Consider the following 106,850-nt stretch of genomic DNA (forward strand, 5'->3'; position numbering starts at 1 on the left):
TCGACTGGTCATTTTTTATTTTACAATTTTAATTAAATTTTGTTAGTAATCATAGTATTATATTATTCTAATGTTAATGTACAGCATAATATAGAAAAAGAGCTCAAAAACCTATTAACAATTCTTCAATTTAACTTACATTCTATTATTTCTATAAAAAGGTGTGGCAATTTTTTTGCTAAGATTTTGATTTCAGAACACTCTTTCAATTAGGTATATTAGCCGTTATAATTGAAAGTGGCATTAAGTCCAATTTTCTTCATATCGAGAAATATCTCGCAAAACATTAAATATAATATTTTGCGTTTTACAATTGCGGTTTGTAATACGTTTATTCGACTTTTGCCCAGATTCTGGGCATATCGAATTAAAATAAATGATTACAATTTATGTATTAAGTCAAACAGCAATAATGTTTTTGGAACTGAAAATTGGACTTCCGCCATTTTCAAATATGACGGCTCTTATGTATACATAATACATATACATAACAAGACTTATTATTGGGTATATGAAAAATAAAATGCAAAAATAAAATACCCAATTTTATATGAAAGCAGTTGAATAAGTAAAAATATTTGCATCTTTTTAATAAATTTATTTAATAATAATAATATAAAATAATAATAATAATTTAGTTTTTAGTTGTTTTACATTTTGGAATTCAATATTTATCTTATCGATCTACCCATAAATATTAATCAAAACGTCCAGCTAGTTCTTTATATAGTTGTCAATGGTCCTTAAATGCCTATATCAGATAGTCGGCTCGAAGAATAATATTTAAATTAAATATTGGGGACAATTTCCTTATAAAATGTGGGTTTACGAGCATTTTTCATAAGATAACATTATAAGTACTATAAATAACAAAAATAATGTATAAAATACAATAGATAATGAGAACTGTATCAGAAACTTTCAGAAAATCTTAAGATGTATTGTGAACTGTGAAGATATAAAAAAAACCAGTGTATGTACTTATTTCAAAGAACACAATCACGCCTATTTATTGCCGAAATACACATATACATTATACTAAAAAACTCTTTCCAAGATAATCTAGTGCTTAATGGAAAACTAAAAAGAATTAAACTTATCGGCGAAATGAAAAACACTCGTGTTTTTTCCACATGACCTATTTTGAAAAGTACCAATGCACATAAATATGTATATGATTTTTTTGCGAATCGTATCTGTGTATATCTGAATACAAATTGAAATACATTATATTACATATATGTATGTATATTATCAATCGGTTTCTACTGAATTTCACATGTTTAAAGAAAATCAAATAGAACAAAACTCAATACGTATGTAGTATGTATATTTTCATTTACATTTTATATAGACTTTCAATTAGCATTAGTTGATAGTTGATCTATAAAATCATCATCGGGAAATTTCCAGCCTTATCGAGAATAATATCTTTATCTCTCTACTTATGCACACGTGTGAACAATTGTATCAAATCATCGCGGTAATATTTCCAATTACATAACCCCAGACCGGGTCGATACAATGTATTGAAATGTATGCAATGCATAAGACATAGGCGCATATCATGCAAAATTATTTGCAATGTACGTAAATGTGTTGTTTGTGCCATTATTAAATCCATAAGGTGTTTAACCCTTCAGTCTATCTCGTCGAGAGGACATTGACGAATGGTCATCGTTCGATTACTCAATTATTCTCTTGACATATTGTGTATTACATCCATCACGGAACAAACAACTGAGTCTATGCAAAGTTTACTGTATTTTTCGATGTGACAGTGACATTTCGGTCGACCGTGACATCGAAATTCGTAAATTATGTAACGCGCCGAAACTGTTTGGCAAACATATTCAAATGATGGCGAAAAAAACGCGGCTTAAGTGGGACATCATAACAAAACGTGTCCGAAAAAAATAGTTAAACACTCGTTCGCGTATACTTTTTACTTCGACCCAAATTGTGACGTAATTTTACCGCTAAATGGAAAATTTTCTGATTGCTCGTTGTGTTTTGTGTCCGTCAAAAATTATGGAGATTTGGATTAAGTTTGCTTTATAACCGATCGGCTTGTTGTTGGCTTTGCATTAGTGTTGTTGTTTTGCTTATTGAATTTTCAACTACATACATATCTGTAATATCGAGGAAAATCTTATACATATACCTACATACATATATGTAATGTTAATTAATTATAATATTTCATTAAAGCTGAATAGCTTTAAATTTGTCTCACTGAAATGCTTAAAAAACACATATTTTTCATTACTAAATCATACATGAATACAATAAGTATGTAAATTTCTTATGTAAAGTTTTCTTTGCCTGATTTAATTATTCAAATTTACACTCAGTTGATCTTACTATGTGTAGATTTTCGAATTTTGCTCTCTACATAATAAAAAAAACGTAGATAAAGTAAAAAACAATATCAATTTTATTTACCAAAATTAAAATATTTTTTCTGATCTCAATTGGACCCAATGATCCAGTGGGTCCAATTTTTACGCTTTCGTAAATACGTGTCATTGTTATTGCTTATTCGAGATTGATTTGGGATTCAAATTATCAAAGCTATAAGAGTTTATGATTTGCTGCATATTTTACAAAATATAAAGGGTTGCACAACTTTCAAAACACCTAAAAATTAGTCAAAAGAATCTTGATATATGTACATAAATGTGTACGATATGAATTATCTTTTTGTTTAAAATTTTTCAGTAGCTATTCATTATCATATTACTTCATATTCATTGTGTAATAAGAATACTACACATTTAAATATTTAATTAATTATAACATTAAAAATCAAATTTTGTTGCACATACATTTTACAGACAGACAAATAGACATTCAATATGTATTATTAATATATAATGACAAATAGACATTATATATTGACAGACAGACAAATAGACATTCAATTTTATATATACATATATATGTAGATTATCAATTTTCAATTTTTTAAGCTTTTTATTTTATTGGTGTTTTTTTATTATTTGTTTGTGTATTTTATATAATTTTTAATCACTTTATGTGAACGTTTAAAATATTTTTAATATACATATTTTCTGGCCTAAATATAATCTGTGAAGACACTGGTTTTAAAACAAATAAACAAATATATTATACTAGTTGCTTTACCCGGCTTCGCTCAATATTTGTAATATAAACAGCGTAAACATGGCGAATCTTATAGTAAATATTTACTTCTTTTTTTATTAAATTTATTTGAATCGAAAAAAATATAATATTCAACCAATTGAATTGTCGTCATAGAAACTTTGCTTTGTTTACGAAGTTCCCAACCAATGATACAAACATACAAAGTCTCTTTCGAAATTATATATTACATAGTTATTATACAGAAAATATACTTCAGGGGTGAGTTTTGGCTTGGCATAGATCAACGTGCTAGCGTTTTTTTACATCTAAAAATCTATTACGACATGTCCCGCGTACCACTGTGTGTCTGTGCCCTTAGTGTTTAAGGCATAATATGAAAAAAGCTCAAAAGCCTACATGTTTCAGGAAACGACCATTTTAGGACCATTAACAACTATATGTAAATAAAAAAATTCCCAGACTTTTTGATTAATCTTTATGGGTAGGTACATACAGATAGATAAGATAAATACTGTCTTTCAAAATGTAAAAAATCTAAATGAAATAATAAATTCAGAACGCGACGATTTTTACAAGCCTCTTATTGGCTTTTTACGGTGTCACAAGAAACCACTCACGGAATTTAAACACTCAATATAAAGCATTGTCAAAAAATTTCAATATAAAGCATTGTCAAAAAAACGAATATGGGTAATACACTCTGTTGTCGAATACAATAGGAATTACAATACCGAAAGTACCGATACCATTGGTATCGGTATTTGACCGAAAACAAGTTTTTGGTACTACCGGTACTATAAACTAAATAAAAGCTTTTGAAAATCCGAAGATTTATCAAAATAATTGATCTGACTTTTACCAACGATTGCAGTGATCATAATTTACACGTTATTTAATACATATTTTATTTATTTTAAAAAATCAATACCACAGAGACTTGACAGGTTGCCCCAAAGCGTCAATGTGATTTTAATACAAATAATAAAAATCATAAAAATTACAAAAAAAACATCATAAAAAAAATAATAAAAATCATAAATAAAAAAAAACATAAGAAAATAATAAAAATCATAAATAAAAAAAAAAACATAATAAAAAAATAATAAAAATCAAGTAAAAAATATGTACACAAAATAAAAACAAAGAAATAAGATTGAAAAATTTACATCGTGCTATTTAGGATGTGTTCCACCAACTCAACATAACTGGCATCGAATAGGTCCAAGTAATGTGCCAGTAAGTTAAGGAGTCGAACAGCTCTCGAGAGGGGGGAGTTCATGAGCACGTTTGATTTAGCCCTAATTGGTAAAAATATATCATGTTTTCTTAAAACTCTACGATTTTCCGGGGCCCAGAATTTTAGTTTCTCCAGGATAGTGGGATTGTGAATCTCTCCTCTAAGTAATTTTACGAAATGTTTCCCAAGAAATAAATCTCTTCTCTTTGCCAGGGAGTTGAAACCCAAAGATCCCAAGACAAAGGCACTAGGGAACAGATATGGATAAAATCCAAATGTCTTCAGATATAAAAATCTAAGGAATTTCCTTTGGACTCGTTCCAACATTAGAGAGTAACGAAGTTGATAGGGAGACCATATAATGGAGCCAAACTCGAGCACACTGCGAACTAATGTACAATATAAGAGACGAATGGCAGTGAGCCCTAGTTCGGACGAATTACGGATTACGAATCCAAGGATTTTCGTTGCCCTATCACAGATATTCTCAATGTGAATGTTGAAACTCCAACTATTTTCGAAGACTATTCCCAGATCAGATATAAATAATTCTCTCTGAAGAAGAGAATCATGAAATTTATACGGATATTTAATAAGAGAACGAGAACGAGAGTAAGAAATGACCCGACACTTTAGGATATTGAAGGGAAGTTTATTAACATTAGCCCATTCATAAATAGAATTCAAATCCTCTTGCAAATAAAGAGCGTCAGGTAAATCAATTATTCTCTTATAGATTTTTAAGTCATCCGCATATAATAAAAATTTAGAATGGTGAATAGAAGATTGAATATCGTTGATAAATATTAGGAATAATAAAGGGCCAAGATTTGATCCTTGGGGAATCCCAGAAGTGGCAACATACTCATAAGAAAAGCAACTCCCAAACTTAACGAATTGACGTCGATCCTGTAAATAAGAAATAAAAAGACCAACAAGATTATAAGTAAATCCAATAAAACTTAATTTACTAACCAAAATTTTATGATCAACTTTATCAAACGCCTTCTCAAAATCAGTATATATTACATCCATTTGATTATTACAATCCAAAGTGCTGGTTATGTCATTAGAGAAACATAACAAGTTGGTAATGGCTGATCTGGCCGGACGAAAGCCATGCTGCTGATCAATGAGCATACTTTGAAAGTGATTAAAAATGTATCTGTGTAATATTACCTCAAACATTTTGGCTGGCGCTGACAAGATAGTTATTGGTCTGTAGTTCCTTACACAAGATTTATCGTCCTTCTTATGAATAGGAGTTACTTTAGAGCATTTCCATAAATTGGGGAATGAAGAGTTCCTTAGAATTAAATTAAAAATGAATTTTAAAGGTTCTAAGAGACTAACCTCACATCCTTTTAGGATGTAATTAGGGATGGAGTCAGGACCGGAAGAATAAATATTTTTTAACTTTAGAAAGCCATATTTCAGATCGGAAGAGTCAAGATGATTAATCGCTAAAGTGGGGAAAGTAAATTCCGAGTCATTGGTAGGTTCCATGGAATCAGTAGGATTATTGAAAACTGATTTAAAAAAGTCGGCAAATCCATTAGCAATGTTTTGATCACCCTCCAACAATCCGGAATCATTGTACATAATGGTCGACTTTACACGATTTACACGTTTAGAATTAATGAAGTTCCAGAATTTCTTAGGGTTTTTAACTATGGAACTTTCACAATCAGCTACATAAACATTATATGCATTATTAATTAATTTCTTAATTTCCGTACGTAAAATACGGAAATTATTTAAGATAAGAGGATTGCTCGATTTCTTCCAGAGTTTATGTGTTTGATATTTACTTTTTAAGAGATTAATAATTTCTTTAGTAAACCAAGGCGGATAAATCCTTTTACTCGTCACTAATCCTTTCAACCGAAAACAATCATTAAAAATAGAATATATAATGTCATAGAAATTAGAGAGGGCCAAATTAACATCTTTGCACTCAAAAACTCGCTCCCATTGACAATTACAAAGAATATCATTTAAATATTTGAAATCAACATTTGTAAATAACCATCCATTTAGGACAGAGGTATTAAGACAGTTATTTATTAAACGAAGTGAGGAATAAGTTATAGTTAATTTTAAATGAATATCAAGAGCAGGATGATAGCTGTCTTCAGGAACCAAGGAATCAACTGAATTTGAAATAATAATATTCTGACAATCTAAATTTGTTAATAGAAAATCCAACATGGAATTATTAAAATAGTTTCGAATAGTATTAATTTGTTTTAAGTTGAATAAAGATATAAAAAAATTAAGGTCATCAGGAAAACAGTTAGAAGAATTCAGATTAAAATCTCCAGATATAAAAATGCGACCATTACTTAAATGTGAATAATTAGATATAATTAAATCAAAAAATCGCTTATAAATATTTGGTGGAGATCTTGGTGGAAAATAAATAGTACATATGTATATAAAAAAAGGAATGTTAACAAATCTTAGTTTTAGCCATACACATTCATGAATGTCCTCAAGATGACAAAGTCTTTCAACCGAAATAATATTTGTATTTTTAACTGCTAGAAGAACACCACCACCTCTGGCAGATCTATCATGGCGATATACATATATTGAAACTGCTGTCAAGTACTTCGGCATCATGTACAGATGAGTTTAGCCATGTTTCAGTAATAGCAAGGACGTCAATAGATCTAGAAGCGGCGTTGTTGTAGAATTCCTTGAGTTTTGTATTTAAACCCCGCACATTTTGATAATAAAGTTTAATGTTACGGGTCACGGGTTTGGGCAATCGGTTTCGAAGAGATTTTTTTGAGAAATAACCATTCTCTTATGCCAGTACCCATAGGCCAAAATTCAGGATTGATAATTATATTAAAAGTTTCAGTATCTACACTAATTTTAAATGACGAGCACATGTCAGTTTTAGCAACCTGAGAAACGTTGATTCTTTTATTTTTAATTTTATTTAATATGAACTGTTTCACAGTATCACAAGTGCAGTTATTTGCCAAATTAAAAACGTGTACATTCTTCAATTTCGGAATAGTGGCCACCTGTAAAGTTTTATCAGGTGCTCCAGATCCACGAGTGTATGGCAGTCTCCCGGAAGAAGTCCCAGCGACCTGACTGAACGAATTTGAAGGATCTACAGTAGAAGCAGAAGCAGGAGCACAAGAGACAGGAACATAATCAGATGTTGAAGCAGAAGCTGATGTAAGTGTAGCTGAAGATGAAGATGGCAGAGGTGAAGCAGTAGAAGATAGCGCTGCGACCTGACTGTAAGATTTCGCAGGTTTTATAGGAGAAGGAGGAGAAGCAGAAACAGAAACAGTAGAAGCAGAAACAGTAGCACACCCAGGAGTAGATGCTGAAGCTAAAGCAGACGCGAGTGAAGTTGAAGCTGAATAAGGCGGAGGTGAAACGGTAGAGGATGCCGCTATAACGTCATACGGGCATCTGACAGGTGTTTGTTTATGTACTGTAGTATTGTTACATTCAGTTGACAGTGTGGAGAGTTCTCGTAATGTTACCTCGCCCGATTGCAGAGTTGTAGGTTCAACAAAAACAGCTGGAGCCAGAGCTGCTGGAAAGGGACGACACATCATCCTCTTTATTTCACCGACATCAGTGTGGATAGTCTGGAGGGACTCCACAGCGATTTTTAGCGAGGCCAGGTTATTAAAAGCGACGCGTGCGATGGATACTATATTTTTAATTTCGTCGCTGATGTATCGCACCCTGTCCTTGGTAAGGACATTGGCACCAGATCCTTTTTTTGAAAGGTCCGCGAGTATTCTCTGGCTTATAGTAACAATATCCTCCATGGTAGAATGCGAACGATTTAACACGTCCAGACACAACGATAGCACAGATATGAATGCATCGTAATGTCATTGCATCGATCAAAAACTATAAACAAAATCCGTGAGTGATTTGTCGCGGAACCGCTTTTTACATACCTCCTTTACGTTTCACATGGCTTTCGTGTTAGTGGTCATTTTTATCTCTTATCCGATCGTTTTCATACTTTGCCATATTGCTCATTTTGGTCATCAATACACGTTAATGTGTCGTCTGCCATTACGTTGGAGATAAAATATCGTATACAACGCGTTTTAAAAACGGGGCCCGTAAACCTTCCTGACGTTTAATAAGCGTTCGTCCCGTGTCTTCCAACCTGTTCGCCTTGATATGGCCATATAAGATTTTAATTGTTTAAACGCCTATAATTCACTCTATATTTTATAAAATTTGCTCTATAGGTTCTCGTTATCTCTAATATTTAAATATTTATAGTTTTAACTCTCATATGTATATATAAATTTCAAATTTGGCGTCTAGCTTCACGTAATGTAATACACGATATATATTGATTTTTGGCCAAATATGTCAAATCTGACATTTCACTGTATATCTCCTCAGTCGGTTTTATCTGCGAGATAAGTATTCAATAAGAAGTTATGTTGTATCTAATTGTTAATATGATTTACAATAAGCTTACATACATTTAGTTTTTTACAATAAGCTTAATTACATATCCATTTTATACACATATCATTTTATATACATAGCTCAAAAATCTATTCACAAATTTAATAGCAGTTTGTCTATTGCCGTGGCTTCATAGAGATTACGAACTAATCTTACATACATACATGTATACTAAGGCCTCCAATCCCGGAATCCCGGTGCCCGGGATCCCGGGATCCCAGTGTTTCCTGGTACCGTGAATCCCGGTGCTGAAACTAGTCTGAATACCGGGATTACGGTGCTGGCAGAAATTTCTTTAAAAATATTATTTTTACAAAAATAGTATGGATAAAAATCATATGGATATATAATGAACGATGGTGGGATGAGCAATGACAGTCATAGTCCATTTGTTTGCCACTCGTTTCGACGCCAGCTTGCCATTTCCACGAAATGGCATGAACGGCCTGTATTGTGTCGCAGATATTGTGCTCAACCGCAATGATATTTGAAGCATATTTTAACTGATTCGAACTCAGAATCGACCACTGATCATGTTTTCATGATCTAGAAGTAATGTGTGTGTGTGTCTGTGTTTATGTGTGAGTGTATGTATGTTTATTGTGTATCAGTGTATTTTGGCGATTTTTTGAACACTGTTCGTCCTATCGAACTGGAACTTAGTATTATTGGTCACTGAAATTTTTATAGATACCCCGTAATTTATTTTCAAATTTTTAAGTTGACCGGAAATGGTACCTCCCCTTATAGGTATATGGAAGTATTTTTTGCGGGTAACATCGTGAGAGTTTGCAAAATGCAATTGAACGTTTTTGAAATATGAAAACATGCAATTGAACTTTTTTTTTTTATACAATTGAAATCCCGGTGCTAGCACCGGGATCGGAAATTCCCAGCACCGCAATCCCGGTGCTGAAGTAACCTTCCGGGATTGGAAACACTAATGTATACATACTTCCATACTTGCATACAGAGTCTTTTTCGAAATTATATATTAGATTAAAATTCATACAAAGCCAATGGTTGCGCAACTTTTCGAACGCCTGAAAATTTCACCTCGAAGAAAAGTTCACACATAAAGTTGAAAGCATCCAAAGCTCGCTTCGCACCACTTCATCTTCGGGCACATGGACCGAACCGCGAAAGGAGGCCCCCCGTAAAACATAAAACGGAAAAAAAAATGATGCGGGTCAAATCGGAAGATGAAAGTCATCGTCGGGGCGAGGCAAAACGTGAATAATTGCGGTGGTGGTGGGCGATGGCTGGGTACCGTTGCCAACAAGGAAAGTGACCTCCATGTCGGTCGCTTCACTGACTCACACCACACCTTACGTCACCTCCAGTTACACCACCGACTGCCGTATTATATTATTATATATGTATGTATACATACATACATACAGCCGTGTACAGGTACGCGAATACCACGTGCGTTAATTAAAAATCGCCTGAATGAATGCTGTGGTCCGATTTGTATTCGCGCCGCGTCGGGATTGAGCTTCCCGTATTGTTCATTGTGTGTATTATAATGTGATATAATAGATTGCTTGGAATTGAATAAATGAGGTCGTCGTGATGACTTGCGGGTAATGTGGCGGTGATAGAAAGTTTTGGTTCCACCTTTCGATGTTATAAAGATAATTTGTATTATACTCGTAGATACATATATCATTTCACGCCCGTTGGCAAGATTGAGAAACATATTTGCCAATTACGATGATTTGACCAATTTCAGGTGTAAGTATGTTAGAAGTTCATAAGATTTTGAACAAAAAAGTAAAATAAAATCTACACGAGTAATGTTTTGACAATTATGCTAAAATCATTTGAACAATTTATCCTATTGACAAAAAAATTGGTTGTAACGATTCGTTCAAGGATTCATATTACGGACTAGATTGAGTTTTATTATATATATTTTTTAAAATATACCAGGAAGGCTTAACAGGTAAACCCCAAATGCGCCTTCCTGGTCCACATAATTATTACATAGATACATGTAAATCTAAACAATATCTGACATCTATCGTCAGATATTACAAATATCGTATTAATTCGATAAATAACGATGAATAACTTTCATGTAACAATACGAATTTTATATTCGATAAACAACCACAGAGACATATGGTGAGCAATATGGCGAAACCTAAGATATAACAATAACTAAAGGTTCGCAACAGAAAATTGAGAAGGAAACGCCAATTTTACAGGAATCGTTTCAATGAAAATCAGAAACATTGGCAAATTCTGATAAGAAACGATCGACTTTGACAAATCAAGGTCTGGCCAATAGCGAGACTTAGCGGGAATCGAACTCGTAACATCAAGTACGAGATAATTCAACATTCACCACTAGACCACGCTACGCTATTTTATTTTATATCAATTAATCGTGCACATTCACCTAACAGATTGCTCCAAAGCGACAAGTGTGCTAAACAGATTACAAACAGAAGAAAAAATACATGACATTAAAAATTCTTAGAATAAATAAAAATAAAACTTCATACATATATTGTTACTTGTTACATACATATAGATAATGTAATAAGAGCCAAGTCAGCAGTTAACAACTAAAATTGTCAACTATTAACTGCTCTTGTTGGTCGTGACCCCCGTAACCGAGGAAGCGGTGCAGCGAATGAAATGAGATATGACAAATGTCATTGGCACCATCCATTGATATAATAGTTTATTTAAATATTTATAATAGTTTATTTAAATATGTATTAAATGCGATTCGCATTAAATACGATTTTCATCTGTGCAAAATAGTTGGTCACATAAAATATTTTTTGTCCCGGTGAAATACTCTTAGAAACGAAGTTTCTAATCGAAGTTGGGCAATTTTTCATAATAAATCGTTAGCTACGATATAAATATCGTAGGTAGCGATCTCTACGATAGACTAATCGTTTCATTTGTGGGTCACGTTGAAGGTCAGTCAATTTGATCGCAAAGGTGGATCAATAAATTATTTTTATGTACATATTTATCTCGGGTATAATTTTTCGAGATTTTTTGTAATTAAAGTTTTAATGTATATTACAGATACATAGAAGTTCTACTGATAATTTTTTTTATAAAAATAAGTACATTTTAAGTACCAAAAAATGTACCTGAAAATGACAGTAATCTTTTATAAATTATTCAAATAAATAGGCGTGTCACCTGAAATACTATTTCGTGTCACATTGTGGCACGCATTTAGACTACTAGTTCATACAATCCATATCTTTGTACGTTCCGAAAATGGAATGTCTGGCGAATCTTTGTTTGAATTTATGCACCGTGAATTGCATATTATTATACAGTAGGTATATAATAAATATGTACAAAAGAAATATAAGATAAAGCTCATGATACTTTCTAAAATATTAAATTTGTTATAAACCAATCAATAATAAATCGAGTTTCATTTAAAAAAGCATATATTATATTATGAAATTGATATAACGAATCGATTTTTCTTTTTCAGTCATAATATTTCCAAGTAATATATTATACCGACATACTCGTAAGAATGAAATTAATGTAATTATCAACACCTGAAGTTATTGACACCTGTGCACGCCTAATCGTCTCGATTATAGAATCGATTAAGGTTAAGCGTAAAACAAACACGTTTCTTTTTTCTAGTCGTCGCGGTTTTAAGGTCAAACATATTTGCCTATGAGAATGTGAGCACAGTGTTTGCCTACAAATCAACAGGTTCGCAGGTCGCCATTAAAAAATAAATACCAAATATTATTGAACCAGTTAAAAAAATAAGCATATAAAAATTCACACGAAACATCCCGTCGTAAATCAACGGAAAATCGCAGGAAAAATTACCAGTTTAAATATATATTTTTCACATCAATTCATACTAGTGTGAATTAGTCTTCTTTTGATTTTTTTGTTTTTTTTGAGAACGTATTTTTTTAGCGTAAGAAATCACCGAGTTGGGTAATGTAATGTAATTGCGAGTCTTATGTATTATATTATCATCAAAATGCCAAGCGAAGTTTCCAGTTCTGCTACTGCGCGTACGGCAAAGGTACCGTTATGTTTGCGGCGAAGAATTTCACAGAAAAGCAAATCGAGACAGGAAAATTCATCGATTCTCAAACTGTCACCGTCGATTTATATTTTTCGAATATTCGCGGGCGGTTTTACGACTGGAAAACTGGTATTGGTATCGGCGTGCAAAATAATAACAGATTGGTGATTTTATTGCATTCGATAAAGCGTAGACAGTCCTGATTTAATTTGAATATTAATTCAGACGTTTTAATGAGGATTGGATTAGATTAGGTTGATTTAAAAGTTTTCCTGGTAATTTTAAATACAATAAATTTGTTAAGAAAATGTTCACGTTTATCAATAAGAAAACTCAAGTGTCAAAAGCTATTAAAATCAATGCATGAATCAAATGCTAAAACCTTCTTTAACTATTTAATATTTTTGTAATAGTATCTTGAGATGCCATAAGTTTTAATTGAGATTCGAAAATCCGTGAAAGACACTTATGTAGATGTGACTTTTTTATTATAAAATACTTTCCACAATTTTTATTGAAAGAATCAAGCCGTCATAAGTATTATACCTATGTCGTGTTTAGACCAAGACAGTTGCTTAGTCGAGTAGAGTGTAAAATTTTCAGAATTTATTTTTATGATTCAACACTGTATCTAATTATGTACTACATACTTAATACAGGAATTGAACTGTATATTTGGTAGGTACTGCTAAAAAGTAAAAACAGAACATGCTCTGAAAATTTTATAATCTGCATTCTAATTTATAGTATAGTGAAATAAATTTGATACTAATTTTGTGGTTATGTATTAAAACTGTAGATTTGCAGTGAACAAACAAACATTCATCTTTATATGGTATAATTAAACAAACACATGAAAATTCGCTTTATGATAAATTGGCACGTTTAGTCAGACTGTAATTTAATTTATATTTTTTTAAATTTAATTAAATATAAGTAAAACAAGCAGTTTATATCCTTATGGTTCAAAATAGATCCATTAAATAATACTTGGAAAATAACAATAAACATTTTAATTTTTCATACGAGAGAGTTTAACGAGCGGACAAGTAAAAAACCTCTGTAAGCGTTGTGCCTATTTGAGGCTTCTTTCATTGTTCTGATGTTGCGCAATGGCCGCAAATGTCCCACAATAACCACTGGTTACGTCTTGGAATTCGATGGGACGTCATTGACTTCGTGACCCGAAAAACAGCCGCCGGTGTGATGCGATTATAATGATAAAGCCACACAACTCGCAAGAATGTGCGTGGCGCGGTAACCAAAAAAACACGATAAACGAATCCAAAATTAGGAATACGAAATGAACAGATAGAAAATCAGCATTCGGAACTTTGCACTTTGAATCGGCTGAAAGTCGTGCCAACAGGCTCAAGTTCCACAATTCCTTTTCGGGATTATCTACACAAAAGTATCAACTATTCAAAATTTTATCCGTACATTAGTCGCACATGGATTATAAGCATTAAAACGATTCAAAATGAAATTTGTATAGCTGGTATTAATTTATACGATTTTTATCTCTTATTTATTATGTATGTAAACCTGCTTTTGCTCTAAACGGCGTCCGTTCGAATTTAGAGGATGTTGACTTCCCTCCTTTTTTAATGTTTAACTTTTTTTCTCTCGCCAAATTGGATGTATAATAGGAGTGAACTCTATTCGAATGTCAAAAAACAGATGTATTTATTATATAGCGCCATAAAAAAAAGCAGATGAAAAGTCGGTGGTGCTATTAATCAAAACAATGTGTCGTGCGAAATTTTTTAAACGTAATCATCGGTTTTATTTGCACGATAGTGAATGAACATTATTTAAAAAGGTAATTTGTTTTAATAAAAAATAATTGCACTGAGAGGGTGCGTTTGGTTATATTTCAACACTTGAATTACCATACCTATAAATTATCATCTTGTCACATTTATTACTTTGAAATGAACATTTACGTATGAAACGTTTTTAAAATTACCTACTCGAACAAAAGAAAATACTCTTATAAAGCATACTGATTAGATAAAAAGACATCCGAGTGTCAACATAGCATCTCCATATGTATAGGTACATATTATTATATCAATTATGTGTCATCGTGGATAAAATTTAACGTTTTCATTTAATATAATCATATTTTTATCAAATTAAGAATGTTGGTCACTCATTTTTAAAGACAAATTTCTATCAGCGGAATAATCTCTACGTGAATGGCCAACTTCAATTAACCTTTGAACGTTTCTTAGTAATCATCTTGAAGACTTTTGTATCAACAACTCTTATAACAAATTATAAATTGCTTCAATTTTTATATATAATTTATACACACTACTCCAGACTCCGTTAAATGGGGCTCGAATAGAAAGCTCTTGAGCGTTCTCACACCGACAGAATTCCAATGGAATTGTTCCACCGTAGCCATCCTAGAATTGTTGCAACACCAACATCGTGAAATACTCTGATGGGAGATGGTGTGATAGCGTTGTTTAGTAGGCTTCCCGGTCCGCTGGGCGAAGACGGCACGTGTAGGGCACTTTCTTTGGGCCACTTTTCCCCAAGGTTCGGCTCACAACCTTTGATTTGTGTGACCGACGGCCCACTTCCTCGCATAATGGCGGCCACTTGTTGGAAATTTCTAAAAATTACGAAAGCGATACCCACGACGCGTAACACCGTAACGTCAACCTTGACAGAGCTCGCCAGCTTCCCATTTCTAGTAACGCAACGTGTCTTGATTGATGAGCGACACGTGCCAACGAAAGGTGAGCTTGTGACATGCAACTGTATCGCCGTATACTACTTCCGGATTGCTTACACTCGATTTATTCAAAATCTACTGACCTTCTCCGACTTAAATCTATCCTTGCCATACACTGCTTAGTTAAAAATCTTCCAACTTTTCAATTATATTAACCTTTGAAGTAACCTACATATTTGATCTTCTTGCGATTGATTATTACTCAATATCTGCATATATAGGTACATATGTATGTATTATCAAGTTGAAGTTTTGTGATCATGTGAAAATTTGACTTCTAAATTTAGATTTGTAGGTATATATCTAATGTCTTATATTTATGTTTATTTATTATATATGTTACACCGAATCCATGAAATTGTCTATTACAAGCATTCGGAAAGAGAATTGCCGAATGCGTGAAAAATGCAAGCACGTTGCCCAGTTCACGGATTCCGTAAATTCTTTGCCGAATGCGTGAACAGGACAGCGTGTTATATAATATATTATAACCAAGTGTCAAAGTGACAGCTGAATAAGGATGTTTAATTTACATATTATTATGTATAATATGACTACATACATACATATGTTTCACTGTTAAAATATTGATCAAAATGTATAAAAATGGCATTAATTTATGTATAAGTCATATGAGATGATCGAAACATATGTATGTAGTCATATAATACATAATAATATGTAAATTAAACTAAATTAAACATCCTCATTCAGCTGTCACTTTGACACTTGTCCACGCTGTCCAGTTCTAAAAAACAACACCGGAGCGCTGCTGTCTATTTGCCGACTCCATGCTTTGAGCAGACAAATTCTTGCCGAATACACGCATTCGCCAAAGAATTTGCCAAATCCGTGAACTGGGCAACGTGCTTGCATTTTTCACGCATTCGGCAATTCTCTTGCCGAATGCGTGTAATAGACAATTTCACGGATTCGGTGTAACATATACATATAATATATAGTAATGTCTGTAAAAAAAATATTATTTATTACATTAACCAGCCGAGCCCGGCATGCGTTGCAATGCCACAATAACGCATGCAATTCCCGTTGCCGTTCCCATTTGTCGGAAAAACGCAGGCAGCGAACACATTTGAAATTATTGCATTGCAATGACACTCATTCCCGTTTTTCCCGTTTCCGTTCCCGTTCCCGTTTTTTTTTCACAGTAATCTTCCCGGACATGCATACAACAAATCCTGAAAGTTCCATCGTAATCGGTTCAGTGGCTTAGGAGCCTATTCGAGACACACAGACATTCATTTTTATTACATACTCGTATATAGAGAAGCACGTAAATTAAAAAAAATATATTTCAGTGGCTTTAAATTATTGTTTTATATACCTGAATAATTTTGAAGGAATTGAAGAACGAGTGAGGCTATCAAAATGAAATTTGAAAGGCTGACAATAGTCATGATGCTATATTTACGTCAAAGCCAAATTAAAATCTTTCTTAAACCAAATAATGAATGAATAAATTTCATATTGATGTTTTTTCTTTTATATTTCATTTTGGCACTATATTGAAAATTTTCTTCTATTGCATATTATATTTTAGTGTATGATTTTGGTTTAATCTCAAATCACTTCGGATTATATTTTAATTACATTTAGGATGAAGTGCATTTGGACGAATGAATGTTGCTTTTAAATTAGTAATGCTACTCTGCCTGAATAAAAATATCTTCGATCAATTCGTTTTGCCAGTGGTAATGTATGAATGTGAAATTTGCTACACAAAGTCCAATGCACTAAAAGAAGTAAGGAACGCTGTATTCTCGGCAAAACGAGGAAAGACAGGAAGCGGAACACGTGGGTGAGAAGTGTGACAAGGGTAGTGGACATACATAGTGGATAGAGTAAAGATATTGAAATGGCAATGGGTGGGCCACGTGGCTAAAGAATGGACGAAATGTGGACGAAAGAATGGTACCCGAGAGAATGCAAAAGGGTAAATGGAAGACTGCAGGGAAGATGGGTAGACGAAATTAGGAAAACAGGTGGGGTGAGATGGATGAGATTGGCACAAAACAGAGACGAATGGGAGCGTGTTGGAGAGGCCTTCATCCAGCAGTAGATGGTGAACGGCTGTAGATGATGATGACGTTGATATATGAGATTTAATATCAACTACTATAACACTTTAGCCAGCAGCATAGCTCGGTGATGGCGTTAATACTAACCAACGAGTTCAAGCCCTGGATTTTCGTAATGATGCTGGTCAGACTTGGATATTTTTGACTCCAAGTTTATTGTTTCCTATCAGAGTTTGTCAATTTATCTGATTTCATTGTTGAAATGGCTCCCTATTAAATTGAGAAAACCATCCTACCTACATTTTTACTACATTTTATTTTATTGTTATAAATCAATACACACTCGCCTATAGATTTGCTCCAATGCGACGGGTGAACGTTAACGAAATACAGAATACATAAACAATCAGAAATCAGAAATACAGTAATACATACATATACAATCAGAATATATAGCATATAACAATTAATCAGAAATAATAATCATAGAGACATCTATGGATTATTTTTAGATTTTTTTTGTATACAATTTTTATACATATAATAAATACGAAATTATAGAGATGTCGATAGAGATATCTATAGATTTCAGATTACTGTGTATAATTATTACAAATTATGCACAGGCAGATTTTGTGACAACAGGATTAGATCTAATACCAATTTTCAGGAACCGTTTCAGCAATGATCAGATAAAATTGGCGAACTCTGATAGAGAAACGATCGATTTGGAGTCACAAAACCCCCAAATCTAACCAGCAGTGGCGAGGACTCGAACCTTTGACCTCAGTGATGCTAAATATATACGCTACCACTAAGCCAAACTGCTGGCTTGAATTTTGAATATGATTTCAAATTTATAGTCTATAAATTTATATAGCATATATAAATTTAATACCAAAGGTATCGCTCGGGAGCAACCCGTAAATGGCACCATAAAAAAAACTACCGCCCCTTATGTAGAGTCATTGTGAATCATTGTGAGTCCATTTTGAGTCGTTTTCAAGACACATATTCAAACAATCATCTACATAACTGTGTATGTAATAATTGACCACTTCAAGTCCTCCGCAATGTACTGAAATATGTACCTTGATCATTTTTACAGAACAATTGGTAATGCAAGAGGATTTCATACCGACAGGTTTTCATCCAATCATTCAACACTTCTCCGAAGTCAATTAAAAATCAAATTATAGAAACATTGAGATTTAATAAAACCAGTCTATATACTCGTACAGCTGACTCATCTTAAAGTCAGTTTGTGATAGACAACCTTACCAGTGCATAAATTACTACGATATGTACATATATTATATCGGGTTCAAACCACTTCATCTAGTTAGCGGTATCGCTCGCACGCAATTAAATATTATATTATACAAGTTATGACGCAATTCGGTTAAACATTTTTTTCATAATGATTTTCAGCCACGAGGTAAACCACCGTATCGTTGTATATTAATTTAAATTTCAGACGTTTATTATAACGTTACGGTTTTTCGCGCAGCGTAACAATTAAACGTGTGTGTGTAGTCGTCACGATTTGCTGTTTTCGAGATAAATATTATACATCATACATATATTCTATAGTGTAATATTATTATGTATACGGTGATGATGATGATTACGGTGCCGAACGCTAATGATAATTCGCATCTTCTGAATTAACGACCTCGTTAATTATTACGTCTAGTAATTTATTTGTTTGTTTGCCATGCCGAACGAAACGTTTGGATTCGATTGAAGATTTGGATATTTTTCATTATTAAAAAAATATACGCGTACATATGTATTTTTTTAATATTTAGTATATACTACGTTATTTCATAATTTATGTGAGGATTTGGTTGGATCATCAAAATATTTTAGTACCTTGTAAATGTTTAATTTTGAGGTAATCATTTCAAAGAAGTTACATGTTTTTTTTAGACAAAAATTAATAATAAAAACATCATAATTTAGTGGTACAAATTATGACAATAGTTGAAGTTGAATACATTTTATAATTTTACAACAAGAAATATACCAATTTATAATGTTTCCATAGCTTTTGTTATTTTGTAGTCTTGCATTGATATATCTTATATAACTTATATGTATATAAAAATTGTAAATAGGCTTTTGAGATCTTTTTCCTATTATGCTGTACATTAACATTAGAATAATATAATACTATGATTACTAACAAAATTAAATTAAAATTGTAAAATAGAAAATGATCAGTAGATCAGTAGCTCTTAAAATAGATATAATTTCGTAATAATAAAAAGCATTTAAAAATCAAAAAATATATAACTTATATATATGTACATATATTATATAATATAAGCATGTTGACGATAAATATATTTAGTCCATCAGAGGCGAATTTCGATGCATTTGACAGGGATGCAACAAAATAAATATGCCAAATAATATGTCTGGATAGTACAGATAAGATGTGCATCAAAATTAAATCTAATCAATGATAAATATTAACTTATATTCAATCGATCGAATATTTTATATACATTTCTTAATCTTTTGAAGTCGAGTTTACATTAAAATTGTAATATATAATATGTACATATGAATGTATGTATGTATGTAGGTATGTGTGTAAAAGCAAAATAAAGGATAATAACTGCTTTATCTTATGTATATTATAATAGATAACTGTATCAATATCATGTTCCTAAAATCTGATCAATGATAAATATTATTTAAACTTATATTCAATCGATCCAATATTTTATATAAATTTCTTAATCTTTTGACGTCGAGTTTACATTAAAATTGTGATATATAATATGTTCATATGAATGTATGTAGGTATGTGTTTAAAAGCAAAATAAAGAATGATAACTGCTTTATCTTATGTATATTATAATAACTGTATCAATGTCATGTTCCATAAAATTATACGTATACCAAAAACAGTCTTAAAATTAAAACGCAGTAAATTTTTCAACAATTTCGCCATGTAGTTAATAAGGTAGTATTAAAAATCATATTGATGTGTTTCTCAAAACATAAAAATAAAATCGGTAAGTATAGATAATATTCCGTTCCTTACTTTAAAAATCAATTTTGAAAGTAAATCGCTCTCGAGTCGTACAATCATCGATTTTTCTGCAACGGTTAGGTATATTACGACCGCTTATTATCGATTTTTTTCTTCGTTTAATTTCGGATAAACCATAACGAGTGCACTCGCACGCTCTTATTTCATTATCGGCATTACATTTTTGTATTTCCCGAAAAATTCGAAGATAAGAGACGAGCGATTCGATTCGTACATCACCGTTAAAATTAAACCTCTTTACGTGCGCAATCGCCGCAACATCTCTCGGCTAAAATGAAATTCATTTCGAACAAATTACAATCGGTCGAATGCGAAACGAACCGACAAATTGGCCTTTGCTACATTTACTCGTATGTATTTATATATAATTTTTTTAATGTTTCGAGTGCATTTCCGTAAACGATGCACCGTTTGTTTGGTCGACATAAAATCGATCGATTTCATGCGATATCTGAAAAATGTTTATCGCATGCTTATCTCGTTACCGTTTTACATAAATTATAAAGCTTTGAAAGCTTCTTTATATCGTTGAAATAAATCTTGATGATTTAGAATTTCATAATCCAAGATATATGTACGTAGATATGAGATGCGATCAATATATCTACATATATATTTAAGATGTAATGACATTTTTAATTAAATTTAAATAGATTCAAATAACATTGGAACTGTTTTGTAATTTAACATAATGTATTAAAACCTTTTTGGACTAAAACAGTTCACTATAGAAAACGCTGAAATACATTAATTTCATGACAAATCTACAGACCTAAACACAATCTGCTTTGGATCGTCGGCTTTTGAGAGTGTTTAATTAATATTATGTATTCGATGTATTATGAGCATTTATAAGAATTGTAAATAGGTTTTTGAGCTCTTTTTCTATTATGCTGTACATTAACATTAGAATAATATAATACTACGATAATTCTAAAGCCCGGACCCAGAGGGTGCCGCGTATTGTTCAAATGTTGTAAATGCATTGTTAAAAGTATATCGAACCTTTTTTACAAAGGATTTACAACAATGGAACAATGAGCGGCACATTGGCTATCCTACCTCTAATGATAACTAACAGTATTTAATTAAAATTGTAAAATAGAAAATGATCAGTACATCAGTAGCTATTAAAATAGATATAAGATGTATTGTGAACATAATTTAGTAATTATAAAAAGCATTTAAAAATCAAACCCCCTGGAGTGTTTTGGTGATATTTTACCCTTGTGTTGACATAGATTTAACAGCAATCGACAATGGTGATTCTTTTATTTGAAGAAATATAGGAGAAACTTGTCAAAATAATAATATCGTACGAATAACAATGAACTGAAGGAATGCCCTTCCTAGTGCACGGCGTACAGTTCAATGTGTTTTCGTCCTAAGATTCAACCTTTAAAGTTTAAAAATTGTATTATTTGGCCTAGGTATCTTATTCACATAACATCAATTATTAATACTATGTACATAAAGTAAAAATATTTATTATATATTATTCGTATTATCCTTTTCGTTTTGTTTTTTTGACAAATTCAATCACATAATTGCGAAATATTTATATATACCTACATATACACATGTTGTCATGCAGACAATTATTCTGTATTGATATTTGATAATTATTATATATATTTATTTATAAAGTTTTATTCAAGTTTCAACTCTATTATTAAACGTAATCGATAAGCAGTCAGTCGCCCTCACAAGAAGCGAATTGGGTTCAATTACCAAAGTCTTCCCTTCCATTTTTGGATCAAGTCGTATCTCAAAATTCCGTACGAGATTTGCAATTCCGATTTTTGTTTGGTTGTAAGCATAACGAAAGCCTATAAAATCAGCATATAGTACATATGATATTCACTGTTATTATTTCTTAAATTAAAACAATAACAAACACAATGCTTGAAACATACCAATAAAAATTCTAAGCCCTTCTCCGAAATATTTAAAAATCAAATGACAAAATTTAAACATATTACTTATTCGAAAAATCGATCATAATCAACCCAATGGTTATATCTCGTTGAAATTTGGCAAGACGGTTAAGAAGGGTTGTAAAAGTGATGTCCAATCTTTATATTGTATGACATCCGTATTTTTGATTTTATAGTACCGAAAAGAAGACGATGCATGGAAGATGCAGAAGGCGGTATCGTTATTGAAGAGATTTTTTAAAATAAAAAGTGTATGCTGTATGTATGTATGTGTGTGTGTGAACCAGTGAATCTTCTTAGTACTTTCTCCGTTGGCGACAGCTGCCTTTTCTATGGCAGTTGCACGTAACACATGCAAGGAAGAAAGTAGTCCACAGTCGTGTTGCGTCTACTTATATTATTACTTCACCATTACGTACAGTTGGCGGTCAACGCGCATTATCCACTCATTATTATTCGATGGGGTAATCAACCTTTTTTATCGGAGTATCCGGACTTTTCACGGCCAAATTGGCCTAAACGATTCACCGGTTACCTTTGGTTACGAAAGTTTCGAGCATTTCTACATATAAGTAGCTGCTGGAAAGCTTCGGCTAGTGTTTATGTATATGTGTATTGAATCCAGGCATGAATAAACATTATATTAGAATACAAGACAGCTCTGTACACAAATTTTGCACCATCAAAATCAAGTTTTCAACCAGTCGCTTTCAGAAGACACCGGTCATCAAAACAGACAGTAAAATTTATTCACCATAAGCACATATGTGTACTGAAGTTCGTGACTCCAAATCGAATCGATCTTTTTATATATATTTTTTTTATTTTTTTACATAAATTTATACCAGGAAGGTTTCAATGATCCAGAGGTCCACAGTGATCCACAGCTCATTCCAGAATAATGCCGTGTGTTCCTCCTTATAAAGGACACGTTGACCAGCACAGCTTCCCCGATCCATTAATGTGTCTGTTGTCTAGGCACGTAAAGATTTAACGAGGCGAGTCTATTTGTTACGCACGCGCTCGCCCAGGTCTGTGAGAATTCCAGCGTATCATTTGTTCGTGCACTTGCTGAGTCCCGTTAGCCTAATCCAGAGTATCCATTGTTTACCCTCGATTGCACTTAGACAGTGGATACTCTCTCTCATGTTCCCACGTTACACTTTCTTATTATTTTTATTTTTATTTTTACATAGATATATACCAGGAAAGCTTGACAGGAAGACCCCAATGCGCCTTCCTGGACAATTAATTACAAACATTGCAGCATTTTATTATTACATAAATCACTGTATTTCCAGAAGCTGAAGAACACGAATTAACAATTAATTACAAAATTAATCCATTGAGACATCTATGGATTTAGATTTTGTACATATTTTTTACAAATTATACACACAATAAATACAGAAGGTTTGAGAAAGCAGAAAAGATGATTTTTTGCCAATTTTGAGAAACCGTTTCAACAATGATCAGATAAAATTGGCCAACTCTGATAAGAAACGATCGATTTGGAGTCACAAATACCCCCAAATCTAACCAGCAGTATGGCGGATCGAACCCACTGATCACTTGGTGCTAAACATACACGCTACCATTAAACCATACTGCTGGCTAATCTTTTGAATATTTTATTTATTTTATTTTATTTTAAAAAATCAATACCACAGAGACTTGACAGGTTGCCCCAAAGCGTCAATGTGATTTTAATACAAATAATAAAAATCATAAAAATTACAAAAAAAACATCATAAAAAAAATAATAAAAATCATAAATAAAAAAAAACATAAGAAAATAATAAAAATCATAAATAAAAAAAAAAACATAATAAAAAAATAATAAAAATCAAGTAAAAAATATGTACACAAAATAAAAACAAAGAAATAAGATTGAAAAATTTATATCGTGCTATTTAGGATGTGTTCCACCAACTCAACATAACTGGCATCGAATAGGTCCAAGTATTGTGCCAGTAAGTTAAGGAGTCGAACAGCTCTCGAGAGGGGGGAGTTCATGAGCACGTTTGATTTAGCCCTAATTGGTAAAAATATATCATGTTTTCTTAAAACTCTACGATTTTCCGGGGCCCAGAATTTTAGTTTCTCCAGGATAGTGGGATTGTGAATCTCTCCTCTAAGTAATTTTACGAAATGTTTCCCAAGAAATAAATCTCTTCTCTTTGCCAGGGAGTTGAAACCCAAAGATCCCAAGACAAAGGCACTAGGGAACAGATATGGATAAAATCCAAATGTTTTCAGATATAAAAATCTAAGGAATTTCCTTTGGACTCGTTCCAACATTAGAGAGTAACGAAGTTGATAGGGAGACCATATAATGGAGCCAAACTCGAGCACACTGCGAACTAATGTACAATATAAGAGACGAATGGCAGTGAGCCCTAGTTCAGACGAATTACAGATTACGAATCCAAGGATTTTTGTTGCCCTATCACAGATATTCTCAATGTGAATGTTGAAACTCCAACTATTTTCGAAGACTATTCCCAGATCAGATATAAATAATTCTCTTTGAAGAAGAGAATCATGAAATTTATACGGATATTTAATAGGAGAACGAGAACGAGAGTAAGAAATGACCCGACACTTTAGGATATTGAAGGGAAGTTTATTAACATTAGCCCATTCATAAATAGAATTCAAATCCTCTTGCAAATAAAGAGCGTCAGGTAAATCAATTATTCTCTTATAGATTTTTAAGTCATCCGCATATAATAAAAATTTAGAATGGTGAATAGAAGATTGAATATCGTTGATAAATATTAGGAATAATAAAGGGCCAAGATTTGATCCTTGGGGAATCCCAGAAGTGGCAACATACTCATAAGAAAAGCAACTCCCAAACTTAACGAATTGACGTCGATCCTGTAAATAAGAAATAAAAAGACCAACAAGATTATATGAACCTTTTTTCCTATCTAGGCATAGTATAGAATGTTTTAGATGTATATATTGCTGACCACAGATTGAAAATCCCTGTCCCGTTCCACTGCGATGCGATCAGCCACCATCCGGTTATGCAACGCAACGAACGGGAGAAATCTAGTGAAATAGTCGCATCTCCTCGTCTTCACTGACTTTCCCAAGTTCGACTCATTGTTAGAATTAGATTTAGAATAGAGCAAACAATAGTTTTTAAATCACACACCATTTATGTATATGCCTAATATACATATGCATATCTGCATACATAAATAAGTACGTATGTAGCAAAAAAGTAATAACTGTGACATGTGTGACATTGAAAAAGTGTAGTCGGATAACGTTTTCGAAAGATAATATGCCTTTATGTTGCTATTTTTGCCATTTTACATTTGAATATGCAAAATCGGCACGGACCGTTGAAATTTTTGTCAATTGCACGTCGTAAATATTTGCAATATCCTTTTAGACATTAAGTGAAACCTTGAAGATGCATTTCGTTGACAAGTATTTATTTCATTGTTGCGAAACGGCCCAGCCCATACAATTGTTTAGATAAATTTGCATACCTGCTTTCCTTTTGCCTCATCCTTTCTGAGTGCTTTCAAGGCAAATCCTTTTACTAGGCAAATAGTGAACTTCTATTCACGCTGAACACAAAGCAAAGTAATCCTTTGATCTTTAAATAAATTCATTTGTCGGATGCTTAAAGTAGATACTCATTTTAGAGGTCAAATTAAAGTGATAACAATTTATGTAATAATTTAAAATCATATGATCAAATGAATGTTATTTTATTAATTTTAAAAAATCCTTATCAATTATTTTAAATGAGCTAATAGACAAATTGTTTGAATGGATGTATATTTTCATAGTCCACTAAGAAGAAAAAGTAAGTAATGCACTTTCTTTTGTAGGATGAAATAAGAAAAGTTGCCGCCTTAAAGCTTCAAAGAATCCCTGGATGCAATAAAAATGGCCGTTTCGAACCTACAATGAAGAAATGTTTTACAATAAACTTGCCGAAGAAGAGTTGTAAAGTACGAAAGTCATAAATCACTTTTAACATAAAGCATAACGTTGATGTCTATATTATTATATTTTTACTTTGACTTGCAAAACCCGGTCTTGTAAACGGTTAAAACCTTTTCTGCTCAAAAGCTATAATAAAACAATAAAGTATCAGTCCGAAAATAACGTCCGTTTCTGTTTATGTATACATAGATAACAGATCGGCATCTTTACAAAACTTAAAAGGGTTGTTTGAGATATTCTACTCAATTGTACCCAATTATTTTAAGTAAATATTTAAGCTCAGTAGATACCGCTATTGTTAATAAAAATACAGTACAACTCAAGAAACTAAGCTGAAATTAAAACGACGAAAACTTTTCTATACGCCACGTTGAATTCTATAAATTATAAGATTTTGTACGGTAGCGCTTTTTGCAACACGTGCGCATTAAATCGAAAGCTTTTTATAAGAAATTCAATAATAGAGAAATCTAAAAAAAAATCTACACTCCAGAAACACTCTTGAGATACATTATTTCGTTTTAGATCGACGAAAAAAAATCTAAATCGAAACAACAGGAGCCATTTCCGACGGATGCGCTTTCAATCGCGAATTTCACGAAGCGTTTCAAATTCGTCGTAATTTTTTAGCGCGAAATAATTCGACAAAGTGTGATTTTTTCAATGTGTAAAAAATAGGATACGATACAAAAAATCGTGTAGGTAATATCAAGCTTTTATGATTTTTTTCTATGAATAACAAAAAAAGAGGAAATCCGATCAATTCCATTTTTCGGGAGATGTCTTGCGTGAAAGCATCAATTTCAACTATCGAAAAATATACTTTGAAATGCTATGTCTTAAACTATTAAAACTTCATATATGTAGATACATACACACATTTTATACTCCATGATTCATACATTAATAATTCGATATAATAATAATTCAAATAAAGTAAAACTAAACAAAAAAGTAGTTAAATTATACAACACGATTATTTGTTCAACGTTTTCTTTTTATTTTCTGCCTCAAATTCATAACCATAAAAAGCTAAATATACACACATATATTTGACACATTTTTTTATATTGGATTTACAAAAAAGGAGGGTTTTTTTTCTTCTATGACATATATAAAATCTCAAAGCAATCGATATAAAAGTATCATATGACATTTTAGCCCCGTCGAAAGGGTATTCCATGAATACCCGTCATAAATGTTATCTAGGCGAGTTATAAATAGATAAATTATACTTGTATTAGGTATACATATACATATGTATGTATCGTGTATTTTCGCAATGTACAGCTTACAAATCATACGCGTTTGAAGTATTTTGAACCGATAATAATAATCAATATCTCATTCACGTTCATGTTCTTCATTAACCAGCATTGCACCGAGTCGAGTGCATGTCTATAAATCCACTTGTAAAGTTCAAGAGAACAGTTCGCTGTATGCATGCATGTGCAATAAATCGTTAATTTATTATTTGTTTAATATAAATGTGTATATTTTTCTTGTTTTTGGAGACTTGGAGACGGGAATTCCGATAAGCGATATAACCTTTCGACAGAAATGTGAGCTTCCTCTCGCGGCGTCTTTCACTTTAGGTGCCCTTGAATTTTTTTTTCACCTGAATTGTTCAGGTGAGTGACTACCTGTGCTAGTAGAAGGAAGTGGTCCATACAACAAAACGGTTCCCCCTCGATCCGTGTACAACAGATGTTCCCCCATGCTACGGTCAATTTTTTTAATCGTGGGAGAGATTTGTCCGTGCCCCCGAAACAAGAAAGGAAATCTTAGTTTTTTATCACATTTTAACCGAAATAAAAAATGCATATATTAAAAACATACGTAATAATATGTTAAAAAGATTAGAATGAGCTTTAAAGCATAATTTAAATACTATAATTACATACATAGGTGCATATATATGTATATGTACAATGCTTGACAGATATACGGAAGATTTTGAAATATCAACGCTATTTTTTTTAATTAATACAACAAACATTTATCAAATAAAATATATGGAGCTGTATTTTATTCTACTGTATAATATATTTTTTAATTTAGCCTTATTTATTTGAAAATATTTAATTTAGGTATATCAATTGGTAGACATTGCATTATGTAAGTTTATCTAATGTTGTACTTATATTTAGGTTAAATTTTATTTATACATTCGGTATTATTTTTTACACATATTTATTATTATTTTTTGAAATATTAATTATATATTAATTAATAATTATATATCAGTATAATGACATGAAAGTGATGAAGCAGATTTAAATGAAAACAGTTCAAAACTTTCCAGATGACAAAGAAATGTACCGACATGGAATATATAATTTAAATTGAACAGTATTTACATTAAAAAAGCATCTCATTGTACATAAGTATACACAAAATATTGTTTTATAAATAAAAATAAATAGAATAAGGTGAAAAACTTATGTACCTACGTACATTAAATTAAATCTGATTAAATTTCATCATAAATTTAAAGCACTTTTATTGCATCGAAGAATAAAATTCTCGTGAATCTTTTCACACACAAAGTACAAATAATAATAAAAAAGGGGTAGAATCCTTGAATGAGTCGAGATCAAATACACCTTGTGGGAACATGCGCAAGGTGCAATCGCGATGCACTCCTCCTACAATAATAATGCATCGGGAACCCACACCTGTGCAATACTCTACCGAGAAAGTGAATCTGAACTCTAATATATTATAATTCATAGACAATTAATTGGACAGAATAGACCCTAACTTTCAGCATCCGGTTAAAAAAACCGGTCACAGTTGAAAGGGTTCAATCTGACATTTACCCACCCATTATCCCGTCAAATTACAGACACATCCTTCAACATCTGTTCTACTAAATTAAATTTCTATTCTAGGCACAGCTCATCTATATTTTACTACGTTCACCCATCTTCTATCTTGTAATCTTTACTCTCGAGTTTCGCTCGAGCATTGTTCTTGCTCATTTTTTGTCTATTTTTCTATTGTTATTTCAATTTCTTCAATCGTTCTTCTACATATATAAGCTACTCTAGTCATACATCTCTTTCATGTGATTCGCTGTCTGTCTCTTCTCATCAAACCGATTATACACAATTCCCGTTCTTTTAGCGAAAATGGGAGAAGAAAGTATTTAAAAGGAAAGTTTTGTAAAAGAAAAAGGAAGATTTTTCAATTTAAAAACAACATTCATTAGCCCAAATTCACTTATGCAACTTTTCTCGTCCCTTAATTTCTTAAAGAGGAAATTAATTAATCTATAAATTTATTTTCAGTCAATTTCTCATAGTCTACAACAGACTCCATTGGAGACCAACCACTTGACTTCGTTTTTGAAAATTCGTAATCAAAAGCTTTATCTTTTGGCAGATAAGGTTTAAACAAGTAACTGGGCTTTGAGAAGCCAGTATGAAAAACTAAGCTCTAGAATTGACAATTTGTCTGCAGTCAAATCTCTACGTGAATAATTGGAAATCAAGGGCAAACTTTCGCATTCATACATAATCACTAGCAAAACGCATTGATAAAAAATATAAAACTTCAGGCAAAGAGGCATTTTTAATCTAATAAAAACAAAATCGCCAGCCGTCCTCATTTTCCTCTTCTTTTTCCAGATATTGATTTTTAAATGCTTTTTATTATTACGAAATTATATTCACAATACATCTTACTACTAATCTACTGATCATTTTCTATTTTACAATTTTAATTGAATTTTGTTAGTAATCATTAAAGAGCGGACCCAGAGCGCGCTGTCCATTGTTCACATGTTGTAAATACATTGTTAAAGGTTTGCCGAACCTTTTTTACAAAGCATTTACAATAATGGAACAATAGACGGCGTGCTTCCGGTCCTACCTCTAGTAATCATAGTATTATATTATTCTAATGTTAATGTACAGCATAATAGGAAAAAGAGCTCGAAAACCTATTTACAAACCAGATATTGATGACTTATCTATCCTAACTATATGTACAATATAACTCTTAATAACCCACTGACTTATTATCTATTGTAATACTGAGATTTATGAATTGAAATTATAATATGAAACGTGGTATCGAAACTCCTTATATGCAACTGAAGTCGTAACTGAAATTTCAATACTCGCTCCATAGACGCACTGACGACGGCTACAAATGGCGAGTGCATTTACGGATATAATATATATGTCACGATCGTAAAATATAAACTGTGCTAATGAATGGACAATTCATGTGTGCTGTGCATCGCCCATTATTTATCATCAGTTGATGATGACCTCACGGTGCCATCGGCATTGTGAAGTGCAATGTCCCCTTCAAGTCGCGAGCGCGTGCGAGGTCCACTTTTGAAACAATGTCAATACCTATTGCATAATGTGACAGTTGATAATGATGAACGATCATTGTGAGAATCTAGTCTAAATGATATTTTTGTGTGAGGTGGGAAAATATGATGTAATACGTTGATAAGTTTGTCGAAGTGTGGCGCTCTGGTTTGACGCCATTTGACGCAAAGAGGTGGAGAGACATCTCTTGGTGTCGTGGTGGATTTATTTACTATTAATTAATTTACGGTTTAATTAATGTGCCGTTTAGATTTTCGAGTTACTATTTTAAATTGGCAAATAAAAAATATTGGGTATAAAATACTTCCTTCACTAATAAATGCCTTAATATAAACAGTCCTTTGATTGTAAAAGAAAATATGGCATTAATGGTTTTTTAAGAGAAAATAATGTTTTAAAATAAAATAAATAAAACTATATAATAATTGTTGTTTTATTTGTGGTTGATTATTATTTTTTAATGAACAATTGAAAATATAAAATTAACAAATTTCATATTTAATTCCTTCTATGAGCATTTTTTTAATATTATTTTATTACACAGTAATTTAAATTAACACTTAATACCTACATACATATACATACATATGTGCATACATATAATGGCTAATTAAAGCTCCGTAAATATTATTTGTATTTTTAGTACATATGTATTTTGGAAAGCATTTGCATGAATTTCTCCGGGAAATTGAACCAAAAAATCAGTACTCATATTAAGTTTCAGTAAAGTTGATAAATAGTACCAATTTGTTATAAAATTTGTACTATTCTAATTATATAATTATGTAATACATTTTTTATAACAAGTTTTCTATTTATATAAAATTCTGCACCTTATAATGTTTCCATTAATTGAACAATAAAATAAATCTAATCAAACAATCCACTCATATATACTACATATGTATATAGGTCAAGTAAATAAAATAAAAAATTAATTATAATGAAACATGAATCTTTGACTACGATTTCATTAAACTTAACCCAACTTAGAACCTTTATCATCATTTAAATTACTGACATGTATGTATGTAAATGCATCCCAATTACCAACTTCGCTGATGAGTACATTTAGGCTCTAAAAAACCAATACTCCTAGCAAAAAAACAGTCATAACAGTACCCGACAACATTTCCACGAAAGCTTGGAAGCATTTGAGAGCCGCTGGTATCCCAGTATTATTATGTTAAAGTCGTCGTGACAGTGGCATTACATACGTAAGATTTTCAAGCACAAAACATCTGCCACACGAACGAATCCGCTGAAACGAGCGTGCAAGTGTTGGAAGCGTGAGATCGACGAACGTTGACTTTTGACAACACACTTCATTTCAAACACCATAGAAATAAATATATAATATTTACAATCAGACGTTGGATAAAAAAGTACTGTGAATTTATGCAAAACACCACACTTGATTAAACGGTCATACCACTTTCAGAAGCAGCTCCAAAATTAGCTTTATTTTTATATGCATAGTTATAGTACACAGGATCATATTAAAATAAATTAATTTGATTGCAATTTTAATTCCAAAGAAAGCACTAAGAAAGAATACAATTGCAAATTTTGAACGAAGATGATGGATACAACTTTTGTTTAGCTGAAGCTGAAAAAATATTATCTTGAGGGAATAATCTTGCTGTTGATCAACAAATGATTTGCTTTTTTACACAATTTTGAAATCAAACTTCATTTGTTTTCTCACACAACAAATTATACTTTTCAACTTTAAATGCACAAATATGAGCTCCTTACATACATATGTATGTACATATATTCAAATTAGTTGGTAAAATACATATGTATTACAAGTTTTGTATTGTTTTGATTGGAAGTTACTATTATTGTACATTTAAATTTTTTTATATTGTGAAGTCATACCGTATAGCTCGGTGGCTGCGTTAATGCTGACCACTGAGAAGTTCCCGGGTTCAAGCGCTGGGTTGACCTCGATTGAATATTTGTGTTGCTGGTCAGACTTGGATATTTCTGACTCCAAATCGATCGTTTCCTACCAGATTTTGACAATTTATCTGATTTATTTGTTGAAACGGTTCCTCATCATATTATAAAAACTATGTCACCACCATTTGAATATGATTTCAAATTTATAATCCATTGATTTATATATGTACAAGTTTAATACCAATCAGGTTGTGTTCACAATCATCTACATTGTTATCATACGTGATTAATAAAAATATGAGTCCAATGTGTTTCAACTGAGAGCGACATTGGAAGATGCTATTTAGATACGCTTTCGAAAGTGACAGGACTATCAAAACGAACATTCGACTAGCCAAGGGTATTGTTTTGTGAAGTCATCCAGTATATCTCGGTGGCTGCGTTAATGCTGACCACTGAGAAGTTCCCGGGTTCAAGCCCTGGGTTCACCTCGGTTGAAAATAATTTATTCGGAAGTCAGACTTGGATATTTCTGATTCCAAATCGATCGTTTCCTACCAGATTTCGCCAATTTATCTGATTTATTTGTTGAAACAGTTCCTCATCATATTATAAAAACTATGTCACTACTGTTTACATTTCAGGTTATGTTCACAATCATCTGCATTGTTATCATATGTGATTAATAAAAATATGATGTCCAATGTGTCTCGACTGAGAGCGCCATTGGAAGATGCTATTTAGATACGCTTTCGAAAATGACAGGACTATCAAAATGAGCATGTGACTAGCCAAGGGTATTGTTTAAAAGATTGCTACCTCGTTCACCGTATTTTTTGATCACATCCCAACTATACGAGTACATAAATCACAGTCATTGTGCGGAACGGTACATGCGCGGATTTAAAACGCGATGGTTCGATTAGAATCGGCGTCGAAGTGCGCTCTGGTGTGTTTTGATCGTCGAAATGCGAGACAAGTCCACGGTTGACGCAACTCTATACATTTTCACTGTCACGACTTCAAGTTCTATGCCAATCTGGCGGCAAAGTCTCGGGTGTTGGGTCGGTTGGTCTTGGCCAAAGTGCTACAGGCAATGGAAACGAGGCGAACCAGTCACGCCTCTGGGTCTGGGTCGATGCACGCTGTTGCAACCGACCCGTTCACCGAGCATTCGCAAATCATTATTATGTTGTAGATATAATAAATTTTGCCAATGTGACGTTGTTACCGATGCTCGGTGAACTGTTTGTTGAGTGCTTATAATTTCGACGTAGGACCACGCTATTCTTGACGGTGCATATCAACGGTAGCTGCAATGCGAAAATGCATCGCCATCAAGACGGCTATAAATCTGAGATCTCTTACATTGCAATAGTACTTATATTATTGAATATAGCAAGATTGATACTTTGTAGCGATAATAATGCGCTGGTCTGGTGATTTATTTATTTATAGTCGTTTCGTGGTATTGCGTCAAAGTTATGAAATCTTGTATAAAATCAGTAAAAGAACTAAGCTTGAGAGTACGTCGCTCTACAATTAAACACAGTGATCTAATCCACTTGTCTAAATATGATATAGTTTTGGTAAAATAAACCTAGACCATGAAATGTATAAGAAACTTGAAGTGATACTTTTAAAAGGCTTTTTTGGCTTATGTTTGACTTCGCAAACGATTCAGTATTAACCAAACTAACACACTTGTGATTACAGCAAAATGTCTATACCCTTCAAGTATAAGCACAGATTGCCTAAACACAATCTGCTTTAGGTCATCGACTTTAGAGAGTCTTTAATTAATATTATGTATTAGATGTATTATGAGCATTTATAAGAATTGTAAATAGGTTTTTGAGCTCTTTTTCCTATTACGCTGTACATATGTATTAACATTATAATAATATAATACTATGATTACTACAAAATTAATTTAAAATTGTAAAATAGAAAATGATCAGTAGATTATTAGCTATTAAAATAGATATAAGATGTATTGTGAACATAATTTAGTAATAATAAAAAGCATTTTAAAATCAAAATCAAACGATTCCGTATCTATTCCTACAGTCTTCCGATCGTTTTGAAAATTTGCCATTTTGCGCGGTTTGGCCAACGATGGAAATTTAAATCAGTTTTAGAAATGAATCGAAACAAACTTAATACCAAAATACTATTAATTAAAAAAAATCTTTGCGGGCATTTATTGAATTAATTATAGATTCTTTACGACTTCGACTCCACTTGAAATCCCCGACTCCACGACTCCACAGCCCTGCTTTAAAACACTCATTTTTAACTGGACGCTTGGAGTCCAGCACAGTTGATAGCGGATTTTCTTATAAAACTAAGGCAAGTATTAAATACGCACAACTTGTTCTAATAGTATATTTTATAAACACATTTAATAGGTCGCTAAGTTCGCAAAATTATTAGAATATAATAATTGAGTGAATGATAAGGCAATAAAGAAAGTGTTCCGAAAGAAATAATAAGATAAATCACACATATGTACATATGTATGCATATAATATGCATATATCAAAAAATCATAAAACAAGCAGAAGATTAAATTGAAACAAAAAACAAAATGGCGGCACACTTAATATCGCAGACACCTAGACATTTTCGATCACTCATCCTCGAGATATTCGTGTCATTTATTCCGACTATTTTTTTAAATCGCATTTTGAATTTAGCGCCAGCTGCGCAACGTACCAAAGCCACAATAAATTTGAAAAGATTTTTTTAAATACATAAGTATTATTTATTGCAATGCAAAATCACGCCATCCGGTGCTTGCAGAAGGCGAAGATAAAGCCGCCGTTGAAAAATTAGCCACGGACGCCACTGGTTGGCAATTTTCTTGGTCGACGACGACCTTTTCATCGGAGACGACGACTCTTTGATTGGTTTCCAGCATCCGCTACACCAAGCCGTCCAATTCATCGCTAAATTAGATAAATTAGACATACGTGTGCGAATGGACGGATCGACGCACGGCTGATAACTGTCAATCTTTGTCGTGTTATAACGTGGTTTTTACAATTGACTGTTGATTAGAGACATACAGGACTTGTGAGTATAGAAATTAACTGTAAATCTATATGTATACGTTTTAAAATATAATTGCGTACATACATCACTATATTACAGCTAACTAATAGCAAGCTTTGATTTGATTAGATACAAAATGCTAATACATAAATATGTACCTGACTTATACTGGACGAATTTAGCCCTCCCTCACCGAAGTGGGGTATGCAAGTGCCCCAATTTTTACGTTTTTCGTAATAACTATGTGGTTTTCAAAGCTATACACCCTATATTTCTTGTATTCCTAGAATGAACTACAAGAAATTTATTTTCATAGATTTTATATGATTTAGAAAGGGGGTACATCGTAAAAATATATATTTATACATTTCTACCTTCCAAAGTATGATTTAAAGGCGGTAGCGATAAGTCATGTTTTTGACTGTTCGCTTGCGTATTCTTGTTGATCGATGAATCAATGCGAGAGAAAGAGACAGCTATATTTTCGTAAGCTATTGCTTTCGTCGCTTTTGGCGCGTGGCTATTGAGTCATGCAGTCACCTGTTGGCCTTACCCATGTGCGTTTGCATGTCGATGATTGTCGTTATTTTTTAATACAAAATTAGTCAAAAACATGCTATAGGACTAAAACTTTTTTATGTTGATGTATAAAATGACTAATATGATTCATATTGAACCCATTTTTATTGAGAAAATCTGTATTTTGATTAAAAAATACTGGGGTCTCAATCGACCCCGGTTCGGGAAACTCGTTCGATCTCGACGCTCCGTCCTTCAAAGGTTAAGCTTACTTTCACAGTATGTATATATGTATGTATGTATGATCTAAAAATCAAAACTCGTAGCTGTTGTTCATATTTTCTAGCTTATTTTACATACCACATTACATGTTTTTATTTCTTATCAAATCAAAATGCACGTTTAATCGCAATAACATCAATTTTGCCGAACGATATTAGGGCTTACCTAATAGATACGATAACGAAAAAAAGATAAAATAATGTTCATTATCGATCTTATAGTAAATTTGATTAAAAGGACTGAATTCTGGCAGACGAAACATTCGAGAACAAGACATCGACCGAATACACAATTATATAAATTATAGCGATTTAGATATAGTGAAAATGTGGATTTGGATATTGATATTTGTAATTTTTATAATATCTGCGTATTCATTTATAACACGGAACAACAACTATTGGAAGCAGAAAAAAGTGCCTTTTGAGAAGCCGAAATTTTTCTTTGGAAACTTCAAAGATGTATTCTCCGGGTTGAAGCATTTTGGTTTGCTGTACGATCACTTTTACACGTATGTATTGTTTTTTTTTTATTTTACTTATTATTTATGTATTAAAGTCGTAATTTATTAGTTTATTATATTTTTAGAAATTTCAAGAACGCTTCATACGTAGGTTTATACAAATTGTGGACTCCTGCTATATTACTTAGAGATCCTGAACTTATTAGAAATATTCTTGTAAAAGATTTCCAGAGCTTCTCCCGAAATGATTTTGAAGTAAGTAAAATGTTTCAGCTAAAATTTTTAAATACGAAAACTTTATCGTATGTATCAGTGTTATTGTGGATTTTGAATTTAAATCTAAATCTTTGTAATGTTTGTCTTAATCTACAATGTCTACAATGTCGTAATCTACAATGTCTTCTTTACAATTTGGCTTTTTCTAATCTCATTTTGAGAACATCCATATTTCAGTTAAAAATTTGGCTCTGATCAGTAACAAAGGGTTAAATCTCATAATAAAGTTTCATATTTTAAAATACAATCAATCATTTATAAGTACATCGGTAGCGATTGAATTAAATGTATTTATACTACATACATACATATATCCATAGATTTAAGGTCTGGATAACATTTAGGTGTTTTATCAGTTGATTTATGATATAATTTGTATTTATTATCGAATCAGTAATCAGTTCATTATTTATAGTTATATATTAGGTACTTACTTCGTTGATATAATCAACTATTTATATCGAAAAACCACATCATTACGATTGCTCCTTTTTTAAATACGTATATACATAGTACATATGAACATTATAATTCTAGATGGATCCCAAAGTTGATCCCATTATTACAGCTAACATATTTAGTCAAAGTGGAGAATTGTGGAAAAATAATAGAGCAGCTTGGACAGCCAGTATGACTTCGAATAAGATCAAGAATGCATTCGAAAAAATCAATGAAAAATGCAATGTAATGATTGATCACATAAAAAAACACATAAAAGAAAAACCAAACGAGGCGATGGAGCCTACACGAGTATTAATTATTTTATTTAAACGATATAATGAATAAATAATTGATATCATTATTAAAATTTACCTTTTTATATTACAGCTATCATTGAACTTCTTCACTGATGCAGTGGTATCATCAGTTTTAGGATTAGAATTTAATTCTTTCACAGCAAAAGAAAATCCATATCAAAAGGTTTCCAATGCATTTTTAGCTCCTACTTTTTGGTTTGGACTATTGACTATGATTTTTATTGTTTCACCTTCCCTAGCAAGGTTCTTAAGATTAAGGTTTGTAAGCAAATACTTGTATAATATTTAATAGTAAGCAGTAAAATTTAACCATTGAAATGTTAATATTAAAGAATGGTGCCAAAACATATAGAAAACGAACTGGTTGAGATGGCACGAAAAGTGTACGAGAGCCGTAAAACTATAGGCTTTCACAAAAACAATTCGTTTGATTCAATACTTTTGCACAACCAAAGCAAAGACAATTGTAAGCCAAATAATAAATAATTAGATAAAAAGTTTTAGCAATACATTTTAATTAAAATTGATGCACTTTCAGCTCCGACAGATTTAGATATTGCCGGCTTAATATTTGCTTTCCTATTGGATGGTACTGAAACATCATCTGGAGTGGCTGGATTCATGCTTCATTTTGTTAGCTTTTTCAACGATATACAATGTATGCTACTTATAATAAAATTTCATTTTTAATTTCTTATATTATATTTCAGATAGCAGCAAATCCTCATGTCCAGAAAAAAATGCAGGAAGAAATAGATCAAGCCGCAGAAGCAAATGACGGAAAGTTGGATTATGATACCATTCACGGTTTATCGTATTTGGATATGGTACTTAGCGGTATGTCACCAAATTATAAAAAAAAATACTTTTTTTTATTAAATTATTAAACGTAGAAAATACACTAGTTTAAGATTTTTTGCTGCTTTACAAAGATTTATTTATTTCATCTTAGTATTGATTGTCTTGTACATTTTCACTGTAGACATAAATTTAATTGATTATAGTTTTGTTTATTACATCTATTTATTTACTGGACTTCTAACAAAATTGCATAGCTTTTGTACGGCCTACATCACACGGCCAACTTATTACTATCATTACAAAACGTTATTCTAATTCTCTTCAACGACATAAGTATTATTGTAATGTGAGACATAATCTCGAATTCATTGCCACGTTGAAGGCAACATACATACATATTTTCGTATTACAAATGCACGAATAGCATAATTTAACTTCATAAAATTATTATTTAATTTCAGAAACATTGCGAATGTATCCTCCAGCTCTATTAGTACAACGTCAATGTACTAACCCGTATGTTTTGCCTCCTGCTGATTCAAAAGGAAAACCGTTTGAAGTTCCGGTAGGAATGATTGCTATTGTTCCTGTTTATTCGCTGCACATGGATCCGGAAAACTTTCCAGAACCAGAAAAATTCGATCCAGAAAGATTCAACGATGAAAATAAAAGCAAAATTAAAAAGTTCACCTACTTACCGTTCGGAGAGGGGCCTAGAGTTTGTATCGGTATGTTTCAAGAATTGTGTTTGTTATTGTTTTAATTCAAGAAATAATAACAGTAAATCTAATATGTACTATATGTTGATTTTATAGGCTCTCGTTATGCTTACAACCAAACAAAAATCGGAATTGCAAATCTCGTACGGAATTTTGAGATACGACTTGATCCAAAAATGGAAGGGAAGACTTTGGTAATTGAACCCAATTCGCTTCTCGTGAGGGCGACTGGAGGCTTATCGATTACGTTTCATAATAGAGTTGAAACTTGAATAAAACTTTATAAATAAATATATATAGAAAAATTATCAAATATCAATACAGAATAATTTCCAAATTGACATGACAACATGTGTATATGTATATATATACATATATATATATATAAATATTTCGCAAATATGTGATTGAATTTGTCAAAAAAAACAAAACAAAAAGGATAATACGAATAATATATAATAAATATTTTTACTGTATGTACATAGTATTAATAATTGATGTTATGTGAATAAGATACCTAGGCCAAATATTACAATTTTTAAACTTTAAAGGTTGAATCTTAGGGCAAAAACGTTCACGTTCAGCTTCCAGCTGCGAAGGGCGTTCCTTCAGATCATTGTTATTCGTACGATCTTATTATTTCGACAAGTTTCTCTTATATTTCTTCAAATAAAAGATTCACCGTTGTCGATTACTGATAAATCTATGTCAACATTGGGGTAAAATATCACCAAAAACACTCCAGGTGGTTTGATTTTTAAATGCTTTTTATTATTACTAAATTATGTTCACAATACATCTTATATCTATTTTAATAGTTACTGATCTACTGATCATTTTCTATTTTACAATTTAAATTTAATTTTGTTAGTAATTATAGTATTATATTATTCTAATGTTAATGTACAGCATAATAAGAAAAATAGTTCAAAAACCTATTTACATTTATAAATGCTCATAATACATCAAATACATAATATTAATTAAAGACTCTCTAAAGTCGACGATCTAAAGCAGACTGTGTTTAGGTAATCTGTGTTTATCCTTGAAGGGTATAGACATTTTGTTGTAATCACCGAAGCTCTTCGGAAGTGTCTTAGTATGGTTATTAGTGATTCTGTCATATAATCTACTGGTTAGTTTGTTAGTAATGTCTGTAACAAACGGAATATTATATATGGCATGCAGTTTTTTCAAGTTAGTATATATAGGTGTATAATAAATTATTTTTAGGGATTTATTTTGTATTACTTGGAGCTTGGAAAGATTAGTATTCGAGGCGTTATTCCATACAGGTGAAGCATAGGTTAATAATGGTAGTATGAGCGCGCGATATAATTTTATTTTATTTTGAGTTGATAAAGAACTATGGCGATTAAATATTGGATATATTGAGGATATACCCCGCATCGCCTTGCATCGAATAGTGTCTGGTTTCTACTCCAGGGGGTAATTTCTGGACTGGGTTAAAGATTATGCATGTTCGCGAGCCTCTCTGTATGTTTGCGCCCTTATAGTTGAATATTCCTGAAATTAGTTTTTTCAAAGTCAAACCGAAAATTTTAGTTTCGTCCAATTTTATTCAATTGTTTAGTTCCGTTTTCAAAATATGATTGATTAATTTACAGCAATTGCTCATTACAATACAACCCGTTGAATGATCATTCCAAAAGTGGAGATTTTTATATAATAAATCGATTTATTAGTGTACGAATAGGATGGTTACATCTAATTTGAGAACGTTTTGAAGATGAATTTGACAAACGGACACGAATTTTTCATTGATTAATATAAAATTTGACACATTTAAAAACGCCATAGCACAGAATGTCTCATTTCAAACTAAGATACAATAAAACAGACATCTCCCGTTATTTCTGACGGGCATTCGGTCTTATTTATCACGTCCATATTTCGATTCGCATTAGCAATATTATGCGATTAGGCCCGCTGCACACGGACGCATTCAACCAGACATAATACAACACAGGGAAAAATATGTGGTAAAAACAGTGTGAATTTATTCAGAGGAGATCTTTCGTAACGATAGCCACGTCTCGAGGTCTCTGTGAACCCGAGAGTCCTCATATCATCGTTATTTCGGTACGAAAACCACGTACGAAACGTGCGTTAATGACCTTATAATTAATTCGAGCTCGACACACATAACTCGGCTAGTATTATTTTAATAATATTATTTTAGTTTTATAGTAGGTAGGCGTATAAGTGTAATGGCCTTTTGTTATAATTTTTGCGTGGTTATTTATGTATGTATGTAGCTTGCATGGACGAGCGTTTGTGATAATCTTCAATTTGCATACAAGAGAAGTCCACGGTTACCCTTTAATATTTCGTGTTGTAAATTATTTTGGCGGACACTTTTGATATAATTTATTCCTCGTACGTGATGAGCCTATTCATATAGCGAATTCGAGCAGTAAATATATTTTTTTATTCTATGTAATAATGCGACTTGAGATATCGTTTACGACAAGCAAAATATATGATTAAATTAATGACGATTTAAAAATATGTAATTATACAGGTGCAAATTAATATTTTATTATATTATATAATACATACATACATAGACTCATATAAGAAGAAACTCCTTTAAAGGGGTTTCAATACTTTCAAAAACCGTTTACGATCTACATACATATGTACATATGTAAGTGCATATGTAAGTCAACGGTCTCCGTGACGAGACAGAATGTTAAATGACAGAAAACGCAAATATCGGAAGGCAAAGATCGAAAATCGAAAGATCTTAAGTCGAAAGATCAAAAAAAAATGGTGCATGGTAAACGTTACATACTCACTTAATTTGCGCAACATACTCACGTACATACTCACTTAATTTTCGCGAGCAGGATACAACAGGAACAAGAGGAACAGGCTTTTCCTCCCGTATTAATGTGCGCGCGCAGAATACGGGAGGAAAAGCATGTTCCTCTTGTTGCTGTTGTATCCTGCTCACGAAAATTAAGTGAGTATGTACGTGAGTATGTACCGTTTACCATGCACCATTTTTTTTTGTTCTTTCAACTTAAGATCTTTCGATTTTCGATCTTTACCTTCCGATATTTGCGTTTTCTGTGATTTAACATTCTGTCTAGTCACATAGACCCGTAAGTCAAATGCTATGAAATATTATGCATACCAAATTTGGTGGTTTAAAATTAAAAACATTCTGTTTAAGAATTGTAACTGTAAAATACCCCAGTATTTTTTAATCCAAATAGAACTTTTCTCAATACAAATGGGTTCAATATATAGGGCGTATAGCTTTGAAAACCGAATAGTTATTACAAAAAACGTAAAAATTGGGGCACTTGCATACCCCACTTCGGTGAGGGAGGGTTAAACGTGTTTATTACGATTATATTTCGCCATTGACTTAGCGGAAATTCAATTGAAATCTCTATCGGCGGCCAAACCTCGCAAAATGGCAAAGTTTCAAAGCGATCGGAAGAGTATAGGAAGTTTGTCAGATTAATTGACGAAGTGAACTAATAAAAACCTTGTAAAAAAAGAGCTTCCAATACAAATTATTCATTACGCTTCTGTCTGTTAAGAATTTGCTAGCTTTAATATAATATATACATATGTCTAGTTCGTCCCCGTTGACATCACAAGAACGCCGATAAGATTCGTTCGAAGGTCGATTTATTGAAATTTGTTCGAATATGGCTAACCAAGATTTAACCGCAAGAAGAATATCAATTGGAAAAGCCCTCGATGCGAATACACTAACTAATTATTAATTCAAAACAAAAATTTATTCAAATAAATAAAATAAGATTCATGAAGCTTGCCAGCTGAAGTACCCAGTTTTGTTGCGATGTGATTTGTTTATTGTCTTTTAACATTTGAACAATTTGAGACAACTATTTGGTGAAACGAAAGCATGAGTCAGTAATTCCAATTGTTGAAAACCTTCAACAAATCCATCGAGCACTTCAAACACGTCCTATTCCCGAAAGTATGCGACGGCTTAAGTATCATGTTGGCAGCGCAGGATTTTATTTTTATTTTTCAAGTATCACAAGTCGATGCACTCTACGAAGGCTGCAACGAGGCGCGGCAAGGACCTTTGACCGTACTGAGAGAGCCTGAATTTTTCGGCAAACCTCCAAGTCGGATTTCGGCCATTGTTCTCGGTCGTTGTTAATTTTTACCGGTCAAATTTTTGCCCATCGAGTTCAATACTCGCAACTAAGTTAAACCTTTGCACTCCCAATGAATAATATTCCAATTAAAGACACGCTCGAATCACAGTCGTGCAATGGGTAACCATTTCAAGACACTTTCGAATTTCAGAACCGTATTTGATTTTGATTTTTAAATGCTTTTTATTATTACAAAATTATGTTCACAATACATCTTATATCTATTTTAATAGCTACTGATTTACTTATCATTTTCTATTTTACAATTTTAATTTAATTTTGTTAGTAATCATAGTATTATATTATTCTAATGTTAATGTACAGCATAATAAAAAAGAGCTCAAAAACCTATTTACAATTCTTATTTAAATGTTTATAATACATCTAATACATAATATTAATTAAAGACTCTCTAAAGTCGACGATCCAAATCAGATTGTGTTTAGGTAATCTGTGTTTATACTTGAAGGATATAGACATTTTGTTGTAATCACCGAGACTCTTCGCAAGTGTCTTAGTATGGTTATTAGTAATTCTGTCATATAATCTACTGGTTAGTTTGTTAGTAATGTCTGTAAAAAACGGAATATTATTTATGGCATGCAGTTTTTTCAAGTGAGTATATATGGGTGTATTATAAATTATTTTTAGGGATCAGAACCGTATTGAAATTAATGTCTACTATACAAATGCACAGTTTTCAATTTGGGATCTATCTAATGGTAGTTTAAAGTTGCCAACCGATGGAGAGATTTGTCTGCTTGTATATATACATACATATATATATATAAAACCTAATTAAGAAATCACCAATTCTCGACGTAAACTTTCATCATGAGTATTACAAAGTTGTCTAATACGATTATTTTTCACTATGGTAATGGCGGACGTCATTTTCACTTATATTGATGACCAAACCGAGCAAAATGGCAAAGTTTTAAAACGATAGGATAAGAACCCAAACTTCGTCATACGACCAAATCGTTTGCAAGCTAAGAAAAGGTAAGTAAAAATAATTAATCATTAATATTTAAATGGAATCGTCTGTCGGATCGACGTGATGACAGCTGTCTGTTCAGCGTGCTTTCTCACCACCCCTACGAAACTTCACAGGTTACATATTTACACTGAATTATAGGTACCGTTTCCTCATTGTCTCATTATTTATATAAGGCTGTTGAGTCGCAGTTGGTCTTGTTTTTTTATAACGACTTCACAATCCTGCAACGATGAAGTATAATTTAGCCGTAGCTTCGACTAATTTCGCGGCTAGAGACCTTACCGGAGACATTTTAGCCGACAGATCTCCCCGTCTCAGAAGTACAATGTATATTATATAATTTGGCATGGATCTACATAAAATAATAGTACAAAGGGTTGGAAACCGACCTATGCTAAGACAAAGCATCGATGAAGCGTGCTGCGAGTATTTGAATGTGGTCTCGTAAAGAAGCAAAGGAGTCTTCTGTGGGCAACCTCACAGGTTCAAGGTGCACCATGACCCCGCCACGAGAGACCCATGGATAGATTGCTGTTAAACGATAGACCCATTTAGGTCTATCGACCATCATTGTCCCACGACCGCCATCGAAGATCGACACCATTAGCATATTGGCTCGCTGTTGCTCTACAGACTTTGTTCGGCTAGGGTTAAATGAAAAAATAATTATATACATACATATGCATGTAGATATGTTCGAGGTAGGATGTGACGGATCAATGTCCGTCATATCTGACGGATAATGCGTGTTTCGATGACCCTGTAGGAGTGCGTTGTTCTTTTGCTGCGGTGTTTGCAGAATGACCTTTGCGATTCGTGACTTGTACATATGTACCTTATATTGTGAACTTGGCTTTGAACTCCTTATAACAATCAATAATTATTGGGAATAATTTCAGATTGTGTTGCAATTATTCCAATACAGTGCTGGAGATGCTTATTTATATTTAAAATAATATTCCACTTCAAATTTTAACCTATGTAATCATATCATGAACATTTGTTCCAAAAAATAGTGGAAGAAAAATCGAACAAGAGTAAACTGCCACTTCCGGTTGAATGTTGCTCACTGAATTTTATATATAACTTGGTTTTATAGTTAAACTTCTAGATATGAAATCTCAGTTCAATACGCCGAAAGGTTTCCGAGAAAAACAAAAAAACCTCGATATTCTAGAGTAAAAGTACTACTTCTGGTTGAGGTAAAAATATTTAAAAAATATTAGGATTTAAAATTTATAATTTCTATTATTTCTGTCTGATTAGGTTAGCGATTTGGGAGATAATTTAATTCAAAATCTTAAATAATTTTAAGATATATAAAAAAAACTCAAGTAAAAAAAAAAATGTATATAAAAAACTTTAGTAAAAAAACTCATGTAACAAAATAAATGTATATAAACAAATAATTTACTAAAATATAATAAATAATTAAATAAATATATAATAAATTAAATACAATTGATTTATCAAAATAAAAAGGCAATTTAAACAATATTTCAACAACAAATGTACAAATGTGTGGGATTAAAATTTCAATCAAAATGATTTCAATGATTGGGGTTTCAATCAAAAAGATTTCAATGATTGGGGTTTCAATCAAAATTATGATCCCGGCTTAAACTAATGTAATTAAATATATTACTAAGAGGTATGGGCCGCTTTTAGATCATCACATACATACCAAGGCGGCCCATACCTCTTAGTAATATAGATTTATATATACGAGAACCTATAGAGCAAATTTCATAAAATATAGAGTGAATTATAGGCGTTTAAACAATTAAAATCTGATAAGGCCGTGTCATGGCGAACAGTTTACGCCTTGTTAAACGTCAGGAAGATTTACTTTCCTTCGTTTTTAAAACACGTTGTATACGATATTTTATCTCCAACGTAATGGCAGACGATACATTAACGTGTATTGATGACCAAAATGAGCAATATGGCAAAGTATGAAAACGATCGGATAAGAGATAAAAATGACCACTAACACGAAAGCCATGTGAAACGTAAAGGAGATATGTAAAAAAAGGACCATTTCCATAAGGAGAGGTACCATTTCAGATCAACTTAAAAATTTCAAAAAAAAATTACTTCGCTTTGATAAGAATTTTAGTTCGATAGGACTAACGGTTTTCAAAAAATCCCCAAAATTCACAGACACACTAAAATACCCACACATATTTCTTTTAGATCATGAAAACGTGATCAATGATCGAATCTGAATTCGAATCAGTCAAAATCTCGAGTTCGAATTTTCGCATGATCACAAAACTGCATCTATTGTTACTACGTACATACATATGTACATAAATCAGTTATTAATATCGAATTAAGCTGCTGCTAATTCTTTGCTAATGATATTTAAAAAAAAATCAAGTCAAACGATTATTTGTACCTCTGGTCAAATATCTATTGTTCGGCCGATATGTTATAATACATAATTAAATACAAAATTCACAACGATTGTTCGTTAGCGAAAACTCCATGCGAATTCGACGACCGTCGTTACGTTACATTACCTATTATTATCATCGCAGAGCAATTTCATTGTGTTCCCACAATATTTTCGCACATCGAAAACTGCATTAAAAGCCGAGTGCGAAAACGACGATAGGAAACGCCAATCAAAAGCAGTCGAACCTCGAATTGACAAACCAGCAATATTCTTATCGGGGATCGTTAATCGATTCGCGATATCCGTTAGAGCTTCGGGCCGTTTATTAAATTCGAACCCCGAATTAATTTAATGGGCAATGAATATCCGTCGGCCGATTGAAACGTGAATCGAAACAATAAACGATAAGTCGACTCGTTAAATCGATTATTCAAATAGTCCATATAATTCGTACCTTTTATTATTCACTCGGCGATAATAAGCGGAAGTGAGGCTTTTCGGCTTTCGAAAACAATCTGAGTGATTTCGAATGTCGTAAAAGGTGCACTTTTACGTGTAGTTTCAGACTTGATGATGAACTATTCGGCTTATCCGTCTGTTAATTTCCAATCGCAATCTTAAAGAGTTGAGTTCGGCATCGATGGAAAGATTTATCTGCAAACTAATCGGGATAAATGTGTTTAGCGATTTAATATATAATATAATTACATTTTTTAATCAATTTTATATATCACAGCCTCATTTAACAAGTTAAAATTTTCAATGTCATCTATTTTGACACGAGATTCAATGGCTTGATCGATTCGATAGCGCAAAAATAAAGATTAGACGATTATAAGTGCTATGATCCGTTTATTTTACAATGGTCATTCACCTAGAGATTTGTCTGTTGATGTGTCTATGTCTACGACAATTGACTCAGTTAAATACACATACATACATACTACGAAAGACAAATTTTTTGATAAATTATTGCGTCAAATTATATTTCGAGATCATATTGGCGAAAAAACTTTATCGTTACATTTTTAATTCGTTGTTAAAAAAGTATTGTATTTATAATCGTAGATCCATTATATATTTGTTATGTAAATGATGGATGAATGGATGTCCATTGATCGAGTGCACCGTCTTATTACAAAAATTGAACAATCGTTAGAGGAAAATGAGTATTGTTCGGCTGTATTTCTTGATGTCTCGCATAGCACAAAGGACTTATCTACAAAATCAGCAAGTCGTTACCTGGAAATTATTGCAAATTACTTAAATTACACTTAATTAATAATTTGAAGTCATACTTATCTGACGCAAATTCAGAATCGTCCATGGAGAGGCATATGCTGACTTTTTCAGTCACTGCGGGAGTACCACAGGGAAGAGTGATTGGACCTATCCTGTACCTGATATACACTGATGACATCCCAACAAGCAAAGAGACATTCATTCGAACATTTGCCGATAACACAGTCATTATATCATCGAGCGAGTAGTAAACGCTTGCAGCATGTACTAGACAAAATCAACAAATGGACCAAGGATTGGAAGATAAAACTGAACGACATCAAATCAATTCAAGTCACATTTACACTGCGACGAAGTTATATCAACCTTCAGACTTTAACCGGGTACAAATTCCAAAAGCTAACTCAGTCAAATATTTAGGACGGCGTCTCGACTCAAGGCTTACATGGAGGCATCATATCAAGAAAAAAAATAAAGCATTTTCGAATCAAACAGAGAGAGAGAGGTACTGGCTAATAGGAAGACACTCCAAATTAGACTACAAAAATTAATTTACCAGGCGATTGTGAAGCCAATATGGCATTCAGCTGTGGGGGTGCAGTAGGCCATCCAATACCGAATATGTGCAAAGATGACAAAACCAGTTTCTGAGGATCATCACCGATGCATATCGCTTTGTCACAAACGAAGAGATCTACAAGAACCTCAAAATCCAAACCGTGGTGAGACTACACCATCACCTCAAACAGAAGTTTTGAAGTTGCTGGACACAACTCACCAGCAGAGGTGTTTAAAGAGAAAAAGCCTTAAGAATTGGTAGTCTGAATGTGAGAGATTCAGAAGACCAATTTTGGAGGACGGAGTAGTGATTCCGTAGTTCCCGTACATGATCGGAAGAACAGCGTTATCAATGGTGATGATCTATCGGGAATTGATAAGATGGCACCAAATAAAAGGGAAAAAATAATCTCTAAGGAACCACCGCGACAGATAAATCGCTAGAGAAAAGTCTGACGATTTATTTGCAGACAAATTTAAACGTGAATGGCCACCTTTATTGTCCAAAATATTCGAGAAAAGTAAATAAAAATATAGTCATTTAATCGAAATATTATCAATTTTGCCAACAGATTTAAAGGCTTAATTGATCTGATAATGAAAAAAGATAATTCTTCATTTGATTTGATAGTAGTCAAAAACTGATCGACAATACATTCGAGATCAAGACTTCTACCCTATATATACATAATAATATTATTCAATATAGTTACTTCTTCAATAGTTAGATATATAAGTAAATATGTGGATTTTGACATTATTAATTGTAATTTTGATAATATCTGCGTACGCATTTATAACACGGAATAACAACTATTGGAAGCAGAAAAAAGTGCCTTTTGAGAAACCAACATTTTTCTTTGGAAACTATAAACCTGTATTCTCAGGGTCTAAACATTTTGGTTTGTTGTACAGTCACTTTTACGAGTAAGTCTTATTTTTTTAAATTATTCTTGTATTCAAAATGTATTATATTGATTCAAATTGATACTTCATTTACATATAAGCAAGTTTAAGAATGCTGCATACGTAGGTCTATACAGATTGTGGACGCCTGATATATTAATTAGAGATCCTGAACTAATTAGAAACGTTCTTGTGAAAGATTTTCAAAGCTTCGCCAACAATGATTTCGATGTAAGTACAATCATATTTTCAGTTTCATTTCTTATAAATAAAAAAAATGTTTACATTTGTATATGTATGTATATTTAGTCTTATTGTGGATTTTTAATTTTAATCTTAATCTTTATAAAGTTTGTGAATATCCGTAATGTCTAGTTTACGATTTGCGTAGTTAAAGTTTTGTATATTTATTACGGTGTAAAATTACGCTTTTATCGATGCCAAAAAGATAAATTAAAACACACCGGAATTGGAATTGGATTTCTTAATAGTATTCTTATTTAAGAACAAAATCTAAAATAGTGTAATTGAAAAATAGTCTGAACATCACAAAGTCATCTAATCAGTTGTTTGTATGCTATAATGTCTTTGTTATCAAATCGATAATCTGTTAATTATTTTTAGTAATGTGCTTAATTGATTTATATCAAACATTATCATCAAGATCACTCATTTTTACCAAAATGTGTGTACACAAATAATATGTACGTATTTATGTTATAATTCTAGCTGGATCCGAAAGTTGATCCAATATTTGCATCCAATATATTTAGTCAAACTGGAGAAGTGTGGAAAAAAAATAGAGCAGCTTGGACAGCCAGTATGACTTCGAATAAAATAAGGAATGCATTCGAAAAGATTAACGAGAGATGCAATGTAATGATTGATCATATAAAAAAACAGATAAAAGAAAAACCAAACGAGGCTTTGGAAACTAAAGACGTATAAAAATAGAATTATCTTATCTTTCCTATACAATAAATTAACAATTATTTATTAATTAATAAAAAAAATACTGTTTTATATTAAAGCTATCGTTAAACTTCTTCACTGATGCAGTGGTGTCATCGGTATTAGGATTAGAAGTCAATTCTTTCGTCGAAAAAGATAATCCATACAAAAAGGTTGCCGGTTCATTTTTTGCTCCTAGTTTTTGGTTTGGATTATTAACCATGACTTTTATTATTTCACCAACTTTGGCAAAATTCTTAAAAATAAGGTATGTGAACAAACACTTAATTGTATCATAGTTAACAATAAGAAGTAAAATTTAACCTTTGCAATGATTTGTAAGCAAATACTTGTATAATATTTAATAGTATGCAGTAAAATTTAACTATTGAAATGTTAATATTAAAGATTTGTGCCAAAACATATAGAAAATGAACTGGTTAAAATGGCACGAAAAGTTTATGAGAGCCGTAAAACTACAGGTTTTCATAAAAACAACTCGTTTGATTCGATACTTTTACACAACCAAAGCAAAGATAATTATTGTAAGTCAAATAAAAGGTCGTAATTATATATACATGTAGTCTTGACGATATATTTTAATAAAAATCATTACACTTTCAGCTCCAACCGATTTAGATATTGCCGGTTTAATTTTTGGTTTCTTATTGGATGGTACTGAAACATCGTCTGGAGTGGCTGGATTTATGCTTCATTTTGTTGGTTTTTTCAACAATCTACAATGTATTATATGTTACGTATAATTTATTTTTATTTTTGATTATTCATACTGTTTTTTAGATAGCGGCAAATCCTGATGTGCAGAAAAAATTACGGGATGAAGTAGATCAAGCCGCAGAAGCAAATGGTGGAAAGTTGGATTATGACACCATTCATAGCTTATCTTATTTGGATATGATATTTAGCGGTATGCTACTAAATCTTTAATACAGATTTGATTACAGAAAGTAGATTTTCTAATACACTTTGCGTTTTTTTTTAGAAACTTTGAGATTGTATCCACCAGCCTTAACGGTACAACGATTGTGTACTAAACCTTACGTTTTGCCTCCTTCTGATCCAAAAGGACAACCATTTGAAGTTCCACTGGGTATGACAGTTATTATTCCGATTTATTCCCTGCACATGGATCCGGAACATTTTCCAGAACCGGAAAAATTCGATCCGGAAAGATTCAATGATGAAAATAAAAGCAAAATTAAAAAGTTCACCTACTTACCTTTCGGAGAAGGGCCCAGAATTTGTATCGGTATGTTTTAAGAAATGTTTCTTAATATTTTAATTGAAGAAATAATAACATATTGTGATAATTTTATAGGTGCACGTTTTGCTTTCAATCAAACAAAAATTTGCATTGCAAATCTAATAAAGAATTTCGAGATAAGACTTGATCCAAAAATGGAAGGGAAGACTTTGGTAATCGATCCAAATTTTCTTCTTGTGAAGGCAGTTGGAGGTTTATGGGTTACGTTTCACAATAGAGTTGAAGCTTGAATCAAGCTTTATAAATATATTTTTGTAGTTAATTTAAACGTAATTAAATCATTTACATATATTAATTAATAATACACGAATGTTCAAAATTGTTATTAAAATGAAAAAAAGAATAATAAATAATAAAGAATTTTTTATTTGACACCCAAAGTATAACGCTTGAAATAACAACCTTCTTAATTTTGTTTGCGAACTTGAAAATAATAGCATGACCGAGATCCTTTGTATATGGAAACGATGAGTCTTACTTAAAAAGCTGAAACAATACTTTTTTTTGTATAAGTACATTGTATTTTTTTGTCGGTAGGAATAATCAGTCCAATAAAAAAGGTTAAATGATTTTATGAAATTAACCGTCAAAATATTTTCCTAAGCACTTTCTATAGACATCTATATATTCTAAATAAAACTAATAAAAAAATTCCGCTCTATTTGTAAAAAACTATTTTTTTTTATAAATTACATAGATGTCTCAATATATTTCTACATATTGTCAATTGAATATGTTCTTGTTCTTGAAGAAAATTCTCTAAATCATTTTTCTTCAAACAATGCAAAAATGTAAAATTTATATTATATTACACTATTTTATTGATTCTATGTGCAAGTGCATATTATCTCGTTGTTTTCTAATAGTACTAAGATTCATGGATAGCTTTTCGAAAACGTACATATCTATTTTACAAATAAATCGGGGAAAAATTTATTTAAAAGAAATAAACAATAGAATGAAACAGTTTAATATATTTCCGAAATATTCAAATGTGAAATTTGCATTGAATGCATTTAATCAAAATAACCAAACCATTATTCTTGATTTTCAATTTGACACGCATACATAATTAAGGAACGTTTCAATTAAAATAATCAAACAAATTAAATTTTATTTTCCAATATCATTATTTATTTATATCATTTGTAAAAAAATCCTAACACGTTTACTATACAGAGAGATTATTAAACACAAACAATAAGTATGATCACATTTATTTATTGCGCGCTATATACATAAAATAACACGACGAGAACAAGAAGAAGAAAAATTACATAGATATAGCAAAATTATTCAAATGTATTCTACATATATGTTTATAAATTATTTATATATAAAATTGTCGAGCATTAAATTATTAAATATACATACATACATAGAGAAACAATATACAATCAATGATTATTATAGTATTAATTCGCTACTTTAGTTCTTTTGCGTTGCTCCAAACGCACCCTGAAGCCTTCCTCTCGTTTCAGAATGATATCAGCTTGCAATCTGAACTCGTTTTCGCTCAAATCAGAATACACACGGAAATTCCTCATAATAGTCGACAGGATGATCTTCAGCTTCAACATGGCGTATTTGCGACCTTTAAACATAATTTTCAATTAGAACAGTCAGACACAGGAGACACAGGATCTGAGACAAATGGAGGTGTAAACGTACCGACGCAACTCCTGGGTCCTGCTGAGAAGGGAACGAAAGCATAGTAGTGTCTGTTGGCGCATCTTTCCGGCAGGAAGTTGTCAGGATCAAAAATGTTGGGGTTTGGATAGATATCCTCACGTCTGTGGACTTTGTAAGTTCCGATTATGACAGTACAACCAGCTGGGATAGTAAGGTCGCTCGATTCTGAAACATATTTCCATATTATTATGCTGCTTATGAGAAAGTCCTAGAAGTACACCTGGACTAATTGTATCCTGATTAAATGTGATCATCAAAAAAAGCTACTTACTTAGACGTACATCTTCTTTCAGCTCCCTGGCGATGACTGGCACAGGTGGGTACATTCTCAAAGTCTCCATCAAGCACCTCTCCAAGTATTTCATCTCGAGTGTGTCCTGGAACGTAGCAGGTCGGTCAGAGTCTCCGAAAATTTGATCCAGCTCTTCGATGACTTTGTCCTGGATGCTTTGATGGACTCCCATCAAAGACAGGAAGAAGCTGCTGCCAGCTGCAGTCGTGTCGTGTCCCTAGAAAGTTATTTACTTATAAATGATTCCATTAAATGATAACACATGTGATGATCTTTAGAAACAGCATATGCATACGAAACATTACCTCAAACATGATAGTATCCACTTGTTCCTTGATTTCAGTGTCTGTGATCAGTACGCCATTCTGGGAGCTTTCCAACAGCAAATCCAAGAAAGCCAACCTCTTCTTCTCGCCAATGTCGTTGTCATCGACGTCTAGATCATCCTTAAGTCCTGAAGACTGTCCGTAAGACAGTCCTTCGATTACAGTCTTGTCCTTCATGGATTTTTCTTTAGCTTCGGCGGCTTCTTCCCTCTTCTGGTTTTCGGCTAAAATGGCACTGGAGTGAGGACGCTGACCTTTAGCGAACTCTTCCTTCTTCCTTTTGATGACCTAAACCATTCATTTGATATAATTATTAGTACTTTTATTAAAACACTAGATACAATTGAACTTGTAGTAGTTTTAAAGTCCTAAGATAAAAGCATGAGACAAGTCATGGGTTATAAGAATATTATATCAAACTTTCTTGGAAACTAAGTAAATTCTGTTATGAGACATAATACTTATAAACACGTTGTTTCAACTCTGATGTTATTTCTATTACTTCCATTAATTCATATGACTTGTTTACGATTATAAGGATCATGCTCTGAGCACGGTATGTAAATTGTAAATTTAATGTTTTTCAATCAATGCAAAATTGCAACGTAACATCATCGAGAATCATGCATAATTTGCCAGGGACGTTCAATTCAGAGGCAAATCAGTCAATTGTGGATTTTATACACATTGGACAACTGTTGGGTCGTTTTAACTTAGATAGGTATTCCGATTTCGCTTTTGTGAAATTTAAAATTCCGCACACGTTGCACATTTTCAATAAGCGATATTCCGTTTTGAAAACTTATTTTTCGAGTCACGAACTCCTTATGTGGTACTTTGGCTCACGCGAATCATCTAAGTATGTACACAGCTAATGCGACTCGTATTCGATCTTACAAATCTCGAATAGATGTGTTATGTATAAAGTACACATTGTTTAGGCACACATTGGGCCAAAACGGAACCTGTGCTTGGAATAAAATAGTGTGAAGCAAGAGTAGTGCTGTTAAAATTGAAATGTGATGATTTCTACCTTAAATACATATATCAAAAGTGTCTCATCGTCAATCGAACCTAACTATTGTGAGTAATTTGTTGACATCCAATAATTTTATTTTATGCATATAAAAATAGACTTATCAAGTATAATCAATGATTGATACTAAGTAAATATAAAATATCTCATAATGTCAATAGATAAAATTAAGCTAAAAAATGTCATTAAATTATAAATAGTGAAACAAAAAGTCCTTGCATAATGTTGATACATTTTTCTGTCATAGTTTTGGGAATGTAAATATGGCTATGTTTATCTTTTCAAGGGATTTTTTTCCCGTGTAAAAGTTTTTCAGTGTGTTTATTTTTCTAATGCCAATTATAATATTACGTGTTTGGCTAAATTCATGTATAATAGGATGGTAAAAAAATGTTAAAAATACATAAACTTAGCAAATAAAAAGAGCGGAGATTTATTAAAAGCTTGTTTTTTCACAAAGTTGTCGAGATATTGACCATTTATTTAATGAGAGTTCAGCTTTTTTTTTTCTTACTAATATTGACTATGGAAATAATAATTATGATGTTGGTTAAAATCATCATAATATTGTAATGACATACATATATATACATATATTCAGGGCTTTTCCATGTAACGCGGTGGAACGGCGTTCTTTATTCTCGGCATTTTTTATGCTTCAAACGAATGTTTTATATAATACAATTTGAAAATAATTTTTTTTAATAAAAAATTTGACAAGAATTGAGTTCCGGCACCTTTTTTTTTCAAAAAAAAAAAAAACCGTGCATATATTTAACTAAGCAACAAAAATAATTGCCCGAGTGGAGGCTAATCAATCTTTATTAAGTTAACCCACTATATTCGAATATGATAATGATTTTTGTTGGATTTCTCTATTTTAAGAGATATGAGTAGAGGTAGGATAGTCACAGTGCTATCCATTGTTGTAAATCTTTTGTAAAAAAGGTTCGGCAAACCTTTAACAATGCATTTACAACCTTTGAACAATACGCGGCACCTTCTGGGTCCGGTGACTAGATATGAGCGTTTAAAAAAATAGGAAATTTTTACGGTCTTTTATTCAAAATATGGTATTGCTGTGCCGAAAGTAAGTATTGGAACCAATAGTCAGGTGCTTTTTCTATTGATTGTGATTTTTATTGCTTTAAAATACGTATACGGTGCCAGTAATGTCGGCGCGGTTATGTCGGGACATTTATTGACCGAACGGTTTTGACTGGACACCAAATAAAGATACATACGTATTATTAACTCTCAAAATCTATATATATAAAATTGAATGTATGCTGTGTGTCTCGTTTAGGCTCCTAAACTACTGAACCGATTACGATGGAACTTTCAGAATTTGTTGTATGCATGTCCGGGAAGATTACTGTGAAAAAAATCGCCCAAAAACGAGAACGGAAACGGGAATGAGTGTCATTGCAACGCAACAATTTCAAATGTGTTTTCAGCCTGCATTTTTCCGACAAATGGGAACGGGAACGAGAATGAGAACGGGAACGAGAACGGGAATTGCATGCGTTATTGTGGCATTGCAACGCAAACTGGATTCAGCTAGTATATTAATAAAAATAAAGAAAGGATTTAACTCAGAAAGAAGTGGAATAATAATAATGGAAAGGTCAATAATAGATCAAGACTGATCGCCATGTAAAGAAATTACTTCTTTTGGATGTACATATGTATGTTTGAATATATGTACATAGCTTTGCAAAGATCATATATTCAGAAGAAGAAAAAAAATCATCGAAAACACAAGTTATAGATTTTAGATCACTTTTAGATCAAGTCCAGTTCTGAGACATGTTTTGAACTTTGTTCCGATTTAACCATAGCCATTCTCTTTTTTGATTGTTATTTAATACTAGTGTTGTGCCTTTTGATTTCAATGGGAGGTTTCGAAAAGGAATTGAAACACGAATAAAAATAAAGTTATATATAGTATAATGTATAATGTAAGGTAATTTATAGGCGCACGCAATATTAATCGTAATATAAGTGGCACATTATACACTTAGCAATCCAACCCGTTCGATATGATGAATGAATGTGTTTGTGTATGTGCCCTGAGGGCTTCGCCCCCCGCTCCCCCGACGCCTTCAGCGGCCTGGAGACTTCGCCCCCTGCGCCCCCCGACGCCTCTGGCACCCTGGGAGCTTTGCCCTCAGGGCCCCCGTCCGAGACGTCCCAGCGCAAATGTGAACGCGCTCGTCACCCCCCCCCCGCTCTTCCCGTTGTCTCGATTACTCGGCTGTGATTGGTTCCCCATACTGGTTGATCGTCCGAAACATACAGACATATGTACATACATACATATTTAGCGACAGTCGGTTTTTATATATATTATACTATAGAAAAGTGTACCTTTTTGGTGAGGCCGTGGATGATGTCGAGCAACTTGGTCTGGTTCTTGGCATACTTGGTCATATTGAAGAGGATATCCGGCCTGAGCCAAAACTTGGTGTGCCTCAGATGGAGAATGTCGCACATCTTCATGACCGCCATGGCGTATTCGAAGCCGCTCTTGTCCTGGGTCGATTTGCTAACACCCATCGCCGTTTCTAAAACCATAAAACGTCACTTTATTATTTTGTCTTTATGGGAAGGACGTTCCGGCACGTCCGCGTCATATCGACAGGTTTTCTTGTGGGGCACGTGACCCGCGTTGCGCAAATTTGCATTCCACTACTCGTATGTATGTATTGACACTGCTGGTACAATATGTACTGCCATTTTATTGGCAGTAAGAGTAAGTGAGCACTCGGTGAGTGAAAGTTGATGCAATCCCGTTCAATTTACCACAGTTTCGTATTCATATCTGGTATGGCCTGGCGAGGTGTGCGTCAAGTGCACAGGGCTGTGCAATTCGATGCATGCAATGAAAAGGGCGATGTCTGTTTTTGTATACAGTTGCATTTTAAAATGATCGCATTATTATACATTGTATTTAGAAAAGTATGATTCTATTGATAAATATCAAATTAATATTCATCGACTGATTATTACGTCTATTGATCCATTTAAAATGTAACTACGTATATTTTCAAATATAAATTTGATAGAAAAATTAATAAATGATTGAAGTACCAGCAGAATATATATATATATATATATATATATATATATATATATATATATATATATATGTATGTTCAATTTTATAAAATTTGGCATTGAATTTCGATTTTATTTTGTTTTTCTTTCTTTTCAAAATTCAATCATATGTATATGTATTCGATGGTTAAAAAGAGTACATATAAATTAATGAAAAAAATCAATAATATCTAATATATAATTTCGAAAGAGATTTTGTATGTATGTAAATATGTATGTATTTTTGCTTGGGAATTTCTTAAACAATACAAAGTTTCTATGGTGACAATTCAATTGGTTATATATATTATATTTTTTTCTATTCAAATAAATTTAATAAGAAAACAAATTAATATTTACTATTCGATTCGCAATGTTTGCGCTGTTTATATTACAAATACTGAGCGAAGCCGGGTAAAACAACTAGTATTTTATATTTAAAAAGGCAAAATCGACATCTTTACATACATCTAGTAAAAAATAGGTTAGGTTTATGAGTTATGTACATACAATAGTTCTCAATTAGGATGATAAATATAGATGATAACTTTATTTATTAAATTATTCATTATTTATTTAACCAGCATAATAGACTAGTGGTTAGCATATAATGCTTTGAACAGAGTGGTCACGGGTTCAAATCCCAATGGTTTCTGCTGGCCAGATCTTGGATTTGTGGTCTCTAGGTCGATCGTTTCCTATCAGAGTTTGCCAATTTATCTGATTTTTATTGAAACGGTTTCAACAAATTGGCAATCTTACCCATTTTCTCGCAAAATCTTGAGTTTTCAACAATCTTGAATTTCGCTGAATTGTATAAAATGCTGCAAATTTACAAATTTGACCAATAGATGTCTCTGTGCATGTTAATTGATATGTATTTACTGAATTTGCTTGAATGAATTTGAAGCTTGTTAAAAATTGCAATACAAATTCATTGATTTTCAATTGATAGTTGAATATTTTTTAAATTAAAATATAATATTAATCAACGAAAGTCAATCCTAATGAAACTTTTAGACTAAATTACAGGTTTAAATTTTAAATGCTAAAAATTATATTATATAGAATATTCATTAAAATCTCAATCGATTAATTCTTAAATGGTCTGTATTTATTTGGTCAGTAGCTTTGATTGATTTGGTCAGATAATATATGGTCTGTAAGTTGTATTATAGTTCACAGTAAGTTGTATAAGTTGTATTACAGACTGCTTGACTATTACATGTTTGTTAAAAATGCTTAAAATAGTAAGCAACTTACTGGCCATTCATTTTTATCTATATACAGTACACTATTGTCACTTAATCTTCGCAAAAGTTACTGACCATTCAATGAAAAAAACTGACCATTTAATTTTTTTTTAATTAATCAAAATATGTGATTTGGGCAGTACAGTTGCATTTTTGTTTTTATACAAATTAAAATTGTACTTTTTTATTTTATTTTTATTTTAATCCATATATATAGATAGATATACTGTTAATATAAAACTGAAAAAGATCCTAGTATAATATTATTTCTACATATAGTCTACGATCAATACATTTACTATTAAATTTAATTGGAATCAATAAGCTTTCATTTTTAAATGTAACGAACTTTTATTGCATTTTTGACATTTGAAATACTAATAACAATATGTATTCAATCATTTTATCCCATAATGTACATCCTTGATGGTGTTTTGTCAGTTTCTGATGAAGATTACGTCTCGGTTCCTAATACAGAACCGACACCAGGAAGACCGTCAATATGATCGTAAACAAACTCGATTGTATGCACTCGGAAATTGATTTATCACGTACGCGATTTTCCAGATGAATGATTGCGATTTAATAATACTGATCGGATAAAACAATATTGTCCCCGGCTGTGTAGAAATGGAAACGCACTTTACGCAATCGTAGAGAGTGAGCTTTTTCCGGACAAAAGTAGGAAATGAAAGGAGCAAACTCCACGATATGGTGCGACTGGTTAAACCAGTTAAGACGACTCTTTCAAGTGATAAACTTCATAAAGTGACGTAATTGAGTAAGTTTCATTTGCGTAGAAAACCAAGCGAATCAACACTTACGTGTGTTTATGTATTAATTGTACACTCGGCTAGGTAAAGCGAGAAATTTCTTTCGAAGTGTGGAGTTTTCAATTTTACTTAGAATTGCGACCTGTGGTTTGTCAGAGCAATTAAAAATAAATTATGTAAAGCGATTATCATACGACCTTTTGCAAATCGATATTGTGCCCTTGTTTGACCTTCAATGTTTACCATTTGATGGCAGACGACATTTCAGTACAATTGCCATTATTCAGGTTGATAAATAAGGTGAGTCCATTATCAAGTGCACGCAATTTTAATTAGCACTTTAATAAGCTTTGAATTTGCATTCGGCCTAGGAATTATTGAAATCGTAATGTAACATAATATAAAGCATTTCATTACAAATACTGAATAGCAGACTTTAAATGGAGTTGAACTTAAATACACTAACTTGTAAGCCTCCTAAATGCACTTTATGTCTAAAACAATGTTTTACATTTAAAGAACTTTTCTAAATACGAAATTTTCTATTATGTACAATCAGTAATCCTGCTTCTCTGATAGTATAAAGAAAATATTGCAGGCTTAAAAATAAGGTCGAAAATACGCTATTGTAATATTAAAAGTAATGCTTTTTAATATAAAAGCTGATTACACAGTTTTCATATTCGCGTAAAATATGCAATTTTTGGATTTACGAGGTTTACAAGTTATTGTAATGATGTATGATTTGATACGTAGAAGTTTTTTCTAGTATTTGTGTGAAAAAATATTTAACAATCAAAATTTCGTATGAAAGATTCGATTGAAATAAAATATAATAACATCAAAAACTGAATGGTGTTTATAATGTTTGCAAACACTTGATTTTAGTCCACAATAAAACATTGTCATTAAACTGAATTTCTAATTTTGAAATTAGCTGTAACTAATAAAAATATCAAACTTTCTATTTGTAATATTGAATTTACAATATTATATCACGTTATATTAAAATACAATACGATAATAATGCTACATTTATATCGACTAGCTTGACTTTGAAATTTCCCAGAAATGGTACATCAAGTATATAATTAAGTCAATACATTGTAGGTTTTTTACTGATGATTATAATCAAGCTCACATCTATCCCAATTACATATATGTATGTAAATAATTGAGCTAATTATATAATATATTCAGATTTTTAAAAAATTCAAAAAACTGCATACATACGTATATTCTTCATAGAGATATTTAGCAACACTTCTATTTCAATGGTTCAAAATTTAAATCAAACATTCACATTTATATTTAGCGATTTTTAACGTAAAACTGACGGTTCATTTACAAACATAGAAGTATTCTGTTTTCAATAAAATCGACAAATTCAAATCACGATCGTTCTAATCTGGGTCATGTGCAAGTTTCGACACGTCATTGCGGCATAATTTATTTGTCACATTAAAAATATTGTGTAAAAACTCATTCAAAAAGTATTTCCCCGGTTTTTGAAAGAAATAAAGCATATTTTATTACAATTTTATACTAGTACTAAATGTTGATTAATTAAATTGTTGATTGGTAAAAAATAAAACGCAACTTCTATTGAGTAGCGATTTGAAGACTTTATAAATAACTTGCAAGGTTCAACTCAATTTTTGTATAATATTATATCATTAGATATATGTATGTACCTACACAAGTGTGAAAAATCTCAATATAATTACGAGATTTGAACCACACAAACAGAAATATTAATATAAATAAAACTGTACAATAAAAATAGCCTTGATAGGAGTATACCAAATCATCTCGAAGGACAATTCGTACAAAGAAGGACTATAGTTTATTTTAATAACAGTGCCGAGAGGACCAACAGAGTACCCACTTGAATGATTAGAAGCCTCCCAGTCAGGGGTGTGTACAAAACTTAATTCATTTAAATATATAAATACATACCTAGCAATATCTCTACGGTGCATTCGCTCATGTAATCATGGCAGTCGAACGATTTTTGCCCTTCCTTTTTCAGCCTTTCGACCACTGCTTTAGAATTGGCGTTGAACAGGTCGATGAAACTCTTCAGCACATTCAGGTGGAAGGTGGGTGCGATCAATTTGCGATGAGATCTCCATTTGTGACCTGAAATCAAACCGTCAAGGAAAATCTTGTGCGTAGTGTGTGTACGTGAGTCGATTTAAATTGTAAATTGTCTCGATGTTGAGGTAAACTACAAGGAATCCTTGATCCGTTTAAAATATGTATGTGATATGTCTATATGTGTGCTAATCAGCCGAGGAAATGCGTCGGAAAACTGGTTTTCCAGCGTCATCTCATTAGGCGACTCTCCACTTCTCCAACGCGTCATTCGATCGACTTTAAGCTGATTTTAATCAAAAGATGTGTAAGATTTTTAATAATAAGATTACCTACATAGTTACTAATAGGATAAAAATTTCAATAAAAACAGTACACAAAATTGACTCCACATTAAAATGTACATCGAAATAAAGCTTAAAACGAACCTGTACTAATCAAAAGTCCATTTCCGAGCCAAGGTTCGAAAAATCTGTACTCCCTGGACTTGTCGATGTAAACTTGACTGCTCAATATAACTTCAACATCATCGGGATTAAACAGGAACACCGTGAGCCTAGGTCCGATCCATAGTTTGACAACATCTTTGAAGTCGAAGCTCTTTTTGTAGATTTTCGTGAAAATGCCTGCAAGTAAACGTCACATATAAATATGTACACAAAAAAGCGTAGAAGCAGTGTTTCGATTTAAATGTGTGAAAATTTATTGCATAAATGCATTTATAATTTATTGCGAAATTAACAAAACGGGTCGAAATTCTGAACAATGAGTCGGGTTAATCAGCGGGTTCAAATAAATTATATGCGTTTCATTTTTTTTTCAACAATTCACAATCAATATTCATGAAATTATGCAATTGTGTATATTACCCTGTGAATGTCACCGATTTAATGGTCATTATGCCAATTTCGTATTTAAAAATGATTAAATTTTACACGTGCATTACATCTTATATCATGTTTACTGCAAGCATTGAAGTGTGTGATTGTTTTTTTCCGTTTTTACTTATGTATGTTTATTTAAGTCAAAAAATCCGCAATGATTTTGATGAAACATTATCATAACATTATCTTGCTCACAAAAATCATTTATATCTTAGTAATTCGTTAGACTTTGAGACTTGCAGTCAGTCCGCAGTATTGCTTCAAAGTTTTAGACAGATTAGTATAACACATCTTAAGAAGAGTACTGATGAGGATAGATTTCACAAAGGATCATTCAATTATCATTCACAAGGATCATTCATATCAGTGAATAATCAAATTTCACAAGGATCATTCACTGATAAGGAACATCTCTTCTGTATTACCTTATTACTAATATGTTGTTAACAACGCTTTTACATATATAAGCTTGAACTTACTATGAGCCGAGCCGGTGAACTCCAGAGCGTTTCCAACTATGGGGAATCCCGGTGGTCCTGGAATTTTTTCGGCCAATTCTAACAGATGTCTTCTGGATATCTTCCAGTAAACATACCACAAAATCATCGTGGGCAACAGCAACATGTAGAAAACATTGGTCGCCGTGATGGAGCTGGTGGGAGCCAACATCTCGGGGGATGTACCCATTTTTGAACAGCCTAAAAATCAACATAGATCAATTTAACCCTATGACTGTTACACACATCGTCTAAGACGTGAGATGTGATATTTTTGTCATCGAATGTGAAGTTAATGATTTATTTTTTGGCTTATAAGGTAACAAGGACGAATCTCCATCGGAGACCTAGTCCCCGTCATTTTTTTGCTTTTAAATGCGAATAAAAATTATTTTGATTTCAATTTTTAATTAAATTGTTTTAAATACCAAATCTTTAATGTTTCGGTTTAATTTATAAATGAACTCTATTGCGATTAATATAACGTGGTTGGAGAAATCGGCATTTGAAGCGTCAAATTTGCAAAAAATTGATCTGAAAAAATTATTATATGAATTTATTTTTATCTACATATTTTAGTATTTTAGGATCATTTTAGTTGAAGGTTTATCATTTGATATCTTTTATCTCCGTCAAGAGAAGGAGACTCATAAAACAACGACTTTGGCCACAAGGTGACGGGGATACGGAAATTCCTACACTTTTTGATGAAAAATCAATATAAAATACTTTAAACTAAGCTAGAATAAAATAAATGATAGAATATGATAGTAGGGTGTTTTTTTTAAATGTTTCTGAAAACAGATTGCTAAAAAAAATTCCCAATTAAGAGTAGTGATTTTTAAGAAAGATGATTTCAGACTAAATTTGCCTAACAGAGATTGGAACCTTATGTATTATGTTTTTTCTTTCAAAATTAACAGTTTGTTTGATATTTATTTATTTATAAGCTTTTTTAATAACGATTAACGTATTGGGGGAAAAATTGAAACTAAAAACTCGATTATAGTAAATCAAAAATGTTTGCAGGGTGAATATTTGCATACAACTTATACATTTATATGTAAATAACCACTATAGCAAAATCTAAGCTTATTTAAAAATTAATGATTTTTTATCGATGATAATAGTATATGTATATGTACATAGTCAATTGGGTTATTATTTATGAAACAATACAAACAAATAATATTAAGGATAAAATAGTTCTATTCCAATTAAATTTATATGTATATATGTATGTGTGTGTATATATGCTAGCTTTTTATTTAAATTTATTTACTATGGCTGTGTTTTATAATTGCTATTTTCAGATGTAAAAGTTACACAGGGAGATATTAAAAAAATTAGAAGCGATACCCATCGCAGATCTGTCTTTCAGTCAAAGGACTAGGAACGAGACCGAAACCTGACGTCAATGAAATCTCATTTTCACTTCACGTACTAGTCGAGAATTCATTGTTTAGGTACCATATAGGGACGTCTGGTTTTGGCCACACCCGGTCTTTTAGGAAGTGTTATATTATACATTCTCAAGGACCGCATTCACCGTACAAACCGTATGCGATTAGACGGATAAGTATCGCTTTGGGTACGCACTATCTCCAGATTAGCCTGTGTCCATCTGCGATATGAATACAAAGATGAACTTATTGTCTTCTCGAAACGGATCGGCCGTTTGATGTTGTTTATGATAAATGTGAATATCTCGCTTTCGATGCGGATTGTGTGCGAGTCGCTTAATTTTCCACTTGACTTTCTACTGTTATCTAAAATGCACACGCTGCATACTGAATGTGCGGGCGAACTTTTACCGGGTCTATTTACAATGACGTGTGTAATCATTTAACATTTTACCGTCAAAAAGTATTATAAATACTGTTCGGATACAATAAAAGTTGTATTTTTTCGAAATTGATCACAATAAGCAGTGAGAGAATGGCTTTGATTGACGCTTGTATATATGTATATAAACGTTTACTATAGTGAAGAAAGAAAATTTTCAGAGCAGCCTAAGCTATTGAAATATTTTTATTAGAATATTTCACTGAATAGATTTTTTTCTCCCTTTATAGATAGCGCGATAGTATGGAAATTTTGCAACCATAAATCACTTTACGAAAAAAGTATTTTGATATTAAAAAAAAAAATGAAAATTTCATTAAGAAAATAAGCACTGAAAGTCCTCTACGTTTTCGTAAACGTATTCTGAAATTTTCACTTCATTCCGATTAAATCACATAAACTTATTCACTAAAATATAACACTCTTCACTATTATGTTTATTATAATATCACAATATTAATTTAATTATAATATAGGAAACTTGTAATGTACCTATGTATATACCAAGTTGCTTAGTATGTTTGGAATTACTGAGGCGACTGATTTTCTAATAATTTAGTAGCCTCTTATATAGCCTAGTGCTGAATTGAAGTCCACGACAACGCATAGGACGAGAAATCAACGGCTCTCAAACTTTTGCAACGATTTACGTAGCCAATCCGTATAAAGCTATGGGAGAATTTGGACAAAAAATGTACGTAAACGGAAAATTTCCCATTTGAAGAAATCGACGCCTTGAAAAATCAACCACTTTAATGAAATATACCAGATAGAAAGTCAAAGGTTAGAATATTCATCGGTTTCAAAATAAGGTACATTATTCCAAATCTCAAAGCTATGTTTCGGTTATGAAGATAATCCAGCACAGACATTTAAATTTTTTTTAAATACAATATATCACATTTTACCATTCAAACTTGTACGTATTATATGTATATTATATGCAAAAAAGATGACTACAAAAATATAAGCAATTACCAACCCACTAGTTAACTTTCTGTGCTAAAAAAACATTAAAAAATAATCGAACTGGAAAATCAAAAATTGACTCTGATTTAAAACAGGCAGCACTTAAAGAAAATTTCAATAACAGGAAGTTTGCAAATTGATAAAATTAACTAGCGAATATCAAATTTATGGACTACGATAAAGCACTCTGTGAAATAGAAGTTACATAGGGGCTTAACAGTCACAGATAGGTCCAGGAAAAAATTGAAAAATATATCAGGAAAGGTGATATTATCTCTTCTTAGATTTTTTGTGCAGTACTGGAGAGAATATTCAGAAATTTTAAGTAGGAAATCTTATATATTTTTATATATATAACCTTATATACAATCTTATTTAGTCGGTTTTATAGATCAGAATATCTCCCCCATTCTTATAAGAGATTAAAAAAATGAGGAGATAGACTTCCTATAGCGAAAAGTGTACTAATTCATAATTACATAATAAACCCGGGTAAATACATATTACTTATAATTTTCCATCAGCATTTTTATTATAGTCTTACGATCTTCAAAAAGTATTAACACAGCTGGTTAAAGTAGGAATAAACACGTCATGAATGAGATGGATACAGAAATCGAATTGCCCAGAGTCGATGTAAAGCAAATGAAACTAATTGGATAATACACAACTGAACCAAAGAAAATCAATTATATAGTAGTATGAAAATCAATGGATCGTATAGTGATGATATGGTTTGTACTTGTACAATATTGAACTTGTACTGAACTTGTTTGAACTTGTACAATATTGGTAACGACGGTTGTAAAAGTTGGCATTGACCCTTTTGAAACCAAAACCGCAGATGTACATTAAATTGTAGAAACAAATGGGTCATTTGCTTGGTAAAGTTTAGGGTCATCTAGTATCTATAATTGTGATATAAATTTTATAATTGAACATAACTATAGTAAAGTTACAAGCTTGAATACGATTTAAATTAATCTATGTAATGCGTAATCAAACCTCGTTCAATTGCACTACAGTATATGTAAACTAGCTTAAAGTGCTCGGCTCTGTCCGGACAACAATTCTTAGAATTTGACGACCATTAGAGAAGTCTCTCATAACCAGCCAAATGAATAGGTGGCTACGCAATAGCAATGAATAATTATGAAGCATGTTTTCTCGTATGAAATAATTTAGAAAAATGTGAAATTTTTTATTTTGGTTGTGATTATATTTTGTATTATAATTTCATTAAAATGAAAAGTCTGTAATATGGCAAAAGGTTTTCTTAAACTAAATTTAAATTCATTTTTGGAAACATTTGTGTTTTTTAATTAAAATTTTCATGCAATCATTATCATGAGCAAATTTCACCGGTCTATTTGTATCCAAAGTCGAATAAATTACTGTGTGTTTATAAGTGCAGTGCATGATTATTAAGCCATTTATTGTAAATGAACTTGAGTGAATATGAAAGTTATATACATTTTTTTCAGAAATTCATTTGCTTTGCTTATAAATGCCAGAATTTTATAAAGACACTAATGAAGAGATTTGTCTGATGATAAGTCTCTTGTAAGGTGGCTACAAAATTCGATATACTTATACAGTAGAACCTCGATTATCAGGACTAATTGGGGATGAAGATAGTCTGGATAATCGAAAAAATCACAATTGACAGGGAAAGTCGTGTATGTACATTCAGTATGAATCATTTTTATTTGTCTACATTTACATATATGTATGATAACATGAAGATCAATATTATGGATTTTTGCTTAAAGTTAGCTGTTCTTTTTGAAGCTGCCAAATTTCGAATACTTTTCGTACAATAATGGACCAGATATTGGCTGTCCAGACGATCGTCTTTGAATTAAACACATAAAAATACACTCTTCGATTTCATTTCTTGATTTTTTCATAACCTTACGTTCTGAGCTGCCACAGTAAAGAATAAGTGAACTTCATAATTGCTTCACATTGTTTTTTATATCCGAGATCGCTGACGTTCCAACACCATATTTATTTGACAAAAAACGTCTTAAGATGCCGCTTTTTAAGGCATTGATTATATCTAATTTGTCTTTTAATGATAATACAACTCGTTTTCTTTTCCATATTGGTAATATTAAAATTAAATATTAAATCGCGATAAAATTTTCAAGAAACAAACCTCATTTGAGTATTAAATTTTGAAGACAACCGACTCATTTCTCCATCTGATTTTCGAAAATTTATGTTATGCATTTCACAGCAGCAAAATCATAAAATTTTCGTTTGTTTTTACCAATCCGGATAGTCGAGGTTCTACTGTATGAAACTAGAGACTCCACGACAGACCCAATCTCTCGACTTGTTTCTAAAAATCTTGTCTCAAACACAACGTTCTTTTGTGTGTTTTCAAATGCAATTAACAGATCATATTAACAAAAATTTAAGCCTCGTCGTTACAGCTAATACAAAAAATGTTGTAAAACTCTATATTCAATAATATTTTGACTCCTTGAATACAAATAGAATGACTATATCGATTGAATTATCTTGTGAATAACAATCTTATCGAAGCATCTCGTCGCTTAAAACATCTTCAATACGTACATCTACTAGGTACATACATATATTGCTACAAACGTGTCTGCTGATCTGCTTGCGGATATGTTTGCCTTTGCCAATACCCAACTTTCGAACATTTAAATAAGTTTGCCTGTATCATAATAACAGTGTATATATAAATAGTTTTTTTTATATAAATTTATTTGAATACTCGTTTGTTTTTTTATTAAATTGACTGTCACGAACAAACAAACATATAGTAAGTCTCTTATAAAAAATTATATGTATACCAGAATCCGGCACCTGCGCCCTCCGTGGCTGTGCCTTTGTCGTCTACGCCCCCTAGAGCTTCGCCCTCGGCGCCTTTGCCCCCGGAGACTTCGAATCCTTTGAATCCAATAAAATTGAATTATTTGTTCGATGACATCACGGATGTACGACCCGACGAAGGAAGGTTACATATGTACATACGAAGTCTCTTTCCAAAGTATATATTAGATTTTGCATCCTTGCATATTTCTCTTAAATATAATTGTAGGAAACCATTGCTTTTAAATTGTATTTTAGATGTGACCCATTTTTTTTTTAATAATCTTAAAAGGTCTGCTTTGCAAAACAATCGTCGCAGAAAAATTTCCACGGTGCGATTCTCATAAAACGATTTATTTATTTATTTGAGATCAGGAATGGATAAGTAGGCAAGCATACTTGGAAATGATTTGCCGCTTGATTTACGCTTAAATCAATTATTTAATTATACAGCAATGAACCTGTTTCATACAATTGAATATTCATAAAACATCACAACACCTAGAAATTGAATATACATATGTATATGTGTGTGTGTCTGAATTCTTTTATTTTGACATTTGGGGTCAATTTCGCTTGTACTGCACATATGTAGATATAACCCATGGTTAAATTGGATACTAGATATTTTAAACAGGAGACAGTGTCGTTGGTGCAGTTTAACTTTCTCCCGTTGCGAAGTTAACGCCTTAGCTTTAGTATTGAAATCAGGCCTTTTAAAATAATCGCCGCGATTGAATTATTGTTTTAAACGATTCGTTTGACAATAAAAACGCCCTGTATGTATGTATATTCGCGTGGGGAATTAATTAACATTTCATTAGTGCGATCACGTAAGCACAACAGCGTGTGTGTGTGATTGGATAAAAAGTGTTTGAAGAACGTTTGGGAATAATTAAATTCAATTTTGAACTCCAAACTGAAATATGTTCATGCACACACTTGAAAAGTTGATCAGTCATCGCTCGAGTCTGTCCGATGCTTGAAATAATTAGTGGAATTATACGATAAACTTTGAACCACTCCATTGTTATTAGTGAATATGTCGTCTAATGTTTGCATTTCGATGTTGATTTTTTTTTCGCCATTCTTCAAAGGGCCAAAGTCAAAAATATATAACATTAAACTTGTGACAGATTAATAATAAGGCTCGTATTTATGCAATCAGTCAGAAAACGGTTAGTTTATTTTGTCAGTTGGATCTAAACTTGACATTTGAAGTCCTATTGTGCATAATGAAATGGATTGTTGGAGACAAAAATACGTGACTTTTTTTCTGATTGTATATAATGAACATATTGATGAATCTTACACAATGTGTCATGTATGTATGTATATTTTTACCGACCAAACTGGTGAATTCACTGATCAAATTCGTGTGTATAAGACACAGTTACTGATCGTTTAACTTAAATCTACCCGCCAGCCGCAACTTTAAAAGTATTTAATATATTCGAAAAAATATTAAATATTTATTTAAAGACTGTACAAATATAAAGAACATTCAGTCGAACCGAAATTTGACATTGGACCTTTCAAATGTGAGCCATATATTATTGTGTAAGTAATGTTCGGAAATTCCAAAATAAAACACCATTCGAAATTTATTTGTTTATTTTTTTTATAAAGAATTGCGCAATCGATTTATAATTAGTATGTATACATTATTACACACACTCACACATCTTAATTATTATATATGGAAATATTATTTATATTGTAAACATTCAATAACTTAATTACTAAAAATATTAACTATGACGAGTACAATCGATTGGACAACGTAATGTGACAACAATATAAAATATATTAAAATTAATTAAATTTGTTACGTTAACTTATTATAAAATTGATTATTATTTACACACACACACATCTACTAGTATTATATTATTAATTTTAATTTGTAATGAATAACAAAATCAACGTCCGATTTCTTCAGTTGTGACCTCTTTCAACGTCATCTCGACTAATTTTCCATCGCGAAGATATTGGACTGGAATTGGATTGCGAACTTTGCATACAATCTCTGGAAAAAATGTATAGAGTGTAGAATGAAGCAAAGATACCTGACGATTTTCAATTTGCAATAAAAGCTTGAAATCTCATTTATTATAATATTTAATAATAACATCAATGACTACTGAATAATATACAACTTTAAAGGTTTTCAATATGATTGCTGCAAAGAATTATATTAGTCTTTTCCTTGTTCACAAATTTGCTAAGAATTTTAACTGTTTTGGCATTTGATTGATATACATATGAAGCATAAGAAGAACTAGAAAGCATTTTTCATCTTTTTAAAATTTCATTTAAATGATTGTATACGTTCATATGTTTTCTTGTAGTTGAATATAAAACTATGGACAGCGACATGAGAGAGAGAGCGCGTTACAGCGTTAAAACATTTATGAAAACAATTCTAAAGCAAAAGTACAACACTTCACATAAAATTTGTCATTTTTTATAAATAAGCATTATATTTTCTATGTATTAATAAAATATTTTAATAAAATAAAATATGGTTTATGGTGAAACTTCTCATTGAAATATGTCAAGTTTCTTTGCCGCACTCTATGTATATAAAAATTTAAAATCACATGTTTTTCGTATTTTTTTTTTGGTAGGTGTTATGTACTTTCAGTGAAATCAAGACGAGCATTGCGACCACTGGAAGCTGAACTTCTAGGTGAGGTACTCGCAGTTGGTGTGCTTGTAGGGGTCGTTGTGCTACTCTTGGATTTGTGGATGTGTCCATGACTGCAGTACTTCTTGGCGACAGGCGTCATGATGATTGATATCATCTCTAGGTAGCACTCTCGAAACTGAAATTTAAAGTGAACCTTGATTTAAAATCGATATTGCTATCGTGTAGGCAGATTATGTAAAATGAAATTGAAAAACGAAAAGGAAAGTCTTAGAGACGAGGACGTTTCAACAATTCTGCATGAGATTATTTCCCTGTCGATTTTCCATTCGAAAATACATTTGAATTTACGAAAAAAGAAAAGGCATAAGGAGAGATTGAAAAGCGTAAATAAATAACTTACTATGCATCTTAGTATGATATATTTTGCTAATTGTATTATTTTATTTGATGATAAAAAGATTTTATTTTCACTTCATAGATGTCACTTAAAATCTGTGTCATTGTATTTTTTCTTTATTTAAATTGAAGTAAATTATACACAAAAATTCAAATTAAGCCGCTTTTGTCGCTGATTTTGTTAGTTGACAACCCCTGACCCCGTAATAATCCAATTCCATACAAATTCGTCCCAAATTCACCGCAAAACTTCTCTTTATTCATACTTCATACATTATATTAACCTATTTTATACAACATGAATATTTCGACGTATTGAAATACATATTAAAAAAGTAAGAAATAATTCTTTGTTTTCATTTATTTAAATAATATTAAATTGATAATATAATAAAAGAACACAAACAAAAACGCAGTTTTGATGAGAATTCTTTATCTCAAATTTGATCCAGTAAAAATTCAATTTTTGTCATAAAATTTCGGATTAATTTTAAAACAATACAAAAAACTAAGAAAACATCCAAGTTTCATACCCTAGAAATAATAAAAAAAATAAAAAAAATACACTACTATTTACCGCAAACCACTTATTGCAAATAAAAAACAAACTTGATAAAATTGTATATAAATTATAAGTAAATGTTTTTCTAAGGACAGATTTATTTACATAATCATTTTGAATGAAGGTCATCGGTCTTTTTATAACAAATAAAACTAAGACACGAAAATATATCAACTTAAAAAACCTGTAAAAATAAAATAAGAAATAAAAGTGAAACTCGGCGAAATTTTCATACGTCTAAAATACTATCTCGAGTTTTTCCGGGCGGGTATTTTTCGCGATCACTTTCACTCACGATAAACTTTGATGTGTATAAAAAACTTTCCCGTTTTTACTATCCTTAATTATTATTATTGTGTAAAACGGGGGAGACATCATCATAAAAAAAAAATATAATATTTTAGTGTGCGTGTGAAAAATTGGCGACATCTTAATCAAATTATATTTAAATGAGAAACTCTTTCATTCGCGTTGAATATTCAAAAATTTACTTATCAGCGTCCTTCGGAATGATTTATGTTTAAATTTTTTATGTGAGTTTTTGTTATCAATATACATAAATACCAATAAATCATAGATTGAACGTGTCAAAGATAATTATGTATTTAACGAAAAAATAATTTATCTGAAATATTGGTTAATATTCAAACTGAATTAATCTGCAAACATATATTCCATTATATTTTTTTATTCAAGATAAAGAGATAAGATAAATATAGTCTATATAATAGGCAAACAAACTTATGAAAATGTAAGAATTGTGATATGGATTGCAAAAGTGACATTTGCTCCGTAAATATTGGTTTAAATTTTCATTTGTGAACTTAATATATACAAATTTTTAACATGGAGACACCAGAAGTTGATAATATCGAGAAGAATGAACCAGCCGAAGAATCCAATGGAGTCACTTCTAACAGGTATGTTTTTTGAATGCTTTATTATGTATGTATTATATATTATGTACATATGTATTATTTTTGAAAAAAAAATTATGATATTCACTCAATTATGTATATACATATGTACGAGTATATCTGTATACTTATTAAAGCATTTATAACAAAAATTTGACAGAATATCTGTTAAAAATGTATGTTTTGATACAGACATAAAAAATAAGTAGTAAAATTTAAATAAACTGATTATGTACATAAAAAATAATCGAAAATATCATAGACTATTTACACATAAAATATTATTCTAATTCATAGCATATGCAAAATCTCAAAACTCCCACCGTTCTAAAAATAAAAATAAAATGAAATGAGATTCAAAATTTAGATTCCTTATTCAAGATTATATACACCGATATATTTTATCAATAAAATATTATCAAATCAATTTTAAGCATAAAATTTTACTCATTATGCTTATTTGTTTTTTTTCTTTCAGATATTTGACTGACGATAGTGAAGTTGATAAAAAAATAGAAAACATAGGTGAGTGATGAATAATTATAAAACATAAATTTTGAATACAATAACTGTACTTATACCATAATTTAATATTTCCCAGGAAAATCAGAAATGTCTCAATTTCAATACAGTCGTGATTATGAAGGTTATATAGCCATGTTGTTCATATTGAGAGGAGCTGTCAACAAATACAGATTTAAAATAGGCGTTGAGGTTGAGCAAGCTAAGAAATTTGACGATATTGTGTTCTTTTATGAAAAAGAAAGGAACGTATTCAGCAAATGTGTGCAAGCAAAGCATACAACAATGGAAAAAAATATCGATTTAAATCAACTGTTGACAGGTGAGCAGAGTGATTTTAGCTTAGTTAAGTACTTTTTCTCGTATAAGGATTTAGTGCGGGAAAACTGTTATAAAGATGTCTTACAGAATGATCTTATATTGTATACAAATTATTCGCTACAAATGGATAGCTTCATCGGTACAAATTTGAAAGTTAGTAAAATTTGGCAACCGTTTGAGTCGACGGAATTCAGTGCAGAAGTGGATAAAGTTGAACATTTGTTAGAACCCATCAGTAATAAGGATGATATTCTCGGTGTAGATTCGAAACGATACAGATTTAAAGGTGAGACAATTCAAATTCTCAAATCTAAAGCAAACGAATACAATGTTACCAGAATGATACAGAGCTTGAACTATTGCCTTTCGGGTAAAAAAACATTTGAAGATGTGGAGTACGTCGTCAGACCTTATTGGAAATTTTTGACGGAAGAAGTTATAGACATTGAAAATAAATCGTTACGAGAAAATTTACTGAATCTTGATAAAAAACATATGTCGAAAGAAGCTAGATTTTTTTTTAAAAAATTGATCGAAGAGATTGGTCGAAAAAACAGCCGACAAAGCAAGCAAAACCGCAATCATAACAATAATAATAGTCTGGAAAATGAAGTCGAAAAGTTTAGTAAAAATATGAATAAAAAAGTTCATCGAAAATTAAAAAAACAGAACAATAAATGCGATAAATTGGAAGAAGAGAAAATGATTATTAATTGTATAAACGAGAAGGCAAAACATACCAACTTTCCAACGTGGAAATCTGTCGAAGAGAATCAGTTCGATAACATCATAAAAGAAGATGAAATAGAAGATTTTTTAAAATTATTTGTCTTTGCTGTATCTCAACCTAATCACGAAGAATTGAAAAAAATTATAAAAGCTGATATTTTGGAGGATCAGCGCAGAAAATACGATGGAGATAACTTTTACACCGAAAAAGATATCGACAGATATGCAGAAGAAATCCTTCAATACTTTCACGCAAAAGTATTCGAATGGAAAGATGCCGATGGAAGCAGGAAGAAAATAAACAAAAAAACGTACATGACTAATAAAGATGGTGAAAAATTCTTAGAAAATCAATGGGAGGAAGTGAAATTTAACGTTAAACAGCCAGTTACGTCTTTCATGGGAAGAGACGACGAATTGGAAGCTTTGCATAAGAGCATTCAAAGGGGAACAACTGTAAAATCGCAGACGAGAGTGATCTGTGGACTTCCTGGAATGGGGAAAACGGAACTGATTCGAGGATACATTCAAAGATACGGACACCGATTCGAAAACAAGGTTTTATGGATCGATGCTAAATCGCACCAGTCTATAGAAGACTCCTTTCGCAGAGTGGCCGAGATGCTGAAAATACAGACACTAAAATCTGATGGGCAATCGGAAAATATAAGAAAAATCGTTGCGGAAGTTTACCGAGAATTTGAATCGAAAAAGTGTCTAATAGCGTTCGATGACGTTTCGAGTCCAGAACTAATTTATCCTTTTATGCCAAAACAGACCAGCAGTGATAATTTTCCATTTATTATTATAACTTCTCCTAACTCAAAATGGGACATTGAACAGAAAACGGATCTTAACGTTTTGACTGAACAAAACGCATTGATGCTGATGCAAAGTCAATTGAGCATTGGAGATTCAGTTGATCTGAAATATATTCAACAACTCACTAACATTTTAGAGTACTTTCCTTTAGCCATACAGCAAGTGGCGGCTTATGTCGTGAAAGAGTTTCGGAATGACTCTGAATTCAGAATCGAACATTATATCGAAAACTTTTCCGAATATGCTAAACAAAGTCTCGAATTTAATATTTCTTCTTACGAAAAAACGACGTATGTAAGTTTTCAAACCATCATCAACTCAATAGAGAAATTTAATCACATAGGAGCTAAAGCTTTTGACGTACTCAGTATATTATCTTTCATGTGTCCGAATAAGATCGATGCTAAATGGTTATCAACATATTCAAAGATGGATTTGGGAGAAATTTTTCAACTCTTAAAAGACTATTCGCTGATCAGAATCGAGGCTGGAATGATAAGCATTCACAAACTAGTGCAAATGGTTACTAGAATTACGTTGAAGCAAAGAAATGTGGAAAGCGTAGTTGTTGAGAGTGTTTTGAATATCTTCATGGACTATTTTCCAATAGGAAATAACTTTAATGATCTCGAGATTGTATGGAAACTGATGCCCCATTTAGAAGCATGTTTAACTCACATGAACTTGTGTAATTCCTTGCCTGACAAATTAAATGAAAAAGCTTCCATGTTATCGAGTATGTTATTTAATTACTTTTTTGGTGAATCTGCAGACCAGAAAAACATGGCTTTCTTTCAAGAAAAAATTATAATATTATTAAAAAATAAATGTGGTGCTGAATTTATTAAAAAATATGATGAACTTTTGAATAATATAACAAAATTACAATACAAGAATATCTTTTCCGATTTTGTGGAATATAATGCAGGGAATCATATAAAATATGGCGATATGTTGGTAAAAATCGGTGATGCAGAATTAAACAGTGGTAACGATAATAATGCAAAAGTAATGTTTGAAAAAGCACTAGTGGAGTATTTAAAACTTGGAGCAAAAGATTTAAGCATTGCTAATGTTTATAAGAAATTGGGTTTAATAGAATCTAATTCGGAAAATCATACAATAGCAAAGGTTCACTTTGAGAATGCTTTGTCGATATATTTATTACATTACAATGAAAGCCACATGGTCGTTAGTAAACTTCGTTTAAACATCGGATCGTTGGAAATACGTCTAGGAAACTTTAAAGAAGCTAAATTCCAGAACGAATGTGCACTTCAGGTGTTTTTATCATCCAAGGAAAAGAATTATGTGGACATTGCGAAAGCGTATCGAAATTTGGGTGTGGTAGAGATTCAATTTGGTAACAATTCTTTGGCGAAAACCAACCTTGAAATGGCCTTAGGAGGATTCTGGGCATATTATGGAATGAAGCATAAAATAGTTTTAGAAATTTATAGGAATCTGGGAATGATTGAAACACGTTTGGGCAATTACGCGGCGGCTCGAATCCTATATGAAAATATATTACCGATGTATTTAAAGCAATTCGGAGAGAGTGATATAAGAGTTGCTGAAGTTTATTTGGGTTTGGGTATTATAGAAGTGGCTGGGAAAAATTTGAAAGTAGCAAAATCACTGTACGAAAAAGCGCTCGGTATATATTTATCACATTATGGAGAAGCGCATTTAGATGTTGCAAAAACTTGCATGAAACTGGGTAAATTGGAACTGATTTTGGGCAACTGCAACGTTGCGAAATCCCATTTCGAAGCAGCTCTGTCTGGGTTTTTGAAATGTTACGAAGACGAACGTAATATACAACTTGGCGATTTGTATAATTTATTAGGCACTGTTGAATTACGTCTTGGTAACGTTGTCCCGACAAAAAATTATATAAAACAAGCCCTATCCACATATTTGACAAACTATGGAATGGAACACAAAGAAGTTGCAAGAGCGTATAACATTTTGTGTCGTTTACCTGAGACTTAGATTAAGAGTATCTTCAAATAATATATGTGTGTATATTTCAACATTTGTGGTTATAAATTAAAATTTGTATAAGTTAACATCTTAATTATTTAAATTTTCTATATATTTATACAAAAATACAATGTAGACAAATGTTTTTCTTTCGACACACGATTTTTATATACTCGTATATTAGACTTTTGCTTGTTACTGGACTTTTTTGTGCACGATGTCGGAAAATTTCCGAAAATGTAATTCATAACGTAATAACAAAACACTTATCTTTTATAGGAAAAGCTTAATGGAGCCCATAACGATTCTATATTACGGTTATTCAATGATATATAGTCAAAGAAGCATCACTTATTTCGCCTAGTATATATATTTTATACTTTTAATACATCAAAACATCACATAGGATAATTTATATAATAATAACACTATTTTCGGAATAATTAAAATAATTACGATAAGAATTTAATTAGGCGTACGACAAATGGGAATCATTTTGCAAAGTTTAAATTTATATCCTGCTAATTGCGAATTTTCTATGGAAGCTTTTAAGAAAGTTTACGTTCGGAAATTCCTATCAAATTTAGAAATATATAATAGTATCGGGTTTGAGTCGAATTGAAATTTAATTTGAAAATTTATTATAATACTATATGTTAAATCTTTCAAAATTATTGTATTACTTGTACTATTGTAGATAAAATTAAAAAAAATAATCAATGTGAAATTTTCCGTAATATTTTTATACTTTCAACTTAACTAGTGAATCTTATATGAATAAATAAATTATTTAAAAAAAATATGATTTTTATTTCATCAAATTATACATACATTAATCCTAAAAACTGAATTCAAATATTAATATATCGTCAAAATAAATCAATAAATCTCACCTTAATAACAGGCAACCACATCAATGACATCGTAGGCTCTGCAACATTCAACCACATATCCAAGATGTTGTCTAATATGATTATTCCATACTTTCCAAGGATTTTGTAGAAGATATTTTGACTATATAGCACCGGCTTTGATAAAGATGGATAACGAGCCTGGAATGAATCGATCGCACACATTAAAATTTTATTAAAACACACTCATTTTGAATTGAATAACGCGCTCTACATAATCGATGGTTTCGTTTTATACCGCTGAACTTCCCACGAGATAGATGCTGAATTTTTTAAATTTTCCCCTCTCCCAAGAAATTCCTCATTTCAAATTCAAGGAACGATCCCTCAACGTCTACGAAATTCTATACCACCATTTCGCAAGTACTACATGTTAAATTGAAAACAATACACATACATATGTATCTATAAAAACCACTTTAACGATGGATAATAATAGTCAATATTATATAAATACAGCAGAGTACTATATAATAGAATTTTTAGCTTTATTTACATATAGCACTATTTAAAAACATTTATAAGTATTTATTTCAGAACATTATTGTGACCTTTATGTACCATTTTTACATAAATTATTTTTGTAATGTATCTTAAATATATATTTTTAACATTTTATCATTGATTTTTTACTTTAATCAGTTTAATAAACATGTATAGCGTGTATATATACATTAATAGATATTTTTTGAATAATTTTTAATAGATAAAAAAATTAAAACTTAGAAATATTTGTCACATTATCTCATAGTACTTAAACTTCACTGAAACCAATTAATTTTTAACTTTATTCCAACTTTCAATTACAGTTAGCTAAAAGATAGTCAGCAGTATGGCTTAATGGTAGCGTGTATGTTTAGCACAAAGTGATCAGTGGGTTCGATCCGCCATACTGCTGGTTAGATTTGGGGGTATTTGTGACTCCAAATCGATCGTTTCTTATCAGAATTTGCCAATTTTATCTGAACATTGTTGAAACGATTCCTCAAAATTGGCAAAAAATCATCTTTCCTGTTGTCACAAATCTTCTGTATTTATTGTGTGTATAATTTGTAAAAAATATGTACAAAATCTAAATCCATAGATGTCTCAATGGATTAATTCGGTAATTAATTAATTAATTAATTGTTATTTCGTGTTCTTCAGCTTCTGGAAATACAGTGATTTATGAAATAATAAAATGCTGCATTTTTTGTAATTAATTGTCCAGGACGGCGCATTGGGGTCTTCCTGTCAAGCTTTCCTGGTATATATCTATGTAAAAATAAAAATAAAAATAATAAGAAAGTGTAACGTGGGAACATGAGAGAGAGTATCCACTGTCTAAGTGCAATCGTGGGTGAACAATTGATACTCTGGATTAGGCTAACGGGACTCAGCAAGTGCCCGAACAAATGATACGCTGGAATTCTCACAGTCCTGGGCGAGCGCGTGCGTAAAAAATCGCCTCGTTAAAACTTTACGTGCCTAGACAACAGACACATTAATGGATCGGGGAAGCTGTGCTGGTCAACGTGTCCTTTATAAGGAGGTACACACGGCAGATCAGATAATTCTGGAATGAGCTGTGGAACTCTGGATCATTGAATAAATGCTGTGAAATGACTTTGGTCTTTCATTTGGATCATGTTAAAAATATACATGTTAAAAATATATCCTACAAAAATACTTAGTTGTTACTAGGCTAAATATTAACCCTACAATTTCCATTAGAAATAGAAGTATATATACATACATACATACATATATTGAATTTCGAAATGAACAAAAATTTTCGTTAATATTATCATTAAAAAATAAAATACCTAAATATAGATTAAATGCCCTATTTGATAATACAAGACGATAGTGAAGTTTCCGTTATCTATTTGAGATTAAAGGCGTGCTATCGTAAAATTTTATTCGATATACGTACATGTATGTATGTATGTAGTATCGTTTTCTGTAAATTCGATTAAGATACAGTTAATAGATACAGATAATAACTACGATGTGGTATTCATATGAAGATTTTCCAATTAAAATACACCCAGCTGCTGTCTCCTATAATTATTAGTATCCTAAAAATATATTTCTCCTGTTAAAGGTAGTGTATTTGTATGAAATTTGTATCACGCACCATTTTTCGGTTAGAATTAATTGAAAACGACACAAAGAGTCCTTTTGAGGTGGCCATTCGATAGAATGGAGGCAATGATTTACACGAAGAATAAATTAACAATCAAATATGTGTCCCATTTCACGCAGAGTCGGAAATGAAACCCATTTTTCAAGTGAGTGGTTTTCCTCTAAAAATTTCAATGTTGAATTTGTACGATTGAACAAATGGTAAGGTTAAGTTTCATTCTACTGTTGTAGATTGTTCGTGTTTATTTTATAATTTATTTTTGTTTTCTTTTTAAGTTTGGTCAACCTCGATTCGTATGTACGTGACAAGGTCTGAAAATCGTTTTATATGAAAAACTAAATAAAATGTTTGACCTCAAAATAAAGGAGGAAATGTATTCGACTCACGAAAATGTCTACGTTTGCTTTATTATTGATAAAGATGCTCTCGAGTCCAAAGGAAGAAAATTGTGGTCACCTCATACTGAGAAATACAACCGGAATATTTGTAAATGTTGAATTAAAAGGTCTACAATTGTTTTCTTATTTTGGCATTTATCCAGTTTACAATACAAATACATAGTTATGTACTTATTAAATAATTTCGAATAGAAAGATATTTCACATATGAATAACTATTCCATGTAGTATAAGTATGTAAAAATAAGGTATAAATTTGAAAAAGAGTTGAATGCATAGTATTTCACATATTAAAATATAATTTATCAATAAATTAATACTAAACCTTCATACATGAATGTGCATTGAATATTAAGGAAAAAATATCTATAATTACATAGGTACATATCATCAGCTGCAGCCACTCACCATCCACTGCTGGATGAAGGCCTCTCCAACACGCTTCCAATCGTCATTATTTTGCGCAACTCTCATCCATCTCATCCCACACATTTTCCTAATTTCGTCTACCCATCTTCCCTGCGGTCTTCCTTTTACCCTTTTGCATTCTCTCGGGTACCATTCAATCACTGCTTTTGTCCCCCTTTCGTCCATTTTTCTAGCCACGTGGCTCGCCCCTTGCCATTTCAATCTCTTCACTCTATCCACTATATCTACTACCCTTGTCACACTTCTCACCCACGTGTTCCACTCCCTGTCATTCCTTGTTATGCCAAACATACAGCGTTTCATACTTCTTTGAGTCCATTGGACTTTGTGTAGCATCTTGGCGTTCAATGTCTAAGTTTCACATCCATACGCCATCACTGGCAAAACGAATTAATCGAAGATCTTTTTCTTCAGGCAGAGAGGCATTTTTGATTTAAAAACAACATTCATTCGTCCTAATGCACTCTACATTGTATGTAGATACATATAAAAATTATTAAATTTAATATATGTATATTTTTATAACACTTTCGGTTAAAAATCCTTTTAATTATTCTATATCCCTAATTGTCGATTGTGCTATTTATGGTTAACTAGTCGCTGCTTAAAGTAACTAAAAGTTGGAAAAAAAAACAAGATTTTTTTTATGAAAATTGTAGTTTAGATTACTATGGATAAGTATACCAAATTTGGTAGTTCTGAATTGAAATTTATTATTTTATTACATTTTATACCAGGAAGGTCTTATAGGTAAACCCAAATGCGCCTTCCTGGCCAATTACAAACAATACAGCATATTTATTATACAAGTCACTGAAAATTCGTTAATTAACGAGACATCTTTGAATTGCACATAAATTGTATTGTACATTAATCATACTCAAATAGTGGTGACATAGTAGGGAGGAAGGATTTTAGCTAATTTTAATCGGGAACTGTTTCAACATTGAAATCAGAAAAATTGGCAAACTCTGATAGGAAACGATCGACCTGGAGTCACAGATATCCAGGTCTGACCAGCAGCACTACATATATACTCTTTCAATCGAGGTCAGCTCATGGGATCGAACCCGGCGCCTCTCGGTGTTAGGCAGAAGCTTAACAACCAAGCTATGCTGCTGGCTAAATCTATAAAGGACAAATAAATATATATATATATATATATATATATATATATATATATATATATATATATATATACATATATATATATATATATATATATATATATATATATATATATATATATATATATATATATATATATACATATGTACAAAGACAAAGTATTGAGTAGAGGATGCTATACCAAAATTTCATTTAAGATGTTTGCAATGAACGTTGCATTTTAACAAAGCATAAGTCTGTACGCAAACCGATAAGGGACATTCTATGAAATACATAACACACGCCAATACAATAATTTCCGAAAAATTGCATACATACATATGTACATATATGTTCATATGCATGGAAAATGACGAAATCTACGACTAGGCGGTAGCATAGTTCACAAAAACAAAAATCCATTAGCATATGCCGTCATAGGTCATATTGTCGTTCGGTCTTTGTTCGATTTCAACGACGTCGCATTAATAAATCAACTTTACGACCGACAAACGCTAACTGTATAAATAAAAACATAAGGGTGCCAAAATTTAACGAGAACAACCCTCCCGGCAAGACGAGGACTTCTCGAAACGTCGAACGTGTCGTAAATATTCGATAAGTGCTACAGGAGAAACCTCGGGTGAAAAAAATCGACACCAAGCTCACTTTTGAACGTCCCGTATAATTCATAGAACATCTATGAAATGGATTGGATATAAAATATAATGATTTTGCAATATTTGGCGAATATAATGGGCGACGAATCAATCGACGTAGCATAAAGAACTTTATTACCTTTTGTCTTTATTACCATATACATCGATAGATGTATAACTTATAATACAATAAAAAGTTACTTTTTCCATTAAAATAGGAAAATTGAGAATTTTTGAACATTTTGTCGCTTGAAAATTATTTCCGTGGACATTTTGTCGCGTGAACATTTTGTCGCGGGTACATTTTGTCGCGTGAACATTTTGTCGCGGGTACATTTTGTCAGTGCACTAATTTTCGGGTACATTTTGTCGTTGAACCTTTTGGACTTGCACCAATTGTCGCGTCCCCCACCCAGCCACTTCCCGCTAGAGTTTTCAGAACTGACAGCGCTGAAACCGTGGGACTGCATATCTGGTACGTGACTATAACAATATGTGAACAAACATGTCGAAGAATATGCACTGAGCGACTTGCTCTTTATAAGCAGGTACTTAGGCAGGTACAGGCCATACCAAGGATTCTGGACGGAGCACTGGCAGTGCGTGGATCTCCTTAATCACCCAATAAATGCTGTGAAGCGACTTTGGCCTTTTATTTGGATCCTCCATCCATAATGTATGTACATATAAGACATCGACTGAATCTACCAAAGTTTAAAAATCATCTGATTAAGGTTTAAGTTATAATACCATGACTCAGTATATCAAATCTGGTGGTTTTAAATTTTACACTGTAGATTTTTTACAGTCGACAAATAAACGTTCATCTTTATTTACACACATACTTCATAAAAAGTTGGAAAAAACGAAATAATCTCATCTCACTTGAGTAAAATTGAACTTTTGCTGAACTCGGGTTCTAACCTCTTCCAAAAACCGTCCACGATCTTAGTGAGAGTATCATGAGAGAGTACATATGTTTTACAGTTGAACTGTATTTTCAGTTGTAATATATTCCAACTGGTGTTATAGGTCATTCCTATTCTAATGCAATTAAACTAGTACATTATATCTCAATAAAGGAAAGTACACTGCAATATGTGCCAGTTGTAATATAACAGTTGAGTTTTGACAGCTGTGATGTTTTTATTAAGAATGCTTTAGGATTCAATAATGCGTTAATATTTGCTAGTTATTACGAATTATGGTAATGAGTACGATTTTATGATAACTCTACGAATGTGTTCAAATCATCAAAATGTGACTTTCCAATTCAATTTACTAGTTGAGTGACGTTTTCACGAAAACCTAACCTCTCCGTCTAACCTGGTACTAGCTTATAGTTGAACTGTATTTTCAGTTGTAATATATTTTGACCACTTCGAATGTAATTTGCTATATGAATCAACTTAAGTGGGTTAGACGGAATATATTCCAACTAGTTAAAATTTATAACAACTGAAAATACACTTCAACTATAACGGTATTTGGAACCATAATATATTACCACTGGAAGATACGCTTCATAATATATTACAACTGGAAGTAACGACTGAATTTGGTGTATCTAAATTTGTAGATTTTCATGACAGATGAACAAACTTTAATTTTTATATAATAGATTTCCATTATTTATTAGTAAATATATTTTATTCTTATTGAACCTTTACAAACTTAAAAAGCTAACCAAATAATTGTCACTTCCGGACATTTCTGCTATAAATCTAACAATGTCCAAGTTGACGTTCAAACTATCGGAAACTAAACTGGAACAATCTTTCCACAATTGAAGTGAACAATTTACTTCACCGCAAAATTAAGCTTCTTTCTTATACAAAGCAGTTCAAAGCAAGTTTTAATTACAAAAATAAAAATACAAAGCAAGTTCATGAGCATAGCAGTGTGTATAATATATTGCATATATAGATTTAACAGATTTTCATATTGTTTTGGGTGCATATTGTCAAGTTGTTTTTTTATTAGATCATTCAATCGTTTGACTACTGAAAAAAAAGGTTTTGTAGTGTTGTTCAATTAAGTAACAAAGTCGAAGTGCTTAAAAACTAATTAGAACTAATGGCATCGTATGAGATCGATCTCTGTCATTTTTGACGGAAGGCTTTCGTATTGAATTAATATCAAAATTATTCACGTGCGAAATTAAAAATGAGTTAGTTTCGGTTGAAAAATTTTTCGACGATTTAAAAACGTTTTAAACGTTTTTCGACGATTTAAAAACGTTTATATAATATATTCGGCTATAAATTACATACACAACGTTTCAAAACGTACGAGAAACTTTGAAAAATTTCAGGGAAAGTTTTGAAAAATCGCTGTCATTCCTTTGAAAAATATCATTTTCACTGTGAACTCTATTGTTGTCGTAACATGTATGTACATGTACAGTTTGTCTTCAATTATGTTATATACATATGTATGTAATTTGTAATATTATTTTCAATTGTACTTTAGTTTTGTATGGATTCATTTGTTTGTAATAAGGACACATATTACATATATTCAAACCGAAACAAAGCATATAAAAACAAAATGGTCAACTAGTAGGTCTTTGTCAGACCAATCCCAAAGGAAAATTGTTTTTATTCGCGCTAGATTTCCCACGGTAACGAGACAAGGTGTCCTGCAATAAACTTTTATTGTTTTCGAGATTTTTACACCTTATACGCGAGACTAACAAGCTCTGCCCGATAAATTTCGCTAATAAGAATTTTCGTGAGACTTTTCACGACACAGAATAATTCCCCGATATATATATATATATATATATATATATATATATATATACTAATATACGAGCCCGCCCGGTCGCCTAAGGGTTAAACGATTTTTTATCCTATATTAATAATATAGTGCTTTCTGAACCCCACCCCGTTACGTTTCAGGTTATTAGGCTTATTTTCACACTAGCGATGTGGCTTTAAATATGGGCGAGTGTCGGAATAAGGCTTTTAGGGTTGTACCGGAGGAAGGAAAATTGCCGTTTTCCACCCCTCCTCCCCCGTCTCACCTTTCGACCGCGTATTTTCCTATGGCAGAGAATAAATCTCTAGGAAACACCGGTAACGCCTTCCTTATGAGGCAATAATGCAAAGAACGAGCAGTGAATTTTTATAATATGAGACAACCAGTAAAGGGTTAACATTGTGTTATTGAATTGAACCATCCCAAAGAAGTTTACACATTAAAAATAATTGTGCAATATGCATATGCTTGTTGCATGAGCACACTTCGCATACATATTGCGCAGTGCATATATAAAATGACATATCAGTGTTTTAATAGCCGTATAATCATTCACATGCAGGTTAAATAATAGCCTCTTAAATATATGTAAATAAAAGATGGATCGGTATATCTATGTATAAATGAAGATGACTGGAATCTTGTGAATTCTCCATTAAGTGGCTGCTGTTTGATCACGTCAGTTTTAATAACTCAATTTTGATGGGGAAATTTCCCAAGAGTATTTAATATACTCAGTTGATTTCCCAGGGGTTCGAGACGTGTTCCGATATACATATATATGTATATCCCATTTCGATTTGAACTAAGAATTGCAACTGCAATTTAGAGATTTGTAGAATTTAACGATCTGTTGACGTGATAAAGTTTTATATTTGTCTTTTCCAAGTAAGAAATATACAATGCACTTCTGAATACCTGGGAGTAATTTTATATTTCATAATAAAACAAGGAAGTAGCACGTTTTTATATGATTATATTACAGTTGTATGACGAAGTGACACAAGAAAAATTGACATATTACATATCTATACACATCTAAATAGAATACCTATTACTATTTATTAATAAACTAGTGTTGTGCCCGATGAAATATCATCGCATATTGGGTTATGGCATATTAACTTATTAAATAAAAAAGCAACCTGATATGAGGCATGTAAAAAAATTTAAAAGCAATGTGTCGGTTCTGTGTTCGATTCGCATCGCGGTCGTATTTTTTTACCTTTAAATATTATACCTAATTAAATATTTTATTATTATAAAATACCTTTAAAATATTATTAATTTAATATTTATATTTAATTCTATAATATGAAAAAAAAATGGTTCAAAGCCTCGCTAAATCAAATTACCGTTATGTATTTTTTATATGACGTGATGTAAGCAATTTCTAACCTGTACCAGACCTGTAATATATGTAGTGATAGACCCGATGAAAATTTAATCGGGTGTATTATACGTAAAAACTACCTACCTACCTACATATAAATAATATAAAACACCAATAGAAAAATTAATTAATTAAATAAATTTTCAATAGATGGCGCTAAATACTCTGAGACTATTGCCCTAGAAGAAATATTGGTAGAAAACAGTATATACATATAGTAGTTTTTACTTGATCTGTTATTATGTTCGTACATTTTGTTAGCAGTGTTTTAACTGTAACGTACATACATAAGTCGAATCGAAACGAGCGTTATCGCACACAGCGAGCGTTATCGCACACATACACACGTAATAGCGCTATTATATATGTGTATGATAGTATGAAATAAAAAATTGTAATTATATTTTAACTTTGCTTAAAGTTTAGTATTTGATAAAATAAATAACATCAAACAAGTATACTTATATTATGATAATATTCTTCATGCTAAAAAACCTTCCAGTATTACCTCTACTACTACTATGTAAGTTTGAGTATACATAAATTAGAAATAAATAAGCTACGCGTGAATACATAAGTCAAAATGAAAAATAGTTTATGAACTAGCTCGAGAAATATATGATAATAATGTGTATTTCAAAGGTTGAAAAAATTTAAAATGTCGAAAAAGTGTATAAATTCTCATAAAAACTTTGTTTTATAAATCTCTCGAAACTTGCGAAACTTTATCTTCAATATCATACAGTTTCAAAGTTTTTCTTGTTAAAAAGATTGAAAAGAGCTGATCTTCGCACTTAAATCCTAATCGAATCTAAACCTGTCAAATATTCCTGTCAAAAATATATCGTATGAATTTTTTCTTTATATACGTGAAAAATTCCCATAAGAATATCTGTCCATAAATATTGGAAAAGCATATTATTTCTATACGATAAACACAATGGAAAAATAGTGTAATATTTCTCCAAATAAATATGCTATCATACAGAAGGTTATAAAATCACTTAAAATATGTTTTACTGTCTAAATAAATAAAATAAAGAGGGAAAATATCACAATACTTTTTAGGCGCGAAAAATATTATACACATTAAATATACGGATTATTTCCTTTAAATATTACGAAAAACGCAAGCCGTTAGAAATTAAAATAAACGTCAACGTTGAACATGCGAAATGCACATTTTAAAAGCCCACAATTTTAAATTATACCAACATATGTACATATATGTAGTTAAAAGCACGCACGCACACAACTCAAACTCTAAATAGACTTTTAACATTCGTTATCGTCTTCATTTATTGGCGAGAACTTTTAACGGAAGACTTTGAAATAGTGCAAAAGTTATTAAAAAGTTAAAGCGTGTCGCGATGGGACACCTAAGGGCAACGAAACTCGTAAATTTAAACAACACAAAAATACGACCTCGTAGTAAATTTTCACGCCCTGAAAGCCAGCCATTAACGTGTGCGTTATTTAATTCAATTATGCTCGTTAATAAATTGGAACGATTTTTCAGGAAAAAAAAAAACAGAAAAATAAGGGATGACTCGCGATGTGACCCGTAATGTGAAAAAAATGCAAATCACCGCGAGAATGTGAAGTGTTTTCGTTTGCATATTTACATATTGCGATTAAACGGCATTACAATGTTTAATTAATATGTAAGCTTACGTCCAAAGTTTGTTAAAAATCTCTGTGTCAAGTACTTGAAATAAAAATTAATTTTTAAATACTTACATATATACGGCCAAGTTCATTGCTTTGACCATTGGTTAGCATATGATGCTTTCGAGCAGGGTTCTCTAGAGGACTCTAGCGGGACGGGTTCGTGTCCCGCTAGAGTCCCGCTGCTGGCCAAACCTTGGTTTGTGACTCCAGGTCGATCGTTTATTATCAAAGTTTGCCAATTTTTCTATTTTTCATTGAAACGGTTCCTGTAAAATTGGCATCTCCTTCCTTCCTATCTCTCTTTTGTGAATGAAGTCAAACATAAATAGTGTGTTTGGAACTGAAAATTGGACTTCGGCCACTTTCAAATACATATAACAGCTCATGTGTTGGGTGTTATTTTTTAAAATAATTGATATACCAGGTACGATTTCACATGGACACAAAGAATGCGTGGATCGAAAAATAATGAATATTTAGTATTAAATAAATACATGTATGTATTTGTATGTAGAATAATATAAAATATCAATATTGGTCAGTCTATCCCGGCTGGAACTCTATCCCCCCCCCTATCGTCATAAAATATCTGACTATTAAATTAAATGCTTATTTCTAACATTGTGACATAATGATTCATTTGGTATATTTTTCTGGAAAGCTTTTTTATTTATTTATTTTTAAATTTCCCCACCGCAGCAACGCTGGGTAACCCAACTAGGGTTATAAGAAATCGCATATTTCATCATTTATCATATACATATTTAATATTAACTAGCAGCATAGATCAATGGTTAGCATGTAATGCTTTCAATTGTGTGGTCACGGGTTCTATCCCTGGTGTGTGCTGCTGGCCAGATCTTGGATATGTCTTGACTCCAAGGTCGATCGTTTCCTATCAGAGTTTGCCAATGTATCTAATTTCTTTGAAACGTTCCAAAAAATTGGCAAATTTAATTTAAATATATATGTAGTTAATAATTATGTATTTTATATTTAATTTTAATTATTATTAATCTGTGTAGCACCCTCGTCGCATTGGATAAACCTGAGGAGTGTGCATAATTGATTGAATATAAAGAAATTATTTATAAAAAAATTATTATAAATACTGTCTAATTATTATTACTGTAAATTATTTATAAATACTGTCTAATTCTGAAAAAAAAAACAAATTTGGAAACTGTTAAAAACGATCGAATTTAAGAACTAAATTTTTGTAAACCATTTAATGTGAAACTAATATTTTTATAAAATAAAAAAAACAATTATTTTATCAATAAAATATTGAAATAGAAAAAAAATCATAGATTTTATAAATTTATTCCATTTTTTTATTAGTTAAATAAAGCCCAATTATTAATGTCATTATTTTTTATTTGAATCTCATATGAATAGAACATTTTTCTAGTATTATATATTTTTTTAAATATATGTATTTAAATGGAGTAAGGAATACATCCACCGAAAATTCACCCCATAAGTCCTTATACTGCTAAGCTCATCGATTTTATAACGCACGAAACTTTATATGCATTATTATCGCTATCGCACTTTTCAATCAATCATTCCTTCAGAAGGGAGGGCTTTTCACCCCTTCATTACTTTCCATTTGAGCGGGAAAATCGATGTCGGGACCTACATACGAATTAAGGGGAGACTTCCCCAAGTCAAATAGCGGAAAATTCGTCTACGAGCTTGCGAAAAAATCAACACCCCTGCGTACTAAACGGGATCGTGCCATCTCGATACCGCATTGCGTTTTCACATGTGGGGTATTTTCACGTAATTTTCTTTTTTTTTTGTATATTTTGCGTGCCAGTGCGTGTGACGATCCGGCACGCGATTTGCACACCCCTGATGGCACAATTCACGTAAAACAACGATTTATCCCGGTGTCAAGTCGGCCAGCAGGTCACCCTACAATCCAAATGGATATTGGTGTCAGTTGTGGGAAAACTGGTCGTTTTTCCGAATTATTATACCCTATTCATCCCAATTAGTGACTTGAAATGCGCTCAAATATAGAAAAGGAATCATTGACTGCACAAATACTATGAACTACGACGTAAATCTATGTCTATTCATAAACCTACATATGAATAAGCGAAAATGAATCGACTTTAACCTTTGAAGGACGGAGCGTCACGAATGTCCCGAACCGGGGTCGGGTAAGACCCCAGTATTTTTTAATCAAAATACAGCTTTTATCAATATAAATGGGTTCAATATTCATCTTATTAATCATTTTATACATCAACATAAAAAAGTTTTAGTCCTACAGCATATTTTTGACTATTTTTGTATTAAAAAATAACGACAAGCATCAACATGCAAACGCACATGAGTAAGGCCAACAGGCGACTGCATGCCTCAATAAACACACGCCAAAAGCGACGAAAACAATAGCTTACGAAAATATAGCTGTCTCTTTCTATCTCATTGATTCATCGATCAACAAAAATATGCAAGCGAACAGTCAAAAACATGACTTATCGCTACCACATCACGTAGAAATGTATAAATGTATTTTTTTACGATGTACTCCTTTTCTAAATCATACTAAATCTATTAAAATAAATTTCTTGTAGTTCATTCTAGGAATACAAGAAATATAGGGTGTATAGCTTTGAAAACCACTTAGTTATTACGAAAAACGTAAAAATTGGAGCACTTGCATACCCCACTTCGGTGAGGGAGGGTTCAACGTGTTTATTACGATTATATTTCACCATTGACTTCGATTAAATCTAAGTCCATCGGCGGCGAAACCTCGCAAAATGGCAAAGTTTCAATACGATCGGTAGAGTTCAGGAAGTTTGTCAGACTAATTGACGAAGTGAACTAATAAAAACCTTGTAAAAAAAAGAGATTCCAATACAAATTATTCATTACGCTTCGGTCTGCTTAGAATAAGACTTTGCTAGTTTTAATATAATATACATATATGTATATGTAGGTACATAAGTCTAGTTTGTCCCCGTCGACATCACAAGAACGCCGAAAAGATTCGTTCGAAGGTCGATTTATTGATATTTGTTCGAATATGGCTAACCAAGATTTAACCGCAAGAAGAATATCAATTGGAAAAGCCCTCGATGCGAATACACAAACTAATTATTAATTCAACACAAAATTTATTCAAATAAATAAAAGAAGATTCATGAAGTTTGCTAGCTGAAGTACCCGGCTTTGCTGCGATGTGATTTGTTTATTGTCTTTTAACATTTGAACAATTTGAGACGACTATTTCGTGAAACAAAAGCATGACTCAGTAATTCCAATTGTTAAAGACCTTCAACAAATCCATCGAGTATGTACTTCAAACACGTCCTATGCCCGAAAGTATGCGAAGGCTTAAGAGGGCTGGACAGCAGCGCCTTGACCATACAAACGTACTATACTTCTCCCTTCCTCAATTATGGCACTAGAGAAATTATTTTTTAATATGCTATGGATATCCACCATTGGGCTGCATCTATCGTTTTTGATTAATTATTTTTTATAGGAGCTAGGAGCCGCCAAACATCCATAAAATCGCCTCTTTTTTACACCCACGAAACGAGTCCAGCGTGCTTAGTTAACGGTCGATTTAAAAAAAAAAATACGCCAATAGATGCACAGAAAGTATTTTTCTCATATCGATAATGAAATTTTTTTAAAAATTGGTCCAGTTTTGGAGGAGAAAATATGAGAATACGAAACCTCGATTTTGTCAATTTAAAATACGTTTTATCTGGTCGAAGCGCAACTGTCGCATTCACTCAATATATATATATTGATATATATTGTCGCATTCACTCAATATATACATACACTCAATATATATCGTTGAAAGGAACGGTAACAAAATTAAGGTTTCGGGTGTACAGCCCTCTTAAGTATCGTGTTGGCAGCACAGGATTTTATTTTTTTATTTTTCAAGTATCACAAGTCGATGCACTCTACGAAGGCTGCAACGAGCCTTCTAATAGCTTTGAAAACCACATAGTTATTATGAAAAACGTAAAAATTGGGGCACTTGCATACCCAACTTCGGTGAGGGAGGGTTAAAATTTGAGATATATGTACATATGTAGAACAGATATATAAATAAAAATTCATCTTTATATATTATTTTGAATGCATATAGTTTTGAATACAAAATGGAAACTCTACTGTGAATCATGTCCTCTTTTAAAGTGTCGAGATGACGATTTAAATTTTCCTACATTTAAGATATTACAGTACGTGTTTCGAATTATGGTATCTTTGTACAAAACTTTGTTGTTATCTAGGTAGATAATATGAAAATATTTATGATATATGTTTTATCTAAATCCCTACCCAATCCTTTCATAAAAATCATAATCACGGGAATTACACCTTCGTTCGTAAGGAAGAAATATCGTCGTAATATTTGTATTATGATTCAGGGACCCGCAGGAGAGGTGATTCCCGAATACAAAACAGGACGCGAATTCGAAAAATTTTACACAGAGTCAACGATAAGAAGTGAACGATGTTATTATAATTTAGAAATATATGAATAATGTATTGCGTGCAGTTGTAAAGTCGTTCGAAACTTGTAAAGTACACCTGATATATTTTATCGTTTGGATTTTTGACACAATATTATAATATAATCGTTTGACATCAATTCTGTCAATTTAAAAAACAGTAGATGAATGTAAAATATTTATGGATACATAAGGTAATATTTAACTGATGAATTGAAGCAATTTGAAAAACAAATTGGTGACCTGTTTGTATAGGCAGTATGCCGAATGTCAAACATTGATTAAAAAATTTAGAATAGCACACTATTTTTACGCATATTCATATATAAACTATTCAAAGGCATTTTTTTTTAAATATTTTTTAAATTTTGTACTTTGAATAATAGCATACAGAAGACAGACATGTATTTATATACATACATATATTTGTTGGTAACCTTACATGCTTTTGATCAATTATTATAATAAATAGTTATGTACATATAAACAACACATATTTACATACATCGATTGGTCAGTATTTTATTTTTGATAGTTAATATTCGTATTTAATGGTTAGTTCATAATTTGATATAAGAACTTCTTTTGATAATACATAATTTAAGTGACTTTTAAAATTGTATGCAACAAAAGTATTATATTTACTGAGCAGATTGATAAATTAACTAACCGAATTTATATGAAATTACTAATCATTTATAATATGATAATTAATAACTTACCAAACATATGGATATTCCATTCAAATTTAATATATTATTTCATAATGATAATGCGATCTATCGAATGTATTTTTTTTATGTAATTGAATAATAATGCAATCAAGCTGTATTGATTTAATATTTACCTGTCAATTTACCTTGATTTTGTACATCTATAGTTAATTGGTTTAATATTTGAACGACTCAATTATATATCAAATAGATACGAATAATTTCTAATTAATTAAACATATGTAAGTAGAATATATATGTATATATGTTTGTATGAATGTATGTATGTAGTAGTGGAATTATATGATATTTAAATTATTACCGATCAAAGACATACATATATCGAATGTTATATTGTAAAATTGCTAATTTATTATACAGAATAAATGATATTTAATCTAAAATGAAAAATGTATGTTTCATTCTAATCGTTTATGATTCTTTTTCATTGTAATATAACGGTGGGCACAATATCATAATGAAATATAAATCATTAATCAGAAAATTTCCGTGGTACGACCTCGAATCGATTAAGGCGAAAACCTCAAATTTCCTCCGAAAAATTACTTCATAGAAAAGGCACTCACAAAAATTAAGAAAAACCTATTTGAAACGATGCGTAAATTCATCACAACGAACGCTGTTCATTATAAAAACCGCGATTCAAACGAACAAGTAAATATTTCAACATCATTCTTACCACTAGGGATATGTAGATGCCTCTGGTCAAAAAGTACAAATTCTTCACAATCGGATATTTGAGCAGACGATCTATAGATGTCAAACGAGGAAGGGGCTCCTTTTCTTCTTCATCTTTGGTAGGTTTGGCTTGCTCGAGACTTTCTATTACAGATATGAAAGGAGATGACTTCGTGGCTGAATCTACTACAGCTGAAGTTGTGGATACAGTAATCGGAGTCAACGGTAACTTTGTTGGAGACACGTCACTTTTGCCCTTCTTTTTCGCACCGTTGATTTCATTTACTTTCGGAGTCGCTTGATTGTTGATTTCGATGGCGACTTTCATCTGATTGTTCTTCGTCTTCTTCGACTCTGTTTTATTGCCCATTTCTAAAACGGATCTGTGCTTTATAATGTGACAATAATCGAATTTGATTGAACCGATTCTAATAATATTGTACATACTAACCGTTGAATAGACGTCCGAGCAGTGGAAAGTTTTGTGCGTTTTTTTTAGTATAATTGACCAATTCCAACATTAATGTTTTCGATATTATATATTATGATGATGACACTTATGATGCGATCGGTGAAAATAATAATTCAAGAGTCAACAATTACGGTGTTAAATTATTCGCGGTTTCAAAATAGAGTTGATTCTTCGACTTATTGTATGTAAATGAGGACGATATTAATTAATCGCGACAGTATTTGCGTTTTCGGAATTGTAACATTAATTATAAAGTGACCCACATGCATATTGATTATACATGTATTCATTTATTTAAAATATTTACTACTCATGATATGTATATATAATATTTTCGGTGGCTAATAACACTGAGCAATTTACCAGAGCGGAGACATCAATCTTTGCTAAATTTAACCCATTAAATTCAAATATGACAATGACTTTTTTTTAGCTTTTTTCCCGTTTGTGAGATATGAGCGTTTAAAAAATGCACAATTTTGGCTTTTGCAGTCTTTAACTCAAAATCTAGTATTGCTGTAGCAAAAGTGAGTATTGAAATCAATAGTCAGATTTTTTTTCTATTGATTGTAATTTTTCATTGTTTTAAAATACGTATAATTAATTATCTTGAGCTATTATATCATACATATATCGATTAGACCAGTATTATACACCTAATATATAATTTCGAAAGAGACTTTGTACGTTTGTATGTATGTAAGTATATATCTTTGGTTGGGAACTTCGTAAACAATACAACGTTTCTATGACGACAATTCAATTGGTTGAATATTATATTTTTTTCGATTTGAATAAATTTAATAAAAAAACAAATGAATATTTACTATTAGATTCGCAATGTTTACGCTGTTTATATTACAAATACTGAGCGAAGCCGGGTAAAACAACTAGTATATAATATTAAACTACGTTGACAAGGATTGATTTTCAATCTCAATATATTTTTTTGTATCTGAACGTACTAATTCGAGCGGTAAAAGATTTAAGTAACTGTTGAGGTGGTTTATGTATGTATTTTGATTAGCCCTAAATTTTTGCATTTTATTGTGTACCTTTATATAATATTTTACATACATGCACATAATAACATTTCTGCAAATTTGTGGTTGATTTGGTGAGCAATCGTCAAATTGTCGAAAAATTCTCCTGTCCTCCTCCTCCTCTGACACGTACCAATTTAATTGATTCGGCACCTTTCGCAGGGATCATCAAGCTACATAATCAGATTGCTGCTAGCTTGGATTTATTTTATCTAAAATATACTGATCTGGTTAAGTTGAGATCGTAGGCATGTTCTCACACTATTTTTGATTTCATATTTTATTTTAGTATGTGCTATGTACATATGTATAATATAATAAAATTAAGCCAGCAGTATAGCTTAATGGTAGCGTGTATATTATGATCAAGTGATCAGTGATCAGTGGGTTCGATCCACCATACTGCTGGTTAGATTTGGGGGTATTTGTGACTCTTTACTATGTTACAATGTATTATTAAATAATTATGATTCTATTCAACTGAAAATTTCCTTCTAATAAATAAAACTCACGAATCACTTTTGTAAAATAATCGAATTTGATGATTAAAAAGCATTATTAATTCACTTAATGGATATTACATATATAATGGCAAGTATTGTAGTACGTTTGTAACTTAAATGAATATCAAAATTACATTTACTAGCAAACAAGGAAAATCTCCTTTCTTTATCCTCGTTTTAAAAATTTCCTTGGAAACAATAAAAGATCAAAAAGTAACCATTGTATTCTTGAAACCAGATATAAATACACACATATTGTTTTCTTGAAACTATTTTTTTATTCATTATTCAAATAGTAAACATTATCTGGATACCAAAATTGTTAAGTAGCATTACTTATATTATATTTAAAATAGTGTATGTAACTACGTACAAATAAAATATATTTTAATTTTAACTGATGCTATTAAAGTAATATTTTTATATGATAATTAAAGTAAATGTGTGTAAATGTATGATAATTAAAGTAAATAAGTCTCAATTAACATCAAGTGAATTATATATGCAAGTACATATATATTTTTTGAAACCATTCCTTCTAATGACCATTGATAGTAGAATATTTTAAAAGCATGACAGTTCGGAATAATGAATAAAACAATACAATGTATTTCATAAATTCTCATACATCACGCTTGGATTTAATTACTTTCATTTCTTGACAGTAATCGCAATCGATACGACATGAGTAATAAAAAGTTTGACAATAAATTTTATGTGCGTATTTGACAGCAACATGCAACAATATTTATTATTTCTCGTTCGTTACATTAATAATAAAAACATTTTTTTGTTAATCGTAAAAAAATATTGTTTCTTTTTGTAAATCAACGATTACAGTCGCGCGTCGCGTTGTTGCATTAAATTTTATAGACTTTTCTTCCATTTTCTTTTTTTTTATGTTTTTTTGTAGGTTTGCAATATGTGGGCTATCGCACAGTATAAATTACTTTCACGTCAGTGGTGGCTCGTCACGGAGGGCAACATTAATATGATTTATTCGATGGCGTGCTTCGAAGCGCAAATGTTTATGCGACGTGTCAATCGAAGGCAGAAATGTTGAACACCACTGTATTAAATTTTGTCTTTTTAATACAGTCTTGAAAATATTTATTTATTACAATATACCGTTGTATTGATCAGTATTGACTTTTTATAAAAATATTGTAACGTGACAACATGGGAGAAAGTATCTACTATCTAAGTGCATTCGTGGATGAACAATAGAGACCTCAGATTAGGCTAACGGGACTCATTAAGTGCCCGAACAAAGGATACGCTGGAGTTCTCACAGAACAATAGACCTTTGCGTGCCTAGACAATAGATGGATGTGGGAAGCTATGGTGTGCAACTTGACATTTATAAGGAGGTACACACGGTAGATCAATTAATCTGGAGTGAGCGTTGGACACGTGTGGACCTCCTGAATCGTTGAATAAACGCTGTGAAGCGACCTTGGCCTTTTATTAACATCCTGAACTCACCCCTAAGCAACAATATCAAACAATTCTCCTTATTTTAAGAATTGCGTTAAGGTTTTGCTTTATTTATTATTTACATACATATGCCAGCAGTATGGCTTAATGGTAGCGTGTATGTTTAGCACCAAGTGATCAGTGGGTTCGATCCGCCATACGGATGGTTCGATTTGGGGGTATTTGTGACTCCAAATCGATCGTTTCTTATCAAAGTTTGCCAATTTTATTTGATCATTGTTGAAAGGGTTACTCAAAATTGGCAATAAAATAATCTTTCCTGATCTCAGTAATCTTCTGTATTTATTGTGTGTATAATTTGTAAAAAATGTGTACAAAATCTAATTCCATAGATGTCTCAACAGATTAATTCTGTAATTAATTAATTGTTATTTCGTGTTCTTCAAATTCTGGAAATATAGTGATTTATGTAATAATAAAATGCTAAATTATTTGTAATTAATTGTCCAGGAAGGCATATTGGGGTCTTTCTGTTAAGCCTTCCTGGTATAAGTCTATGTAAAAATAAAAATAAAATATATATGTATATACTAGGAAAGCCTAACAGATAAACCCCCATGCGCTTTCTTGGCCAATTACAAACATCGATATATGTATGTGCAATTTTTAGAATAATTTTAACAAAACACCATAGAGACATCTATGGATAAATTTTTGATAAACTTACATTTTTATATAAATCGTCAAATTTTGAGATGCTAAAAATATTGAAATTTGCGAATCATTTATGGACAAATTTGCAGCATTTTTTATACGAATTAGCGAAATTCAAGATGATGAAAACTCGGAAATTGCGAGAAATGGGTAAAGGTTGCCAATTTGTTGGAACCGTTCCAATAAAAATCAGATAAATTGGCAAACTCTGATAGACCAACGACCAACCCGGAATCACAAACTAAGATATGGCCAACAGCAATCAGTGGGACTCAAACCCTTGACCACTATATTCGAAAGCATATATGCTAACCATTAGTCCACGCTGCTGGTAAAGCATTCAGTTAAGCAAAATGTATGAAATAATAAACAAACAAAGCTATAACCAACTAGAGTTGTGTCAAAATCAATCGAATAAATCAAAATAAAATTCAGTATCTACATACATATATGAGTGTAGGTATAAACGACCCGACTGAATTTGTAACTGTATAGTAAATTTTGTGATGTAGCAATTTTTTTTATATTCTATTCGAATTGTGATAAAATCAGTTATTCGTTCTTCCAAAGGAACATTATTCACGGCGAACAATGAAAATCCGGTGAAAATCGAAAGAAACGCAGTTTTCCCACCGCAGTGTTTTCCGTATGAGGCTCGAATTTTGCTCGGAGCCCATAATAATATTTTAATATTAATGGTCTCGCTGGCACCGCCGACAATTCTCAATCTGTTAAGATATGTATGGAAAGCTCGAAAGTGTGCAATATGTATGTTAAATTTGGTAAAAAAGTTACGGTTTTCATGCTCCGAATCCCTTGCCAATTGCATGTTGAAATACTCTTATACATATAATAATTGTATATGGGGTCGTTCGTTCGAAACAATTTCGGAAATTATTACCAAAAATACGGCGTATTGTTCTAGTATTTTTAATTCAATTTTTATTCGTCAGAAAGCTGGGTTTCGTAATGGCCAATGTCAAAATTCGGACAAGTTGATTTATGTATGAAATATCATATATAAATATTTCCATGTATGCTTTCTCTTCAGTGTGAAAATACTTATAATATAATAAATTGCATATTAAATTAATTAATATACATTTATTGTGATGTATTTTCTATGCATACATAATGTCGGGGTATATCTTTAATATACGCAATATTTAATCACCATAGTTCTTTATCAACATAAAATAAAATAAAATTATATCGCACGCTAACATTACCATTATTAACCTATGCTTCACCTGTATGGAATAACGCCTCGAATACTAACCTTTCCAAGCTCAAAATAATATAAAATAAATCCCTAAAAATAATGTATAATACACCCATATATACTAGCTTGAAAAAACTGCATGCCATAAATAATATTCTGTTAGTTACAGACATTACTAACAAACTAACCAGTAGATTCTATGACAGAATCACTAATAACCATACTAACACACTTGTGAAGAGTCTCGGTGATTACAACAAAATGTCTATACCCTTCAGGTATAACACACAGATTACCTAAACACAATCTGCTTTAGATCATCGACTTTTGAGAGTGTTTAATTAATATTATGTCTTAGATGTATTATGAGCATTTATAAGAATTGTAAATAGGTTTTTGAGCTCTTTTTCCTATTATGCTGTACATTAACATTAGAATAATATAATACTATGATTACTAACAAAATTAAATTATAATTGTAAAATAGAAAATGATCAGTAGATCAGTAGCTATTAAAATAGATATAAGATGTATTGTGAACATAATTTCGTAATAATAAAAAGCATTTAAAAATCAAAAATCAATATGTGTACCGGTAGACTACATAGAAGGTAGCATTAAAAATTACAAGTTTTTCGTTCAAGTTTCTTGGAGATTTATGCTATTAAAATAGATATAAGATGTATTGTGAACATAATTTAGTAATAATAAAAAGCATTTAAAAATCAACAAAAAAAATACACAATGTGATCAAAATGCATTGCATTAAATTTTTACAGTAATAAAAAGTCATGATTTACATTCTCAATGTGTTCAATTAACCAGCAGAATAGACTAGTAGTTAGCATATAATGCTTTGAGCAAAGTGGTCACGGGTTCAAATCCCAATGGTTTTTGCTGACCAGACCTTGGATTTGTGACTCCAGACCGATCGTTTCCTATCATAGTTTGTCATTTTATCCGATTTTCATTGAAACGGTTCCAAAAAATTGACAACCTTACCCATTTTCTCGAAAATCTCAAGTTTTCAGCAATCTCGAATTTCGTTGAATTGTATAAAATGCTGCAAATTTACAAATTTGACCAAAGATATCTCTGTGGATGTTAATTGATATGTATTTACTTTGTATAATACTAATAATACTTGTATCAAATGTACAATATTTCTGGCCAGGAAGGCGCATTGGGGTTACCTATTAAGGTATAATACCGATAATGCTTAATATAATCAATCAATGTTCATTTTATTGAACATTTAATGTAATCAAAACAATGATTGATTTCTGTGATATCAAAAATGTGAAATTTATTTTTAAAATGATGATCCAATTAAGGTTAGTTTCGTAAATGGTCAGTGTAATCCTTCAATCGGACTTTATTGTGATATTTTTGACTTTTATTAATACTTTGAATACATTAAGCTTTGATTAAACTGTCAATGAAATGTTTATGTAGTCAAATGTTATCGAATGTAATTTTTATTTTATTTTTTATTTTTATTTTACAAATATACCAGGAAGGCTTAACAGGTAAACCCCAAATGCGCTTTCCTGGTCCACATAATTATTAAATAGATACATGTAAATCTAAATAATATCTGACATATATGGTCAGTATATATGTACATATATTACAAACATCGTATTAGTAGGATAAATAACGATGAATAACTTTCATGTAACAATACGAATTTTATATTCGATAAACAACCACAGAGACATCTATGGTGAGCAATATGGCGAAACCTTAGATATAACAATAACTAAAGATTCGCAACAGAAAATTGGGAAGGAAACGCCAATTTTACAGGAATCGTTTCAATGAAAATCAGAAGAATGGGCAAATTCTGATAAGAAACGATCGATCTAGACAAATCAAGGTCTGGCCAACAGCGAGACTTAGCGGGGAATCGAACTCGTAACATCAAGTACGAAATAATTCAACATTCACCACTAGACCACGCTGCTGGTTTTTTTGATTTTATAAAGTAAAATCTAAATCTAAATTCTTTATACAACATGAAATTTCATCAAAAAGTAAGTGTAAAAATTTAAATTTATATATTCTTAATGTAATCAACATATTCATACAAAGTTTGGAAGTATAAATTTGATACATTTCACAATGGGTTCTCTTTTGTAAAGGTATTGGCTCACTTTTGTACCGAACAACAACAGTTTATATAAATCCACGCGAAAGCGCAGTAAAACCATAAAAGTTGCACCAAATCGATAGTTCAAGTTGAAAACTGCAAATGCAGACATACATTTCATGTAAAGTTTAAACGAATTTTCTCCACTCCAATTTTGTAGGGTATAACAGTTCACAAATTTCACAGCGCATTATTAGTAAAATTCGTCGCATTAATAAACTGTAAGACTATTACTTTACCGGAAAGTCTAAAAGAACCGCAACATCCATTTGGCGAGGCCGGTTTTATCGAGAGCACGATTCGCCTATTAAATTTCATGTGATTAGGCCTTAGCGTTTCAGCTTTTATTGCAGCACTTGTGAGTGAAATCTCCTGTAGGAAATCCCTCTTATGTGTTTCAGACTTAAATTCGTTCAGGAATAGAATGAAGATTACACCGCTGGAATGCATTTTCGTTATTCTGATTCGATTCTTGTTGGGATTTTAACCGGCGAAATAATCTACAGTATTATATGCACTTGTGAAGAACTATTTAAGTCGACGTGTTTAATTGTTTATGCTTGTAGAAATAATTATGAACAGATGCATGTTTATTTGTTCTAGATTGCATTTCAGTTGAAATGAACATATAAATAGAAAGTTAGGTACATATTATATGTATGAGGCAGAGAAACGTACATATAAAGTGGTTCATAGATAGCTTCGTTTCATTTAAATCTAATCCAATCAAGAATATGCAGTGGTGTCATTCTACATATTGTTTTCCGGAAACATGTTGTTCCAAATCAAAAGTTTCCGGAAATTCATTGTTTGAAATCAAAATTCATGTCATATTTGTTAAACATTATACAAATGTTCAAACAACTTAGAAAATATTCTTTTATTCGTAGTCGAATACATAGTAGGTATAAGGAAGGACGTTATTTTCCGTTATGCACTAGCAAAATTAACTGGACATTCAATGGGAACTGCACCACAGCTGCACTCGATATCCTTTTGAGTAAAAAGTCATAAATTTTATTGCCTAGAACTGGAAATACCCAAATAAAGCCGAAAACCCGACATTTTTCTAACTCTTAAGGCATATTGTTCGATTCAAAATCGAAGACTATGCGGTCTTCCTTTTACCCTTTTGCATTCTCTGGGGTACCATTCTAGCACTTATTTTCTCCACCTTTCGTCCATTTTTCTATCCAGGTGACCCGCCCAATGGCATTTAAATCTCTTTACTCTATCCACCATGTCCACAAACCTTGTCATACTCTCACCCACGTTTTCCGCTTCCTGTCTTTCCTCGTTATGGCTATCATACAGCGTTCCATACTTCTTGGCGTTCAATGTCCAAGTTTCAAATCCATTGTATTGTACATTTTAGCCAGCAGTATGGCTTAATAGTAGCGCGTATGTTTAGCACCAAGTGATCAGTGGGTTCGATCCACCATACTGCTGGTTAGATTTGGGGATATTTATGACTCCAAATCGATCATTTCTTATGAGTTTGCCAATTTTATCTGATCATTGTTGAAACGGTTCCTCAAAATTGGCAAAAAATCATCTTTCCTGTTGTCACAAATCTTCTGTATTTATTGTGTGTATAATTTGTAAAAATTATGTATAAAATCTAAATCCATAGATGTCTCAATGGATTAATTATGTAATTAATTAATTAATTAAATGTTATTTCGTGTTCTTCAACTTCTGGAAATACAGTGATTTTTGTAATAATAAAATGTTGCATTGTTTGTAATTAATTGTCCAGGAAGGCGCATTGGGGTCTTCCTGTCAAGCTTTCCTGGTATATATATATCTATGTAAAAATAAAATATATGTATCGGAATCCTGTTGTTCCGAAATTGGATGATACCACTGACAACACGTGTGTAATATGAACATATAAAAAGTTAATTAAATTATAATCTGGAAAAAGGGTGTTCACCTTAATATATATGTAGATATATACTATACGAAAAATTACCCAATTCATAGTTTCAATATTTAAATATTTTGTACTTCTACATACAAATGTAGAAGTCAAAATAGATTAATGGAGAAATTTGATACCTAAACGCACAAAGCTTGACTTGACTGTTACATATGTAGCTATGAGTTACCAACATATATTTTATATGAATTAAACTAAACTGATTTTTTTTGCAATGTTTAGTATTCTTTATTAATATTAATTAAAATGCTAATTGTATTTCATTAAATATATAAATAAACCAAAAACAATTGTTGACCCTCATCGTCATTGTCCTGTGAATACTAATATTGAACTCTGTCGTTGAAAAACCAGTCCTTTTCAAACATCCGACCTTACAGATTAAATTATCGCGACGCTCTCACGAGCCACAGTTTACAATCCGTCGAATTAAATTTACATATTGTGTAAGAAAATTGACTCGGATCTATTTCTACGTGTCTTACGTGCTCTATAAAATAAATAATCGACGCGAAAATAACGCACAGTTCCGGATAGCTTTGATATGTGTATTTTTTTTTATTAGAGTATTTACGAGCATAAAAATCCATATTCACCAATAAATATTTTACGAACATCGCTTTCGATACACCCAATTTTATTTTTATTAAATTTCGCAAGTGTATACGCACACCATATTACGGCGTCGAAAACTCTTTCATCTTAATTTTAATCGCTGCAATTGGATTTTATTTTTATATGGTATGTGTTTTGCTGTATTTAGAATTGTTTACTTACCATTAAACTTGCTCAACAGGCTCCGAGCCCTTTTAAATCTTACTGTAGAGAAAAAAATCGAGATGATCCTCCATTAAAGCGATACGCGAACATCCAATTAGCGTTCTTTCTGTTTATTTTTCTCGACGGTTTGAATCAATCGTTAATTCGGTTTTTTCCCGCTCTTTCTAAATGTGATTACGACCCAAAAGTGAAGGCATCTTATTCGAGCTGAAGCAGTTTAGTTTCTGTTATAGTTTCAATCGGATAAATTAAACACTTCTGGCTGTTGTGAACAAAATTCTGTGAAATCATCGGAATTTTTATACCAAATGATCGTTCGTATACGTAAACAGGATAAAATGTTCAAAATTTCCCACATGTTTAACTATTCTGATCACGATCAGTACAATTGTC

At 31.7% G+C, this 106,850-nt stretch overlaps 5 protein-coding genes across 6 annotated transcripts; 3 read left to right on the forward strand and 2 right to left on the reverse strand.

The window, feature by feature from the left end:
* The first annotated feature begins 37,023 nt into the window (after positions 1 to 37,023).
* LOC143918657 (cytochrome P450 9e2-like) lies at positions 37,024 to 40,086 on the forward strand. The gene is made up of 9 exons (XM_077440602.1): positions 37,024 to 37,280; positions 37,358 to 37,487; positions 38,046 to 38,258; positions 38,337 to 38,524; positions 38,599 to 38,732; positions 38,805 to 38,899; positions 38,977 to 39,103; positions 39,529 to 39,795; positions 39,883 to 40,086. Exons 1-9 carry the CDS (start codon positions 37,096 to 37,098, stop codon positions 40,056 to 40,058), a joined length of 1,515 nt encoding a protein of 504 aa, XP_077296728.1. The 5' UTR covers positions 37,024 to 37,095; the 3' UTR covers positions 40,059 to 40,086.
* A 9,703-nt stretch (positions 40,087 to 49,789) lies between these two features.
* Positions 49,790 to 52,628, forward strand: LOC143918656 (cytochrome P450 9e2-like). The gene is made up of 9 exons (XM_077440600.1): positions 49,790 to 50,086; positions 50,167 to 50,296; positions 50,795 to 51,007; positions 51,097 to 51,284; positions 51,425 to 51,561; positions 51,641 to 51,735; positions 51,818 to 51,944; positions 52,020 to 52,286; positions 52,356 to 52,628. The coding sequence occupies exons 1-9, from the start codon at positions 49,902 to 49,904 to the stop codon at positions 52,529 to 52,531; spliced, it is 1,518 nt and encodes a 505-aa protein (XP_077296726.1). The 5' UTR covers positions 49,790 to 49,901; the 3' UTR covers positions 52,532 to 52,628.
* A 973-nt stretch (positions 52,629 to 53,601) lies between these two features.
* On the reverse strand, positions 53,602 to 66,630 carry Cyp4g15 (Cytochrome P450 4g15). The gene is made up of 9 exons (XM_077440896.1): positions 66,588 to 66,630; positions 64,233 to 64,451; positions 63,298 to 63,495; positions 62,732 to 62,914; positions 58,018 to 58,214; positions 54,591 to 54,899; positions 54,265 to 54,502; positions 53,973 to 54,158; positions 53,602 to 53,895 (listed from the first exon to the last, which is right to left on the reverse strand). The coding sequence occupies exons 2-9, from the start codon at positions 64,438 to 64,440 to the stop codon at positions 53,717 to 53,719; spliced, it is 1,698 nt and encodes a 565-aa protein (XP_077297022.1). The 5' UTR covers positions 64,441 to 64,451; positions 66,588 to 66,630; the 3' UTR covers positions 53,602 to 53,716.
* A 5,152-nt stretch (positions 66,631 to 71,782) lies between these two features.
* LOC143918854 (uncharacterized) lies at positions 71,783 to 96,834 on the reverse strand. Of its 2 annotated transcripts, XM_077440928.1 has the most exons (5): positions 96,644 to 96,834; positions 96,194 to 96,564; positions 79,716 to 79,874; positions 72,556 to 72,742; positions 71,783 to 71,943 (listed from the first exon to the last, which is right to left on the reverse strand). In XM_077440928.1, exons 1-5 carry the CDS (start codon positions 96,711 to 96,713, stop codon positions 71,837 to 71,839), a joined length of 894 nt encoding a protein of 297 aa, XP_077297054.1. In that variant the 5' UTR covers positions 96,714 to 96,834; the 3' UTR covers positions 71,783 to 71,836. The 2 variants fall into 2 exon arrangements, with proteins under 2 accessions (XP_077297054.1, XP_077297055.1); XM_077440929.1 differs by lacking the exon at positions 79,716 to 79,874.
* LOC143919223 (uncharacterized) lies at positions 74,277 to 78,831 on the forward strand. Its single transcript, XM_077441434.1, has 3 exons — positions 74,277 to 74,445; positions 74,921 to 74,967; positions 75,044 to 78,831. Exons 1-3 carry the CDS (start codon positions 74,372 to 74,374, stop codon positions 78,829 to 78,831), a joined length of 3,909 nt encoding a protein of 1,302 aa, XP_077297560.1. The 5' UTR covers positions 74,277 to 74,371.
* Positions 96,835 to 106,850: the final 10,016 nt, after the last annotated feature.

Source organism: Arctopsyche grandis, chromosome 11 (assembly GCF_051622035.1).
Source record: "Arctopsyche grandis isolate Sample6627 chromosome 11, ASM5162203v2, whole genome shotgun sequence".
Classification (NCBI taxonomy): Eukaryota; Metazoa; Arthropoda; class Insecta; order Trichoptera; family Hydropsychidae; genus Arctopsyche; species Arctopsyche grandis.

Excerpts from the sequence above, each read along its gene's own strand:
- LOC143918657 (XM_077440602.1), top strand. The coding sequence starts at position 37,096 with ATGTGGATTTGGATATTGATATTTGTAATTTTTATAATATCTGCGTAT. Across the intron at positions 38,259-38,336 it reads AGGCGATGGAGCCTACACGA|CTATCATTGAACTTCTTCAC; the intron begins GTATTAATTATT and ends TTTATATTACAG. Across the intron at positions 38,733-38,804 it reads CAACCAAAGCAAAGACAATT|CTCCGACAGATTTAGATATT; the intron begins GTAAGCCAAATA and ends ATGCACTTTCAG.
- LOC143918854 (XM_077440928.1), bottom strand. The coding sequence starts at position 96,713 with ATGTTGGAATTGGTCAATTATACTAAAAAAAACGCACAAAACTTTCCA. Across the intron at positions 79,875-96,193 it reads GCATCTACATATCCCTAGTG|GCTCGTTATCCATCTTTATC; the intron begins GTAAGAATGATG and ends GATTCATTCCAG. Across the intron at positions 72,743-79,715 it reads TGTGGTTGCCTGTTATTAAG|TTTCGAGAGTGCTACCTAGA; the intron begins GTGAGATTTATT and ends TTTAAATTTCAG.
- LOC143918656 (XM_077440600.1), top strand. The coding sequence starts at position 49,902 with ATGTGGATTTTGACATTATTAATTGTAATTTTGATAATATCTGCGTAC. Across the intron at positions 50,087-50,166 it reads TTGTACAGTCACTTTTACGA|CAAGTTTAAGAATGCTGCAT; the intron begins GTAAGTCTTATT and ends TTTACATATAAG. Across the intron at positions 51,562-51,640 it reads CCAAAGCAAAGATAATTATT|CTCCAACCGATTTAGATATT; the intron begins GTAAGTCAAATA and ends TTACACTTTCAG.
- Cyp4g15 (XM_077440896.1), bottom strand. The coding sequence starts at position 64,440 with ATGGGTACATCCCCCGAGATGTTGGCTCCCACCAGCTCCATCACGGCG. Across the intron at positions 58,215-62,731 it reads CACCGTAGAGATATTGCTAG|AAACGGCGATGGGTGTTAGC; the intron begins GTATGTATTTAT and ends TTATGGTTTTAG. Across the intron at positions 54,159-54,264 it reads GAAAGAAGATGTACGTCTAA|AATCGAGCGACCTTACTATC; the intron begins GTAAGTAGCTTT and ends AATATGTTTCAG.
- LOC143919223 (XM_077441434.1), top strand. The coding sequence starts at position 74,372 with ATGGAGACACCAGAAGTTGATAATATCGAGAAGAATGAACCAGCCGAA. Across the intron at positions 74,446-74,920 it reads AATGGAGTCACTTCTAACAG|ATATTTGACTGACGATAGTG; the intron begins GTATGTTTTTTG and ends TTTTTCTTTCAG. Across the intron at positions 74,968-75,043 it reads TAAAAAAATAGAAAACATAG|GAAAATCAGAAATGTCTCAA; the intron begins GTGAGTGATGAA and ends AATATTTCCCAG.